Source organism: Salmo salar, chromosome 17, assembly GCF_965601325.2.
Source record: "Salmo salar chromosome 17, fSalSal1, whole genome shotgun sequence".
Lineage (NCBI taxonomy): Eukaryota > Metazoa > Chordata > Actinopteri > Salmoniformes > Salmonidae > Salmo > Salmo salar.
The window spans coordinates 74,143,141-74,287,319 of record NC_138307.1 but is presented as its reverse complement, the minus strand read 5'-3'; the positions used below and the strand labels follow the sequence as shown (position 1 = coordinate 74,287,319).

The 144,179-nt window shown below is 41.4% G+C and overlaps 3 protein-coding genes and 3 long non-coding RNA genes across 9 annotated transcripts; 2 read left to right on the top strand and 4 right to left on the bottom strand.

The window, feature by feature from the left end:
• Positions 1-21: 21 nt before the first annotated feature.
• LOC123728271 (uncharacterized) lies at positions 22-1,215 on the top strand. The gene is made up of 3 exons (XR_006760179.2): positions 22-115; positions 279-337; positions 527-1,215. It is a non-coding gene; the product is annotated as an uncharacterized LOC123728271 (long non-coding RNA).
• Positions 1,216-35,337: 34,122 nt separating this feature from the next.
• LOC106597166 (N-acylneuraminate cytidylyltransferase-like) lies at positions 35,338-41,582 on the bottom strand. Its single transcript, XM_082964101.1, has 5 exons — positions 39,489-41,582; positions 38,188-38,343; positions 37,304-37,434; positions 36,854-36,948; positions 35,338-36,769 (listed from the first exon to the last, which is right to left on the bottom strand). The coding sequence occupies exons 2-5, from the start codon at positions 38,267-38,269 to the stop codon at positions 36,490-36,492; spliced, it is 588 nt and encodes a 195-aa protein (XP_082820227.1). The 5' UTR covers positions 38,270-38,343; positions 39,489-41,582; the 3' UTR covers positions 35,338-36,489.
• Positions 41,583-52,401: 10,819 nt separating this feature from the next.
• On the bottom strand, positions 52,402-62,742 carry LOC145861426 (uncharacterized). Its single transcript, XR_014381225.1, has 2 exons — positions 62,098-62,742; positions 52,402-53,295 (listed from the first exon to the last, which is right to left on the bottom strand). It is a non-coding gene; the product is annotated as an uncharacterized LOC145861426 (long non-coding RNA).
• A 3,383-nt stretch (positions 62,743-66,125) lies between these two features.
• On the bottom strand, positions 66,126-88,753 carry LOC123728272 (uncharacterized). 2 transcript variants are annotated; one of them, XR_006760180.2, is made up of 4 exons: positions 88,398-88,753; positions 72,853-72,956; positions 69,342-69,434; positions 66,126-69,202 (listed from the first exon to the last, which is right to left on the bottom strand). It is a non-coding gene; the product is annotated as an uncharacterized LOC123728272 (long non-coding RNA). The 2 variants fall into 2 exon arrangements; XR_014381224.1 differs by having other exon boundaries at positions 69,342-72,956.
• LOC123728269 (GTPase IMAP family member 9) lies at positions 84,703-86,200 on the bottom strand. Its single transcript, XM_045700145.2, has 2 exons — positions 85,921-86,200; positions 84,703-85,812 (listed from the first exon to the last, which is right to left on the bottom strand). The coding sequence occupies exons 1-2, from the start codon at positions 85,976-85,978 to the stop codon at positions 85,196-85,198; spliced, it is 675 nt and encodes a 224-aa protein (XP_045556101.1). The 5' UTR covers positions 85,979-86,200; the 3' UTR covers positions 84,703-85,195.
• LOC123728268 (GTPase IMAP family member 5) lies at positions 86,017-119,072 on the top strand. Of its 3 annotated transcripts, XM_045700144.2 has the most exons (8): positions 86,017-86,245; positions 86,383-86,433; positions 99,693-99,739; positions 101,064-101,088; positions 101,289-101,330; positions 103,039-103,164; positions 105,085-105,168; positions 117,759-119,072. In XM_045700144.2, the coding sequence occupies exons 2-7, from the start codon at positions 86,424-86,426 to the stop codon at positions 105,120-105,122; spliced, it is 288 nt and encodes a 95-aa protein (XP_045556100.1). In that variant the 5' UTR covers positions 86,017-86,245; positions 86,383-86,423; the 3' UTR covers positions 105,123-105,168; positions 117,759-119,072. The 3 variants fall into 3 exon arrangements, 2 of the variants coding, with proteins under 2 accessions (XP_045556100.1, XP_045556097.1); XM_045700141.2 differs by lacking the exon at positions 105,085-105,168; XR_014381222.1 differs by lacking the exons at positions 103,039-103,164; positions 105,085-105,168.
• The last annotated feature ends 25,107 nt before the right edge of the window (positions 119,073-144,179 follow it).

The following is a 144,179-nucleotide window of genomic DNA, read 5'->3' as shown; positions in this document are numbered from 1 at the left end:
AAGAAAGATGCAAAACTCTTTCTGATATTTACAGACCATGTGTTGAAAACCTCCCTATGGACTTTTTTTCAGCCTCGTCTATGATTGATCGTAAAGCGGAAGTCTTTTGAAAAAAGTACTGAAACTTTCCTCACGTTCAACTTGTCAGTGAACAGATAACTAATGAATCGCCCAACGGGAAAAGTCAGAGTACCTGTAGTTAGATATTATTCAGCGTGAGATGTATAACTGTAATGAATACCCAGTGTGAATAAGGTTCCTTCCTTTTCTCTTTTCAGGCGCTTTGTGTCTGTGACAAGCAGTTTCTGGCGAAACAAGAAGAGGAACATGTCACGCAGTAAGTGTAACTTTTTAAATGATTAAACCTACCATTATAATGTCAATTTATTTACACATTCATGTAGTTTCATTTAACACTTACAGGGTTAATGCCTTAATTAGCTGTTTGTAGAATATTTCCTCAACATTAGACATTTCTCCCTACGAGTTCTCACATAGTTGTTTGCTACTCTAATTGTTTAATCAGGTGCAAATCATCCCGGTCAAGAGAACAATGAAAGCAACATGTTGAACATCATGTTACTGGGACAGGCAGGCACTGGAAAGAGTGCGAGTGGAAACACAATCCTTGGAACAAACTGTTTTAAGTCTTATGCAAGCTCTGTACCTGTTACTAGAGAGTGTCAGGTAGAACAGAGGCAGTTATTTGGGACAGAGGTTAAGGTCATTGATACCCCTGACTTCTTCCATGAATATGTAAAAAATTCTGACAAAGATTGTAAAAAGCTCTGTGGGGTTGAGTCTAGTGTGTACTTATTGGTCCTTCAGATTGACCGATTCACAGAGGGTGAGAGAGGGATATTAGAACAATTGGAAGAAGCCTTGGGTGAAATCAGAGAGAAAACGATTGTTCTCTTCACTTTTGGAGAGCAACTGACAAATATCACCTTGGATGACTATATCAGAAAAGCAGAACCTCATCTGAAGGAAATACTAAGTCACTGCGGGAACAGGTATCATCTGTTCAAAAACACAAAACCAGACCGTCAGCAGGTAGAGGGTCTGATGGAGAAGATACGCAAACTCCTGGGCCAGGATAACATGTTCCCAGATTTGAGAATGTCCTCTCTACGCGTTCTGTTAGGGATAGGGTTAGCGATTGTGGGAGTAATTGTGGGAGTAATCATTTATGAATTATTTGACATGACATGAAAGCTTTCAGCTAAATGAGTAAGTGCACTCATTCTAGAGTCCCGTTTCACTGTTTATAGCTGCTGACAGCAGTGGCAGTTAGCCTAGAGGTTAAGAGCGTTGGGCCAGTAGCTCAAAGGTTGCTGGTTCGATTCCCTGAGACGACTAGGTGAAACATCTGTCAATGTACCCTTGAGCAAGGCACTTAACCGTAGTTGCTCTCGATAAGAGTGTCTGTTTAAACGTGGCAGGTATTGAGAATGATGTATGCTTGGTGTATTTTCTTTAACCCATGTTGTTTACGTTTTGTGACTTGTTTTACTGTTGTTTAAAAAAATATCAATTATTTTTGGTGTAAGACAACACCATTATTCTGTTATGAGAATTAATGTTTAATTACTGTCATCAATTAACCAATGTTTATGCTGGAAACAACAAGACTCACTAATTACTTACATTTATCCCCTGCTGTTTAATCACACAATACCAAGCTCAATTTGTTTCAGAAGGAAATGAAATGTTAATAATATAAATGTAAAATGTGATGTATTAAAGTAAACCTGAGGAAGCAGTGACACTGTCCACAAATCTCTTCTATGTGTATCAAGCATGCACATTAGGAGAATAAAATATTTTATAACAATATTTAGCATTTGAGTCTTCTTTTGAGTCTTATTTACTGTTATTCAAGTTGTTTTTAAATAGGCTTTTTAAAACGATGCTCTGCAAATGTATGACATAGCAATGAGAATGTATTACAACAGCATATGAAGCGAATAAGCAATATTTTCACCACAGAGAATTACAGCATTCAATATAGCAATTGGCTCAAACTCTATACTACTGCTCAGTTTGGGATCTGATTAGCTCTTCCACTGATCCTTGAGGGGTCAGTCCCCCAATAGACCTCTCTCCACCTGTGGATGGACTGTCAGACTGAAGCATCGAGAAGTCTTGATTGTGATCATCTTGCACATAGATCCAATGTCTCTCCCAAGTCATCTGTTAAACACAGCCCAGACAGGTTCTCAACCGTCGCACCCCATCTGTATATGATAGAAATATAGATTTCCTAAAATACAATATTCTAAATATAACAAAAAGATCTACATGAAATAACAGGTTCTGAATATACAAATAATCTACATGAAGTAACAGGTTCTGAATATACAAATAATCTACATGAAGTAACAGGTTCTGTGACTTTGTGACCTGACCTCATGTGCATATCAGGGATATCAACCAGTAGAATTATAGGTGAATGATCTGTATCAAACAAGACACTCCTTTTCTTTCTGTCTTTCAGAAGTCCTCAACTTTGATCGTCTGTTAGCATCCAGAGACTTTGCCAACTCCTTCATCCATCTCTACTGTTTAACCTTCTTTAAAACCTGTTTGGGATAGGGGACAGTATTTTCACGTTCGGATGAAAAGCGTGCCCAGAGTAAACTGCCTGCTACTCGGGCCCAGAGTCAAATATTTGCATATTATTAGTAGATTTGGATAGAAAACACTCAGAAGTTTCTAAAACTGTTTGAATGATGTCTTTGAGTATAACAGAACTCATATGGCAGGCAAAATCCTGAGAAAAATCCAACCAGGAAGTGGGAAATCTGAGGTTTGTAGTTTTTCAAGAGATTGCCTATCCAAACTACAGTGTCTGTGGGGTCATTTTGCACTTCCTAAGGCTTCCACTAGATGTGAACAGTCTTTAGAACCTTGTTTCATACTTCTACTGTGAATGGGGAGAGAATAAGAGGGGATTCAACAAGTGGACTCGGCTGAGGCCAATGAGTTGTTTACTGTGCAGTCACGCAGGCCCACTGTTCCTTCTTTTTCCTCTGTAATGAATACGCTATTGTCCGGTTGGAATATTATTGAAGATTTATGATAAAAAGACCCTCAGGATTGATTGTAAACAACGTTTGACATGTTTCTACAAACAGTAATGGAACTTTTTGACTTTTCGTCTAGGGTTTTGCGCTCGCGCATTGTGCCTTTGGAATAGTGATCTGAACCCGCGAACAAAACGGAGGTATTTGGACATAAATGATAGACTTTATCGATTTCTTGTGGAAGTGGGAGTCCTGGGAGTGCATTCCGACGAAGATCAGCAAAGGTAAGTGAAGATTTATAATACTATTTCTGAGTTTTCTTGACTCCAGAATTTGGCGGGTAACTGTATAGCTTGCTTTGATGGCTGAGCTCTGTACTCAGAATATTGAACAATGTGCTTTCGCCGTAAAGCTGTTTTGAAATCTGACACAGCGGTTGCATTAAGGAGAAGTGTATCTATAATTCTTTCAATAACTGTTGTAAATTTTATCAACGTTTATGATGAGTATTTCTGTAAATTGATGTGCTCATTCAACAGGAGTTTTGGAGGCAAAACATTTTCTGAACATCACGCGCCAATGTAAAATGGGGTTTTTGGATATAAATATGAACTTTTTCGAACAAAACATACATGTATTGTGTAACATTGAGTCCTGGGAGTGTCATCTGATGAAGATCGTCAAAGGTTAGTGATTAATTTTAGCTGTATTTCTGGTTTTTGTGACGCCTCTCCTTGCTTGGAAAATGGCTGTGTGGTATTTCTTGTCAAGGTGCTGTCCTAACATAATCTAATGTTATGCTTTCGCCGTAAAGCCTTTTTGAAATCGGACAATGTGGTTGGATTAACGAGAAGTTATCTTTAAAATGGTGTAAAATAGTTGATTGTTTGAGAAATTTGAATTATGAGATTTTTGTTGTTTTGTATTTCGCGCCCTGCTATTCCATTGGCTGTTGGCGAGGCGTCCCGCTGGTGGAACGGGGTTCCGCTAGCGGAACGTCTGTCCATAACAGGTTTTAACCTGTCAAGAGCTGCTCTGATTGGCTAATTGAGAATCATTCATGGCCTATTTTCTTATAAGAACCATTTGCTATAGAGCCTCTAACCTTTTTACTTCAACCCTTTCTTCCCTCACTCCAAGCACAGTGTCATGACAGACAGTCTTATTGCCACTATGCCCTCTACAGGTGAACTAGACACACTGCTATTGACTCACACAGACACACACATGCACTGAAATACATGAACATTTTTAAATAACTCACTTTAAAAGGATTTACCTACACCATTCCAGAACTCAATAGCAGTCCTGACCCTCAATAAAGACTTTTATTGAATTAATTTATACTTTATTTTTCAGACCATCAAAAGGGAACGCCTACACACTTGATAAGTTGACTTATCACAATTTGCACTCAAAGTGAAAGTGACTGAATAAAACACAGAACCATTGCTCTTAATATTCCTGTGACTCTTGAGAACTAGCCTAATCTCAAACTGTTTCCTCATACATCTCATTATTATGGTCCCCCGTTGTAGGAAATTATGTACCATCCATGTACATTATATTTACAGACATGTACTGTGGCTTATATTAAACAGTATAAACTGGGTGGCTCGAGCCCTGAATGCAGATTGGCTGACAGCCATGGTATATCAGACCGTATACCACAAGTATGATAAAACCTTTATCAAGACTGTTTCAAGGGCAGCTTTTTTCCATCTACGTAACATTGCAAAAATCAGAAACTTTCTGTCCACAAACGATGCAGAAAAATTAATCCATGCTTTTGTTACTTCTAGGTTGGACTACTGCAATGCTCTACTTTCTGGCTACCCGGATAAAGCACTAAATAAACTTCAGTTAGTGCTAAATACGGCTGCTAGAATCATGACTAGAACCAAAAAATGTTATCATATTACTCCAGTGTTAGCCTCCCTACACTGGCTTCCTGTTAAGGCAAGGGCTGATTTCAAGGTTTTACTGCTAACCTACAAAGCATTACATGGGCTTGCTCCTACCTATCTTTCCGATTTGGTCCTGCCGTACATACCTACACCTACGCTACGGTCACAAGACGCAGGCCTCTTAATTGTCCCTAGAATTTCTAAGCAAACAGCTGGAGGCAGGGCTTTCTCCTATAGAGCTCCATTTTTATGGAATAATCTGCCTACCCATGTGAGAGATGCAGACTCGGTCTCAACCTTTAAGTCTTTACTGAAGACTCATCTCTTCAGTGGGTTTTTCCTTATGATTGAGTGTAGTCTGGCCCAGGAGTGTGAAGGTGAACGGAAAGGCTCTGGAGCAACGAACCGCCCTTGCTGTCTCTGCCTGGCCGGTTCCCCTCTCTCCACTGGGATTCTCTGCCTCTAACCCTCTTACAGGGGCTGAGTCACTGGCTTATTGGTGTTCTTCCATGCCGTCCCTAGGAGGGGTGCGTCACTTGAGTGGGTTGAGTCACTGACATGGTCTTCCTGTCTGGGTTGGCGCCCCCCCTTGGGTTGTGCCGTGGCGGAGATCTTTGTGGGCTATACTCGGCCTTGTCTCAGGATGGTAAGTTGGTGGTTGAAGATATCCCTCTAGTGGTGTGGGGGCTGTGCTCTGGCAAAGTGGGTGGGGTTATATCCTTCCTGTTTGGCCCTGTCCGGGGGTATCGTCGAATGGGGCCACAGTGTCTCCTGACCCCTCCTGTCTCAGCCTCCAGTATTTATGCTGCAGTAGTTTATGTGTCGGGGGGCTAGGGTCAGTCTGTTATATCTGGAGTATTTCTCCTGTCTTATCCGGTGTCCTGTGTGAATTTAAGTATGCTCTCTCTAATTCTCTCTTTCTCTCTCTCGGAGAACCTGAGCCCTAGGACCATGCCTCGGGACTACCTGACATGATGACTCCTTGCTGTCCCCAGTCCACCTGGCCGTGCTGCTGCTCCAGTTTCAACTGTTTTGCCTGCGGCTATGGAACCCTGACCTGTTCACCGGACGTGCTACCTGTCCCAGGCCTGCTGTTTTCAACTCTCTAGAGACAGCAGGAGCGGTAGAGATACTCTCAATGATCGGCTATGAAAAGCCAACTGACATTTACTCTTGAGGTGCTGACTTGTTACACCCTCGACAGCTGTGAATATTATTATTTGACCATGCTGGTCATTTATGAACATTTGAACATCTTGGCCATGTGCTGTTATAATCTCCACCCGGCACAGCCAGAAGAGGACTGGCCACCCCTCATAGCCTGGTTCCTCTCTAGGTTTCTTCCTAGGTTTTGGCCTTTCTAGGGAGTTTTTCCTAGCCACCGTGCTTCTACACCTGCATTGCTTGCTGTTTGGGGTTTTAGGCGATGTTTCTGTACAGCACTTTGAGATATCAGCTGATGTAAGAAGGGCTATATAAATACATTTGATTTGATTTGTACTCTTCTAATTACGTTGGGTAACCAGTTTATAATAGCAATAAGGTACCTCAGGGTTTGTTGTATATGGTCAAAATACCATGGCTAAGGGCTGTAGCCAGGCTGTATACTCCGTGTTGCATCGTCCCTAAGAACAACTCTTAGCCGTGGTATATTGGTCATATACCACACCCCCTCGTGCGGTATTGCTTAAGTATGCTATTGTATTATCTATGCTCCAGTTGGTATGAGTCAATAGCCACTAATGGGAACAGCTTGATTTGTTTAATCTGTTTGAGTAACTCCATTCTGTATCAGTGAGGACCCTCCCTCCATCATGTAGGTCTGGGGTCCTCAACCTCTCACCAACAGTGTGTGTGTGTGTGTGTGTGTGGCCTGCCGCTGCATTTAAACTGAGTCGATGAAGCTGAAATTGAATTACAGAGCTACTCAATCCAATTTTATTTTCAAAAGCAAGATGAATTGCATCTTGTGTTGTAGTTTTGGGAGGAGCACTTCTCCCTTTGTCACGCTCGAAAAATTCCAAAATGTTTTTGGTATTTCGACCACTGTATCACAACTGAGACAATTATATCGCAATCCTTTAATTTACTTGGGATTTTGATACTTTTTAATTTGACGTCTTAATGTCTTTTGAATGGAGTAGGACATTTATCTGAGTTTCTTTAGGATTCTTGTTGGTTTGGTTATTTAGTACTCTATTATATTTTCCTGCAATTTGTTTGTGAAATGTGAATGAAAAGAAAACCAAAGAGTTACAGTATATTGTGTCATATGCTGATGTGGAAGTTGACATACATCTTCTTGCCACCAGAGGGCAATCTAGCTGCTTATATCAGTCTTCAGTTGATGGAAAGACAGGGATAATACAATTCCCCTGGTCCTAACTGAGTTTAAGTCATATCTGGTATAATTGAATATCCACAGTATGGTTTAATCATATGCTGCTCCCAGTTTTAGTATTCCTAGACCACAAGGCCTTTGCTTGTACGATCTCTGAATTACCTTGGACCTCCTAATGACATGCTATTCCCTATATAGTGCACTACTTTTGACCTGTGCCCATGGGGCTCTGGTCAAAAGTAGTGCACTATGTCGGGAATAGGGTGCCATTTGGGACATTATCCCTGGGCATGTAAATTAGCTCAGCCATTATGCAGAATGAATGCACTGGTCATTTTCCAGGAACTGACAGTAGAGGGCAGTAGAGACAACAAAGTAAAGTTAGAGGAGGAGAAAGGTGAAACAGGTCAGGACATAACTTTACCCACACTCAGAGAAGGACTCAATCAGTCATGATAGAGAGAGCTGAGTCATTCTGTACATGATAGAGAGAGCTGAGTCAGACATGATAGAGAGAGCTGAGTCATACATGACAGAGAGAGCTGAGTCATACATGACAGAGAGAGCTGAGTCATACATGACAGAGAGAGCTGAGTCAGACATGATAGAGAGAGCTGAGTCAGACATGATAGAGAGAGCTGGGTCAGACATGATAGAGAGAGCTGGGTCAGACATGATAGAGAGAGCTGAGTCAGACATGATAGAGAGAGCTGAGTCAGACATGACAGAGAGAGCTGTGTCAGACATGACAGAGAGAGCTGAGTCATACATGATAGAGAGAGCTGGGTCAGACATGATAGAGAGAGCTGAGTCAGACATGATAGAGAGAGCTGAGTCAGACATGATAGAGAGAGCTGAGTCATACATGACAGAGAGAGCTGAGTCATACATGATAGAGAGAGCTGAGTGAGACATGATAGAGAGCTGAGTGAGACATGATAGAGAGAGCTGAGTCATATGTCACCATACATTATAGTGGTAGTCAGAGGAGGGGTCACTTTGATCTATCTCCATTGGTTACTTACAGTAAACAGATGTGGGGGACAGCCTATTATCTATTATATAATTAATTAATATAGCTGTTGTTTAACCATCTGGGTGATGATAGATGATTCATAGCATCTCACTAAAGGGCTAGTGTTTGTGAATGACAGCATCCTGTCTGTAGTCATTCATGAAATCCAGACCCAGTCCTCTCCTCTCCCTCAGGGAGGTGTGCTACTGTAGTCTTAGCAGACATCACCATTTATTCTGCTAGACACATGAAGAGGTTCATTAAAGTGGATGGTGATGTTGACAGCAGACTGGGTCCCTTTTCCCCCCTCCAATCACAGATACGCTGCCTCACCCGTCCAGCTGACTTATGGGACTAGGGTATTGTTTGTCCGAGTCACTTCCTGTGAGGTCATGGCTTTGATTCAGAGGCGGTATAGTCCGGCACAATGGATGCATCACAATACCCATAACACACGGAAATAGTTCTAAGAGTTTGATTCAGAGGCTGAATGACATCCCCTATCTAACACTCTGTCTGGGTGTGTTGCTGTTTAAGTAAGAAGAGCCATTGGTCTGAAGCCAAAAAAGAAAGGAAATTCACGAGCACCACAATGCCTGCTCCACCCATGCCAAACCAAAGTTTTCCAGCACACAGCTTTGACCTACTACAGTAGCTATGTTGGTCTATTGTACTTCTCAAACATACTCTTTGAGGTAATGTAATTTGTACCAAATACAAGTTAAAATATTGGATTCTTCACACACAACACTAATTTCATTCCACTACCTTTTCAAGCTATGTTCAATTATATAAAAGCAAGCGTTGCTTTAATACTTACAAGATCATCATGCATGATTGAGCGAGCTGTTTTGTCGTGTAGAAATGTGGTGCCTGCCTGTATTTCCTTAAACCTTTTTTTTAGCATACATGTCATTAAGAAATAAAATATACACTGAGTGTACAAAACATTAGCAACACCTTCCTAATATTGAGTTGAACCCACTTTTGGCCTCAGAACAGCCTCAATTAATCAGGGAATGGACTCTACAAGGTGTCAAAACCATTTCACAAGCATGCAGGCCCAATGCTTCCCACTACTGTGTCAAGTTTGCTGGATGTCCTTTGGGTGGTGGACCATTCTTGATACCCCATTCAAAAAGCACTGAAATATTTTGTGTTGCCCATTCACCCTCTGAATGGTATACATACACAATCCACGTCTCAATTGTCTCAAGGCTTAAAAATCCTGCTTTAACCCGTCTCCTCCCCTTCATCTACACTGATTTGAAGTAGATTTAACAGGTGACATCAATAAGGGATCATAGCTTTCACCTGGATTCACCTGGTCAGTCTGTCATGGAAATGTTTTGTACACTGCATTTCAGAACATATTTTATTTGGTCAGTAGGTGCCCAATATAACAACAGGTAGTGAGTGGTGTGTTGGACACAGTCACTCATACTGTATATAAAGATATATAGAGCCTGTCTGCATTCCTGATTTATGTAACCGTTAGATTACCTGTGTAATATTAACATAAGCTCAGAAACACTTGTTTTGCAAACATGGTCCTGTTTTATTAATTGCTGTACTGATTAATGGGCAGTTCATTATCTCTGTTAAAAGAATATGTAGATTAAAGTTGTATTTGTATTTATTTTTGCAATAAAGATGGTGAAGCTACAATAATACACATTTACAATAGGTTTATATCTAAAAATACTTACAGCCTAATAATGTACAGTATATACAAATGATTTAATAGCAGGACACTGAAGTCCATTATTCCTCTGAAGAGTATGAATTAGGCTGTTTGAGAAGATTTGAATCCTAAGCAACCTGCACACACAGCTTGAAGTACAATAGACCGACATAGCTACTGTAGTAGGTCAAAGCTGTGTGCTGGAAAACCTAGGTAGAGCGTGAGTGGAGTAGGCATTTAGGTGCTCATGTGAATTAATTTTCTTTTTCGACTTCAGACCAATCCCTACTTCTCCCTTAATTTTAAAACATTGTTTTTAAAAAAATGTACATGTTTTTTTCACCGGAAGGTGATTATACAAAAATATAAACCGGATCGTTCGAGCCCTTGGTTCTGATTGTCTGAAAGTCGTAGTACATGAGACAATATACCACTGGTATGACGCAAAACTACTTGTTTACTGTTCTAGTTATGTTGGTAACCTGTTTATAATAGCAATAAGGCGTCTTTGGGGTTTATGGTAAATGGCCAATATAGCACGACAAAGGGTCGCATCCAAGCACTCAGCATTCTGCTGTGCTTAACCTGTTAGGGCTAGGGGGCAGTATTTACACGGCCGGATAAAAAACGTACCCGATTTAATCTGGTTATTACTACTGCCCTGAAACTACAATATGCATATAATTATTGGCTTTGGATAGAAAACACCCTAAAGTTTCTAAAACTGTTTGAATGGTGTCTGTGAGTATAACAGAACTCATATGGCAGGCAAAAACCTGAGAAGATTCTGTACAGGAAGTGCCCTCTCTGACCATTCCTTGGGCTTCTTGGCTCTGTTTATTGAAAACGTAGGATCTTTGCTGTAACGTGATACTTCCTACGGCTCCCATAGGCTCTCAGAACCCGGGAAAAAGCTGAATGATGTAATTCCAGCCGCTGGCTGAAAAACTTTAGCGCCTTTGGTAAGTGGTCTATCAGAGGACCATCAGACTGAGGCGCGTGCACGGGGCGACACCATGTTTTTATTTTCTCTCTCTTTGTACTAAAACACGATTTCCCGGTCGGAATATTATCGCTTTTTTACGAGAAAAATGGCATAAAAATTGATTTTAAACAGCGGTTGACATGCTTCGAAGTACGGTCATGGAATATTTAGAATTTTTTTGTCACGAAATGCGTCGTGCTCGTCACCCTTATTTACCCTTTCGGATAGTGTCTTGAACGCACGAACAAAACACCGCTATTTGGATATAACTATGGATTATTTTGAACCAAACCAACATTTGTTATTGAAGTAGAAGTCCTGGGAGTGCATTCTGACAAAGAACAGCAAAGGTAATACAATTTTTCTTATAGTAAATCTGACTTTGGTGAGGGCTAAACTTGCTGGGTGTCTAAATAGCTAGCCCTGTGATGCCGGGCTATCTACTTAGAATATTGCAAAATGTGCTTTCACCGAAAAGCTATTTTAAAATCGGACATAGCGAGTGCATAGAGGAGTTCTGTATCTATAATTCTTAAAATAATTGTTATGTTTTTTGTGAACGTTTATCGTGAGTAATTTAGTAAATTCACCGGAAGTTTGCAGAGGGTATGCTAGTTCTGAACGTCACATGCTAATGTAAAAAGCTGGTTTTTGATATAAATATGAACTTGATTGAACCAAACATGCATGTATTGTATAACATAATGTCCTAAGATTGTCATCTGATGAAGATCATCAAAGGTTAGTGCTGCATTTAGCTGTGATTTGGGTTTATGTGACATTCTATGCTAGCTTGAAAAATGGATGTCTGATTATTTCTGGCTGGGTACTCTGCTGACATAATCTAATGTTTTGCTTTCGTTGTAAAGCCTTTTTGAAATCGGACAGTGTGGTTAGATTAACGAGAGTCTTGTCTTTAAAATGGTGTAAAATAGTCAAATGTTTGAGAAATTGAAGTAATAGCATTTCTAAGGTATTTGAATAACGCGCCACGGGATTCCACTGGCTGTTACGTAGGTGGGACGAAATCGTCCCACTGGCCCTAGAGAAGTTAAGAACAGCCCTTAGCCCCCTCTTGCCTTATTGCTTAATTATACAACATGTCCACCTGCAAAAGTGTCTTTCAACAATTTAATTTGACCTTCAAATCATGTTAAAAAATATATTGTCTGACATTTGTGTAGGGGCCAGTTTCCCCAAATAATTTTAAAGGGATAATCGACCCCAGAAATACAAATCATGAAACTCTTGTCAATTTGGTGAAAGCCTATGTTCTATCAGTGGGTAAAAAAAAAACAAGTGGTCCGTCTGTAAAAATCAGGAAATTGTTTAGGATCACGTCATAGCTACATGATTCTCATCACTGGAGATAGGGAATAATACACACTCGCATTTCATAATGCTTTAAATGAATAATGCTCTAAATGACCTGTTACCTATGTTACGCACGCCTCTAGAAAGAGGGAACGCAACACCCTGCTACAACTTAACTCTCCGTGGTGTGAAAGAGGTATGGGACTGTAGGTGTGAGCAAGGATGACAAAAAGGCAGAGAATACCGTTTACAGGGAATTTTAATCCTTCACACGGTAAGTTTGGGGAAAAGGGTCTGGACGGAACCACAGCAAAGAAAGTAAATATCAAAGCCCCCTCTCCTACCTTACCTGCCTACCCACTACTTAAAACCTGTTGGGGCTAGGGGGCAGTATTGAGAATTTTGAAAAAAATGTGCCCATTTTTAACTGCCTCCTACACCAACTCAGAAGCTAGAATATGCATATTATTGTTCAGGTTTGGATAGAAAACACTCTGAATTTTCTAAAACTGTTTGAATGGTGTCTGTAAGTATAACAGAACTCATATGGCAGTCAAAACCCTGAGACAAATTCTGACAGGAAGTGGATACCTGATGTGTTGAATTACCTTTAAGCCTATGCCATTGAAATACACAGGGGCTTATTCATTGTTGAACACTTCCTATGGCTTCCACTAGATGTCACCAGTCTTTAGAAAGTGTTTTGAGTCTTATACTGTGAGAACTGAACGAACAAGAGCCTTGGAACGGTGGTGGCCGATTAGACTCTGGCACGCGAGTTCATGTTTGGGTAATCTCGTTCCAAAACGTTTTAAAAGAGAATGCAAACGTCCGCCTTGAATATTATTCATGTTCTGGTTAAAAAAGGCACTAATGATTTATGCTATACAACGTTTGACATGTTTGAACAAACAAATATTTTTTTTCCCCTCGTTCATGACGAGAAGTCCAGCTGGCATAGATCATGTGCTAACAACACGGAGCTTTTTGGACATAAATTATGAGCTTTTTCGAACAAAACTACATTTGTTATGGACCTGGGATTCCTGGAAGTGACATCTGATGAAGAGAATCAAAGGTAATGGATTATTTACATAGTATTTTCGATCTCTCCAACATGGCGGTTAGTCTGTGTCGCAAAGCGTATTTTTCTGGGCGCAGTGCTCAGATTATTGCAAAGTGTGATTTCCCAGTAAGGTTATTTTTAAATCTGGCAATCCGGTTGCGTTCAAGAGATGTAAATCTATAATTCTTTGAATGACAATATAATATTTTACCAATGTTTTCAAATAGTAATTATTTAATTTGTTGTGCTGCTTGACTGGCGGTTATTGGAGGGAAACGATTTCCTCAACATCAATGCCATAGTTAAACGCTGTTTTTGGATATAAATATGAACTTGATAGAACAAAAAAATGCATGCATTGTCTAACATAATGTCCTAGGAGTGTCATCTGATGGAGATTGTCAAAGGTTAGTGCATCATTTTAGCTGGTTTAATGCTTTTGGTGACGCCTGTCTTTGAATTGACAAAACATTACACACAGCTATTGTCAATGTACTCTCCTAACGTAATCTAACTTTATGCTTTTGCCGTAAAGCCTTTTTGAAATCGGACAATGTGGTTAGATTAAGGAGATGTTTATCTTTCAAAGAGTGTAAGATAGTTGTATGTTTGAGAAATTTGAATTATGACATTTAATTGTTTTCAAATTTGCAGCTCTTGATATTTCACCTGTTGTTGATTGGGTGTACCAGGGGTGGGACGCTTGCGTCCCACATAGCCCATAGAGGTTAACTAACTAGCACCACCTGGTGCACTAACCAAAATACAGGGGATGGTCGCCCAGGTCTTTCCTAGTGTGTATAGACAATAAACTACTACGGGTATATGTATGCCCGCGGGCCTCTTGCCTAAGCACTCCCTAGGTGCCTTCCCCTTCCCCCCTGGGAACAAAGGAAACAGAATAACAAACAATTTCACAACTAAACTGAGAAAAACTCAGGACATTAAAGAAGCTCTCTCTCTCTGAGCAACAAACTAACACAGAACATAATAAGGTTTCTCAGCAACAACTAAGTACATACCAAATTCTCTTTCTGAGAAACAACCAACATATATAACCCTCTGCCATCAACCTCCTCTCTCAGCAAATATCTCTCTGCAATCATCTCTTTTTCTTCCCTGAGCAACAGCACACTGGCTTATATAGCTTTAGGTGGGGGTTGTTAATTGGAGACAGCTGCGTCCTGACGAGGGGGCGGGGTCAGCTCTCCAATCAGCAATGGGGCCGACCAATCAGCTGCTTGGAGAACTTCAGGAAGCCATTACCTGAAACACACTCACAAATATACAAACTACAACACAGAAACTGGGGAACGTAACACCTCTATTACCTCTATTACCTGCACTCTAGATCACCAAATCAGCCAATAGATGGTATGGGCATACTTGTCTAGAAGCTGATATTTACTTTTTTTTGTCAACTTGAGCTTCAACAGATTTCCAAAACAATTTTCACACGTTTCTACCAACATTGTTATAACACCAAATTAAACATTTGTTCACCAAAAATATTATTTTCATGTATTAGTGTTATTTAACACTGTTAAAAAATGTTAATCATAGGAATTCATGGTCTGGGGTGGATTAGCCCTTTAAGGCTAGGTTCAACATTAGAACCTTCATAGGTGCACTATTTTCCATAGAACGCATAGACCCTCATTGATTATCACCAGAGAGTGAGAGGCCCAACAACATGTTTTGCCCACCAAGCAAGGAGTTTTTGTATGGAGGTTAATGAGTGTCGAATTTGGTCAACAAAAAAATGTATGGTTTATTTGATTGAATAGAAATTTCGTAACACTTAAGTTGTTAGGAGTGTCTACACCGCTGATGTTTCGACTGTCTACACCCCTGATGGTTCGACTGTCTACACCGCTGATGGTTCCACTTCATCTTATCTTCTAGCTGTTTAGGCCATGGAGCATTTCTGTGGTGTCCAGTCACAGGTTGACTAACAGACAGTTCCCCCAAAACCACACACACCCTAGTAAACAATACCCCCTTTATCTATTTCACCATAACTCTACAATATAAACACATCCCCGAGACTTAAGACCTCATTCTACTTCTTCTTAATCACACAACCAGAAAATATTCACAATCTAACAGTCTCTTACATAGCATATGAATATCACAAATATTAACAATCTAACAGTCTCTTATATAGCATATTAATTTCACAAATTTTAACAATCTTATATACAGTTGAAGTTGGAAGTTTACATACACTTAGGTTGGAGTCATTAAAACTAGTTTTTCAACCACTCCCCACATTTCTATAGTTTTGGCAAGTAGGTTAGCACATCTACTTTGTGCATGACACAAGTAATTTTTCCAACAATTGTTTACAGACAGATTATTTAACTTATAATTCACTGTATCACAATTCCTGTGGGTCAGAAGTTTACATACACTAAGTTGACTGCCTTTAAACAGCTTGGAAAATTCCAGAAAATTACGTCATGGCTTTAGAAGCTTCTCATAGGCTAATTGACATAATTTGAGTCAATTGGAGGTGCACCTGTGTATGTATTTCAAGGACTACCTTCAAACTCAGTGCCTCTTTGCTTGACATCATGGGAAAATAAAAAGAAATCAGTCAAGATCTCAGAAAAAAATTGTAGACCTCCAGAAGTCTGGTTCATCCTTGGGAGCAATTTCCAAATGACTGAAGGTACCACGTTCATCTGTACAAACAATAGTAAGCAAGTATAAACACCATGGGACCACGCAGTCGTCAAACTGCTCAGGAAGGAGACGCGTTCTGTCTCCTAGAGATTAACGTACTTTGGTGTGAAAGTGCAAATCAATCCCAGAACAACAGCAAAGGACCTTGTGAAGATGCTGGAGGAAACAGGTACAAAAGTATCTATATCCACAGTAAAACGAGTCCTATATCGACATAACCTGAAAGGCCGCTCAGCAAGGAAGAAGCCACTGCTCCAAAACCGCCATAAAAAAAAGCCAAACTACGGTGTGCAACTGCACATGGGGACAATTATCGTACTTTTTGGAGAAGCATCCTCTGGTCTGATGAAACAAAAATAGAACTGTTTGGCCATAATGACCATAGTTATGTTTGGAAGAAATAGGGGGAGGCTTGCAAGACGAAGAACACCATCCCAACCGTGAAGCACGGGGGTGGCAGCATCATGTTGTGGGGGAGCTTTGCTGCAGGAGGGACTGGTGCACTTCACAAAATAGATGGCATCATGAGGCAGGAAAATTATGTGGATATATTGAAGCAAAATCTCAAGACATCAGTCAGGAAGTTAAAGCTTGGTCGAAAATGGGTCTTCCAAATGGACAATGACCCCAAGCATACTTCCAAAGTTGTGGCAGATGGCTTAAGGACAACAAAGTCAAGTTATTGGAGTGACCATCACAAAGCCCTGACCTCAATCCTACAGAAAATGTGTGGGCAGAACTGAAAAAGCGTGTGCGAGCAAGGAGGCCTACAAACCTGACTCAGTTACACCAGCTCTGTCAGGAGGAATGGGCCAAAATTCACCCAACTTATTGTGGGAAGCTTGTGGAAGGCTACCCGAAACCTTTGACCCAAGTTAAACAATTTAAAGGCAATGCTACCAAATACTAATTGAGTGTATGTAAACCTTTGACCCACTGGGAATGTGATGAAAGAAATAAAAGCTGAAATAAATCATTATCTCTACTATTATTCTGACATTTCACATTCTTGAAACAAAGTGGTGATCCTAACTGACCTAAGAAAGGGAATTTTTACTGGGATTAAATGTCAGAAATTCTATTTGGCTTAGGTGTATGTAAACTTCCAACTTCAACTGTAAATAATGATATATCTGTAACGACAGACGCTTGAGACGAGAAGCAAGTACAGGGAGTGAACAGTTAATGAAATACGGACATGAAACAGAACACGAACAGGGTCTGGACATGGGAAATGTAAATGACAATAATGCTGACACCGGGAACCAACAGAGGAACAGACAGATATAGATGGGGCAATCAACAAAGTGAAGGAGTCCAGGTGAGTCCAATGAGCGCTGATGCGCGTTTATTTGGGCTGCAATCTGAGGTGCAGTTAACTCTAATGAACTTATCCTCTGCAGCAGAGGTAACTCTGGGTCCTCCATTCCTGTGGCGGTCCTCATGAGAGCCAGTTTCATCATAGCGCTTGATGGTTTTTGTGACCGCATTGACTAACCTTCATGTCTTAAAGTAATGATGGACTGTCGTTTCTCTTTGCTTATTTGAGCTGTTCTTGCCATAATATGGACTTGGTCTTTTACCAAATAGGGCTATCTACTGTATACCACCCCTACATTGTCACAACAACTGATTACCTCAAACGCATTAAGAAGGAATGAAATTCCACTAATTCACTTTTAACAAGGCACATCTGTTAATTGAAATACATTCAAGGTGACTACCTCATGAAGCTGGTTGAGAAAATGCCAAGAGTGTGTCAAGCTGTCATCAAGGCAAAGGGTGGCTACTTTGAAGAATCGTAAATATAAAATATATTTTGATTTGTTTAACACTTTTTTTGGTTACTACATGATTCCATATGTGTTATTTCATAGTTTTGATGTCTTCACTATAATTATACAATGCAGAAAATTGTAGAAATAAAGGAAAACCCTTGAATGAGTTGGTGTGCCCAAGCTTTTGACTGGTACTGTATGTATTCTTTCTATATCATTTTTGTAAATACTGTAGATCACTAATGTTTTCTGCATTGTACTGGCTGCCACTTGTTTTTTGATCACATGCCATTTAGGGGCCAACCGTTCCACTGCCCTCACCTTACCTCTTATTTCACTGCCTACAATTACCAATGTGTACCTCATGGAAAGGTCATAGTCACAGTTATGGTTAGGCCAATAGTGTAAGGCCAATAGTATTCATAACCAACCAAAAAGTCCCTATTTAAATATTACAACACTTTGCTTCAGAAAATCAAGGCAGGTGAAGTTGTAATCTGATTTCTTTTCCCTTTCCCTAGGAATGTTTTCCTGATTTCATTTTCCTCTATCTACCTCTTCATATTTCATTAGTGTATGCTTCTCCTCCATTTCCAGCAACTACGTCTTCAATCTTCTCGATTAGCTCGACTTCTATTCTTCTCTCTGTTGTTGAAAGCATCGAATCTGCTGTCGCAGTGTTGAATCAGTTCACGAAGCTTCAGATTACTGTTGAGTACATAGTCTTGTATTGTTTCGCCATGAGTCAACAGTACAATCATGAAGTCATGATTTTCTCCAGGGCTATTATAGAATTGTCCTCCTCTGTGGTGAATCTGCCCACCTGGATCACCAGCAGGAAGACATGAGGACCAGAGGAGGAGATCTGAATACATCTAACTAGCTCCTTTGTGATATGCTCTGAGCTTTTTTCTATATTTAACATTGTTCACTATATGTAGCCATCAATTTTCTTTGATGCTATTTTACCACATTGGAACATTATAATCTTGAAACCACCCCACTCTTGATAATCCGCCCCCTCTGTCCCCACTGTTGGTCAAAACGAGTGCACCCCACATGCGGTTGCTTACACTCCGGTGAGTGTAAGCTTGCATCTGTTTGCATTTATTTCATATGGAGAGTTGAACAAATGTCTCTTTAATATACTATAATGATGCCTAAATAATCAAATCAATCTTAATCGCAACTAACATAGTGATGGGAAGTGCTTTTTATGTAGTTTTTCTCTTGTTACAAACCCTGAGAGAGAGAACCTATTCCTTTTCTCTTGTTATTGACCCTGAGAGAGAACTTATTCCTTTCTTTTAGGTTAAGGAAAACAAGTAGTAGGTCTATGAATAGGCAAGACAAAAGATGTAAGTGCCTTTGATCGAGATATGGTTGTAGGTGCCAGGGGCACCGGTTTGCATCAAGAACTGCAATGCTGCTGGGTTTTTCATACTCAACAGTTTCCCGTGTGTATCAAGAATGGTCCATCACCCAAAGGACATCCAGCCAACTTGAAACAACTGTAGGAAGCATTGGAGTCAACATGGGCCAGCATCCCTGTGTAACATTTTCAACACCTTGTAGTCCATTGTCAAAGGAATTTTGTATCCTAATGAATTATTAACAATCAATAAGCCTTGACTAATCCCCAGGGTTTGTAAGACACTGGGTTAATAATTAGGCAAGGACTCAGCTTTCTGCAAAAGGTTCATACGGCTTTATTCAGAGAACGTTCTGAGGTCCAAATAACAAAGATGTTCATTTTATCCTCTCTCTCTGAATTGAAGAATAATTATTCGTATGGACCGTGACACATTGTTTATATCTCACGCGTAGACGAACCAATATCTGTCTATTCTCACGACTGTTGACTGAACAATATATTCACCTCACACGTGACCAATTATCTTTTACCGTTGTTAACTTGTTATTAATCTTTATGTGTATGCGATTTACCGTTGTTAACCTAGAATTGAAGAATAATTATTCGTATGGACCCTGACCCATTGTTTATATCTCACGCGTAGACGACCATAAGTTATACTTATTTACCAAACCAATACCTGTCTTTTCTCGTGACTGTTGACTGAACAATATATCTATCTCTCACGCAACTAATTATCTTCCAATTCTATGTGTGTGTTCTTTAAAATTATAAGTCAATTTAAAACTTCTATGTGTATCACAACCCTATGTATTTCCTTCTCACAATATATAATTGTTTCTCTAGAATGATCATTCATATGGACCCTGACACATTGTTTATCCTCTATGGGCTACTCAACAGCCAGTGTAATCCCGTGGGGCGTTATTCAAAAACCTCAAATGCAAAAACTTAAATTTTTCAAACATATGACTATTTTACACCATTTTAAAGACAAGACTCTCGTTAATCTAACCACACTGTCCGATTTCAAAAAGGCTTTACAACGAAAGCAAAACATTAGATTATGTCAGCAGAGTACCCAGCCAGAAATAATCAGACACCCATTTTTCAAGCTAGCATATAATGTCACATAAACCCAAACCACAGCTAAATGCAGCACTAACCTTTGATCTTCATCAGATGACAACCCTAGGACATTATGTTATACAATACATGCATGTTTTGTTCAATCAAGTTCATAGTTATATCAAAAACCAGCTTTTTACATTAGCATGTGACTAGCATGTGACTAGCATTCCCACCGAACACTGCCGGTGAATTTACTAAATTACTCACGATAAACGTTCACAAAAAACAATTATTTTAAGAATTATAGATACAGAACTCCTCTATGCACTCGATATGTCTGATTTTAAAATAGCTTTTCGGTGAAAGCACATTTTGCAATATTCTAAGTAGATAGCCCGGCATCACAGGGCTAGCTATTTAGACACCCAGCAAGTTTAGCACTCACCAAAGTCAGATTTACTATAAGAAAAATGTTATTACCTTTGCTGTCTTCGTCAGAATGCACTCCCAGGACTTCTACTTCAATAACAAATGCTGGTTTGGTTCAAAATAATCCATAGTTATATCCAAACAGCGGCGTTTTGTTCGTGCGTTCAAGACACTATCCGAAAGGGTAAATAAGGGTGACGAGCATGGCGCAATTCGTGACAAAAAATTTCTAAATATTCCATTACCGTACTTCGAAGCATGTCAACCGCTGTTTAAAATCAATTTTTATGCCATTTTTCTCATAAAAAAGCGATAATATTCCGACCGGGAATCTGCGTTTAGGTAAACAGACGAAAGAAAATAAAGCATGGGGTCGACTCGGGCACGCGCCTAAGCCCATAGTACTCTGATCGGCCACTTGCCAAAAGCGATAATGTGTTTCAGCCAGAGGCTGCCTCGATATCGTTCAGCTTTTTCCCGGGCTCTGAGAGCCTATGGGAGCCGTATGAAGTGTCACGTTAGAGCAAAGATCCTCAGTCTTCAATAAAAAGAGCCAAGTTGAAACACAACTTGTCAGACAGGCCACTTCCTGCATGGAATCTTCTCAGGTTTTGGCCTGCCATATGAGTTCTGTTATACTCACAGACACCATTCAAACAGTTTTAGAAACTTTAGGGTGTTTTCTATCCAAAGCCAATAATTATATGCATATTCTAGTTACTGGGCAGGAGTAGTAACCAGATTAAATCGGGTACGTTTTTTATCCGGCCGTGTCAATACTGCCCCCTAGCCCTAACAGGTTAAATCTCACGCGTAGACTAAACAATACTTACTGCAACCAGTTTTACTTTTAGGTCTTACTGCCTGTCTTTTTTCGCGACTGTTGACTGAACAATATATTCACCTCACACGCAAACAATCATCCTAGAATAATCACTCTCTCTCGAAACTTTTTCTATAGAGTTGTTTGATCGGACATTAGGTCGCATAGGTATGCAATTATAAGCTACTTTTCAGGGGTCGTAAAGCCCTAGTTAATGGCCTATTTATCTATTGCTCCCTTGTAACCATAATATCTATTATCTCAGTCCGCCATATTAGGTTTCCCTTTTCCCATGGATATCAGACCTAAATGGACTCCCCCTTAAAGATCTGACTATCCCCTTATAGTCTGTTGACCCTTTTTTACGTTATCAGGTCTCACCATAAGCGCTAGTTTAGTTTTATGCAGTGGCCACAGTTGCCCAGGGTCATTATGGACCCTGTTTTGCCGTTTTTGAATTTACAACTAATTCCTGTCTTCCATTCGCACAGAATACTTGGTTCCCTTTAAAACAATTTTCTCTATGCGAACTTATAAAGACAGGTCACCAGCTATAAACTTCCCCGATTTCAGCGTCTAACACCCAGAGTACATTAAAATCCTCTAATCACTCCCGCCTTTCACTCTCACATCAATCGCTTTTGCCTTTCACTCTCACATCAATCGTTTCATCATTTAATGCTAACATACTGGTGTATCACTCATTTCATCATGTAATGCAGACATACAGGTGTATTGCTCATTTCATCGTGTAATGCAGGCATACAGGTGTATTACTCATTTCACTATGTAATGCAGACATACAGGTGCTATCACTCATTCATCCTTTAATGTAATCATACAGGTGCTATTCCCCAAAACAATGAATAAAGCGCACTGACCTTGTTATTTGCAGCTGAGGTTTTAATGTTGGTAAAATCTCGTCACCGCCTCTGTCGCATACCAGTTTGCCACCGGCCTGTAAAGAACCCTCAGCAAGGGGCCAGGTCTTTGATCTACGGATATTTCATCCGCCCGTGCACGGTTTCAGTGTCTCCCTGGACCGCCAGAGGCAGGTATTGAGATCCGAGCTCGAAGGACCAATTGATAATGGAATTTTGTATCTTACTGATTATAATTAACAATCAATAAGCCTTGACTAATCCCCAGGGTTTGTAAGACACTGGGTTAATAATTAGGCAAGGACTCAGCTTTCTGCAAAAGGTTCATACGGCTTTATTCAGAGAACGTTCTGAGGTCCAAATAACAAAGACGTTCATTTTATCCTCTCTCTCTGCTTACGTACACACTCCACATCAACCGTAGATAACCTATGCACACACATACGCACAGACAGTAGGTGAACAGTATCTCTTCCTTGCCCTCCTACCACTGTTCCAGCACTGCCTGTTCCTTTCCCCATAGATTAGGAGAACCTTGAAGGCTTCTCCCGGTATCTCACACACCCATGTCTAGACTTGATGGGACTAACGTTCAGTACATTGACTTACAGTTTATTATCCATGCTACATAACTACTAATTCATAATGGATTATTGATTCATTTACCTTCATTAGATAATTCTCTTATCATCCATGCCCCAACGAATTGAGGCTATTCTGAGGGCAAAAGGGGGTGTAACTCAATATTTGGAAGGAGTAACTAATGTTTTGTACACTCGGTGCATATTGAATATGAATGACCATATAGAAATGGTAGATTATTTATTTGACAGGGACAATGCACGTCAATCAACATTTCTGTCAATGTGCCAGATTTTGCCAGCTGGATAAAAAAATGTTTTAGTATCAAACAGTTCACAAAAAAATAGTCCCCAGATGGGCAAAAAAATAAAGTAAAAATAATGAAAAATAATAATTGTGAAAAACACTCAATTTAAACAATCAAATAGAATTTATTCCAAACATTATATTTATCTAAAAATAATAATGTCAGTGACCATGTGTATATTTACATTACCGTTCAAAAATTTGTGGTCACTTAGATACCTCCTTGTTTTTGAAAGAAAAGCTAATTTTTTGCCCATTTAAAATAACATCAAATTGATCAGAAATACAGTGTAGACATTGTTAATGTTGTAAATGACTATTGTAGCTGGAAACGGCTGTCACGTCCTGACCCCTGTAAGATGTCATTTTCTATAGTAGAGTAGGTCAGGGCGTGACAGGGGGTGTTTTGGGTGGTTTTCTATGTTTTCTATTTCTGTGTTTAATTTCTAGTTTTTCTATTTCTATGGGGTTTTTTTTGTTGGTTGATCTCCAGTTGGAGGCAGCTGGTCCTCGTTACCTCTAATTGGAGATCATATTTAAGTAGGGTTTTTTTCCACCTGTGTTTGTGGGCAGTTATTTTCTGTTTAGTCTCTGTACCTGACAGAACTGTATTCTGATCGTTTGCCGTTTGTTATTTTGTCTTTAGTGTTTTTGAGTTAACCTGTCTGGAACACCTGGGACGTCAGCGTCCCACTCTACTCAACAGCCAGTGGCAGTGCGTGGCGCGAGATACAAAACCCTTAAAAATGCTATAACTTAAATTTCTCAAACATATGACTATTTTACACCATTTGAAAGATAAGACTCTCCTTGATGTAACCACGTTGTCCGATTTCAAAAAGGCTTTACAGCGAAAGCAAAACATTAGATTATGTCAGGAGAGTACCCAGCCAGAAATAATCACACAGCCATTTTCAAACCAAGCATTTATGTCACAAAAAGCAAAACCACAGCTAAATGCAGCACTAACCTTTGATCTTCATCAGATGACACTCCTAGGACATTATGTTATACAATACATGCATGTTTTGTTCAATCAAGTTCATATTTATATCAAAAACCAGCTTTTTACATTAGCATGTGATGGTCAGAACTAGCGTTCCCACCGAAAACTTCCGGTGAATTTACTAAATTACTATGCATAAACCGTCTCAAAATACATAACAATTATTTTAAGAATTATAGATACAGACCTCCTTTATGCAACCGCTATGTCAGATTTTAAAATAGCTTTTCGGCAAATGCACATTTTGCAATATTCTGAGTACATAGCTTAGCCATCACGGCTAGCTATTCAAACACCGGGGCTCACAAAACTCATAATTACTATTACAAAAATTGGATTACCTTTGCTGTTCTTCGTCAGAATGCACTCCCAGGACTTCTACTTCAACAACAAATGTTGTTTTGGTCCCAAATAATCCATAGTTATATTCAAATATCCTCCGTTTTCTTCGTGCACACAGGTGACTATCCGAAGGGTGATGCGCGGACGCATTTCGTGACAAAAAAGTTCAAAATGTTCCTTTACCGTACTTAGAAGCATGTCAAACGCTGTTTAAAATCCATTTTTATGCGATTTTCCTCATAAAATAGCGATAATATTCCAACCAGACGATGTTGTGTTCATTCAAACAGGTGAAGAAAAAAATGGAGTACTCGCGTGCCCGCGCATTTCTGTCTCTGAGCCACTAGGCTGACCACTCACAGAGAGAGCTCCTGTGATCTGCCCAGAGACAGCAGACGCTCCATTTCACTTTCTGGCGCCTTCTGAGAGCCAATGGAAGGCTTAGAAAGTGTCACGTAACAGCAGAGATACTGTATTTTCGATAGAGAGGCAAGAGAAGCACCAGGAATTGTCAGACAGGTCACTTCCTGTTTGGAATCTTCTCAGGTTTTTCCCTGCCATATGAGTTCCGTTATACTCACAGACACCATTCAAACAGTTTTAGAAACTTTAGAGTGTTTTCTATCCACATATACTAATTATATGCATATTCTCGTTTCTGGAAAAGAGTAGTAACCAGTTTAAATGGGGTACGTTTTTTATCCGGCCGTGAAAATACTGCCCCCTATCCCAGACAGGTTAATAAATATCATAATGAGCACTCAACACGCTGCGCTTTGGTCCCCTCTCTACAACAGCCGTTACAACGGCAGATTTTTTATGGAATATGTCCATAGGCGTACAGAGGCCCATTATCAGCAACCATCACTCCTGTGTTCCAATGGCACGTTGTGTTAGCTAATCCAAGTTTATAATTTTAAAAGGCTAATTGATCATTAGAAAACCCTTTTGCAGTTATGTTAGCACAGCTGAATGTTAGCACAACTGTTCTGATTAAAGAAGCAATAAAATTGGCCTTCTTTAGGCTAGTTGAATATCTGGAGCGTCAGCATTTGTGGGTTCGACTACAGGCTCAAAATGTCCAGAAACAAATAACTTTCTTCTGAAACTCATCATTCTATTCTTGTTCTGAGAAATAAAGGCTATTCCATGGGAGAAATTGCCAAGAAACTGAAGATCTCGTACAACGCTGTGTACTACTCCCTTCACAGAACAGCGCAATCTGGCTCTAACCAGAATAGAAAGAGGAGTGGGAGGTCCCGGTGCACAACTGAGCAAGAGGACAAGTACATTAGTGTCTAGTTTGAGAATCAGACGCCTCACAAGTCCTGAGCCTGTAATAAAAAAAAGAATTGAATCCACAATTACATAATATGCAATTGACTATTGAATTTGTTATTTATAAATTATTACTATAACACAAATGAAACCTAGAGTTCAGTTTATATAGCCATGGGGTGAATGAAAAATGTTTTATATGTATTAGGTTAAGATCTTGGATTACATGTAAAAAAAAAAAACAACTCAATGCTGTACTAAATCAAAATATGTATTTGTATTATAACCTCTGAAGAACATGTCTACAACTCACAAGTATTATTAAAAATGTGTAAGAAATTGAAATACACATTTTGATAAGTCAATAGTTAATTGCATATTATGTAATTGTGGATTCAATTGTTTTTCATTATTTAGCCTATTTTCTCTTGAAATATATGGTCTATCCACTAGAAACTCATGGACAATATGGATACGTACAGTATATAAAGATTAACAAATAAATATAGAGATTTTTTTTTACGTTTTTCATGTATAAATTACTATTTTCTCTAGATGACCTTTATTTTCTCTCATTTCAAGAACTACAGACAATTACACTAACTTTGTGTCACGGGTACTTAGAGCAGGAGGAAGGAGTAGAGTCAAATGCAGGAGATATCGTCCAGTAGCTCGAAGTTTATTCACACCCAAACACTAGGTGATCAAAAGGCACTGGGAGTGCACAATACCCAAAAGGGAAACAGGTAATCCACAAAGGGAAAATCACGCACCGGGCGCAGCCCGGCGAGAAAATAAATCCTTCAATATAAAAACGATAGAGAAGACACGGCCACAGCGTAAACCCACTGACAAACAAACAATCCCGCACAACACACAACCCCAAAGGAACAAACTAAATACCCCCCCACTAATGACAGAAATGACAACAGGTGCGGACCTAGACAGACAAAACACAATGAACACAGAAACACAGATCGGCGGCAGCTAGTAGACCGGCGACGACGACCGCCGAGCGCCGCCTGGCCGAGGAGGGGCACCATTTTATGTGGATACTGTGACACTTTGGTAAATTGCATGCAAAGTATTTTTATTCTCAGTCGCAGAATGGACCACGTATCATACGTGGTCCATTCTGCGGACTGAGAATAAAAAAATACTTTGCACAACACATGCATTTTAGATTATATTAAAAATGTGTAAGAAATTGAAATACATAATATATGTACCCATTCTCAATTTTCACAAGAGATATATTCTGAACTTTTAAACAAAATTGTAAACTCTTTACACATACTTACTCTACTTTCCCATAACAAAATACAGTGTCAGTGTCAGTGTATGCATCCTTAGATGGTGTGGGGAATGTGTTACAGTGAGGGGAAAAACATATTTGATCCCCTGCTGATTTTGTACATTTGCCCACTGACAAAGAAATGATCAGTCTATAATTTTAATGGTAGGTTTATTTGAACAGTGAGAGACAGAATAACAACAAAATAATCCAGAAAAACGCATGTCAAAAATGTTATAAATTGATTTGCATTTTAATGAGGGAAATAAGTATTTGACCCCCTCTCAATCAGAAAGATTTCTGGCTCCCAGGTGTCTTTTATACAGGTAATGAGCTGAGATTAGGACCACACTCTTCTCAGCTTGTTACCTGTATAAAAGACACCTGTCCACAGAAGCAATCAATCAATCAGATTCCAAACTCTCCACCATGGCCAAGACCAAAGAGCTCTCCAAGGGTGTCAGGGACAAGATTGTAGACCTACACAAGGCTGGAATGGGCTACAAGACCATCGCCAAGCAGCTTGGTGAGAAGGTGACAACAGTTGGTGCGATTATTCGCAAATGGAAGAAACACAAAAGAACTGTCAATCTCCCTCGGCCTGGGGTTCCATGCAAGATCTCACCTCGTGGAGTTGCAATGATCATGAGAACGGTGAGGAATCAGCCCAGAACTACACGGGAGGATCTTGTCAATGATCTCAATGCAGCTGGGACCATAGTCACCAAGAAAACAATTGGTAACACACTACGCCGGGAAGGACTGAAATCCTGTAGCGCCCGCAAGGTCCCCCTGCTCAAGAAAGCACATATACATGCCCGTCTGAAGTTTGCCAATGAACATCTGAATGATTTAGAGGACAACTGGGTGAAAGTGTTGTGGTCAGATGAGACCAAAATGGAGCTCTTTGGCATCAACTCAACTCGCCGTGTTTGGAGGAGGAGGAATGCTGCCTATGACCCCAAGAACACCATCCCCACTGTCAAACATGGAGGTGGAAACATTATGCCTTGGGGGTGTTTTTCTGCTAAGGGGACAGGACAACTTCACAGGGGCGATGGACGGGGCCATGTACCGTCAAATCTTGGGTGAGAACCTCCTTCCCTCAGCCAGGGTATTGAAAATGGGTCGTGGATGGGTATTCCAGCATGACAATGACCCAAAACACACGGCCAAGGCAACAAAGGAGTGGCTCAAGAAGAAGCACATTAACCTGTTATGGCTAGGGGGCAGTATTTTCACGGCCGGATAAAAAACGTACCCGATTTAATCTGATTATTACTCCTGCCCAGAAACTAGAATATGCATATAATTATTAGCTATAGATAGAAAACACTCCAAAGTTTCTAAAACTGTTTGAATGGTGTCTGTGAGTATAACAGAACTCAGTTGGCAGGCCAAAACCTGAGAAGATTCCATGCAGGAAGTGCCCTGTCTGACAATTTCTTGGCCTTCTTGATTATCTCTATCCATTACAGGGGATCTCTGCTGTTACGTGACACTTCCTACGGCTCCCATGGGCTCTCAGAAGGTGGCAAAAAGCTGAATCGTGGCTTTGCAGGCTCTGGCTGAAAAAAAGTAGCGCGTTTGGATAGTGGCTGGTCACAGTACTGTGAGACTCAGGCTCGTGCCCGAGTCGACCCCATGCTTTATTTTCTTTCGTCTGTTTACCTAAACGCAGATTCCCGGTCGGAATATTATCGCTTTTTTACGAGAAAAATGGCATAAAAATGTATTTTAAACAGCGGTTGACATGCTTCGAAGTACGGTAATGGAATATTTAGAAATCTTTTGTCACGAAATGCGCCATGCTCGTGACCCTTATTTACACTTCGGATAGTGTCTTGAACGCACGAACAAAACGCCGCTATTTGGATATAACAATGGATTATTTTGAACCAAACCAACATTTGTTATTGAAGTAGCAGTCCTGGGAGTGCATTCTGACGAAGAACACCAAAGGTAATCAAACTTTTCTAATAGTAAATCTGACTTTGGTCAGGGCTAAACTTGGTGGGTGTCTAAATAGCTAGCCGTGATGGCTGGGCTATCTACTCAGAATATTGCAAAATGTGCTTTCACCGAAAAGCTATTTTAAAATTGGTCACCTCGATTGCACAAAGGAGTTCTGTATCTATACTGCTCAAAATAATAAAGGGAACACTTAAACAACACATCCTAGATCTGAATGAAGTAAATAATCTTATTAAATACTTTTTTCTTTACATAGTTGAATGTGCTGACAACAAAATCACACAAAAATAATCAATGGAAATCCAATTTATCAACCCATGGAGGTCTGGATTTGGAGTCACACTGAAAATTATAGTGGAAAACCACACTACAGGCTAATCCAACTTTGATGTAATGTCCTTAAAACAAGTCAAAATGAGGCTCAGTAGTGTGTGTGGCCTCCACGTGCCTGTATGACCTCCCTACAACGCCTGGGCATGCTCCTGATGAGGTGGCGGATGGTCTCCTGAGGGATCTCCTCCCAGACCTGGACTAAAGCATCCACCAACTCCTGGACAGTCTGTGGTGCAACGTGGCGCTGGTGGATGGAGCGAGACATGATGTCCCAGATGTGCTCAATTGGATTCAGGTCTGGGGAACAGGCGGGCCAGTCCATAGCATCAATGCCTTCCTCTGGCAAGAACTGCTGACACACTCCAGTCGGGCCCTCATACCACCCTCATGGAGTCTGTTTCTGACTGTTTGAGCAGACACATGCACATTTGTGGCCTGCTGGAGGTCATTTTGCAGGGCTCTGGCAGTGCTTCTCCTGCTCCTCCTTGCACAAAGGCGGAGGTAGCGGTCCTGCTGCTGGGTTGGCCTCCTCCATGTCTCCTGATGTACTGGCCTGTCTCCTGGTAGCACCTCCATGCTCTGGACACTACGCTGACAGACACAGCAAACCTTCTTGCCACAGCTCGCATTGATGTGCCATCCTGGATGAGCTGCACTACCTGAGCCACTTGTGTGGGTTGTAGACTCTGTCTCATGCTACCACTAGAGTGAAAGCACCGCCAGCATTCAAAAGTGACCAAAACATCAGCCAGGAAGCATAGGAACTGAGAAGTGGTCTTTGGTCCCCACCTGCAGAACCAGTCCTTTATTGGGGGTGTCTTGCTAATTGCCTATAATTTCCACCTGTTGTCTATTCCATTTGCACAACAGCATGTGAAATTTATTGTCAATCAGTGTTGCTTCCTAAGTGGACAGTTTGATTTCACAGAAGTGTAATTGACTTGGAGTTACATTGTGTTGTTTAAGTGTTCCCTTTATTTTTTTGAGCAGTGTATAATTCTTAAAATAATTGTTATGTTTTTTGTGAACGTTTATCGTGAGTAATTTGTAAATTCACCGGAGGTTTGCTAGTTCTGAACGTCACATGCTAATGTAAAAAGCTGGTTTTTGATATAAATATGAACTTGATTGAACAAAACATGCATGTATTGTATAACATAATGTCCTAGGTGTGTCATCTGATGAAGATCATCAAAGGTTAGTGCTGCATTTAGCTGTGGTTTTGTTTTTTGTGACATTATATGCTAGCTTGAAAAATGGGAGTCTGATTATTTCTGGCTGGGTACTCTGCTGACATAATCTAATGTTTTGCTTTCGCTGTAAAGCCTTTTTGAAATCGGACAGTGTGGTTAGATAAAGGAGAGTCTTGTCTTTAAAATGCTGTGAAATAGTCATATGTTTGAAAAATGGAAGTTTTTGTATTTTTTAGGAATTTGTAATTCGCGCCACGCCTATCATTGGATATTGGAGCAGGTGTTCCGCTAGCGGAACATCTAGATGTAAGAGGTTAAGGTCCAGGAGTGGCCTTGATATGTTCTTTTGACGAACATATCAAGACTGTTTCAAGGGCAGCTTTTTTCCATCTACGTAACATTGCAAAAATCAGAAACTTTCTGTCCACAAACGATGCAGAAAAATTAATCCATGCTTTTGTTACTTCTAGGTTGGACTACTGCAATGCTCTACTTTCCGGCTACCCGGATAAAGCACTAAATAAACTTCAGTTAGTGCTAAATACGGCTGCTAGAATCCTGACTAGAACCCCAAAATTTGATCATATTACTCCAGTGTTAGCCTCCCTACACTGGCTTCCTGTTAAGGCAAGGGCTGATTTCAAGGTTTTACTGCTAACCTACAAAGCATTACATGGGCTTGCTGCTACCTATCTTTCCGATTTGGTCCTGCCGTACATACCTACACGTACGCTACGGTCACAAGACGCAGGCCTCCTAATTGTCCCTAGAATTTCTAAGCAAACAGCTGGAGGCAGGGCTTTCTCCTATAGAGCTCAATTTTTATGGAATAGTCTGCCTACCCATGTGAGAGATGCAGACTCGGTCTCAACCTTTAAGTCTTTACTGAAGACTTATCTCTTCAGTGGGTCCTATGATTGAGTGTAGTCTGGCCAGGAGTGTGAAGGTGAACGGAAAGGCTCTGGAGCAACGAACCGCCCTTGCTGTCTCTGCCTGGCCGGTTCCCCTCTCTCCACTGGGATTATCTGCCTCTAACCCTATTACAGGGGCTGAGTCACTGGCTTATTTGTGTTCTTCCATGCCGTCCCTAGGAGGGGTGCGTCACTTGAGTGGGTTGAGTCACTGACGTGGTCTTCCTGTCTGGGATGGCGCCCCCCCTTGGGTTGTGCCGTGGCGGAGATCTTTGTGGGCTATACTCGGCCTTGTCTCAGGACGGTAAGTTGGTGGTTGAAGATATCCCTCTAGTGGTGTGGGGGCTGTGCTTTGGCAAAGCGGGTGGGGTTATATCCTTCCTGTTTGGCCCTGTCCGGGGGTATCGTCGGATGGGGCCACAGTGTCTCCTGACCCCTCCTGTCTCAGCCTCCAGTATTTATGCTGCATTAGTTTATGTGTTGGGGGGCTAGGGTCAGTCTGTTATATCTGGAGTATTTCTCCTGTCTTATCCGGTGTCCTGTGTGAATTTAAGTATGCTCTCTCTAATTCTCTCCTTCTCTCTCTTGGAGAACCTGAGTCCTAGGACCATGCCTCAGGACTACCTGACATGATGACTCCTTGCTGTCCCCAGTTCACCTGGCCGTGCTGCTGCTCCAGTTTCAACTGTTCTGCCTGCGGCTATGGAACCCTGACCTGTTCACCGGACATGCTACCTGTCCCAGACCTGCTGTTTTCAACTCTCTAGAGACAGCAGGAGCGGTAGAGATACTCTCAATGATCGGCTATGAAAAGCCAACTGACATTTACTCTTGAGGTGCTGACTTGTTACACCCTCGACAGCTGTGAATATTATTATTTGACCATGCTGGTCATTTATGAACATTTGAACATCTTGGCCATGTGCTGTTATAATCTCCACCCGGCACAGCCAGAAGAGGACTGGCCACCCCTCATAGCCTGGTTCCTCTCTAGGTTTCTTCCTAGGTTTTGGCCTTTCTAGGGAGTTTTTCCTAGCCACTGTGCTTCTACACCTGCATTGCTTGCTGTTTGGGGTTTTAGGCTGGGTTTCTGTACAGCACTTTGAGATATCAGCTGATGTAAGAAGGGCTATATAAATAAATGTGATTTTGATTTGGCCTAGCCAGTCTCCAGACCTTAATCCCATAGGAAATCGGTGGAGGGTGCTGAAGGTTCGAGTTGCCAAACGTCAGCCTCGAAACCTTAATGACTTGGAGAAGATCTGCAAAGAGGAGTGGGACAAAATCCCTCCTGAGATGTGTGCAAACCTGGTGGCCAACTACAAGAAACGTCTGACCTCTGTGATTGCCAATAAGGGTTTTGCCACCAAGTACTAAGTCATGTTTTGCAGAGGGGTCAAATACTTATTTCCCTCATTAAAATCCCTTTTTTGCATCAGCAGTTGTCCCAAAGTGTTTTACAGTTACCCAGTCTAAAAATCTAAGACCCATCAATGCATATGCCAAAGCACAGCATCTAGGAAACACTCCCTAGAAGTCAGAAACCTAGGATTAAAACTAGAGAGGAACCATGCTCCAAGGGTTGTGCTGAGTGGACATTTAAGAGTACATGTGCCCCTTATTGTTATTCAAGATGTTCCAACCTTCGTAGATGACCAACAGGGTCATATAATAACCAGGGTGGCTGTAGAGTGGGAAAAAGATCAACAATCAGGAGTCAATGTCATGTCTTTTTCATAGCCTGAGCGAGAAAGAGAGCAAGAGGGGATCTATTACATAAAGTTATCACAGCTATTGTTTACAAACAGTATGAATAAAAACAATGGCTACTGTTCAATGGATAAATAGCCTTCATTTAAAAAAAAAACATACATGTCAAGGAAAACAATTAAGACATATCATTCTTAAATAATATCTATATACATATATCACATTGAATATTCAACTCACCTTCAAAAAGCTCCATGAGGAAGGAAGGATTCCCAGATTATATTTTAGCTGTTCTGTCTTCATGCTGTTCTGGGCTGATGGCTGTTGGAGAGGGGAGCGGCAGTTGAGTGAGCTCAGGCATTTGATGGCCCTGCCTCTGGGAGCCTGTCCGCTTGTGACATAATGAGAGTGAAAGAGGGCCTAGCTGTTAGACTTCTATTTGAAGAGGTTTTTGACCATTCAGGGATCTACAATCAAACAGTCCTGAAATCATAAAAATATTGATGTCTACACTAAAGAATGTGAATTTGGTCATACATTTTTTTTTTTGACAAGTTATATGCATGAAAATAAAAATGCTTAAAAGATGTGACATTTTGTAGAGATCTTTGAACACTATAGGGCCTCCTAGGCCTTGTTATGTATACATGTCTATAAAGATAGGTTGGTATAAGACATCTGCTCCATTTTTGGGTCCCATGTTGACAAGATTTTGGGGAATCACTGGAGGGGAATATTGACCAACTGAGCATCTCAGTGTACATCTCAATAATCACAATAGGCATTTTGTTACACTTCCGTCTTCTGTGATGTATTTAAAGTGGCATATTGGGGTGCAAAATCAACAATGAATACATTTAAACTATATCTGACATGTTACTGTTGTCTTCTTTTTTAAGTCCATAAACATGTGTATGAGGTGTACACTTTTGTTTCACAGCAGATTTGTTGAAGACTACCACTCTGTGTGCCCCTGATTTAGCCCAGTGCGTTAAAAGGTTATTAAAGGGGGTGTAATGGATATGTTTAAGTCATAAGTAAAGGGCCCATCTTAAAGAGTACAATTACCCTTTCAAAAAGAGGATGGCGTGATTGATTGTAATTCCTTTCTTAGAGAAAAAGGCCTTGGGTATTATCTATTGTAAACCAACACCACCATCCGTCTCTAAATCCCCATCGTCAAGATGTCACCGGTTCAGACACTGTCTCTTCCCCCCTTGATCTCCAGCGCCTTCCAGGTTTCGTATGTTTTCTTTTCCATTATATATCAACCTTCTTGCCTTTAGGCCCATGTTATGCCTTGAAGACAGAAGCGCCCATTGACGCAAATGTTCACGATGTTGGAAAAGAGTTTCCACATGTTTCATCATTTCAAGGACTTTAAGGTAATCTCCCCACCTAAAGCTAAAGACAGGCACAAAATAGTTGACATCTGTGCAGGCTTTTGAAAATACATACGAATTAAGTGATTTGGTGGCATTTAAACTATTGAATTCGGCACAACCTAAAATTGCCACTTTGGAGTCCGGACTATATGCCACTGAAGAGGTTCTTATGGCTTTCAAATCATTTCGCCCGCAGACTTCCTCTTCCAATGCGTACCCTGGGAGGGATGTTCCACGGAAGGCCTGTTCGATCTGACATAGAGCCAGCCGTATCTTAAGCCATTCTCTCATCCACAACGCATGAGAAAAACTCCCTGTTTTTGGTTGAAAGGGGTGTTGAGGCAGCCGTTTGTGAAAATCTTCACCGTTGAATCGTCCGGTTGGAGAATGTAACCCATATGTCCATCACTGATATCCACACCATTAAAACAATCAGGGGCCTCACAAAGAATGGCTTCGATGGTTTTGTCATTGTGTTCATGACACGAAGGACACAATACACCGACAATTAGTCTAGGAGACATGTTTTATTTCTTTCTCCTTTAGAGTCTTCTGTGGTTTATCTCTCGAGGTTTCTTGTCTCTCATAGTGTTCACAACTCTTTACTTATACTGACCAATACCTACCCCCCCCCCCCCCCTACCCCCCGGAAATTACTGCTTCATATACAAGATCACTAAACACTAAACAAGCTCACTACAACATTGCCCTACTCTTTCAAATGTTCAAACACATTCCACAGTTCAACAAGGTCACTACACATCAATCACCAGGACAGCTTTATTGCAAACACATGCTTTACCCTAAACAGATGCACTTTCAGGTTACATAAGCACTCACTCGATAGCGTGAGAACATCAGGACCGGATGTACATAAATGGGCATAACCACGTGACACATCAAATAGGTCATCAATCACTTTCTGACACAAACCGTCTACTGTATTCTCTCTCACAGAGAAATACATCTCAGGCTTGTCCAGGCCAAAGTAACCAAACCTGGAGAGAAACAACACACACAGGGAAATACACCTCAGGCTTGTCCAGACCAAAGTAACCAAACCTGGAGAGAAACAACACACAGGGAAATACACCTCAGGCTTGTCCAGACCAAAGTAACCAAACCTGGAGAGAAACAACACACACAGGGAAATACACCTCAGGCTTGTCCAGACCAAAGTAACCAAACCTGGAGAGAAACAACACACACAGGGAAATACATCTCAGGCTTGTCCAGACCAAAGTAACCAAACCTGGAGAGAAACAACACACACAGGGAAATACATCTCAGGCTTGTCCAGACCAAAGTAACCAAACCTGGAGAGAAACAACACACACAGGGAAATACATCTCAGGCTTGTCCAGACCAAAGTAACCAAACCTGGAGAGAAACAACACACAGGGAAATACACCTCAGGCTTGTCCAGACCAAAGTAACCAAACCTGGAGAGGTACAACACACACAGGGAAATACATCTCAGGCTTGTCCAGACCAAAGTAACCAAACCTGGAGAGGTACAACACACACAGGGAAATACACCTCAGGCTTGTCCAGACCAAAGTAACCAAACCTGGAGAGAAACAACACATAGGGAAATACACCTCAGGCTTGTCCAGACCAAAGTAACCAAACCTGGAGAGAAACAACACACAGGGAAATACACCTCAGGCTTGTCCAGACCAAAGTAACCAAACCTGGAGAGAAACAACACACACAGGGAAATACACCTCAGGCTTGTCCAGACCAAAGTAACCAAACCTGGAGAGAAACAACACACACAGGGAAATACACCTCAGGCTTGTCCAGACCAAAGTAACCAAACCTGGAGAGAAACAACACACAGGGAAATACATCTCAGGCTTGTCCAGACCAAAGTAACCAAACCTGGAGAGAAACAACACACAGGGAAATACACCTCAGGCTTGTCCAGACCAAAGTAACCAAACCTGGAGAGGAACAACACACACAGGGAAATACACCTCAGGCTTGTCCAGACCAAAGTAACCAAACCTGGAGAGGAACAACACACAGGGAAATACATCTCAGGCTTGTCCAGACCAAAGTAACCAAACCTGGAGAGGAACAACACACACAGGGAAATACATTTGGACAACCACTCCTCTGTGTTACAGCAGTGGTCAGTGATTTCAGACTACCTCAGTACTCTCTGTTCTGCCACGGGCCAGTCGATATCCACATCAATATCCACACTGTACTCTGGCAGCATCTCATAGTAAGCCCACTTCCCCCCCTGAGAAGGACAACAACACAAAGGGCATTTCTATTAGCAGTCACAACACCAGTTGACAATAGAATATCTAGTAGTATCACAGATCAGTCCATCTCTCAGTGTGTATGTTGTTTCTAGTCAGGCTCAGATCCACTGAATGAATACACTTTATTGATCCCCTGAGGGGAATAGGGTTCACCACCAGCAACAGACATACACATCAGGGCCTGTTAGGGCTGCTGATCTAGGGTCAGGTCCTCCCTGTCCATATAGACGTATTCATAATGATTGAAAAGGGAAACCTGATCCTAGACTAGTACTCCTATCCTGAAACGCTTTGTGACTATGGGCCCTGATGGGGTATTGTGCCAGTTACCTGCAGGCCTCTCTCTGTCGTCGCTCTGGTATAAATGTAGAAAGATCCGTTCTCACACAGCTCTCCATCCCAGTCCTGTCTCCGGGGCCTGTTAGACGGGTCTAAGTTCAGAGGCTGGGTGGCTACACTACCTGAACAGGAGAGAGAACACATAATCAATGTTATAGGTCATAACTAGAAACCAGACTACTTCCTGGTCAGGAGAAAAACTCACCCCTCATCTCTCTATTGTGATACACAGTGATTGGTGGTGGATGGAGTTACGTCCATGTAATGTGCTTGTGAAAGGCACTGTATTCACATTTACATGTTAGTCATTTAGCAGACGCTCTTATAAACACAATTCATTATCATTGAGCATTAGCATCTTACAACAAGGTATGATGGGTAGGAATTTTCAAACACGAAAACATCAAGGGCACTAGAGTTTTCCTGCCTCTGGTCACATGGTCAGGCCAAACTCCTGACCCTACTTATAAAGTGAGGGACAGTTTTTCCTCAGGCAGTGTAGTGGAAAATGTTATATGCTGTACACATTGTGTTCTTTCTCAAGGTTGGCATGTTCTGTAAACTGTCTGACAATGAGAATTGTTGTTTTGTGTCATTAAGTTGTGATGTGCTTATGGTTTGTTCACAGGGTGCGGGTCAAGCAGAAGAGGAACTAGATACAAGATAATAGCCTCTCTCACCCTGATACTCATTCCTTGTATCTGTGTCTGCTTAGTCATGCTTAGGAAACTTGTGCAGCAGTTTAAAGGACAAGTGAAGGGACTGACCCTTCAGATCTCCTGACAGACCTGTACATTAAGTTTGTTGGAACCTCTCCAGTTAACTAACTGATAATAAGTGTACGGTCCTAAACATAACACATGGCTATACCGTACCTCCTTTCTTCACCTCCTGCCAGCGGAAGTGGTGTTGTCGGACCACAGAGAAGACGGACGTGAAGCCCTGCTTAGTGATCATCTCCAGGGCCTCCTTCAGGTGGAAGGGGTGCAGGCAGGGAGACGTGGCCTGGATGTGACAGATCACATCCACCTCTGGAGGAGGACAACACAACACAAAATATATTTGATTTATCCATTATTTAATCAGGTAGCCACATATGATATGACATGAATAAATCTACATGGTTACTGTTGACATCTGTATCTATGGAGTAGGTCCCACTTCATTTGGATAGCCCCCTATTCATGGATTGACTATAGCCGCTCTCACTCTATCAACAATCTACCACCTGAAACTCTGTTAATACCAGACGTGCTTCTACATCTGCATTGCTTACTCTTTTGGGTTTTAGGCTGGGTTTCTGTATAAGCACTTTGTGACATCTGCTGATGTAAAAAGGGCTTTATAAATTAATGTGATTGATTGACTGATTGATATGCAACACTTTCCTAGGGTTGGGATTAGGGTTATGGTATTAGAAATTGAAGTAAAAGAAAACAGCATGTGAGCATTATCATGTGATCATGTGAGCAAGATCAGGGGTGCACAACTCAGGGCCTCCAGCTCCACACTCCAGCTGTTGTTGTTTCTCCCTGCTAGACAATAACTGTCACTGATTGGCTGGAGAGTGGTGAGTCAGACCACACACCTGGTTTCCTAGCCAGGTGTTCTCAGGCTCTGATTAAAAGGCAGGAAGGCAAACCAGCCGCAGGCACTGCAGCCCTGGAGGTCGAATGTTTCAAGTGTCTCACAGTTGGAGTGCTGATTTTGGATTTGTTTTGCCTCATAGATCACAATGAATAAGACTACATGGACAGGGGGGACCTGATCCTAGATCAGTATTCCTACTCTGAGAAGCTTGATACATGCCGTCCCAGAGCCTTAGTCAAGCTAGTGGCTAAACAATTTCTGCATATATTCCATTAACGGCTGACATCTATAACAAAGCGCTGCCAAAGAGTCCTAACAAAGATAGTGAAGCGTCAAAGAGGGTGTGGTTCTGTCACAATAAGTTATAACCAACGTTGATACTTCCCTGTTGCTATGTCATAGAGTGAATCTCAATTTTATTTATTTGATTCTTCATGCCTCTCTCCTTGGCTCCTTCTCAAAGCACATTGGAGCAGAAGATCTGAGGTTCCTCCACTCAGATCTCCTCCTCTAATGTGTTTTGAGAAGAAGGCAAGGAGAGAGGACATGAGGAATCAAGGAAATACAATTGAGATTGTCCCCCTACCTGGGTTTCATCAGGCGAATTCCTGGATGGTGTCGAGCTGGAGCAGTCTTTGGACACCTCTGGGCTCCTGCAGTGAACCTGAGCTCCCCATGCCTTCGCTACCTTCTCAATGTCATCATGGTCAGTTGATACCCACACACTGGGAGAAAGAACGGAAGAAGTTGATTCCTCAGGCTTTGTAACAAGTAGGCTACATCAGTGCAATCCAGTCTTGTGTGGCCAAGCCCAAACCAGGGGGTTCATTCAGAGACAGTACACTAACTTTCAAACATCCTAGCTCTTGACAAACTCTCTCAATAAGAATCTGACATGGGTTTAAATATTTACACAACAAAGAGTTAATAATGAACAGTTATGACCAGGATTGAAAGTAGATGTAATTTCTTCCTGGTATGGAACCTCCTATGTATGAGCCTAACAGGACCGGGTCTGGACGTTCTGCTGCCCTAGGCAAGACAAAAAATTGCCACCCCCATCCTATCCCCGAAACTAAACTCAGCAAGAAAAGAAACGTCCTCTCATTGTCAACTGTGTTTATTTTCAGCAAACTTAACATGTGTAAATATTTGTATGAACATAAGATTCAACAACTGAGACATAAACTGAACAAATTCCACAGACATGTGACTAACAGAAATGTAATAATGTGTCCCTGAACGAAAGGGGGGTCAAAATCAAAAGAAACAGTCAGTATCTGGTGTGGCCACCAGCTGCATTAAGTACTGCAGTGCAACTCCTCCTCATGGACTGCACCAGATTTGCCAGTTCTTGCTGTGCGATGTTACCCCACTCTTCCACCAAGGCACCTGCATGTTCCCGGACATTTCTGGGGGGAATGGCCCTAGCCCTCACCCTCCGATCCAACAGGTCCCAGATGTGCTCAATGGGATAGAGATCTGGGCTGTTCGCTGGCCATGGCAGAAGGCCGACATTCCTGTCTTGCAGGAAATCACGCACAGAACGAGCAGTATGGCTGGTGGCATTGTCATGCTGGAGGGTCATGTCAGGATGAGCCTGCAGGAAGGGTACCACACGAGGGAGGAGGATGTCTTCCCTGTAACGCACAGCGTTGAGATTGCCTGCAATGACAACGAGCTCAGTCCAATGATGCTATGACACACCGCCCCAGACCATGATGGACCCTCCACCTTCAAATCTATCCCGCAACGAGTACAGGCCTCGGTGTAACACTCATTCCTTCGACGATAAACACAAATCCGACCATCACCCCTGGTGAGACAAAACCGCGACTTGTCAGTGAAGAGCACTTTTGCCAGTCCTGTCTGGTCCAGCGACGGTGGGTTTGTGCCCATAGGCGACGTTGTTGCCGGTGATGTCTGGTGAGGACCTGCCTTACAATAGGTCTACAAGCCCTCAGTCGAGCCTCTCTTAGCCTATTGCGGACAGTCTGAGCACTGATGGAGGGATTGTGCGTTCCTGGTGTAACTCGGGCAGTTGTTGTTGCCATCCTGTACCTATCCCGCAGGTGTGATGTTCGGATGCACCGATCCTGTGCAGGTGTTGTTACACGTGGTCTGCCACTGCGAGGACGATCAGCTGTCCGTCCTGTCTCCCTGTAGCGCTGTCTTAGGCATCTCACAGTACGGACATTGCAATTTATTGCCCTGGCCACATCTGCAGTCCTCATACCTCCTTGCAGCATGCCTAAGGCACATTCACGCAGATGAGCAGGGAGCCTAGGAATCTTTCTTTTGGTGTTTTTCAGAGTCAGTAGAAAGGCCTCTTTAGTGTCCTAGGTTTTCATAACTGTGGCCTTAATTGCCTACCATCTGTAAGATGTTAGTGTCTTAAAACCTCTTACATCTAGACGTTCCGCTAGCGGAACACCTACTCCAATATCCAATGATAGGCGTGGCGCGAATTACAAATTCCTCAAAAATCCTAAAACTTCAATTTTTCTAACATATGACTATTTTACACCATTTTAAAGACAAGACTCTCCTTTATCTAACCACACTGTCCGATTTCAAAAAGGCTTTACAGCGAAAGCAAAACATTAGATTATGTCAGCAGAGTACCCAGCCAGAAATAATCAGACACCCATTTTTCAAGCTAGCATATAATGTCACAAAAAACAAAACCACAGCTAAATGCAGCACTAACCTTTGATGATCTTCATCAGATGACACGCCTAGGACATTATGTTATACAATACATGCATGTTTTGTTCAATCAAGTTCATATTTACATCAAAAAACAGCTTTTTACATTAGCATGTGACGTTCAGAACTAGCATTCCCACCGAACACTTCCGGTGAATTTACTAAATTACTCACGATAAACGTTCACAAAAAGCATAACAATTATTTTAAGAATTATAGATACAGAACTCCTTTATGCAATCGAGGTGTCCGATTTTAAAATAGCTTTTCGGTGAAAGCACATTTTGCAATATTCTGAGTAGATAGCACGCCATCACAGGCTAGCTATTTTGACACCCACCAAGTTTGACCCTCACCAAACTCAGATTTACTATAAGAAAAATGTGATTACCTTTGCTGTTCTTCATCAGAATGCACTCCCAGGACCCCTACTTCAATAACAAATGTTGGTTTGGTTCAAAATAATCCATAGTTATATCCAAATAGCGGCGTTTTGTTCGTGCGTTCAAGACACTATCCAAGGGTGACGAAGGGTTACGCGCCCGACGCATTTCGTGACAAAACATTTCTAAATATTCCATTACCCTACTTCGAAGCATGTCAACCGCTGTTTAAAATCAATTTGTATGCTATTTTTCTCGTAAAAAAGCGATAATATTCCGACCGGGAGTCGTTGTTTTCGTTGAAAGACGAAAGAATAAAAAACATGGAGTCGCCTCGTGCACGCGCCTCCAGTCTCTGTTCTCTGATCGACCACTATCAAAATGCGCTAATATTTTTCAGCCAGGGCCTGCAAAGACATCATTCAGCTTTTTGCCGCCTTCTGAGAGCCTATGGGAGCCGTAGGAAGTGTCACGTAACAGCAGAGATCCCCTGTTTTGGATAGAGATGATCAAGAAGGCCAAGAAATGGTCAGACAGGGTACTTCCTGTACAGAATCTTCTCAGGTTTTGGCCTGCCAAATGAGTTCTGTTATACTCACAGACACCATTCAAACAGTTTTAGAAACTTTGGAGTGTTTTCTATCCAAAGCTAATAATTATATGCATATTCTAGTTTCTGGGCAGGAGTAATAATCAGATTAAATCGGGTATGTTTTTTATCCTGCCGTGAAAATACTGCCCCCTATCCATAACAGGTTAACGACCCTTCCACAGGTGCATGTTCATTAATTGTTTATGGTTCATTGAACAAGCATGTTTAAACCCTTTACAATGAAGATCTGTGAAGTTATTTTGATTTTTACGAATTATCTTTGAAAGACAGGGTCCTGAAAAACGGACGTTTATTTTTTTGCTGAGTTTAGAATGGTGTATTTCAGGGGTCGGCAATACGTTTTCTCAGCTAATAGTCGGTAGAATAGAACATAATAGCGGCCCCATTCATGTCTACACTACAAATTAAACAATGTTTAAGACATCTGGTTACTAGGCTAAAAATCAGTTCAATGTCAATAACATACCCTAATATGTTCTAGCTGATTACACTGATGTGCGCTGATTGGGGAAAAACAGCTTCGAAAAGGTTCTGAAAAAGTTTCAAAAGAAAGGTGGATAATAAATATAGAGGTTTCAGGGAAGAATGGACAGAGAAATAGATATTCTTACCATATTTCAATGTCAAATCAGAGGTTCTTGTTTGCAAATCATGAAATATTAGACATCCTTATGAATCTAAGCATGGCAGTTTCAAAAGTTACCTTTCCACCCAGACAGAGGCTCGACCGATGTAGAAAAATGTAAGCTTAAACAGCTGGCTACTCAACATAATTGCTTCCGTAAAAGCTGCCTGGATTTAAACATATTCTCTTTTCAGAAAGTGAAAAGCTCAATTAATAGGAATAGAATAGCAAAGTCAATTTTTTGTATCGTCGAAGGTCTCGGCTCAGCTTAAGGATGTCATAGACTAATCAATATATCCCCCATATGCATCAATCACGTCTTTTGAGGTCATTTTAAAGCTTGTTCTAGCATAAGGCATCACGGAGTTAAGTATTATTATAGAACTTTTATATTATCTGAATACTTTTTATTAATTTATAAAAAATATAAAGCTAACTTTTTGCCATTTTCTTTAACAATGGGTATTGCATACCCTCACTCAATTTGAGCCCTGGTTTTAACCAAATCCAACAAGCCCTTCCCAGACACTGAGGTATTTAAGGAGTGCATGGTGACAGTATTGGAGGATTTGGCTATACCGATAAATCTACGGACAGCATAATTGCGTCTGTCAAACAGATAGGCCTACCTTTTTTTGTGTATATATATATATAAACATAGGCAAGGTTGATCACCGCATCTTGCTCTATAAGGATGACATCATCTTGTTCGTCTCACGCCCTGAAGAGTCACTTCCACCGCTGTTGGAGCTCATCGAATCATTTGGAGAAATCTCTGGGTACACCATAAACTGGGATAAAAGCGAATTCATGCCTCTTAAAGGTGACTTAAACCCAGAGTTCCTTAAACATATACCTTTTAAAGTCACAGGAGTCAAAGGGGTGACAAGAGGTTGGCATCCTCAAGGACCCTAAATTGATTTATAAATTGAACTACCTCAACATGATAGAGAAGTTGAAGCGCAATATTGAGATCTGGAGAGTGTTGCCTCTATCTATGATAGGCCGTGTTATTAAAATGGTTACACTCCCCAGATTCCTGTATCTCTTTCAGAATCTGCCTATATTTTTAAGTAAAGCTTTTTTCAAATCCTTGGATTCTATTAACTTGCCTTTTGTGTGGGAATACAAAGTTCACCGCATCTATAAAAAAAAAAACATAATCAAGCCCAAAGAATTAGGGCCTGCCAAATTTTCAGCATTATTATTGGGCAGCAAATGCTAGAGCACTGGTTTATTGGCAGGATGCATACACTGGCGTGGTGGATCCCTCCACCCCTTCATGGCTCGCTATTGAACAAGATATACACAACACCTCTCTTCCAGCACTTCTCTTTTCATCAACTAAATCCCCTACATGTATTACTGGCAATAACTTTATGCAAAAAAAATCATAAAACATTTGGTATCAAATAAGAAAAACATTTCGTCTCCCGGAGACCTCTGTTTGTACTCCTATTTGCCATAACCATGCTTTCCCACCTCACTAACTGATGTAACCGATGTGAAATGGCTAGTTAGTTAGCGGTGGTGCGCGCTAATAGCATTTCAATCAGTGACGTCACTCGCTCTGAGACTTGAAGTAGGGTTTCCCCTTACGTTGCAAGAGCCACGGTTTTTGTGGCGCGATGGGTAACGATGCTTCGTGGGGTGTCAGTTGTTGATGTGTGCAAGGGTCCCTGGTTCGAGCCCGGGTTGGGCGAAGAGAGGGACGGAACCTACACTGACAACACTTTTTTATGCTGGAAGAGAAAGGGCATTACTACTATTGTAGACCTTTACATCAATAATATTTTTGCCACATTCGCACAGTTGAGGGAAATTTACGATCTCCCCACATCTAACTTGTTCCGATATCTAAAGATAAGAAACTACGTTCGCTTAAATATACCACATTTTGAGGCAATTACACCTGCCCGCGAATTGTATATTTTCATGAACCTCACCCCTGGCTCCAAGAGTTTGATCTCCAGATTTGTAGATCACTTTACAGCATATTACTCTGTATCCACACAACATTTGAAGGAGACCTGGGAGGAAGACCTTGGTATGGAGATTACTGATGACCGTTAAGCTGAGATATTCACTTGTGCTCAATAAACTCCTTACACCAATTTATTCAATACAAAGTGATTCACAGACTAGACTATTCTTGTAACAAATTATACTCGTTCTACCCCAAATTGCAGAGGGTACCCTGGGTCACCTTTTTTGGTCATGCCCCAAATTGGTCATGCCTCAAATTGCACACATTCTGGCAGGATATTTTTAAGTGTTTCTCAGAAGTATACAGCTGTAACCTCAAACCAGCCCCGGACACCGCAGTTTTAGGCAGGTCACAGCATCGAACGACTTTAACCCACTGGGAACAGAAGACTGTACAATATGGCATGGTTATTGCAAAAATAAACATTTTAAGCCTTTGGAATAAGGAGACAGTACCTGTTTTAAAACCACCAGTCACCAGCTTGCTACATATAGAAAGGATTCGGCATGATATCTCTGGCAGATCTAATACATTTGTTAGGATATGGCAGTTCTTTATCGCGTATCTTTCACATGATAATGGGAAACACAACACACAACCAACCCTCATCCACAGTAATTATTTTTATTATTTTAAAAAATTCAGTTGAGGGGTGGGGGGTATTCTCAATGTATTGTTTGCTGTCATTATCTGTACGGTTGTAAAACTGAAAATTCATAAATAATATACACTGCTCAAAAAAATAAAGGGAACACTTAAACAACACAATGTAACTCCAAGTCAATCACACTTCTGTGAAATCAAACTGTCCACTTAGGAAGCAACACTGATTGACAATACATTTCACATGCTGTTGTGCAACTGGAATAGACAACAGGTGGAAATTATAGGCAATTAGCAAGACACCCCCAATAAAGGAGTGGTTCGGCAGGTGGTGACCACAGACCACATCTCAGTTCTTATGCTTCCTGGCTGATGTTTTGGTCACTTTTGAATTCTGGCGGTGCATTCACTCTAGTGGTAGCATGAGACGCAGTCTACAACCCACACAAGTGGCTCAGGTAGTGCAGCTCATCCAGGATGGCACATCAATGCAAGCTGTGGCAAGAAGGTTTGCTGTGTCTGTCAGCGTAGTGTCCAGAGCATGGAGGCGCTACCAGGAGACAGGCCAGTACATCAGGAGATGTGGAGGCCGTAGGAGGGCAACAACCCAGCAGCAGGACCACTACCTCCACCTTTGTGCAAGGAGGAGCAGGAGGAGCACTGCCAGAGCCCTGCAAAATGACCTCCAGCAGGCCACAAATGTGCATGTGTCTGCTCAAACAGTCAGAAACAGACTCCATGAGGGTGGTATGAGGGCCCGACGTCCACAGGTGGGGGTTGTGCTTACAGCCCAACACCGTGCAGGACGTTTGGCATTTGCCAGAGAACACCAAGATTGGCAAATTCGCCACTGGCGCCCTGTGCTCTTCACAGATGAAAGCAGGTTCACACTGAGCACATGTGACAGCCGTGACAGAGTCTGGAGACGCCGTGGAGAACGTTCTGCTGCCTGCAACATCCTCCAGCATGACCGGTTTGGCAGTGGGTCAGTCATGGTGTGGGGTGGCATTTCTTTGGGGGGCCGCACAGCCCTCCATGTGCTCGCCAGAGGTAGCCTGACTGCCATTAGGTACCGAGATGAGATCCTCAGACCCCTTGTGAGACCATATGCTGGTGCGGTTGGCCCTGGGTTCCTCCAAATGCAAACAATGCTAGACCTCATGTGGCTGGAGTGTGTCAGCAGTTCCTGCAAGAGGAAGGCATTGATGCTATGGACTGGCCTGCCCGTTCCCCAGACCTGAATCCAATTGAGCACATCTGGGACATCATGTCTCGCTCCATCCACCAACGCCACGTTGCACCACAGACTGTTCAGGAGTTGGCGGATGCTTTAGTCCAGGTCTGGGAGGAGATCCCTCAGGAGACCATCCGCCACCTCATCAGGAGCATGCCCAGGCGTTGTAGGGAGGTCATACAGGCACGTGGAGGCCACACACACTACTGAGCCTCATTTTGACTTGTTTTAAGGACATTACATCAAAGTTGGATGAGCCTGTAGTGTGGTTTTCCACTTTCATTTTGAGTGACTCCAAATCCAGACCTCCATGGGTTGATAAATTGGATTTCCATTGATTATTTTTGTGTGATTTTGTTGTCAGCACATTCAACTATGTAAAGAAAAAAGTATTTAATAAGATTATTTCATTCATTCAGATCTAGGATGTGTTGTTTTAGTGTTCCCTTTATTTTTTTGAGCAGTATATATATATATATATATATATATATATATATAAATAAAATAGCTCCTCTATTAGTAAGGGGAGGCAGGGGGAAACTGTCTGATTAAATAGCTCCTCTATTAGTAAGGAGAGACAGGGGGAAACTGTCTGATTAAATAGCTCCTCTATTAGTAAGGGGAGACAGGGGGAAACTGTCTGATTAAATAGCTCCTCTATTAGTAAGGAGAGACAGGGAGAAACTGTCTGATTAAATAGCTCCTCTATTAGTAAGGGGAGACAGGGGGAAACTGTCTGATTAAATAGAGTATCTATTAGTAAGGAGAGACAGGGAGAAACTGTCTGATTAAATAGCTCCTCTATTAGTAAGGGGAGACAGGGGGAAACTGTCTGATTAAATAGCTCCTCTATTAGTAAGGAGAGACAGGGAGAAACTGTCTGATTAAATAGCTCCTCTATTAGTAAGGAGAGACAGGGAGAAACTGTCTGATTAAATAGAGTATCTATTAGTAAGGAGAGACAGGGAGAAACTGTCTGATTAAATAGAGTATCTATTAGTAAGGAGAGACAAGGAGAAACTGTCTGATTAAATAGAGTATCTATTAGTAAGGAGAGACAGGGGGAAACTGTCTGATTAAATAGAGTATCTATTAGTAAGGAGAGACAGGGAGAAACTGTCTGATTAAATAGAGTATCTATTAGTAAGGGGAGACAATGAGAAACTGTCTGATGAAATAGCTCCTCTATTAGTAAGGAGAGACAGGGGGAAACTGTCTGATTAAATAGCTCCTCTATCAGTAAGGGGAGACAGGGGGAAACTGTCTGATTAAATAGCTCCTCTATTACTAAGGAGAGACAGGGAGAAACTGTCTGATTAAATAGCTCCTCTATTAGTAAGGAGAGACAGGGAGAAACTGTCTGATTAAATAGAGTATCTATTAGTAAGGAGAGACAGGGAGAAACTGTCTGATTAAATAGAGTATCTATTAGTAAGGAGAGACAAGGAGAAACTGTCTGATTAAATAGAGTATCTATTAGTAAGGAGAGACAGGGGGAAACTGTCTGATTAAATAGAGTATCTATTAGTAAGGAGAGACAGGGAGAAACTGTCTGATTAAATAGAGTATCTATTAGTAAGGGGAGACAATGAGAAACTGTCTGATGAAATAGCTCCTCTATTAGTAAGGAGAGACAGGGGGAAACTGTCTGATTAAATAGCTCCTCTATCAGTAAGGGGAGACAGGGGGAAACTGTCTGATTAAATAGCTCCTCTATCAGTAAGGGGAGACAGGGGGAAACTGTCTGATTAAATAGCACAGAATAGTCAACAATATAATTGTATGCTGTAGCATTAAGATTTCCCTTCACTGGAACTAAGGGGCCTAGTCCGAACCATGAAAAACACCCCCAGACCATTATTCCTCCTCCACCAAACTTTACAGTTGGCACTATGCATTCGGGCAGGTAGCAGATTTGTCCGTCGGACTCCCAGTTGGTGAAGCGTGATTCATCACTCCAGAGAATGCGTTTCCACTGCTCCAGAGTCCAATGGCGGCGAGGTTTATACCACTCCAGCTGTCGCTTGGCATTGCTTATGGTGAGCTCAGGCTTGTGTCTGGCTGCTCGGCCATGGAAACCCAATTCATGAAGCTCCCCACTAACAGTTCTTGTGCTGATGTTGCTTCCAGAGACAGTTTGGCACTCAGTAGTAAGTGTTGCAACCAAGGTCAGACGTTTTTACGTGCTACGCGCTTAAGCACTCGGCGGTCCCGTTCCTTGAGCTTGTGTGGCCTACCACTTCGCAGCTGAGCCGTTGTTGCACCTAGATGTTTCCACTTCACAATAACAGCACTTACAGTTGACCGAGGCAGCTCTAGAAGGGCAGAAATTTTATCAACTGACTTGTTGTAAAGGTGGCATCCTATGACGATGCCACGTTGAAAGTGACTGAGCTCTTCAGTAAGGCCATACTACTGCCAATGTTTGTCTGTGGAGATTGCATGGCTGTGTGCTCGAACGGGTGTGGCTGAAATAGCCAAATCCACTCATTTGAATGGGTGTCTAAAAAGGATACACTATTGTTATGTTTCACAATTTTTATGAAATTCACTGAGGAGGATGGTCCTCCAGTTTCCTCCTCTGAGGAGCCTCCACTGACTCTGTTAGTACCATACCATGGTTCATCGCATTCTCTGGGAATAAAATACCATAAAATAGAGTAGAGGCTGGTGGGAGAAGCTATAGGAGGACAGGCTCTTTGTAATGGCTGAAATTGAATAAATGGAACGATATCACACATATTGAAACCATGTTTGACTCCGTTCCATTAATTCCATTCCAGCCATTACAATGTGCCCGTCCTCCTATAGCTCCCCCCACCAGCCTCCACTGATCAAACACCCTCATATGATATCAGTTGAGGAATCTCTTACTTTCAGTTCCTCCTTGCTCATGAATATGCGCATGGGGTCAAGGACACTCAGTCCTCAGTTGATTTCCAAAGTAAAACATTAACATATCTTATGACCGGAAATCTATAAACTGGAGAAATTACACTTCTGACATCACATAAACTCATTGTCTGAGAGTCGTAATTCTCTTTTCATGGCTGCACCGTTCTGACCATTGGGAACAATAAGGGTTGTATTCTGTCACAACTGCGTTGTCATAAACTACAGTATATTGTACTCTTTTCACAGCTCATTGTGTGTGAATGTTGTAGACCAGGGCTGCCCAACCCTCTTCCTGGAGATCTACTGTCCTGTAGGTTTTCAGTCCAACCCTAATTTAGCATATCTGATTCTGCTAGTTAAGGTCTTGTTGAGCAACTAATTAGTAGAATCAGGTGTGTTAACCTCTCTGGTATCATTGGGACGCTAGCGTCCCACCTCGACAACAGCCAGTGAAATTGCAGGGCGCCAAATTCAAACAGAAATCCCATAATTAAAATTCCTCAAACATACAAGTATTATACACCATTTTAAAGATAAACGTCTTGTTAATCCAGCCGCTGTGTCAGATTTCAAAAAGGCTTTACGGCAAAAGCACAGCATGCGATTATGTTAGGACAGAGCCTAGCCACAAAACACCATACAGACATTTTCCAGTCAAGGAGAGGACTCACAAAAGTCAGAAATAGCGATTAAATTAATCACTTACCTTTGATGATCTTCATCCGATGGCACTCCCAGGACTCCATGTTACACAATAAATGTTCATTTTGTTCGATAATGTCCCTCTTCATGTCCAAAAACCTCAGTTTTGTTCGCGCGTTTAGTTCAGTAATCCAAAGGCACAAAGCGCGCTCTCAACATCCAGATGAAAAGTCAAAAAAGTACAATAACAGTTCGTAGAAACATGTCAAACGATGTTTGTCAAACGGCCTCCCTGTTGCTCAGTTGGTAGAGCATGGTGTTTGCAACACCAGGGTTGTGGGTTCGATTCCCACGGGGGGCCAGCACGGGGGAAAAAAAATAAAAAATGTATGAAATGAATTGAAATGTATGCATTCACTACTGTAAGTCGCTCTGGATAAGAGCTAAATGACGTAAATGTAAATGTTTAAAATCAATCCTCAGGTTGTTTTTGTAATAAATAATCAATAATATTCAACCGAACAAAAGCTTCGTCAATAGAAAAGGAGAAACAAGAAAGGCGCGCTCCCGATCACACGCTGGACTCATGTCTGGAAATTTCCACTGTCCACTCATTGAAAGTGCTGTATCTCCCTCATTTTTCAGAGTAAAAGCCTGAAACAATGGCTAAAGACTGGCCACATGTAGAAGAAGCTATAGAGATTGTGAACTGGGTCCTAAGTCTTTGTATGGTGGATAGGCTTTCAATGGAAAAACAGCCTTTCAAAATAATAGTACTTCCAGGATGGATTTTCCTCAGGTTTCCACCTGCCATATCAGTTCTTTTATACTCACAGACATTATTTTAACAGTTTTGGAAACTGTAGAGTGTTTTCTATCCAAATCTACCAATTATATGCATATCCTAGCTTCTGGGCCTGAGTAGCAGGCAGTTTAATTTGGGCACGCTTTTCATCCAAAATTCCGAATGCTGCCCCCTACCCTAGTGAAGTTAAATTAGGGTTGGACTGAAAACCCACAGGACGATAGATCTCCAAGAAGAGGGTTGGGCAGCCCTGTGTAGACTGTGGCCTTCTCTTTGAGGGTTTGCATAAATTAAGGACTGTGGCTTTAAGGGCTCATGTAATAGACTACACAAATCAATACCTTGTGGGTCATCTAATGTTCTAGTCTTAACACAAACATCTAACACCTCACTGTTGTACTTTTCTTTCTGTCGCTAACACTTACATTTGTCTTTTCTTAGCACTGAATTAGCTGATAGCTGTTTTATTGAGGAACATTTGACTTGCAATGACTGTCATATGTGGTTGTCTTACCTATCTTAGTTGAATGCACTGACTTTAATTCGCTTTGGATAGTGTCTGCTAAATTGTGTATGTAAACAAAGTCCCCTCATCAGTTCAGAATGTTCTCCTTAACTTTTAGTCTTTACGTGTGGACAACAACACTTACGTTTCTTTAACGGTGATTGTTAGCCTAAATATGAGCGGTTTTCCCCCATTAAGATTTTGAACGTCTGCCTATCCCAGGCCTTAGTTTCAGTCTCTCCCTGTTGACGAAGACGCACTGGGATCAAACACTCAGTCTCCCGTTGTATTTAGCATTTTGATAAATAACTTAACCATGCCGAAATGGATATTCAGTGTCTGCTTCTTAATTTTGGAGAAACATTTTGTCCTGTTTTTGTTATGGTTATACACCCCTAAAAGCAACAGGAAACAAATGTATTTTCTTTCAGATTTCAAAGCCGGAGGCTTGATGGGGTTATCGTGGAAATTCTTACACAGGGACACTCAAAGTCAATCTTAAATGAATCATTGTTTATTGTCAGCGCGCGAAAGGTTCAAAACAACTCAATGCACGATAAGTCAATCAGGAGCTCCACCTGGGCAAACCCAGCAGTTGTCTTATATACATCTATACACAGACAAGTTATATTTGCATGATTTAGCATAATTAATCAATCATTACCGTTTTATTTCATTCATGTGACCGACCAATACTGGTTCATAACATGTGACAGACCAACACCTCATGAGGCTTCTTTCTATCTAAACTGAGACCTTGAAACTGAGATATCTTTTGTTTGTTCTCAAAACAACGGTCTGGGCGTACAGCGAAATTGGAGATACTGATTGTGAAGATTTGCACAGTCAACCACTTGCATGAACATAGAAATTGGTTATTAGAACAACACATGAATAGACCACAGAAATTATATATAAGAATAGCAAAAACATTAAAATTTCCCTTACAGGGTGTTTTTGGTCTAGGGCTGAGTGCTCTTGTAGCTTTACATTTACATTTTAGTCATTAAGCAGACTCTCTTATCCAGAGTGACTTACAGTTAGTGCAGTCCTCTTAAGGTAGCTAGGTGAGACAACTACATATCACAATCATAGTAAGTAATACTTTCTCAATAAAGCAGTCAGTGCTAGAAAGACAAGATAAGTGTGAGTGTTAGTGCAAGAAAGGCACGAGTGGTTAGTTTGGGCGGGGGGTGATGATGGATTTTCTGACGTTTTCAGAAGATGGGCAGGGACTCCGCTGTCCTGACGTTAGGGGAAGGTTTGTCCCACCGTTGGGGTGCCAGGATAGAGAAGTGCTTTGACTGGGATGAGCGGGAGCTGCCCTCCCGTAGGGGGGCCAGAGGTGGCAGAACGGAGTGCTCGGGTTGGCGTGTAGGGTTTGAGCATAGCCTGAAGATAGGAAGGGGGAGCTCTGATATAATGGAAATAGAGAATATATAATAGAAATATGACAGCATCATGTCAGAGAGTGATTCCGAGGTAACAACAACTAATGTATAACAACAACTAAGGATATGCTTATTGCTTACTCTGAGGCACACAATGTGACCTTACACACTTTTTACATTTCTAAATAAGTAACCCAGCAGCTTCTAATCACATCTAATCAGCTAGTGTTTCCAATCTGATACTCTACACTCACATTGAGATAACCCGGAGTTTACCATGGTTGATTTCATTCTCTGGTCATGAAAGACCCATGTAATCTATTAACAAAGATATGAGCCTTGATTCAAACATTCAAAGTCCAAGGTTATTCAAAGGTCACCGTTGTTATCCTCTATGGGCTAGGCGGGACGAATTCGTCCCACCTACGTAACAGCCAGTTGAAGCCTGTGGCGCGATTTTCAAATACCTTAAAAATCTATTACTTAAATTTCTCAAACATATGACTATTTTACAGCTATTTAAAGACAAGACTCTCGTTAATCTAACCACACTGTCCGATTTCAAAAAGGCTTTACAACGAAAGCAAAACATTAGATTATGTCAGCAGAGTACCAAGCCAGAAATAATCAGACACCCATTTTTCAAGCTAGCATATAATGTCACAAAAACCCAGAAGACAGCTAAATGCAGCACTAACCTTTGATGATCTTCATCAGATGACACACCTAGGACATTATGTTATACAATACATGCATGTTTTGTTCAATCAAGTTCATATTTATATCAAAAAACAGCTTTTTACATTAGCATGTGACGTTCAGAACTAGCATACCCCCCGCAAACTTCCGGCGAATTTACTAACAATTTACTAAATTACTCACGATAAACGTTCACAAAAAGCATAACAATTATTTTAAGAATTATACATACATTACTCCTCTATGCACTCGATATGTCCGATTTTAAAATAGCTTTTCGGTGAAAGCACATTTTGCAATATTCTAAGTACATAGCCCGGCATCACAGGGCTAGCTATTTAGACACCCAGCAGGTTTAGCACTCACCAATATCAGATTTACTATAAGAAAAATGGTCTTACCTTTCCTGTTCTTCGTCAGAATGCACTCCCAGGACTTCTACTTCAATAACAAATGTAGGTTTGGTCCAAAATAATCCATAGTTATGTTCCAACAGCGACGTTTTGTTCGTGCGTCCCAGACACTATCCCAATGGTAAATAACGGTCGTGCGCGTTTCGTGACAAAAGATTTCTAAATATTTCATTACCGTACTTCGAAGCATGTCAACCGCTGTTTAAAATCAATTTTTATGCCATTTTTCTCGTAAAAAAGCGATAATATTCCGATCGGGAATCTGCAATTAGATAAACAGCCGAAGGAAAATATATCACTGGGTCGAATCGGGCACGCGCCTAATTCCATTGTCCTCTGATGGGCCACTTGGCAAAGGCGATTATGTGTTTCAGCCTGAGGCTGCCTCGTCATCATTCAGGTTTTTCCCGGGCTCTGAGAGCCTATTGGAGCCCTAGGAAATGTCACGTTACAGCTAAGATCCTGACTCTTCAATAAACAGAAGCAAGAACAACAACACCTTGTCAGACAGGCCACTTCCTGCATGAAACCTAGTCAGGTTTTTGCCTGCCAAATGAGTTCTGTTATACTCACAGACACCATTCAAACAGTTTTAGAAACTTTAGGGTGTTTTCTATCCATATGTAATAAGTATATGCATATTCTAGTTACTGGGTAGGAGTGGTAACCAGATTAAATCGGGTACGTTTTTTATCCGGACGTGAAAATACTGCCCCCTATCCCAAACAGGTTAAACTTCTATAATGAAGATGAACTATCTATAAACAGGCCTATTATTCAAGAGATATATTAATTTGTTAATATAAACAAGCTTCTTGTCCAGGGGTGTACTTGTACATCAAGCTGCCTCATGCTACTGAAACAGGAGATTCATATGGGCAGTTCTGTCTTGAAGAAGAAAAAAAAATGAAAAAAAAATGGATTTCTTGTTTTTGATGTACCCTTAGAATGTAACCTTAGGATATGGAAAATCCTCTTAGTTCATGAGCCAGACTCCTACATTTATGCCGTCGGGCTCACTTGGGCCGATGATGTCTCAAAGTGATTTTATTTTGGGTCTATGTCCCAAGAGTTGGAAAATGTGTGATAGCAGTGCAGCAATGGTAGCTTTCTATGTGTTATCACTCTTTCTTTAATCCCTTCCTCCCATTCATTTTCCCATTGGAATTTTACTATGACAAACAATGTTAGTATAGAACAAGTTATTTCTCTCTTATACCCTTTAATCATATATTATTGGAAAGCTTAGATTCACAGTTATCAGACATGTTCAGAAAGTTCAGGTCAACAGAACTAGGGTACATATCAGAATTACCTATATAAATGGCTTTAAAATAGAAACACTGACACATTTTAGACTTTGTTGGACAAGTGGTTCTGAAAGGTTATGAAATTACCTTTAAAATAATATATAATATATTCCACTTTGAAAGCATCAGCTACAACTATTGCTTAAAAATCACCCATATTGTGCCATTGACATTAGAAGGTTGGAAGTTCAGCCTTAGAATTCTATGTAATGGGGAAAGCTATGTTTTTGGAATGTGACTTTGTTGATAGAGGCACCAAATTGCACAATCACAGCAAGGCTTAAGAATTCACTCATTAATCCCACAGAAGTCTTTTTCTAATATGGCTGCCAAACAACTCAATGGGTTCTTATTGGACAATTTTGCATGACCATACCTGTATGAAATATAATTGTAGTATGCCAAACAATATCTTAAAGTGTTCAGAGTGATGTAAAATACACAACCACATAAGCCAGGTGTGCCAGATATACAGATATAGACATTATGAACACCTGCTCTTTCCATTACATAGACTGACCAGGTGAAACCAGGTGAAAGCTGTGATCCCTTATTGATGTCACTTGTTAAATCCACTTCAAATCAGTATAGATGAAGAGGAAGAGACAGGTTAAAGAAGGATTTTTAAGCCTTGAGACAATTGAAACATAGATTGTGTATGTGTGCAATTCAGAGGTAAGAATGTGCCCAAACAGCTGTCCGAATCGCTGATTTCTGAAGATAAGATCAATATTTGCAATATTTCATCTTCAAACATGTACATGTGAAAATGCATAGATGTGGCTGATTAAATTTAAATAAAATGTGATCCTATAACATGATGCTGCCACCACAATACTTGAAAATACAAAGGGATCAACAACATTGCATTCACTCCATATTACTGGCCAGTATGACAAAGTGAAAAGAAAGAGGCCTGTGTTAAAACATCCTCTCCAACTCATCCATTCTGTTTGCAACAAGGCTGTTAAGTAATACTGCAAGACAACACAGCAAATAACTTAACTTTTTGGCCAAAATTAAAAACTACAGGGTTGGGTCAAATCCAATACAACACAGTACAGAATGAAACCCTCTCTATTTTCAAGTATTGTGCTGGTAGCATAATGTTATGGGTATGATTGTCATCGTCAGGATCAAAAGAAATATGAAAGGAGTAAAGCCCAGGTAACAAGTTAAAGGAAAACCCACCTCGGTCTTCTGAAAACCTAACTCTGGGATAGGGTTTTATTTTTCTGTGGGACAATTACATATATTTTTATGCAAAAGACACACCAGAATGGCTTTCTAAGAGGTGTTGAGTGTATGGAGGAGTCTGGTCTCAGTCATGACATAAATCTGCTTAAAGAAATCTGAGACAAAGTAAAAAAAAAAAAATCAAAAAGAAATCGCTGTCCATCAATGATCCCCAACCAAATGTACAGAGCCTGAGCACCAAGTATTAACTTAGGGGGGGGTGGAGACTTATCCAATTATGATTTCTTTATTTTTCTTATTTTATAAAACTTCATTTCACTGTGAAAATGTGAAGTAGATTAATCCCTTTTTAGATGTAATTTTAAGGCAGCAAAATTTGAAAAAAGTTCAAGGGGTATAGACTTTCTATAGGCATTGTACTGTATATGGTTAAAGGGTATAAGTGAGCAAGAACTTGTTGTATACTAACATTGTTTGTCATATGGTAGAATCCCAATGGGAAAATGTATGGGATGGAGGGATGAAAGAAAGTGTTAACACATCGCAGTGCAGCAATGGCCACTTTCTATCACACATTTTCCAAATCTAGGGACAACGACCTTCCAAAAAATCACTATGAGGCATCGTTGGTCCAAGTGAGTCCGACCAACCTCCCCTGGCTCATGGACTATATGAACCGTATTTGATGTTATGTTTCCTATTCAATTCAGACCTAAACAGACCTAACACATTTGACCTTCCAAAAGGTGTAATGGCAACCCTTCTTGACCATCAGAAATCAAGAAATCATATGTGAGGCCGTTACAGAAACTACAGTACCAGTCAAAAGTTTGGACACACCTACTTTTTTGGTTACCACATGATTAATGAGGTAGTCACCTTAACTTCTCTAGGGTAGGGGGCAGTATTTTGACGTCCGGATGAAAGGCGTGCCCAAATTAAACTGCCTGCTACTCAGGGTCAGAAGGTAGGATATGCATATTATTAGATATGGATAGAAACACTCTGAAGTTTCTAAAACTGTTTGAATGATGTCTGTGAGTATAACAGAACTCATATGGCAGGCAAAAACCTGAGACAAATCCAACCAGGAAGTGGGAAATCTGAGGGTTGTAGTTTTTTCAAGTGATTGCATATTGCCTATACAGTGACTTAGGGTTCATTTTGCACTGCCTAAGGCTTCCACTAGAAGTCAACAGTCTTTAGAACGTTGTTTCAGGCTTCTACAGTGAACAGAGAGCAAACAAGAGTCAGATGACTGAGAGAATGACATGAGTTCATTCTCTCAGTCATCTGAGAGGTGGCTGAGAGGTGGCTATGTTCCATTACATTTTTGAAGACATTGGAATCGTCCGGTTGGAATATTATTGAAGATTTATGTTAAAAAGGCCCTAAAGATTGATGCTATACATCGTTTGACATGTTTCTACGAACGTAAATATAACTTTTTTTGACTTTTCGTCGTGAAATTTTCGGCGCGCTTCCTACATTTGGAGTAGCTTACTGAACGCGCTAACAAGGAGGTATTTGGACATAAATTATTAACTTTATTGAACAAAACAACATTTATTGTGGACCTGGGATTCCTGGGAGTGCATTCTGATGAAGATCATCAAAGGTAAGTTAATATTTATAATGCTATTTATGATTTTAGATGATTCCAAAATGGCGGGTATCTGTATCGCCTGATGTTGTTTTCTGAGCGCCGTACTCAGATTATTGCAAAGTGTGCTTTCCCCGTGAAGCTTTTTTGAAATCTGTCACAGAGGTTGCATTAAGGAGATGTTTATCTATAATTCTTTGAATAACAGTTTAATATTTTATCAACGTTTATGATGAGTATTTCTATAAATTGATGTGCTCATTCACCGGAAGTTTTTGGAGGAAAAACATTTCTGAACATTACGGGCCAATGTAAAATGGGTTTTTTGGATACAAATATGAACTTTATCGAGCAAAACATACACAATACATGTAACATGAAGTCCTATGAGTGCCATCTGATGAAGATCAAAGGTTAGTGCTTAATTTTAGCGGTATTTCTGGTTTTTGTGACTCCTCTCCTTGCTTGGAAAATGGCTGTGTGGTTTTTCTTGTCAAGGTGATGTGCTAACATAATTTAATGCCATGCTTTCGCCGTAAAGCCTTTTTGAAATCGGACAATGTGGTTGGATTAAGGAGAATCTTATCTTTAAAATGGGATATAATAGTTGTATGTTTGAGAAATTTGAATTATGAGATTTTAGTTGTTTTGAATTTGGCGCCCTGCTATTTCACTGGCTGTTGAATAGTGTGTCCCGCAGGTGGGACGGTCACGTCCCACATACCCCAGAGAGGTTAAATGCATTTCAATTAACAGATGTGCCTTGTTAAAAGTTAATTTGTGGAATTTCTATCCTTCTTAATGCGTTTGAGGTAATCAGTTATGTTGTGACATTGTAGGGGTGGTATACAGATGATAGCCCTATTTGGTAAAAGACCCAAGTCCATATTATGGCAAGAACAGCTCAAATAGAGAAAGAGAAATGACATTGCATCATTACTTTAAGACAATCCAGAAAATGTCAAGAACTTTGAAAGTTTCTTCAAGTGCAGTTGCAAAAACCATCAAGCGCCATGATGAAACTGGCTCTCATGATGACCGCCGCAGGAAAGGAAGACCCAGAGTTACCTCTGATGCAGAGGATAAGTTCCTTAGAGTTAACTGCACCTCAGCTTTCAGCCCAAATAAATGTTTCACGGAGTTCAAGTGACAGACACATCTCAACATCAACTGTTCAGAGGAAACTGCGTGAATCAGGCCTTCATGGTCAAATTACTGCAAAGAAACCACTATTAAAGGACACCAATAAGAAGATACTTTTTTGGGCGAAGAAACACGAGCAATACAAATTTGACCGGTGGAAATCTGTTCTTTGGTCTGATGAGTCCAAATTTGCGATTTTTGGTTCCAACCGCTATGTCTTTGTGACACGCAGAGTAGGTGAACGGATGATCTCTGCATGTGTGGTTCCCACCATGAAGGACGAGGTGTGATGGTGTGGGGTTTCTTTGCTGTGATTTATTTAGAATTCAAGGCACATAACCAGCATGGCTACGACAGCATTCCGCAGCGATGCGCCATCCCATCAGGTTTGCGCTTAGTGGGACTATAATTCGTTTTTCAACAGGACAATGACCCAACACATCTCCAGGCTGTGTAATGGCTATTTGACCAAGAAGGAGAGTGATGGCGCGCTGCATCAGATGACCTGGCCTCCACAATCACCCGACCTCAAACCAATTAAGATGGTTTGGGATGAGTTGGACCGCAGAGTGAAGGAAAAGCAGTCAACAAGTGTTCAGCATATGTGGGAACTCCTTCAAGACTGTTGGAAAAGCATTCCAGATGAAGCTGGTTGAGAGAATGCCAAGAGTGTGCAAAGCTGTCATCAAGGTAAAGGGTGGGTACTTTGAACAATCGCAAATATAAAATATATTTTGATTTGCCTAACACTTTTTTGGTTACTTCATGATTCCATACGTGTTATTTCATAGTTTATGTCTTCACTATTATTCTACAATGTAGAAAATAGCCAAAATAAAGAAAAACCCTTGAATGAGTAAGTGTGTCCAAACATTTGACTGGTACTGTACATAATAGCAGCATTTTGCATAACCAGCAACCTAAAACCTGGATAAATTAGATTGCCTTCTTGAAAATGCATTTTAGAAGTAGTTTAAGCTATAAACAGTTTATTATCTAAGTTGATAACCTATCTCAGAGAATACATTTCACTGTCATCGCAGCAGCTTTACAATCATTGTGATCAGGATAGTTTTAAAAATGTGTATTTTTTTATTTTAACCTTTATTTAACTAGGCTACTGCATTTATATCCTATTGATCGAGATAATATCAAGTGTTTTCTGAACACTGAAAATATAGGGTTATGTTAAAGATATTATTCTGTTATGTCTGTAACTGATAGTTCTTCAGTCATGTCAGCAACGTAACAGTCAACCTATTAACTAGTGTATAATACTGCAATAGGGAAATGGTTAGAGATTCTGTTATCTTTGGGGCATCATCAGTTCTTTAGTCATGGCAGAGACTTTATAATCATTGGGGGAAAAGTAAGGGTTTTGATCAGGTTGCTCTTGTCATGGTCATAACTGTATTGTCCTCATTTTACCTTTTCTATATTGAACTGATTGAGTGTGCACATGCACAGCTATAATATTCCTGTAAGATGCAGTTATATTAATATCATTCTTTATATACAGTTATTTATACTTAAATCTCACCTGTAGGAGATTTGAACCAACCAAATATAAGATCTCCTCTGTCCTTTATAAGGGGTTAAAGTTCTCTGTAACTACGACAGATTTCCATCATATGGAATGCAGATTTTTATTGACCTTTTTTTTTTTTTTTAAAGGACTGGAATTGGTCAAACTCACAGTTTAATACGTGTATAAATTGATTGTCTTTCCCTAAAAGCATGATGGTCATGATTTTTTGTACATGAAAGGGGAGGTTAACTTGGCTCCAGACAATCAATCTGAGATGCTTCCCAACTGAAACAGATTGGTACAGTTCGTGCATATATGATTACAACGTGTGACATTTTTGTTCGCTTTGGAGTTCGGTTAGGGTTTTGTTGCACACCTAATAATGAACAAATACATGTAATCAATTTTAGAATAAGGCTGTCACATAACAAAATGTGGAAAAGGGTAAGGGGTCTGAATACTTTCTGGATGCACTATATATACTGTATAATGAATTTGAAGGGCAGAAGTGATAAAATACTAACGCATTAGAACTCTCACTCAAGACTTCAGTCATAAGTTATACTAAAATCCAAACTGGTTCCCTAGCAGATTGGTAAGAATGTCTCACCCCATGTTCAAAAATGTCCTTTTCCCCTTTATTCAGATTACAACCTCTCACTTTCAGTTATTTGAAAATGAAATCTCCAAAATATCGCTATTTTTAAAACAAGCCATAGAAAGTTGGTTGCTATTTCTGTTTAATCCACCAGAAAAAAGACAGAACAAACACTACAACAAATATTATGGTTAAACTGAAATACACTAAATAATAAAACTAATATTTTTGGTATAATCTTTGTAAATGATACCATAAATCGGACTGGTGGAGTTATATCACACATGCAGCTAACAAATGTAAGTGCATTACCGCAAAAATGGAAGAGGCAAGTGGAAGGGGGAGAAAGTAAGGAACTTGTCTGTCGGCCCTGCAATAAAGACAAAAATTGGTTAAAGAAAATTGTGATGAATAAAAAGTATACCAATTTCATTTAAGGACCAAAAAATGTACAGCTGTGCCATATAGATTGCAAAATGGTTGGGAAGAGATTTTTGGTGCACCAATTCCATGGCACATGGTTTATGAACTGATACACAAAACAACGCTGGATTAAAAAAAATAGAGTTTTTCAATTTAAATGATTATACAAAATTCATCCAGCAAACAGAATGTTCTATTTATGGGGACACAACCATCCCAGCTCTAAAGATTGTGCTACGAAAAGACAAAATCATTAGATGATTTGTTTTGGTACTGTCCATATACAGTGAGGGAAAAAAGTATTTGATCCCCTGCTGATTTTGTACGTTTGCCCACTGACAAAGAAATGATCAGTCTATAATTTTAATGGTAGGTTTATTTGAACAGTGAGAGACAGAATAACAACAACAAAATCCAGAAAAACGCATGTCAAAAATGTTATAAATTGATTTGCATTTTAATGAGGGAAATAAGTATTTGACCCCTCTGCAAAACATGACTTAGTACTTGGTGGCAAAACCCTTGTTGGCAATCACGGAGGTCAGACGTTTCTTGTAGTTGGCCACCAGGTTTGCACATATCTCAGGAGGGATTTTGTCCCACTCCTCTTTGCAGATCTTCTCCAAGTCATTAAGGTTTCGAGGCTGACGTTTGGCAACTCGAACCTTCAGCTCCCTCCACAGATTTTCTATGGGATTAAGGTCTGGAGACTGGCTAGGCCACTCCAGGACCTTAATGTGCTTCTTCTTGAGCCACTCCTTTGTTGCCTTGGCCGTGTGTTTTGGGTAATTGTCATGCTGGAATACCGATCCACGACCCATTTTCAATGCCCTGGATGAGGAAAGGAGGTTCTCACCCAAGATTTGACGGTGCATGGCCCCGTCCATCGTCCCTTGGATGCGGTGAAGTTGTCCTGTCCCCTTAGCAGAAACCCCCCCCCAAAGCATGATGTTTCCACCTCCATGTTTGACGGTGGGGATGGTGTTCTTGGGGTCACAGGCAGCTTTCCTCCTCCTCCAAACACGGCAAGTTGAGTTGATGCCAAAGAGCTCCATTTTGGTCTCATCTGACCACAACACTTTCACCTAGTTGTCCTCTGAATCATTCAGATGTTCATTGGCAAACTTCAGACGGGCATGTATATGTGCTTCTTGAGCAGGGGGACCTTGCAGGCGCTGCAGGATTTCAGTCCTTCACGGCGTAGTGTGTTACCAATTGTTTTCTTGGTGACTATGGTCCCAGCTGCATTGAGATCATTGACAAGATCCTCCCGTGTAGTTCTGGGCTGATTCCTCACCGTTCTCATGATCATTGCAACTCCACGAGGTGAGATCTTGCATGGAGCCCCAGGCCGAGGGAGATTGACAGTTCTTTTGTGTTTCTTCCATTTGCGAATAATCGCACCAACTGTTGTCACCTTCTCACCAAGCTGCTTGGCGATGGTCTTGTAGCCCATTCCAGCCTTGTGTAGGTCTACAATCTTGTCCCTGACATCCTTGGAGAGCTCTTTGGTCTTGGCCATGCTGGAGAGTTTGGAATCTGATTGATTGATTGCTTCTGTGGACAGGTGTCTTTTATACAGGTAACAAACTGAGATTAGGAGCACTCCCTTTAAGAGTGTGCTCCTAATCTCAGCTCGTTACCTGTATAAAAGACACCTGGGAGCCAGAAATCTTTCTGATTGAGAGGGGTCAAATACTTATTTCCCTCATTAAAATGCAAATCAATCTATAACATTTTTGACATGCGTTTAAAAAAAAAAAAAAAAATGAATTCTGTCTCTCACTGTTCAAATAAACCTACCATTAAAATTATAGACTGATAATTTCTTTGTCAGTGGGCAAACGTACAAAATCAGCAGGGGATCAAATACTTATTTCCCTCACTGTATAGCTTGTTTTTGGTCGCAGGTTCAGGAATGGCAGAAGAATTGCAACATTTACCTGGAGTTAACTCTGCAAATAGCACTGCTTGGTAATTTAAAAAGTCATAGTCAATCAATAATATAATAATAAATATATTTATAATATCTTTAATGTATCTTAAATCTACAATCTGCAGAAACTGTGAGACTAGAAAGTGTCACGGATCCCCCTGGTATTGCTGCTCATTCCGTTCACCAGCTCCAGAGGTCTACGTCACGGGTCTCATTACGCACAACTGGTTCCCATTCCCCCTGATTAGTATGTTATATATGTGCCCTCTGTTCACCATTGTCCTTGTCGGTTATTGTTACCATGTCCGTTGGTCCTGTGAGTACCTGTGTTCTTGTATCGGCTTCCATGCTGCGTGTATTTGTGCACTTGTTTTACTCGTCCCGTGTATTATTTACAGGTTTACACCTCGCTCTTTGTTTGGGTGGAGAAAATGAAAATGTAAAATAATGTAAAATAAAACCTGCTATTACGTATTCCTGCGCCTGGAAAGGCCGAGCTGGCGACCATCATAGAGACAGTCCAGCATCACAAGGACTGTCTCTCCAGACTGGACAGCTTGCTGGCAACCATCCTGCACTTGGAGGGGAATGTGCAGTCCCTCCAGTCTCCAGCACCAGCACCAGCCCCCACACCACGACCTGCCTCCGTCCCATCTGAGCCGGCCCGCGGAACACCCCTGTCCCTCCCGGAGCGCTTTGACGGCACACCAGCGAGATGCAAGGGATTCCTTCTGCAATGCGACCTGTACCTCGCTTGCTACGCCAAGGCTGTCTCCGGGAGAGACAGGGTTTCCACCGTCATCTCGGCACTGACCGGATGGGCCCTGGACTGGGGGGGCCGCGGTCTGGGAAACAGGCGGACCCGAGGTCGAGTCCTACGAGCGCTTCACCCTCCCCTTCCGCTCATTGTTTGATCATCCTCTGGAGGGCCGAGAAGGGGTGAGCGCCTACTCCGACTACGCCAGGGATCTAGGACCGCCTCGGAGTTCACCCTGGAGTTCCAGACCATCGGGGCCTCTACCGGATGAAACGAGTCGGCTCTGGTCACCCTGTTCCGCAGCGGACTGCGGGAGGAGGTACAGATGGAGTTAGCCTGCCGTGATGACAACCTGTCACTCGACCACCTCATCAGCATGGCGATTTGTTTGGACAAACTCCTGCGGTCCCAAAGAAGACCTGTGCAGAATCCGGACCCTATGGCTGCACCGGCTCCTTTGCCAGTCGATGGAGGTGGGCTCTGCACGTTTACCCGAAGCAGAGCCTGGGGAAAGGGGCCATTTCTCCCCGACCTGCCCTCTATCCACAAAAAGGAGAGGAGGTGACAAGCCAGGGAATTCTCTTACTCCAACCCAGGTAGGATGCAAGATCTCTCCTCCTTTTCTGTCAACTCAACTAGTATGTTTACCCATTAAATTCCCTGTATACCGTACCCCTCACTCCCGTTAGATTGATTCCGGAGCTTATTGATAGAGCAACCATGTGCACAAAAGTAATGTGCAAACTTCCTACGTTTTTATCACTCAGTAAATAAGATGTTAAAGAAGGTGAAAAGGAGACTGGAGTAAGACTAACTTTTCTGATTATTTCAAACTACAACCAAAGTAAATATATAAAATAATGATTGAGTTTTTTAAATTTTATTTGATATTTAACTCCAACAGGATTTTCTACTTACATTTGTTGTTGTTGTCAGTTTTAAAATGCATATTGGTGTTACAAGCCAAAAAACTGACAGTTAGTATTGATACTTAGCACACTTCTTTATGTCAAAGTGTTTATCATATTAAAAGTTTTTTTATGTTTTCAGTTTTGTTAATGAGTACAGTTCATTTTTTTACCCCCTAGAGTCGATTGACGCACCGGTGTGCCAATCTAAGTTACATAACAAAAAAATCCCCATCAAAATTAGTTGAAACCAGAGATATGCGCAATCTACCGCATTTTCGCATTTGCGGTGAAAGGTGGCAGAGCTAGAGCGGTGTTTTTCCAAACATGAGACTTCCTGAAAATATGTCTTAACAAAAAGGTCTTTAGCATCCGAACGGTTTGACCTACAAACTATAATCTATGGAAAGGTGAGTCTCTCATGAAAACGATAGTGTTCTCCATTTTGCTCTACGGCCCCCACAAGTGCCCAGCACCACATCTGAAGTTAGTACCTTCAATGTGCCAGCTTCTATTTGGTAGCGTCTGAATGGTTTGACCTACAAAACGAATGGGATCCCACTGTGGAAAGGGGTGTCATGGTTCCATCTGTCACCAGAGGGCGGCAGAGACCGTCCTAGAGACATTAACGACACTCAGGTGTGTCCTGTTTACTCATTATGATTTCCATGTTTCTGTTGTCCTTGGCAGAAGCGTGAATTGTTTACTGTGTGCGTTCCTTTCCTGAGTGAGTTTGAGACTTTGTGTTTGTTGTTTTTCTAGTGTACTGTGATCCTGCAGCTACCGTTTCTCAGTAAAGTATTTATGTTTATCCTTAAACACTGATTTATTGTCTGGTCTCTTCTCTGCACCTGGGTCAAACCTCACAGAGTCACAGGTGGAGGTCGATGCCTCGGACGTCGGAGTGGGGTCTGTCCTGTCCCAGCGTTTGGCCCAAGACCAAAAGCTGCATCCCTGCGCTTTTCTCTCCCATCTCAATATCACGGAAAGGAATTACGGCATGGGTAACCGAGAACTACTCGCGGTGAAGATGGCGTTGGAAGAGTGGAGGCACTGGTTAGATGGGGCGGAACACCCATTCACAGTATGGACAGATCACAAGAAGAACCTGGAATATCTCCGCACCGCCAAGCACCTCAACTCCAGGCAAGCTCGATGAGCCCTGCTATTCACTTGATTCAACTTCACCATCTCCTACCGACTGGGGTCCAAGAATGTGAACCCGGACGCGCTTTCACACCTCTATAGCCACGCTGCTACACCATCGGACCCCGAGACCATCCTCCCTACCTCTTGTCTCACGGCTGCACTCATCTGGGGTATAGAGGACCAGGTCTGGAATCTGCCCATTCCCCGGTTCCGGAATGGGCTCATTCCTACCGACTGGCCTGCCATCCTGGCTCCCTTTGTACGATGACATTTTCAGTGGCCCACCTTGGTCCCTGACGGATCCGCGTTCATCGCCGCCTCCACCGTGTGTGCTCAGAATAAGATTCTGCACCCTCATTGGGGCATCGACCAGCCTGTCCTCCGGTTTTCAGCGCCAATCAGGACCTGGAGACGACTCTTCGTTGCCTCATCTCGCCAAACCCACCACCTGGAGCCAGCAACTCATGTGGGTGGAATATGCCTGCCACACCCTTCCCTGCTCTGCCACTGGTGTCTCACCATTTGAGTGTTCCATGGGTTGTCAGTCTCCACTCTTCCCTGAGCAAGAGGTCAGCATACCCTTGGTCCAGGTGTTCCTCTGCCGCTGTTGTCATACCTGGAAGAGCTCAGTCCGCCCTCCTCAAGACCACCTCCAGGTATCGGCGACAGGAGGACCCCTGCTCCCCGCTATCGTCTCAGGCAGAGGGTATGGCGGTCCACTCGGGATCTGCCCCTCCGGGTGGAGTCCTGAAAACTTTCCCCCTGTTTTATCGTCCCTTTCCCCATTTCTAAGGTACTTAGCCCCTCTGCTGTTCACCTCCTGTTCAAATCAAATTGTATTGGTCATATACGCGTGTTTAGCAGATGTTATTGCGGGTGTAGCGAAATGCTTGTGCTTCTAGCTCCGACAGTGCAGAAATATCTAACAAGTAATATCCAAGTTTCACAACATATACCCAAAATACACATAAATCTAAGTAAGGAATGGATTAAGAATATATACATCTACACTACCGTTCAAAAGTTTGGGGTCATTTAGAAATGTCCTTGTTTATGAAAGAAAAGCTATTTTGTTTTGTCCATTAAAATAACATCAAATTGATCAGAAATACAGTGTAGACATTGTTAATGTTGTAAATGACTATTGTAGCTGGAAACGGCAGATTTTTTATGAAATATCTACATAGGCGTACAGAGGCCCATTATCAGCAACCATCACTCCTGTGTTCCAATGGCACGTTGTGTTAGCTAATCCAAGTTTATCATTTTAAATGGTTAATTGATCATTAGAAAACCCTTTTGCAATTGTTAGCACAGCTGAAAACTGTTCTGATTAAAGAAGCAATAAAACTGGCCTTCTTTAGGCTAGTTGAGTATCTGGAGCATCAGCATTTGTGGGTTCGATTACAGGCTTAAAATGTCCATAAACAAAACTTTCTTCTGAAACTCGCCAGTCTATTCTTGTTCTGAGAAATTAAGGCTATTCCATGGGAGAAATTTCCAAGAAACTGAAGATCTCGTACAACACTGTGTACTACTCCCTTCACAGAACAGCGCAATCTGGTTCTAACCAGAATAGAAAGAGGAGTGGGTGCACAACTGAGCAAGAGGACAAGTACATTAGTGTCTAGTTTGACAAACAGACGCCTCACAAGTCCTCAATTGGCAGCTTCATTAAATAGTACCTGCAAACCACCATTCTCAACGTCAACGGTGAAGAGGCAACTCCGGGACGCTGGCCTTCTAGGTAGTGGTGGAAGGGTTAATAATAAAACATTTCAAAAAGTAAAGGTTGCTTTGAACCAAAAAAATTGAAAAAAAAAAAAAAAAAAGTTTGTTTTGTATGATACCTATCAAGGACGAGACTGGCGAGGCCACCTCCAAGGCGATGAACGACATCTTCAAGACCCACGGTTCTCCTGAGGTAATCTTGAGTGACCGAGTTTGTGAGCGAACAAGGTACGGATGTTGTAGGTTATATTCTGTCACCAATGGTTTGTTTAATTTTTATATATTTTTTTCATGGTACATAAAAATACATATTTCAATATCTTACATTGTCAACAGATATCGCTTTCCTACCCCTTCCTCCGGGTTTGGAGGAACGGACCAACCAGACCCTCAACTGCCATGGGCAAGTCCACTGACGGGTACCAGGAACGGTGGGAGAACAACCTGAAGGTAATTCTCTTTGCACACAACAGCAGCGTCCAGGCCTCCACCGAGTACGGATGTGAGCTGCAGCTGTTGACCGAGGAAAACAATGCAATTCTAAATACAATTCTTCAATATACTGTAGTCTTTCAAATTTGTGATTGACTTAGTGTTGTTGTTTGTCTATTGCTATTTTTGTATAACGTACTTTCAGATCACTGAAACCCACCTGATGTGGTGGAAGTTGTCGAACCAGGTCAGAATGCCTTCAAGGACCACCTCCAGGTAAAAATGATTGTCAGCTGGTAATTTATTTTCTGGCCTTCCAAGAGATATGTAAGAAATGTATTTGTAATCTGAAATATAATTGTATTTATTCCTGTTATCAATCAAGGTGAGACTGAACATCGACAAGGAGCAGAAGAAACAGAAGGAGAGCCACCGGAGCAGAATCAAGAAGGGGATGAAGTGCTTCGACATCTGAAAGGAAGGTAAAGACCTGGGAAACCTCACTGCTCTTTCGCTCCTAACTGAGGTCACCATCTGTTAAGATGAATATAAAAAATATCAGACAATAACTATTTGCATTTGCACACAAAATAAACTGAAGCTAGTTTTAGTTTCCCTTATACTTGATAAAGATGGGCAATAAATACTGTATAAAATAAATAATCCAAATACTGAGCTACCTCTGAACAAAAATATAACATGTAAAGTGTTGGTCCCATGTTTCATGAGCTGAAATAAAAGATCCCAGAAATGTTCCATACTCACAAAAGTATTAATTCTCTCAAATGTGCAAAAAAATGTACAACCCTGTTAGTGAGCATTTCTCCTTTGCCAAGATAATCAATCCACTGGACAGGTGTGGCATATCAAGAAGCTGATTAAACTGCATGATCATTACAAAAGGTGCACCTGGGGACAACAAAAGGCCACTCTAAAATGTGCAGTTGTCACACAACACAATGCCACAGATGTCTCAAGTTTTGGAGGCGCATGCAATTGGCATGCTGACTGCAGGAATGTCCACCAGAGCTATTGCCAGAGAATTTAATGTTCATTTCTCTACCATAAGCCGCCTCCAACGTCATTTTAGAGAATTCGTCAGTACGTCCAATCGGCCTCACAACGCAGACCACGTGTATGGCGTTGTGTGGGCGAGCAGTTTGCTGATGTTAACGTTGTGAACAGAGTGCCCCATGGTGGCGGTGGGGTTATGGTATGAGCAGGCATAAGCTACAGACAACAAACACAATTGCATTTTATCAATGCCAATTTGAAGTCACAGAGATACTGTGAGATCCTGAGGCCCATTGTCGTGCCATTTATCCGCCGCCATCACCTCATGTTACAACATGATAATGCACAGCCCCATGTCTCAAGGATCTGTACACAATTCCTGGAAGCCAAAAATGTCCCAGTTCTTCCATGGACTGCATACTCACCAGACATGTCACCCATTGAGCATTGTTTGGGATGCACTTCATCGACATGTACGACAGTGTGTATCCCACTGGTGAGGCAAATGGTGGTCACGCCAGACACGGGCTGGTTTTCTAATCCACGCCCTTACTTTTTAAGGTAACTGTGACCTACAGATGCATATCTGTATTCCTAGTCATGTGAAATCCATATATTATCAGGACTCACGATAAGACCCAGACAGTTCGAATCACAGATGTTTATTACAAAACAGGGGGCAGGCAAACGACAGGTCAAGGGCAGGAAGAGGTCAGTAAGGTACAGAATGGCAGGCAGGGTCAGGGCAGGAGGAGAGCCACCGGAGTCAGAAATCTATAATGGTCAGAAATCCTGGAAACAGGAGACAAAGGGCTGTGAGACAGGGGTTTAATTCTAGATACATGGTAATTGGGATATATACGGAGAATGCGGTGCAACCCCACCCAAAACCCGTGGATAGATGGGAGCATTCGCGCGAAACAACCGCATTTAACCAGGGCAAAAAGACTGGGATTATGTAAGAATACAAACATTGTAGTTATTCTCTCTGCAAAGCAATCTAGCAGGCTAAACGTCGGTATAGGGACAAAGTTGAGTCCCAGTTCAAAGGCTCAGACACCAGATGTATGTGGCAGGGTCTACAGACAATCACTGATTATAAAAGGAAAACCAGCGGGGGACAAAGTTTTTTTTACAGATTTTTTTGCTACATATACATACATTTTGCATACACATTTGACATACATGGTACTTTTATATAAAGCAGTCACATAACAATAATACTTCACCACATAAGCTCTTTGATCCCAACCCTCAGCCCATCCCACCTATCACCACAGACCACCCTTGTTTGGTTTCCATGTGCCATATATTTTTCAATTGTGCTGTGATGTTTTACATACTTTTTTAACCTTTCTAATCCTATAGTAGCCACAGATTGTGAGCTAAAGATAAATCTTTCCTACAAGTATTATTATATTATTTATTGACTATGGCTTTCCAAATCGCCCAACACTTGCTATTTGTAAGGTTAATTTTAAGTGCATGTTGTGAATATTTTTTTTTAATATATATATTTTTTTTACCATTCCTGAACCTCTGACCAGAAACAAGCTACATAGGGCAATACCAGAACTATTGATTCTCTCTTCGCAGCAAAATCTATAGAGCTGAGATTGTTGTATGTCCCATATATCTAGCATTCTGTTGGTGGAAAGAATTGTATTTAATAATTTTAATTGAAAAACTAAGTGTTGAATCAAGTGTAGTTTTTTTGTACCAGTTCATACACCATATGCCATGGAATTGGTACAAAGCAAATCTATTCCCATTTATTTTGCAACCTGTATGGCGCAGCTGTAAACATTTTTGTCCTCTAATTAAGCTGGTATATTCTATTTATGCCAGTTCCTTTCAGCCAATTTGTATCTTTAATATATGGCAGGTAAACAAGTTCCCTACCTTCTCCCTTTTCCACTTGCCTCCTCAATTTGTGTGGTAGTGCTGCAATCAGTTGGTTGTAAATTTGTATTGAGCCGATATTCCCATATATTTTCAATAACTGCATATGTGACATAACTCCTCCGTTTCTATTTATAATATCATTAACAAATATAATAAAATGTTTAAACATTTTTTCCATAAAGAATGTTTTTTTATTAATCAGTATATTTCAGTTTAAGCATAACATTTGTTCTATCTTTTCTGGAGGATGAAACTGAAATTGTAACCATCTTTGTATGGCTTGTTTAAGAAAGGGCGATACTATAAACAAAATTAAATTTTCAGTTAGTCGGAAATGAGAAGTTGTAATCTGTATAAAGGCAATTTTTGAACAAAGGATGAGCCTTTCTTAATAATCTACTGGAGAACCATTTTGGGTTTAAAGTATAACTTATGTATGAGTGAAGCTTTTAGAGAGAGGTTTAAAGCTGTAATATTTAATAATTTTAGCCCCCCAAACTCATATTCATTATATAAATAGGCATGTTTAATTTTGTCTGGCTTAGCATTCCAAATAAAATAATATTTTTGCTCATATGATTTTAAAAAACGAGTCATCAGGAGTATGAAGTGCCATTAGGAAGTAAACTGTGATAGATCTTCAATGAGACTGTGCAAGAATCCAGATTGCGGACTTAAGAAAAAAAACTAGAGTCATCGGCATACATTGACACTTGTTTTTATCCACAGGATTTCTAACCCCTTAATGTTCTTGTTGGATCTAATTTTAATAGTTAGCACTTCAATGGCCATAATAAATAGATATTACTTACCTTAATGGGTATTGCCTCCACCCACTTGGTAAAGTGATCGGTCGCCGCCAGACACCAGCTGTTGCCATTCCTGGATTTCATGAAGGGTTCGATGAGGTCCACCCCTAACATTTAAAGTGTTAGAGAATATTACTTTATTCTTACCCGTATATCTGTGTCATACATTATGCTGATTTTCATATTTGTAAGGATACTGACACACACATTCTATAATATTGAACTCTGCTTTTTCTCAATTGTCGAAAAAGCTGAAAAATCCTTCTTTAACCTGTCTCCTCCTCTTAATCTACACTGATTGAATTGGATTTAACAAATGACATTGTGATGGAAAAGGGAGACTCGGTAATCTTCCTTATTTCCCCATGTGCATCTTCAACGATTCTCTTGTCGTTACTTCCTATGCACCATATGTATCTCCTACACATATATAATAACACGTGTTATTGTTAGTGGCTGCAGACCATGTAAACACTACTTATAAATGCCTACAGACAGCTGTCAGCGGGGCTTTCCATGGTGCCGTCACACCCTCACTCTAGTCTTCTCATAAGAATAGCCTTCTCTATATAAGACTATAGGTACCTTTTTTATGCGTTACGTGCCTTAATTGTATTTTTATCTTTTATTTTTATACAGATTCATTTAAAATTGACTCAATGAAATTCAGTTGTCGTCCCTCAATTGTTTGCGGATGATGTGTCTCCTCCTGGGCAGCTCACAGTAAGGGTCTGGGTGGGTCTCGTTGTCTTTTGGTCAGACAGGAATTTCCCTCACTCTACATAAAATGCACGACCGGTTTTCCTCACAGACACCCACTGGAAAGCTCTGCAGGCAAAATTCAGTCCCATTAATAGAAGTATAATCTTTATTATGATAGTACAACCTAGAATGAAGGGTTTGAAATTATGAAGTGTTGATTTCCCTTACTTTAACCTCACTAGGGTAGGGGGCACTATTTTCACCTCCGGATGAAAAGCGTGCCCAAAGTAAACTGCCTGCTACTCAGGCCCAGAAGCTAGGATATACATATAATTAGTAGATTTGGATAGAAAACACTCCAAAGCTTCTAAAACTGTTAAAATAATGTCTGAGTATAACAGAACTGAAATGGCAGGTGAAAACCTGAGGAAAATCCATCCAGGAAGTGCCATTATTTTGAAATGGCTGTTTTTCCAAAGAAAGCCTATCCACCATTTAAAGGGATCGGACCCAGATTCCGTTCCCTATGGCTTCCACTAGTTGTTGTTTCAGGCTTTTATTCTGAAAAATTAGGGAGAATGACAACTTTGAGTGAGTGGATAGTGGGATGTCCCCAGAGCTGTTTTCTGCGCACGACCGAGAGCTCGCCTTTCTTGTTTTTATTTTATATTGACGACGCTATTGTCTGGTTGAAATATTATCGATTATTTAGGCTAAAAACAACCTGAGGATTGATTATAAACATTGTTTGACATGTTTCTACGAACTTTACGGATACTATTTGGAATTTTCGTCTGCCTGTTGTGACCGCATTTGAGCCATTGGATTACTGAACAAAACGCGCCAGGTTTTTGGATATAAAGAGGGACTTTATCGAACAAAACTAACATTTATTGTGTAACTGGGAGTCTTGTGAGTGCAACCATACGAAGATCAAAGGTAAGTGATTAATTTTATTGCCATTTCTGACTTTCGTGACTAATCTACTTGGCTGGTAACTGTATGTAATGTTTTGTGTCCTGAGCGCTGTCCTCAGAAAATCGCATGGTTTGCTTTCGCCGTAAAGCCTTTTTGAAATCTGAAATGGCGGCTGGATTAACAAGTTAAGCTTTATTTTGATGTATAATACTTGTGATTTCATGAAAGTTAAATATTTATAGTAATTGAATTTGAATTTGGCGCTCTGCAATTTCACCGGTTGTGAATTCTCTTCAATTATAATCACTGTCGTGTATATCCCCCCCCAAGCAGACACATCAACGGCCCTGAAAGAACTTCATTGGACTCCATGTAAACTGGAAACCACATATCCTGAGGCTGCATTTATTGTAGCCGGGGATTTTAACAAGGCTAATCTGAAAACAAGGCTCCCCAAATTCTATCAGCATATCGGTTGTGCTACCAGGGCGGGCAAAACCCTAGACCACTGTTATTCTAACTTCCGCAACGCATATAAGGCCCTCCCCCGCCCTCCCTTTGGAAAAGCTGACCACGACTCCATTTTGTTGCTCCCAGCCTATAGACAGAAGCTAAAACAGGAAGCTCCCGCCCTCAGGTCTGTTCAACGCTGGTCCGACCAATCGGATTCCGCAAGCGTCCCACCCCTGGTACACCCTATCAACAACAGGTGAAATATCAAGAGCGCCAAATTTGAAAACAATTAAATGTCATAATTCAAATTTCTCAAACATACAACTATCTTACACCCTTTGAAAGATAAACATCTCCTTAATCTAACCACGTTGTCCGATTTCAAAAAGGCTTTACGGCGAAAGCATAAAGTTAGATTATGTTAGGACAGTACATTGAAAATAGCTGTGTGTAATGTTTTGTCAATGCAAAGACACGGGTCACCAAAAGCAGAAAACCAGCTAAAATTATGCACTAACCTTTGACAATCTCCATCAGATGACACTCCTAGGACATTATGTTAGACAATACATGCATTTTTTGTTCTATCAAGTTCATATTTATATCCAAAAACAGCGTTTTACTATGGCGTTGATGTTGAGGAAATCTTTTCCCTCCAATACCGCCAGTCAAATCAGCACAACAAATTAAATAATTACTATTCGAAAACATTGGTAAAATATTGTCATTCAAAGAATTGTAGATTTACATCTCTTGAACGCAACCGGATTGCCAGATTTAAAAATAACCTTACTGGGAAATCACACTTTGCAATAATCTGAGCACTGCGCCCAGAAAAATACGCTTTGCGATACAGACTAACCACCATGTTGGAGAGATCTAAAATACTATGTAAATAATCCAATAATCCATCCTTTGATTCTCTTCATCAGATGTCACTTCCAGGAATCCCAGGTCCATAACAAATGTAGTTTTGTTCGAAAAAGCTCATAATATATGTCCAAAAAGCTCCGTGTTGTTAGCACATGATCTAAGCCCGCCGGACTTGTCTTCATGAAAGAGGGGAGAAAAAATATTTACGTTCGTTCAAACATGTCAAACGTTGTATAGCATAAATCATTAGGGCCTTTTTCAACCAGAACATGAATAATATTCAAGGCGGACGATTGCATTCTCTTTTAAAACGTATTGGAACGAGAGTACCCAACATGAACTCGCGCGCCAGAGTCTTATCGGCCACCACCATTCCAAGGCTCTTGTTCGTTCAGTTCTCACAGTAGAAGACTCAAACCACTTTGTAAAGACTGGTGACATCTAGTGGAAGCCATAGGAAGTGCTCAACGATTAATAAGCCCCTGTGTGTTTCAATGGCATAGGCTTAAAGGTAATTCAACACATCAGGTATCCACTTCCTGTCAGAATTTGTCTCAGGGTTTTGACTGCCATATGAGTTCTGTTATACTTACAGACACCATTCAAACAGTTTTAGAAAATTCAGAGTGTTTTCTATCCAAACCTGAACAATAATATGCATATCCTAGCTTCTGAGTTGGTGTAGGAGGCAGTTAAAAATGGGCACATATTTTTTTCAAAATTCTCAATACTGCCCCCTATCCCCAACAGGTTTTAACAAGTGCATCAGTGATGTCGTACCAACAGCGTCTATTAAAACATTCCCCAACCAGAAACTGTGGATTGATGGCAGCATTCGCGCAAAACTGAATGAGCGAACCACTGCTTTTAATCAGGGCAAAGTGACCGGAAACATGACCGAATACAAACAGTGTAGCTATTCCCTCCGCAAGGCAATCAAACAAGCTAAGCATCAGTACAGAGAAAAAGCGGAGTCGCAACTCAACGGCTCAGACACGAGAGGTATGTGGCAGGGTCTACAGTCAATCACGGACTACAAAAGAAAAATCAGCCCCGTCGCGGATCACGATGCCTTGCTCCCAGACAGACTAAACAACTTTTTTGCTCGCTTTGAGGACAATACAGTGCCACTAACACGTCCCACTACCAAAACTTGCGGGCTCTCCTTCACTGCAGCCAACGTGAGTAAAACATTTAAACGTGTTAACCCCCGCAAGACTGCAGGCCCAGACGGCATCCCCGGCCACGTCCTCAGAGCATGCGCAGACCAGCTGGCTGGTGTGTTTACAGACATATTCAATCAATCCTTATCCCAGTCTGTTGTCCCCACATGCTTCAAGAGGGCCACCATTGTTCCTGTTCCCAAGAAAGTAAGGTAACTGAGCTAAATGACTACCGCCCTGTAGCACTCACTTTCGTCATCATGAAGTGCTTTGAGAGACTAGTCAAGGACCATATCACCTCCACCCTACCTGACACCCTAGACCCACTCCAATTCGCTTACCGACCCAATAGGTCCACAGACGACGCAATCGCCATCACACTGCACACTGCCCTAACCCATCTGGACAAGAGGAATACCTATGTAAGAATGCTGTTCATCGATTACAGCTCAGCATTTAACACCATAGTACCCTCCAAACTTGTCATTAAGTTTGAGACCCTGGGTCTCGACCCCGCCCTGTGCAACTGGGTCCTGGACTTCCTGACGGGCCGCCCCCCGGTGGTGAGGGTAGGTAACAACATCTCCACCCCGCTGATCCTCAACACTGGGTCCCCACAAGGGTGCGTTCTCAGCCCTCTCCTGTACTCCCTGTTCACCCACGACTGTGTGGCCATGCACGCATCCAACTCAATCATCAAGTTTGCAGACGACACTACAGTGGTAGGCTTGATTACCAACAACGACGAGACGGCCTACAGGGAGGAGGTGAGGGCCCTCGGAGTGTGGTGTCAGGAAAATAACCTCGCACTCAATGTCAACAAAACAAAGAGATGATCGTGGACTTCAGGAAACAGCAGAGGGAGCAGTCCCCTATCTACATTGACGAGACAGTAGTGGAGAGGGTGGAGAGTTAAGTTCCTTGGCGTACACATCACGGACAAACTGAAATGGTCCACCCACACAGACAGCGTGGTGAAGAAGGCGCAGCAGCGCCTCTTCAACCTCAGGAGGCTGAAGAAATTCGGCTTGTCACCAAAAACACTCACAAACTTTTACAGATGCACAATCGAGAGCATCCTGTCAGGCTGTATCACCGCCTGGTACGGCAGCTGCTCCGCCCATAACCGGAAGGCTCTCCAGAGGGTAGTGAGGTCTTCACAACGCATCACCAGGTGCAAACTACCTGCCCTCCAGGACACCTACACCACCCGATGTCACAGGAAGGCCAAAAAGATCATCAAGGACAGCAACCACCCGAGCCACTGCCTGTTCAACCCGCTAACATCCAGAAGGCGAGGTCAGTACAGATGCATCAAAGCTGGAACCGAGAGACTGAAAAACAGCTTCTATCTCAAGGCCATCAGACTGTTAACCTCTTACATCTAGACGTTCCGCTAGCGGAACACCTGCTCCAATATCCAATGATAGGCGTGGCGCGAATTACAAATTCCTCAAAAATACAAAAACTTCAATTTTTCAAACATATGACTATTTCACAGCATTTTAAAGACAAGACTCTTCTTTATCTAACCACACTGTGCGATTTCAAAAAGGCTTTACAGCGAAAGCAAAACATTAGATTATGTCAGCAGAGTACCAAGCCAGAAATAATCAGACACCCATTTTTCAAGCTAGCATATAATGTCACAAAAACCCAGAAGTCAGCTAAATGCAGCACTAACCTTTGATGATCTTCATCAGATGACACACCTAGGACATTATGTTATACAATACATGCATGTTTTGTTCAATCAAGTTCATATTTATATCAAAAAACAGCTTTTTACATTAGCATGTGACGTTCAGAACTAGCATACCCCCCGCAAACTTCCGGGGAATTTACTAACAATTTACTAAATTACTCACGATAAACGTTCACAAAAAGCATAACAATTATTTTAAGAATTATAGATACAGAACTCCTCTATGCACTCGATATGTCCGATTTTAAAATAGCTTTTTGGTGAAAGCACATTTTGCAATATTCTAAGTACATAGCCCAGCCATCACGGGCTAGCTATTTAGACACCCGGCAAGTTTAGCCTTCACCAAAATCAGATTTACTATTATAAAAGTTTGATTACCTTTTGTTGTCTTCGTCAGAATGCACTCCCAGGACTGCTACTTCAATAACAAATGTTGGTTTGGTCCAAAATAATCCATCGTTATATCCGAATAGCGGCGTTTTGTTCGTGCGTCCCAGACACTATCCGAAATGGTAAATCAGGGTCGTGCGCATGGCGCAATTCGTGACAAAAAATGTCTAAATATTCCATTACCGTACTTCGAAGCATGTCAACCGCTGTTTAAAATCAATTTTTATGCAATTTATCTCGTAAAAAAGCGATAATATTCCGACCGGGAATCTCCTTTTCGGCAAACAGAGGAAAAATCACAAAGACGGGGGCGGCCAGGGCACGCGCCTAAGCCCACAGTCCCTTGATCGGCCACTTGAGAAAGGCGATAATGTGTTTCAGCCTGGGGCTGGGATGACGACATTCAGGTTTTTCCCGGGCTCTGAGCGCCCATGGAAGACGTAGGAAGTGTCACGTTAGAGCAGAGATCCTTTGTAAAAGATAGAGATGGCAAAGAAGTTCAAGAAATGGTCAGACAGGCCACTTCCTGTAAAGGAATCTCTCAGGTTTTGACCTGCCATTTGAGTTCTGTTATACTCACAGACACCATTCAAACAGTTTTAGAAATGTTGGAGTGTTTTCTATCCAAAGCCAATAATTATATGAATATTCTAGTTACTGGGCAGGAGTAGTAACCAGATTAAATCGGGTACGTTTTTTATCCAGCCGTGAAAATACTGCCCCCTAGCCATAACAGGTTAAACAGCCATCACTAACATTGAGTGGCTGCTGCCAACATACTGACTCAACTCAAGACACTTTAATAATGGGAAAATTGATGTAATCAATTTACCACTTGCCACTTTAGATTATTTATATTAGATAATGTTTACATAACCTACATTATTCATCTCATATGTATATACTGTACGCTATACCATCTACTGCATCTTGCCATCTTGATGTATTAGATGTATCACTGGCCACTTTAAACAATGCCACTTTATATGTTTTCATAACCTACATTACTCATCTCATATGTATATACTGTACTCTATGCCATCCTGATGTAATGTATCACTAGCCACCTTAAACAATGCCGCTTTATATGTTTTCATACCCTACAATACTCATCTCATATGTATATACTGTACTCCATACCATCTATTACATCTTATCTACGCCGTTCGGCCATCACTCATTTATATATTTTTATCTACATACTCGTATTCATTCCTTTACACTTGTGTGTACAAGGTAGTTGTTGTGGAATTGGTAGATTACTTGTTAGATATTACTGCATGGTCGGAACTAGAAGCACAAGCATTTCGCTACACTTGCATTAACACCTGCTAACCATGTGTATGTGACAAATAAATTTGATTTGAACGTTTTAACATATTGAAGAATGCTCTAGCCTTAATGGCCATGTACTCTTATCTCCACTGGCACAGCCAGAAGAGGACTGGCCACCCCTCAGAGCCTGGTTCCTCTCTAGGTTTCTTCCTAGGTTCCGGGCTTTCTAGGGAGTTTTTCCTAGCCACCGTGACTCTCTATCTGCATTGCTTGCTCTTTTGGGGTTTTAGGCTTGATTTCTGTATAAGCACTTTGTGACATCTGCTGATGTAAAAAGGGCTTTATAACTATATTGAACAAATATATAAACACAACAATTTTTTTTTAAAGATTTCTTTGAGTTACAGTTCATATAAGGAAATCAGTCAATTTAAATAAATTCATTATGCCCTAGTCTGTAGATTTCACATGACTGGGAAGGGGTGCAGCCATGGGTGGTCCTTGGAGAGCATAGGCCCACCCACTGGGGTGCCAGGCCCAGCCAATCAGAATGATTGTTTTCCCCCACAAAAGGTCTTTATTACAGACAAATACTTATCTCTAAGTGCTTGTGATATAACTTAATACACAGCTATTTTCTTTAGAAGCTATTGATCCTCTGTAGATAAATTATGCTCTCTGGTGTAGAATGTAGAACAATTCTATTTATATCCATTCAGACAGGAGTAATATCATTTTTGGGGAAATCATTTTTTATAGCCTTATTTTGGTTAAATTATTTCAATTTCTCAGGGGAAGCTGCACCACCTCCAGCACCCCTACTTCCCATGGCTCTGCTTTATTAATAAATTGACCATGCCCAAAGGAATATAGTGTCTGCTTCTTAACTGTATTTACCCATTAACCAATTAGTTCCCTTTATGAACCATTAGAAAAGCTCATTTCTGGTTGAATCTGTGATTGAAGTGCACTACTCAGCAGAGTGACCTTACATATACGGCATGTTTATGAGGCACAAAGTTGGGGTAGCAAAAACGAATGGGGAAAAAAGCCCTATTGCGTCATGCCCAAGAACCTCCCTTAGCATATTGGCCATATTCAAAACATGGATGGTGTTAGAGGGGAAGGGTTGAGTGGAGCTGAAGGGTGGGACTGAAAACAACAAGAAGTAGAAGCCTAAGTGTTGCTGTCCATTAGTTTACTCCAATTAGGGGAGGGGTGGTGGGGTTAGGGGAAAATATTTAAGGAATATCCATATTTTTAAAAAGATATACAGTGCATTCGGAAAGTATTCAGACCTCTTCCCTTTTTCCCCATTTTGTTATGTTACAGCCTTGTTCTAAAATTGATTAAATAAAATGAATCTACACACAATACCCAATAATGACAAAGCGAAAACAGGGTTGTAGAAATTTTTGCAAATGTATTAAAAATAAAAACTGAAATGCTTTATTCACATAACTAGTCAGACCCTTTGCTATGAGATTCGGAATTGAGCTCAGGCGCACCCTGTTTCCATTGATCATCCTTGAGATGTTTCTACAACTTCATTGGAGTCCAATTCAATTCATTGCACATGATTTGGAAAGGCACACCTGTCTATATAAAGGTCCCACATGTGACAGTACATATCAGAGCAAAAACCAAGCCAGGATTGTGTCGAGGCACAGATCTGTTGAAGGGTACCAACACATTTCTGCAGCATTAAAGGTCTCCAAGAACACAGTGGCCTCCATCATTCTTAACTTCTATACGCAAGCGTCCCACCTACTCAACAGCCAGTGTAATCCCGTGGCGCGATATTCAAATACCTCAAAAATGCAAAAACTTCAATTTTTCAAACATATGACTATTTTACACCATTTTAAAGACAAGACTCTCGTTAATCTAACCACACTGTCTGATTTCAAAAAGGCTTTACAACGAAAGCAAAACATTAGATTATGTCAGCAGAGTACCAAGCCAGAAATAATCAGACACCCATTTTTCAAGCTAGCATATAATGTCACATAAACCCAAACCACAGCTAAATGCAGCACTAACCTTTGATGATCTTCATCAGATGACAACCCTAGGACATTATGTTATACAATACATGCATGTTTTGTTCAATCAAGTTCATATTTATATCAAAAAACAGCTTTTTACATTAGCATGTGACTAGCATTCCCACCGAACACTGCCGGTGAATTTACTAAATTACTCACGATAAACGTTCACAAAAAACATACATTATTTTAAGAATTATAGATACAGAACTCCTCTATGCACTCGATATGTCCGATTTTAAAATAGCTTTTCGGTGAAAGCACATTTTGCAATATTCTCAGTAGATAGCCCGGCATCACAGGGCTAGCTATTTAGACACCCAGCAAGTTTAGCACTCACCAAAGTCAGATTTACTATAAGAAAAATGTTATTACCTTTGCTGTTCTTCGTCAGAATGCACTCCCAGGACTTCTACTTCAATAACAAATGTTGGTTTGGTCCCAAATAATCCATTGTTATATCCAAATAGTGGCGTTTTGTTCGTGCGTTGAAGACACTATACAAAAGGGTAAATAAGGGTGACGAGCATGGCGCATTTCGTGACAAAATTCTAAATATTCCATTACCGTACTTCGAAGCATATCAACCGCTGTTTAAAATCAATTTTTATGCAATTTTTCTCGTAAAAAAGCGATAATATTCCGACCGGGAAAGCCTGTATACGTACAAAGAGAGAGAAAATAAATACATCTCGTGCCCTCGTGCACGAGCGTGAGTCTCAGAGTACTCTGACCAGCCACTATCCAAACGCGATAATGTGTTTCAGCCAGAGGCTGCCTCGATATCATTCAGCTTTTTCCCGGGTTCTGAGAGCCTATGGGAGCCGTAGGAAGTGTCACGTTACGGCAAAGATCCTCCGTCTTCAATAAAAAGAGCCAAGATGAACAACAACTTGTCAGAGAGGGCGCTTCCTGTTTGGAATCTTCTCAGGTTTGCGCCTGCCATATGAGTTCTGTTATACTCACAGACACCATTCAAACAGTTTTAGAAACTTTAGGGTGTTTTCTATCCAAAGCCAATAATTATATGCATATTCTAGTTACTGGGCAGGAGTAGTAACCAGATTAAATAGGGTAAGTTTTTTATCCGGCAATGTCAATACTGCCCCCTAGCCCTAACAGGTTAAATAGAAGTTTGGAACCACCAAAAATCTTCCTAGAGCTGGCCGCCCGATCAAACTGCGCAATTGGGGGAGAAGGACCTTGATCAGGGAGGTGACCAAGAACCTGAAGGTCACTCTGACAGAGTTCCAGAGTTCCTCTGTGGAGATGGGAGAACCTTCCAGAAGGACAACCATCCTCTGTGGAGATGGGAGAACCTTCCAGAAGGATAACCATCTCTGCAGCACTCCACAAATCAGACCTTTATGGTAGAGTGGCCAGACGGAAGCCACTCCTTAGTAAAAGGCCCATGACAGCCCGCTTGGAGTTTGCCAAAAGGCACCTAAATTACTCTCAGACCATGAGAAATAAATTCTCTGGTCTGATGAAACCAAGATTGAACTCTTTGGCCTGAATGCCAAGTGTCACATCTGGTGGAAACCTGGTACCATCCCTATGGTGAAGCATTGTGGTGGCAGCATCATGCTATGCAGATGTTTTTTAGCGGCAGGGACTGGGAGACGAGTCAGGATCGAGGGAAGGATTATTGAGCAAAGTACAGATAGAACCTTGATGAAAATCTGCTCCAGAGTGCTCAGGACCTTAGACTGGGGAGAAGGTTAACCTTCCAACAGGACAACGACCCTAAGCACACAGCCAAGACAACGCAGGAGTGGCTTCGGGACAAGTCTCTGAATGTCCTTGAGTGGCCCAGCCAGAGCCCGGACGTGAACATCTCTGGAGAGACCTGAAAATAGCTGTGCGACAATGCTCCACATCCAACCTGACAGAGCTTGAGAGGACCTGCAGAGAAGAATGGGAGAAACTCAGCAAATACAGGTGCACTAAGCTTGTAGCGTCATACCCAAGAAGACTCGAGGCTGTAATCGCTGCCAAAGGTACTTCAATAAAGTACTGATTAAAGGGTCTAATTATATTTTATGAATTTGCAAACATTTCTAAACCTGTTTTTCCTTTCACATTATGGGGTATTGTGTGTAGATTGAGGAGAAAAAACAACAGCAATTTAATCAATTTTAGAATAAGGCTGTAACGTAACAAAATGTGGGGGGAAGAAGAAAAAAAAAAATCGAGGGGTCTGAATACTTTCCGAATGCACTGAATACCAATTTGTCAATGCAATTCAGCATCGGAAAACAAGTAATCCTATCTTATACTATTAGGATAATGTGTCGCCTAAATATTAATCAACAAACCATAATAGTGATTGTCAAGCTTTATTGTTTTTCATCAGAATTTACAATCCTCACTATCAATTTCAAAAAATGTGTTGACAGGATTTCTTACAATAGATCAACATGTATTATGCAAAACAATGTTTTTCTTATACATTTTGTAGTTATGCTCCAATTCTATATGTTTATTCCTAACATACTTTGAATATTACTGCAACCTAAGAGCTCTATTAGTGAACATGTATGTCAGCAGATAATTTTTGTATCTTGTTTTGCTTGAATCCAATGCCTGGATGTCTTCAAATCTTATTTTTGTAAATGTCTGAAATACCCATAGTAGTAAAATGACTAAATTCAAGTCAACTATGGCATAATGGTTGGACTGGCAGCCATTGCGAGTGTACCCATAGCAGGAAGTAAAAGCAAGAAGTGCACCCTTCAATATGTGCTGTGATTTGTTGAGTCAACTTGTGTGATTTGTTGAGCCTTCCCCTCCCCCGGCTAAGTGTACCCATGAGTTTAACAGAGTGTACAAGCCCATTCTACTCTATGTTTTCTATGAAAGTACCCTCCTCCAGCTACTGCCACCATTTTATCAATCATAGTGACCAGATCAACAACTTGATTTCTATCAAACCTGCTTTTTGCATTGTCAAAAACAAGGAATCGGCCAGAACAGCGTTCTAGAATTGCTCGAACTTGCAGATTACCATCACGTACAAAGGTTTCAATTGTTTGACCCCCAAGTTTATCACCGTGAGTAAAGAGCACAATCATGAACTTGAAGACCTCTGGTCCAAAGAGCCTCTCCAGATCGTCCACAGTATTCTGATCCTCCTCTCTCCATGTCGTTGCCTCCACAACCAGCAAGAAAGCATGAGGACCAGGGGCTGACTCTTGAAGACACCTCACTATCTCTCTTTCGATATACTCTGGAGTCTTCCCAGTGTCTAACACTCCTGGTGTGTCCACCACATATATCCATCTATTATCATGAACTCTTTCTTTAACACAACTCTCAGTCACTGAGCTACCTATTGGAAGAGATGTAAAAAGTTTTTTTCCCAGAATGGTGTTTCCAGTGGCACTTTTACCCGCTCCAGTTTTTCCAATCATCACAATTCTAATGTCACGGCCTGCAAAATATAATACATTGTTATTGATCCAATCACTCAAAACCAGTAAACATATTTCCAGGATTGAAAAACTCAAATGTAAAGTTGGCGAAATCAATCAATTCTCACCTGCAGGCACAGCTCGAGGAGGAGGAGGAGGAGTTGCGGTAGATTTTTCAGCACCCATTTAGTCTTGATAAATTTGAAAATAAATTTGAAGAAAAACTCAAATGAATTTAGAGAAAATATTTTACGATTTTATATCCACCGAGCTCTCTAAGAACCGCCCACACAGCTGGTCTTACGTCTATAAAGTATATATAAGGAAGACGTAAAACGACTTTCCCTTTCAGATTTACACTGACCACATGGTAAGGACCTCCCTATGGACCTGAAAGCTACGGCCGTGATCATTTGAAAAGCGGAAGTGCTCCATTGACGTCTATAGAAAAAAGTACTAAAAATGTTCCTGACCTGTCAACGAATTGATGGACAGACCATTCAAAAAGTCATGATTTGAATGTTGGTGTGAGATGTATAACATTGTTGAACACCCAGTGTGAATAAGGTACATTTATTTTCTCCTTTCAGGTTTTCATATCTGTGGCATTTGCCAAAGCAAGAAGAGGAACATGTCAGAAAGTAAGTGTTACATTTTAAATGATTAAACCCAGGGTTGCTAAGGAAGGGAATATTCCCAGTAACTTTGAAAATAGTCATATTTTGGGCATTTTCTTAACATGTAAAAGACAGTTATACAATAGGATATTTTGAATATGAAAAATAGAATCACAAAGCTGTAAACATTATTATGAATATATTCCATTATTTTAATGAATACATTTGCTGTTAAAAATATTTTTAATAATGTTTTGGGGCCAAAGTGGTGTCAGTTGTAGAAAAAAGTTATGCTTTCTAATTACGTAGTTTTTTCATTAATTAGGCTATTTTCTCTTGAACCATATGGTCTATCCACTAGAAACTCATGGAAAATATGAACACAAGAATCTGAAAAAAATGGTCTTTGCCTATAATGTAAAATAAATAAATAAATAACATATATAATATATATATATATATATATATATATATATATATATATATATATACACACACACACACACCCACACACAGTATATGTATATGTATACGTATACATTCTCAAAGTTACTATAGATTTCTACCTTTTTTAAATTACTGGATGCAGAGACTAAAAATGGTATCCACAAGTTCATCTGACTGATTGACGAAATCTCGAACTATACCTGTAATATATATAATTAGGCCATAGTTCACTACATTGTCTGGAAATACATATTGATAACCAATTTCTTTGTCTCCCAAAATGTGTATGCAAAATGTTGCTCAAGTCAAGTGAAAGTGTCTGCTCTCGCTCCAACTTAGGCTAGACGTAGTTTGAAAGAGCCAATCAGCTAATATAGCCCAATAATACCGATAACCTGCCTGCAAATGATGGGGAATAACCAATAGCGCACTTCAGACAACCATAGTGAATGTACATCAAATGTTGCAATGTCAAAACGTTTTATATAATTTTGGCCTGACACAATCACTTTGCCTACTCTTAATTATTGCCTAATATGTTGTCATGCATAATCCTTTTTTTAAACAAATTATATCATTTTGATGAATGTGATTGGCATACACTGAGTGTACGAAACATTAAAGTGGAACTGAAATGCTCAAATCAACCTACAACATTGTTTACATGTCGATGTTAGGTAACCTTGTTGAACTTGATGTTATGAAAAATGCTTTTAGACTACATATGTTTTTTGAGCACCTAACACCAGCTTGGAGATACGTGGCTGCAGTCATACATTTTTACATTTTAGTCATTTCGCCGACGCTCTTATCCAGAGCGATTTACAGTAGAGTGCATACATTTTTATTACATTTTTACATACTGGCCCCCCGTGGGAAACGAACACGCAACCCTGGCGTTGCAAGCACCATGCTCAACCAACTGTGCTACAGTGGGACTGAAACAACGTCATGGTAATGGAAAGCGTCCGCATGCCTACTTTGATGAAGACTGAAGTGAATAAGCTAAAACTACCACTTTGAGATGGAACAACAATAAAATAGTAAGCAAAATGCATGATGTCCAAATAACAAAGCAGTTAACTAGCATCGAATAAGCCTGTATAGTCCATTCAAAAACCCACATGCTTTTGTGTTCATTCAGCGAGCAAGGTCTAGCTGTGTTAGGTTAAACATTATAGTCGTTTTGTGATGGGCATCGGATCGTACTCTCTGTGTTAGCCGAAGTAAGCAACCTAGCTAACAGCAAACAAGGTCAGTATGCTAACTGAGTGGTAGCATTAAAGTCACTTTCGCAGGCAGATCATGTACACTATGCATAAAACGGTATTCAATTTGGTTTGCAGTGAGGGATTTCAGATGTGCCAAACCTAGGAAAGGCTAATAGTTAGCTAGCTAGGCTAGAAACAGTTGGGTAGAAAAAGTTAGCTAGTTAATGTTCGGTGGCTGTTCTAAAAGTTAGCTACATAACGTTACATGTAGGGTTGTTTACAGTGTCCTCCAATCCTATTAAATACATTTCAGCTAGTTGTGAGACTTACCAAATGATGCTGCCAATATCCATACTGAAATTAATAATCCATATTAAAATCCTGCACTGTAGAAAGCTGTTATGCTAACATCACTTACTAGCAAAATGTCCACAAATGATAGCTGAGTTTGCAGTGATTGTGGGCTAGCTATGAAAGCCCATCTGGCATAATTTTTTTTTTGTCAATTTATCATTCATGCTATGTTACCTGGCTAACCGAATAGACTTTTTTTTTTTTTAAAACACTTATTTTCAAATGTTTCTATTGTTGTCGAAATGAAAACATTCTCAATGAGGCTACTAACATGCATTGTAATCTGGGCTGCCTGTCAAACGAACCATCAAGTGATGCCATTGACGACACGTTATCAACAGGGCGGCATGCAGTAGTAAAACGAGTCCAGCGCGCTAACGACTATGCCGCAAAAGCATGCTCGTGCGGCAGAGTCGATTTCCGCTCTTATAAACCTAGGGTCGTTACAATATCTAACCATGCAATGTAGCTATTTTGAATAATTTTGTAATTAATCAAACCATTGAAATATATTTTTGACGATTTCCAACGAACAAGCTAGCAATCGAAAAGTTTCAGCGTGTGTAGTTAAGTTAGCCTGCTAACGTCTTCATAGCTAGTAGCATGGAATCAGGATATTTTATTTCTTTTTCCAGGTAAATTGACTGAGAACACGTTCTCATTTGCAGCAACGACCTGGGGAATAGTTACAGGGGAGAGGAGGGGGATGAATGAGCCAATTGGAAACTGGGGATTATTAGGTGACCATGATGGTTTTGAGGGTCAGATTGGGAATTTAGCCAGGACACCTGGGTTAACACCCCTACTCTTACGATAAGTGACATGGGATCTTTAATGACCTCAGAGAGTCAGGACACCCGTTTAACGTCCCATCCAAAAGACAGCACCCTACACAGCGGCTTTGGGATATTTAGATTTTTAGACCAGAGGAAAGAGTGCCTCCTACTGTCCCTCCAACACCACTTCCAGCAGCATCTGGTCTCCCATCCAGGGACTGACCAGGACCAACCCTGCTTAGCTTCAGAAGCAAGCCAGTAGTGGGATGCAGAGTGGTATGCTGCTGGCAATGACCCAACTGTTGCTGAGATAATGGATGTTGAAACTTCCAAGGAGAAAAGAGGCATTGTTGAAACTCACTCATATGCTTGCAGTGTAAAAAAGGGGGGTGAATGCGATTCCTACCTGAATACCCCAACCAAGGAGCAACTTCCAAAGAAGCTGAGAAGTGAACCATCAATGAGCCAACTACAGGACAACATCGTCCGCATCCTCACGGCTAAAATCAAAGAGAGCGCAGATGACATCATGAATTTGGTGAAAAAGAACACTCTGAAGAAATCGATTGATTTCAATGCTGAGGAAGTAAAAACTCTGAAGCAGCAGAACGCAACATTGAAAATTCAGGTTGCAAAGCAGAAGAAACTCACTGAAATGGAGTCAAAGGTAAACGAGAATGACCGGTATAGTCGGAGATGGAATCTTCGAATTTATGGAATAGCAGAAAAATCTGACGAGAACATCAAAGCAAGAGTGAAGGACATTTGCAGGGCAATAGTCCTGGAGGAGGAGCGAAATGTTGTTGCAGGTTCTCTGGATGTAGTGCACGGCCTGAGTAGGCTGAGAGATGGGGAAAATAACCAGCCACCACGACCAGTGATCATGAGATTCATCTCCAGGACAGCGAGGGATATGACATGGAAAAGTGCAAAGAAAAATGACTTTAAAGAAGAACAACCTGAGGATCTGGCAGCATTTGACAAAGAAGCTCGGAATCGTCTGTGGCCGATGATTGAGAGAGCAAGTTAGGAAGGGAAAAGTGCATACTTTGCGGGAGCTAAGGCTTTTGTTAATGGAAGGTAAATTCAGGCTGACATCTAGCTTGTTGACTGCTGGACTTATCAAGTGAGTTGTGCAGGACTGAGTTTTATTTGCATCTGATAAAACTTTATATTTCTTGAGGAATGAGCATTGTTTGTGTGAGCCAAACTTTTTATATATATATATATATATATATTTATTTTTTTATGGCAGGGAAATTCGCACTGACACTTAATGTTAGCTTGATGGCTATTCGTTTTTACCAATCTATGGTACAATATTATTTGCAATTGTATATAAAAATACACTGCTCAAAAAAATAAAGGGAACTCTAAAATAACACATCCTAGATCTGAATGAATTAAATAATCTTATTAAATACTTTTTTCTTTACATAGTTGAATGTGCTGACAACAAAATCACACAAAAATAATCAATGGAAATCCAATTTATCAACCCATGGAGGTCTGGATTTGGAGTCACACTCAAAATTAAAGTGGAAAACCACACTACAGCCTGATCCAACTTTGATGTAATGTCCTTAAAACAAGTCAAAATGAGGCTCAGTAGTGTGTGTGGCCTCCACATGCCTGTATGACCTCCCTACAACGCCTGGGCATGCTCCTGATGAGGTGGCGGATGGTCTCCTGAGGGATCTCCTCCCAGACCTGGACTAAAGCATCCGCCAACTCCTGGACAGTCTGTGGTGCAACGTGGCGTTGGTGGATGGAGCGAGACATGATGTCCCAGATGTGCTCAATTGGATTCAGGTCTGGGGAACGGGCGGGCCAGTCCATAGCATCAATGCCTTCCTCTTGCAGGAACTGCTGACACACTCCAGCCACATGAGGTCTAGCATTGTCTTGCATTAGGAGGAACCCAGGGCCAACTGCACCAGCATGTGGTCTCACAAGGGGTCTGAGGATCTCATCTCGGTACCTAATGGCAGTCAGGCTGCACATGGAGGGCTGTGCGGCCCCCCAAAGAAATGCCACCCCACACCATGACTGACCCACCGCCAAACCGGTCATGCTGGAGGATGTTGCAGGCAGCAGAACGTTCTCCACGGCGTCTCCAGACTCTGTCACGTCTGTCACATGTGCTCAGTGTGAACCTGCTTTCATCTGTGAAGAGCACAGGGCGCCAGTGGCGATTTTGCCAATCTTGGTGTTCTCTGGCAAATGCCAAACGTCCTGCACGGTGTTGGGCTGTAAGCACAACCCCCACCTGTGGACGTCGGGCCCTCATACCACCCTCATGGAGTCTGTTTCTGACCGTTTGAGCAGACACATGCACATTTGTGGCCTGCTGGAGGTCATTTTGCAGGGCTCTGGCAGTGCTCCTCCTGCTCCTCCTTGCACAAAGGCGGAGGTAGCGGTCCTGCTGCTGGGTTCTTGCCCTCCTACGGCCTCCTCCACATCTCCTGATGTACTGGCCTGTCTCCTGGTAGCGCCTCCATGCTCTGGACACTACGCTGACAGACACAGCAAACCTTCTTGCCACAGCTCGCATTGATGTGCCATCCTGGATGAGCTGCACTACCTGAGCCACTTGTGTGGGTTTTAAGACTTGTCTCATGCTACCACTAGAGTGAAAGCACCGCCAGCATTCAAAAGTGACCAAAACATCAGCCAGGAAGCATAGGAACTGAGAAGTGGTCTGTGGTCCCCACCTGCAGAACCACTCCTTTATTGGGGGTGTCTTGCTAATTGCCTATAGTTTCCACCTGTTGTCTATTCCATTTCCACAACAGCATGTGAAATTTATTGTCAATCAGTGTTGCTTCCTAAGTGGACAGTTTGATTTCACAGAAGTGTGATTGACTTGGAGTTACATTGTGTTGTTTAAGTGTTTCCTTTATTTTTTTGAGCAGTATATATATATATATATATATATAATTTATATATAATTTAGGTCAACCACTTGCGTGGTGCAAAGGACTGTTTTTATTTGCAACTAGTAAGAACTTTTCTTTTTGTGAGAACCCGATTCATGTGAACGTATACAAGTTTAATATTCTTCACATAGTCACTGATAGTAAATGTCCATTTCTGTTTTTTCTATTAATACTTTTTAATATTTTGAAAAGGAAATGTTTATTTTTGTATTGTAAGGGTAAGAGTGCCGACTTTTATTTCATTCAAGAAACTCATGCCTGTTCCACAGATACTGCGTTCTGGAAGTGTCAATGGGGGAATGATATTTGGTTTTCATTTGGTACTAATCGGTCAGCAGGTGTCGATATTTTAAAAGGCAACTTTAAGGGTCATATATTGAGTCATGAAGCAGATAATACAGGGAGATGGATTATACTATTGGTAGATGTCAACCACTTTCAATTCATTGTTGTAAATACTTATGCTTCCAATAAGTCAGAGACATTGAGAGGAAAATAAGGAAAATGATGTCTACATTTCCATTGGCTAAAGTAATATGGGGTGGCGATTTTAATACAGTATTACATGATAATCTAGATAGATGGCCTCCTAAGGATAGCAATTCAGTTTGTGAGATAAGGAATATATGTCTAAGGTTAGGTGTTCTAGATATTTGGAGACATAAGAACCCAGATAAGATTATGTTTACATGGAGTACCAAAGATTTATCTATACAATCCCGTATTGATTTCTGGCTGATATCTGAAGATATGGCTGACAAGGTTGATACAGTCTCAATTGAACCATCGGTTTTAACAGACCACAAAGGGATCTCAATAAAGATAAATATGCATGGTTTGTCAACAAAAAAGTTTGTAAAGGTTACTGGAAAATGAACAAGACTTTACTAGAGAATGAAGTATTTAAGAAGGAAGTAGCAGAAATTATTGATAAATACTGGAATTGTGCCTGTGTTATGAATACATTTGGAAGTTACTGGGAGCTAATGAAATTTGATATAAGGCTTTTGGCTATTTCAATGGGGAAAGAAATTACTCGTGCCAAGAGAGAAAGAATATGACATCATAAAGGGAATAATGGATTATACTAAAAAAACTGATCTAACTAATCAGGAATTACTGGAGCTATCATCATTGCAAATGCAGTTAGACTGTATCTACAAGGAAAAGGGCGGGGGAGCGTTTGTAAGATCAAGACGAAAATGGATGGGAGAGAAAAATACAAAATATTTCTTTAATTTAGAAAAAAGGGCAGGCGAAAAGACTTCCATATGTAAATTAATGATTAATAATACTCCCAATGAAAATCTAAAAGAAATCTCTCAGCATGTTGCCCAGTTTTATCAGAATCTGTATACATCAGCCCAGCCAACTTCCAATATGGATATTTTCTTAGACAATGTAGCAACCATTGCTAAGAAGATAGATAATGATTTCAGGGATTTTTGTGATGATGAGTTATCTGAAATTGAGATAAAAGACTATTAAAAACCTTAAGGACAATTGGGTCCTCAATTCTAGCGTGTTATGGATTGTAATAATACAATAAAATATATATATAGCTTTTCCATGACGCCAGATCATGTCTGTGCTCATAGGGGCGTACCGCTGACTAGTTAAACTTTAGAGGGAATACAATTATCTCAAAATTAAAGGTTAACATCACATTACATCATTTCCCAAATAATTTAATCTTTACTCATTCATTTTATACAAGAATTAGATGCAAACCCCATAATTGAGACATTTACACATTCAGAGATATAGTTCTGTGTGTTTCGTGTCCTTCATGAGGTCACAAAATGAAACACACTCAACATAACTGTCCCTTAAGTGTCCACGGACCATTCCCACACTCTCAAAAGTGGACATATTGTTTAAAACTCCCACTTTGGGGATTTAGGAGTTTGGCCAAGTGAAATCCCTTGTTCACTCTGTGGTTACTCTCTCTGCATGGAAAGGGGGAGAGAGTTTCCGCCAGAAATTTACGACCTGAGATAACAGAACCTGGGTGTAGGAGAGAGTGAGAGAGGGGGAAGCCACGATCTACACCCAGAAAGGGCCATGTCATGACACTGCCCATTTTTTGCTCAGTTTTGCAGGCCTTCTCATACAGCTGCAACTGTATATGCATTCGTAAATCAAGACCTTTCTTGAGTTGGGCTCTGGGATGGTGCAGCTGAGAATCTGAGTCCATGGTTGTTGTGGGGGAAAGGGGTTGAGTGTGTATGAGTGTGTGTATGTGTGTGTATCCCACAACCGTTGCGAGGGAGTAAAAGATGTTAGGGACAATATAGGATGAATCACAATAATTGTTTGCTAAAATAACAATTGATTGCCATAATGTAATTTTGGTAATGTCGAGACTGGTGAGAGGTAAAAATCCTTTGCATAAACTGATCAAGGTAGATGGATTATGTTAAATATGTTATTGGACCATAAACAGATATAGCTTATTAACCTATACGGTCCAAATAATGATGATCCAAGCTTCTTTGAAAATACACTGCTCAAAAAAATAAAGGGAACACTTAAACAACACAATGTAACTCCAAGTCAATCACACTTCTGTGAAATCAAACTGTCCACTTAGGAAGCAACACTGATTGACAATAAATTTCACATGCTGTTGTGCAAATGGAATAGACAACAGGTGGAAATTATAGGCAATTAGCAAGACACCCCCAATAAAGGAGTGGTTCTGCAGGTGGTGACCACAGACCACTTCTCAGTTCCTATGCTTCCTGGCTGATGTTTTGGTCACTTTTGAATGCTGGCGGTGCTTTCACTCTAGTGGTAGCATGAGACGGAGTCTACAACCCACACAAGTGGCTCAGGTAGTGCAGCTCATCCAGGATGGCACATCAATGCGAGCTGTGGCAAGAAGGTTTGCTGTGTCTGTCAGCGTAGTGTCCAGAGCATGGAGGCGCTACCAGGAGACAGGCCAGTACATCAGGAGACGTGGAGGAGGCCGTAGGAGGGCAACAACCCAGCAGCAGGACCGCTACCTCCGCCTTTGTGCAAGGAGGAGCAGGAGGAGCACTGCCAGAGCCCTGCAAAATGACCTCCAGCAGGCCACAAATGTGCATGTGTCTGCTCAAACGGTCAGAAACAGACTCCATGAGGGTGGTATGAGGGCCCGACCATCCACAGGTGGGGGTTGTGCTTACAGCCCAACACCGTGCAGGACGTTTGGCATTTGCCAGAGAACACCAAGATTGGCAAATTCGCCACTGGCGCCCTGTGCTCTTCAACAGATGAAAGCAGGTTCACACTGAGCACATGTGACAGACGTGACAGAGTCTGGAGACGCCGTAGAGAACGTTCTGCTGCCTGCAACATCCTCCAGCATGACCGGTTTGGCGGTGGGTCAGTCATGGTGTGGGGTGGCATTTTTTTGGGGGGCCGCACAGCCCTCCATGTGCTCGCCAGAGGTAGCCTGACTGCCATTAGGTACCGAGATGAGATCCTCAGACCCCTTGTGAGACCATATGCTGGTGCGGTTGGCCCTGGGTTCCTCCTAATGCAAGACAATGCTAGACCTCATGTGGCTGGAGTGTGTCAGCAGTTCCTGCAAGAGGAAGGCATTGATGCTATGGACTGGCCCGTTCCCCATTCCCCAGACCTGAATCCAATTGAGCATATCTGGGACATCATGTCTCGCTCCATCCACCAACGCCACGTTGCACCACAGACTGTCCAGGAGTTGGCGGATGCTTTAGTCCAGGTCTGGGAGGAGATCCCTCAGGAGACCATCCGCCACCTCATCAGGAGCATGCCCAGGCGTTGTAGGGAGGTCATACAGGCACGTGGAGGCCACACACACTACTGAGCCTCATTTTGACTTGTTTTAAGGACATTACATCAAAGTTGGATCAGCCTGTATTGTGGTTTTCCACTTTAATTTTGAGTGTGACTCCAAATCCAGACCTCCATGGGTTGATACATTGGATTTCCATTGATTATTTTTGTGTGATTTTGTTGTCAGCACATTCAACTATGTAAAGAAAAAAAGTATTTAATAAGATTATTTCATTCATTCAGATCTAGGATGTGTTATTTTAGTGTACATTAGAGTCTCTAGTTTGAGAAACAGACGCTTCACAAGTCCTCAACTGGCAGCTTCATTAAATAGTACCTGCAAAACACCAGTCTCAACGTTAACAGTGAAGAGGCAACTCCGGGATGCTGGCCTTCTAGGACTTCAAGACACCTGCTGGGAAGTCTTAACTGGTTAGGACAGCTCATGAGGTGTCCTAAATATGTCGAATAGGTGTGAATCTTATGACTAGAGAGGCTTCATGCATAGCTTAACCAATTTGAGATCTGAGACGTTTTGTGGGGGATACAGCCCTAGTTCTTGCGCGAATGGGTGGGAGGGGAGTAAGACAATAATCCAGCGCTGAGCAGACAGGTGGGGTATGAAAAGCTGCAGGACAGGGATGAAGAAATCAGTCCCGCGAGACACAGATCTCTAAATCAGAGTTAGATTATTAGTTGAATCCCCAAAAAGATTTGGGGTCCGTTTGGTTTCATATTGCCAAATGTCAATGAACTACAATGACTAAAGAAAACCACAAGTTCATGCAAGGAATTTGTGGTCGGACAAAAATGCTCACTTTACTTCCATCTACAGTGGTTCGTCTTTTAAATGTTGCAGCGTACTGCGGCACAGCTTGCATGGTGCCAAAGAATTCTATGGCACGTTATTTAACCTCTTGGGGCTAGGTGGGACGCTAGCGTGCCACCCGTGGTGCACTCCATCAACAGCAGGTGCATTTCAAGAGCGGCAAATTTGAATCCAAATAAATGTCAAAATTCAAATTTTTCAAAAATACAACTATGTTACACCATTTGAAAGATAAACATCTCCTTAATCTAACCACGTTTTACGATTTCAAAAAGGTTTTACGGCGAAAGCATAAATTTAGAGTATGTTAGGACAGTACATTTACAAGAGTTGTGTGTAATGTTTTGTCAAGTCAAAGACAGGGTCACCAAAACCATAAAACCAGCTAAAATGATACACTAACCTTGAACAATCTCCATCAGATGACACTCCTAGGACATTATGTTAGACAATGCATGCATTTTTAGTTCTATCAAGTTGATATTTATATCCAAAAACAGCGTTTTACTATGGCATTGATGTTGAGGAAATCGTTTCCCTCCAATAACCGGCAGTCAAGTCAGCGTCACAAATTAAATAATTAAAATTAGAAAACATTGGTAAAATATTATATTGTCATTTAAAGAATTATAGATTTACATCTTTTGAACGCAATCAACTTGCCAGATTTAAAAATAACCTTACTGGGAAATCACACTTTGCAATAATCTGAGCACTGTGCCCAGAAAAATACGCGTTGCGATACAGACTAGACGTCATGTTGGGGAGATCTAAAATCGAAAATACTATGTAAATAATCCATTACCTTTGATTCTCTTCATCAGATGTCACTTCCAGGTATCACAGGTCCATAACGAATGTAGTTTTGTTCAAAAAAGCTCATCATTTATGTCCAAAAATCTCCGTCTCGTTAGCACATGATGTAAGCCAGCCGGACTTCTCGTCATGAACGAGGGGAAAAAATATATTTCCGTTCGTTCAAACATGTCAAACGTTGTATAGCATAAATCATTAGGGCCTTTTTTAACCAGAACATGAATAATATTCAAGGTGGACGAATGCATAGTCTTTTATAACGTATTGGAACGAGGGTACCCAACATGAAGTAGCGCGCCAGGTGTCTAATGGGACATCACCGTTCCATGGCTCTTGTTCGGTCAGATCTCCCTCCAGAAGACTCAAAACACTTTGTAAAGGCTGGTGACATCTAGTGGAAGCAATAGGAAGTGCCAAAATATTCCTAAACCCCTGTGTTTTTCAATGGGATAGGTTTAAAGTCAATACAACACATCAGGTATCCACTTCCTGTCAGAAAATGTCTCAGGGTTTTGCCTGCCAAATGAGTTCTGTTATACTCACAGACACCATTCAAACAGTTTTGGAAACTTTAGAGTGTTTTCTATCCATATATAATAAGTATATGCATATTCTAGTTACTGGGTAGGATTAGTAACCAGATTAAATCGGGTACATTTTTTTTATCCAGACGTGCAAATGCTGCCCCCTAGACCCAACAGGTTAAGTGCCAACCACTGATACCATTAATGCTATTTAGTGCTGGTTTGACCACCAGAGGGCATCTTTGAGAAGCATTTGATAGCCTTCAATAGTGGCTGTACTAGAGAATTTAAAACCTTTTTTTGTAAGAACATAGTATATGGGACTGATTTTAAGAAATGTTGCTGAATTACTTTGAATCATATTAGGGTGTTTCTATTCCAAGAAGTCCTAACGGAAACAAAGAGGGTTTTTCATTTGGAAAATATGGTGCTGTACAACGTGACGGTCGGGAGAAGGCTACAGTACTGGGCTATTTAGCGAAAGAATCCCCGTGTAGTGCGGGCACGCAGGAGACCGGGGTTCAATTCCCCGACGAGGAGGAAGGAGTAGGCTGTCCTTGTAAATAACAATTTGTTCTTAACTGACTTGCCTAGTTAAATAAAGGTTACACTAAGAACATAACATTTATACACCCTAATTGTATAATTGTAGTCTAACCAATACCATAACGGAGATTCAGTGAGAAAAAATAAATCTCATTGATTTATCAAGACCAGTCCCCATGCTTGTCTCAGAGCAGCGCGAAACGGTGCTAAAATAGTTGTAGGCTATTGCTTCTAACTTGAGTATGCTCTTTAAATAAATAAGACCGCCACCACCTTTAACAGCACATTACTCAACACTAGTGAGACTCATGTCGCCTACGGTAGGCCTACAGTATATCGAAAAATATGACGTGACTCTCCACCAGTAATTACATATAGAGGATTGGAGGATTCCAAATTAAAACCAAAAGCTGCCTCGTGGGTCTCCTGGTGGTGGTCGGCACGGGTATCAACCCTGCATCTTTATTTGGTCCGTTTGGTTTCATGTCGCCAAATGTCATTTAACTACAATGACTAAAGAAAACCACGTGTTCATGCAAGGAATTTGTGATTGGACAAAAATGCTCACTTTACATCCATCTATGATCATCATGGAGCAACACTTGTGTGTCTTCCAACAACATGAAAGAGGAAACAATGCAATAGGCTCTGTAATAACTGTGTGCATTGAATAGTGGAGACTGGAGCGGCTGTCTCATCATGGGTTGGTTGTCACAGTACTTATCACAATAGAAGGTGCTGTTGTAATTTTCAGATTCAAATGTGTGACTTCTTTGCAAGAGGTCATCCCCCTGGTATATTCATGTCAGCATCTCAAAACATTGAGGTGAGGGAAATGTGTTTTTATAAGAAGTGATGGTAAAAAAAATATATGTTTTAATTATGGTAGTAGGCTATCATGAACAATTATGTTAGTTGAAAAGAGCTTAATTTCAAACTTATTTCTGAGTTGCTAGGTCTAGCCATGTGGAAATTAGCATCATAGTCAGTCTGTATGTGTCAAAGGTTTAATTACTAAACTTATTTCTTCCCCTTAACAGGTTCAAAGACCCCGGGCCTGACCAAAAGAGACACCAGAAAGCCAGAGGTAAGCACAAACTTGTATAATGTTTAATGTTTATAATGTTTATTTTAAATGGAAATGGGCAAAAAAGTGTGATGGGTCCGCACTCCTTGTTTCTTTAAAGAAAAGCATTTTTTTTGTCCATTAAAATAACATCAAATTGATCAGAAATACAGTGTAGACATTGTTAATGTTGTAAATGACTATCGTAGCTGGAAACGGCTAATTTTTAATGGAATATCTACATAGGCGTACAGAGGCCCATTATCAGCAACCATCACTCCTGTGTTCCAATTGCACATTGTGTTAGCTAATCCAAGTTTATAATTTTAAAAGGCTAATTGATCATTAGAAAACCATTTTGCAGTTATGTTAGCACAGCTGAAAACTGTTGTTCTGATTAAAGAAGCAATAAAACTGGCCTTCTTTAGACTAGTTGAGTATCTGGAGCATCAGCATTTGTGGGTTCGATTACAGGCTCAAAATGGCCAGAAACAAAGACCTTTCTTCAGAAACTCGTCACTCTATTCTTGTTCTGAGAAATGAAGGCTATTCTATGCAAGAAATTGCCAAGAAACTGAAGATCTCGTACAACGCTGTGTACTCCTCCCTTCACAGAACAGCGCAAACTGCCTCTAACCAGAATAGAAAGAGGAGTGGGAGGCCCCGGTGCACAACTGAGCAAGAGGACAAGTACATTAGAGTGTCTAGTTTGAGAAACAGATGCCTCACAAGTCCTCAACTGGCAGCTTCATTAAATAGTACCTGCAAAACACCAGTCTGAACGTCAACAGTGAAGAGGCAACTCCGGGATGCTGGCCTTCTAGACAGAGTTGCAAAGAAAAAGCCATATCTCAGACTGGCCAATAAAAATAAAAGATTAAGGTGGGCAAAAGAACACAGACACTGGATAGAGGAACTCTGCCTAGAAGGCCAGCACTGTTGACGTTGAGACTGGTGTTTCCATCTGGATTTGTATGCAACAAAAGTTCAACTTTCACCTTCTGCTAATATTTCTGTCAAGCCGTCTATGCATACAGTTTGATGCATACGTTCGGTAAATCCAACGTATGCACCACCTCTCGACCGCACTGCAACTGCCTCTGCAACGCAATGCTGCAAGGCAAATGCAGCTTTTCGTTGGAAATTAATGTAATTCTGGTGTACCAAAATGCAATGACGCTCTCGGTGTCATCGAAGCGTTAGGTGTCCGCTCGCTTGGGTAGGCTCAACATTATATCAATTTATGAGATATCTTGCCACAAAGGACATCAGGCTCGGTTGTCCATAAATGTTTTCATTTTAAATGAAAATATGACTTTAAAATAGTATTTTTACTTCTCTTTAGAAGGAAGATGATCTGCCTTGCACAGGTAAGTTCAAAATGACTTTGTGTCGTTGAAGTGGAAATTAGCAGAAAAGGGTGATCAACTGAATGTTCTAGGCTACTCAATGCGTTGTTATTGGTGCTGATGAATATTTAATCAAAAAGCATTAGTTTAGAATAGTAGTATGTAACTGGTACTATAGATTTCTCAAGGCTTACATGTGTTTTCTGACACACTGGTTTTAGATCCAACGCCAGAAGAAGCTGAGACGTGTGACCCTGACCCTAGTAAGTTGTAACTAACTAGTTGTACAGTACAGTATAATGTATAGATGTCTCAAGCCTTGTCATATGTTCTAATGTTTAGGTTTACCTCTAGGGGCCATACTTGTGAACATAAGCAATTATTTAAAGCTAAATTGGTTCTCCACCTTAAAATCAGCCACTGAAAAGCATCAATTTACTTGCATGTGACAGAACGCTAAATTGTAGATGGTTCCATCAGATAACATAGCACACGCAGTGGCGACCCATCATTCAGGGCAGAGCCCCACCTGTTTTGATCCCCAACTGTTTAGCCCAAAAATATTGTGAATGTTATTTTGGCATTAATTTGGGTCACATGTCAGTTTGCAAACAATGTCAAAAATACAAATCATTGAGTTAATAAACCTGCATACAAACACGTTCTCTTTTTTGCTTTCTTGAGTAAGGCAGCTTCAAAATGCAGTTGTTTCAGCCCAGCTCAGTGCTTTAGGTGGTGGTGCTACAGCCACTGGAAAATACGGAGCATAGGGGTTGGTAATGTTCTCTAGTTGTGCTGTGATGGCTCAGTGTTCTGTCACTCATCGGGACACTATGTCACCGCAAAAGCTATGGGGAGATCTCAAAAATTCAAGCCCCTTGGGTGCTGCCATAGAGTTGCATTAGAAGTGCCCATCAAAGAATGCTCAAGGTCATTGGCCATAGATAAAATGATGTAAAATCACGTTATGTCTACCGTAGCTTTGATTGGACTGAGCAGTTATCATCATGAATCACATTGACAATCATCATGAATCACATCGACAATCTACTGGCAAATCTTTTTCAACTCTTGTAATATGATGAGAAATTATAGATAAAACGTGTCAGTGCTCATTGGCCATTGGACATAAACATTACACAACAAGTTGGAAATGGCAAACTCAACAATGAGTGGTTTTAAAGGAATCAGTGGCTATCTGCAAGCGTTGCAAAGCAATCACTAGCCTGCTATTCAGTGGAGTGGGTGTGTGGTCCAAGTCTGGGTTTAAAGGGTCTCTTTTCCAAGATTTAAAGGATAAATATTCAACACCATGGGCCAGAAAAGGTTGAATACATTGGCCATGCTGTCAATCCAGCATGACTTCTGTTGCTGTCACGTCCTGACCATAGAAGCTTTTATTTTCTATGGTAGAGTAGGTCAGGGCGTGACGGGGTTGTGTCTAGTTTAGATTTTCTATGTTGTCATGTTCTTGTTTCTGTATTTCTATGTTGTTGTTTTTTGGGATGATCTCCAATTAGAGGCAGCTGGTCATCGTTGTCTCTAATTGGAGATCATACTTAAGTAGTTGTTTTTCCCACCTGGGTTTGTGGGAGATTGTATTTTGAGTTAGTGTATGTTGCACCTCTTCGTCACGGTTTGTTATTTTGTTTAGTAGTTTATTTGTATGTCTTGCATAGTTTCACAGTTTAATAAAGAAAATGTGGAATGATACACACGCTGCGCTTTGGTCCCATTCATCTTCAGACAGCCGTGACACTTGCGTTCAAAACAACTGGAAACTCGGAACTGGGAATTCTCAGACTTCAGTGAGTTCAAGACAACTGGGAACTCTTGGGGGGAAAAAATAGCTCCAACTGGGAAAATACGTTTTGAAGGGTGATCCAATTCCAAGTCAGGAACTCTGGCCTCTTTCTAGAGCTCCGACCTGAAGATCACTGATGTCATGATTCTACCTTGTTTTTTTCTGAGTTCCCAGTTGTCTTGAAAGCACCATAAATCCAGAGAATGCCAGACTGATGACAAAGTTTGATGACAAAACGTGCCCACAAGGACCGCCGCGCCACCTTCCTGTTCAATTGAGCACAGCACAACAAGGTGAGTCCAAAAATGATTTGTATGCTGCTGCATAAATGATGCAATATGCCAGGGAGATATGTATATTGTAGCTAAGAAAGTAATACTAAGTGTATGTTGTATAGTAAGCTGATAGTAGCCAATATGCCTCACCCTAATAATTTGGTCCCTTTCCCCCCTCATAACTTAACCTACTGTTCTGACTTGGTGGTGCACATGTAGCCTATTTTAGAGAAATGTAATCGAATATTGTAAGAGCTTTCATTCTCTGCTTATAAACCCCTTTTATTTATCCTATTGTTTTTGTTATATTAATGTGTTAACATACTGAATTGCAATTGGTTGCACTCTACCGTCATATCATACTGCGCTATGATTGGTTAAGACCAATCCAGGTCATGAGGTCATATTCAGTGGATCCTGGCCGGAGACACATGAACATGCCAGTTATAGCTAGCTAATAAAGAGCTGCGTTTTATAAAGATCCTGTCGTACTGCATTGGATTATTTTGTACATCTGAACATCAAATCAAATGGCAATACATGGTGTCAGAGTAAAAGGACTAAAAGATGGATTTTGCTGGAGTTCCTTCACCTCGAATGGACTGTTGGTCTACAAACGCACCCGATGCATGGCGTAAGTTCAACAGTATGGGGAGCTGATGTTCATGGATCCTCTGAAGGAAAGATGAGAGGACAAGTGCAGCTTCCTGCTCTTGTGGATAGGTGAAATATGGAGAGACATTTACAACATATGGACGCTTTCCAAGGCTGAATCAAAATGACTGAAAACATACTACGATCGTTTTGAATTATATGTTGTGCCAAAGACCAATACAATTTTCGCTAGGTACAAATTCCATGAGAAATTAAGGGGAGCTAGCGAATCATTTGAACAGTTTGTGACTGAGCTGCGTCTGCTTGTGAAAGACTGTGATTATGCAAACAAGGATGAGATGGTTAGGGGCCGTATTGTATTTGGAATACACTCACCGCGAGTGAGAAACTTTTGAATGTTGAGTCTGAGCTAACGCTGGACAAAGCTATCGACATAGCCAAATCACGCAACCTAGCACAAGCTCAGATGAAAACCATTTTGGGGGCGGCAGCATGAGTGCATCACGTGAACAAGCAGTCAGGCAGATATCTGTTTATTGATTCAGTTTCACAGAATAGTCAGATATCAGAGAGAGCAAGCCTTTGCTGACATTGAGATAGGAACACAAGGCACAGAGCTAAAGTTCAAACTAGACAATGGTGCAAAAGTAAACATTATTCCTCTGAATAAGTACAACAGCTTGGCGTCTGCGTGCGAGCTACAGCCCGCCACGCGCAGACTGACTGGTTATGGTGGTGAACAGCTCCCAGTAAAAGGCACATGCACTTTCAAATGCAAATACAAACAAAGTGACATTGTTGACACTCGAGCACCTGCAGTGCTAGGTCTTAAAGCATGTTTAGACATGGACCTCATAAAGCTAGTTTTATCAGTGACAGATCCCGTAGAGACAGAGAATGTCATGGAGGGGTTTACTGATGTTTTTACAGGAATAGGACTATTCCCATGAGAATGTACCATTCATCTTGACCCGGACGGAACCCCTGTGGTCTACCCACCGCCCGTCTGATGAAAGAGTTGGAGAGCATGGAGCAATCTGACATTGTCACCAAGGTTACAGAACTGACAGATTGGGTCAATGCGTTAGTGGGGGTGGAGAAACCACGCACAGGCAAGCTCAGAGTATGCCTCGACCCAAGATACTTGAACAAGGCTATCAAATGCCCCCATTATCCCTTACCTATCACGGTTCAAGCTAAGAACCAGATGTAGACATAGTAGGCAGAGAGGGGTAGTCCAAACGGCATCACCAGGTACTCATAGCGCCAGCTAGCCGTGTTAAAGGCTGTCTTCCACTCGTTTCCTTCCCGTATCCAAACCAGATGGTCGGCGTTCCGAAGGTCCAACTAGGAGAACATGACCGCCCCCTGGAGAGGCTCGGAAGCCGAGGAGATGATATGTAGCAGGTAATATTTTTTTAACAGTAATGTCATTAAAACCCAGGTAGTTGATACATGGATGCAGGGTCTTGTCCTTCTTCTCCACAAAGAAGAACCCTGCGCTGGCGGGAGAGGCAGGTGGATGCATAATCCCTGCAGCGAGAAAGTCCTCAATGTAACCTTCCATCACTTTGGTCTCTGGACCCGACAGGGAATAAAGTCGACCCCCGAGGCGGTGCAGTGCCCGGGAGAAAGTCGATAGCACAGTCGTAGGGATGTGGCGGTGGCAGAGTTGAAAACCTCCCGTACGTTCTGGTACTCCGTGGGAACAGCGGAGAGATCCGAGGCTTTACCCAAGCCCGCAGGGAGACGTCCTGGGGCAGGCTGCGCCAACCTCAAACATTGTGCATGGCAAAACTCCAAACCCATGATGGAACCCATAGCCCAGTCAATAAGGGGGTTGTGCCTCTGGAGCCATGAAAACCCAAAAACCATGGGTACATTAGGAGACTCCAGGAACAGAAACTGCACAGACTCACTGTGGTTGCCTGACACTCGCAGGTTGATATGAACCGTATTGTGGGAGACTCTGCCAATGGAGCGCCCATCCAGCGCTCTGACGTCCATCGGGATGGAAAGGGGTTGAGTGGAGATACCCAGCTCCGACACCAGGGTAGTGTCCATAAAGCTCTCGTCGGCCCCAGAGTCAATGAGCACCTGGATGGTTTTGGACTGGTCTCCACAGAATCTAGCCCTGCCCAGTTGCATGGGCTCCATACGAGGTGAGTCGACAGCCCTCAGTGATTTCCGAGGGAACTTAGGTGACACCGGATTCTCTCGGAAATGTAGACTTCGGGATTTCCGTGATTCCTCGGGGGCGAGGTGGAATTTGTGGACGGCAACAGGGAACAGACCCCAATTCCCTCCTACGTTCTGGTAGCCACCCATCGATCCAGATGGTCAATGCTATGAGGGGGGTTGAGGTCCATGGGTAGCTCCCGGACTGCGAGCTCATCTTTAATCACCTCCGATAATCCGTGAAGGAACCTGTCAAAAAGGGCTTCCGGGTTCCAGGCACTCTCATCCGCCAACGTGCGAAAATCCACCGCGTAGTCTGCCACACTACGGGAGTCTTGATGTAGTTGGAACAGCTTACAAGCAGCCTCTCTCCTGGACAATGGAGACTCAAACACTTTTCGTACCTCTGTCACAAACTCCTCCAGACTGAGGCAAACGGTGGACTGTTGCTCCCAGTCTATGTGATCAAAGCAATCCTGAAGCGTGGAAACAGATTGGTCGGACCAGCATTGAACAGACCTGAGCACGGGCGTTTCCTGTTTTAGTTTCTGTCTATAGGCTGGGAGAAACAAAATGGAGTCCTTGTCAGATTTGCCGAAAGGAGGGCGAAGGAGGGGTTTGTATGCGTCGCAGAAATTAGAGTAGCAATGGTCCAGGGTTTTACCAGCCCGGGTCGCGCATTCGATATGCTGATAACATTTAAGGAGCCTTGTTTTTAGATTAGCCTTGTTAAAATCCCCAGCTACAATAAATGCAGCCTCAGGATATGTGGTTTCCAGTTTACATAGAGTCCAATGAAGTTCTTTCAGGGCCGTCGAGGTGTCTGCTTGGGGGGGATATATACGACTGTGATTATAATCGAAGAGAATTCTCTTGGTAGATAATGCAGCGGCATTTGATCGTAAGGAATTTTCTAGGTCAGGTGAACAAAAGGACTTGAGTTCCTGTATGTTGTTATGATCACACCACGACTCGTTAATCATAAGGCATACAACCCCGCCCTTCTTCTTACCAGAGAGATGTTTGTTTCTGTCGGTGCGATGCATGAAGAAACCGGGTGGCTGTACCGACTCTGATAACATATCCCGAGTGAGCCATGTTTCCGTGAAACAAAGAATGTTACAATCTCTGATGTCTCTCTGGAAGGCAACCCTTGCTCGAATTTCATCTACCTTGTTGTCAAGAGACTGGACATTGGCGAGTAGTATACTCGGGAGCGGTAGACGATGTGCCCGTCTACGGAGCCTGACCAGAAGACCGCTCCGTCTGCCCCTTCTGCGGCGCCGTTGTTTTGGGTCGCCTACGGGGATCCAATCCATTGTCCTGGGTGGTGGTCCAAACAGAGGATCCGCTTCGGGAAGTCATATTCCTGGTCGTAATGTTGGTAAGTTGACGTTGCTCTTATATCCAAAAGTTCTTCCTGGCTGTATGCAATAAGACTTAAGATTTCCTGGGGTAACAGTGTAAGAAATAATACGTAAAAAAACAAAATACTGCATAGTTTCCTAAGAACGCGAAGCGTGCAGTAATATCTAACAAGTAATCTAACAATTCCCCGACAACTACCTAACACACAAATCTAAAGGGGTGAATGAGAATATGTACATATAAGTATATGGATGAGCAATGGCCGAGCGGCATAGGCAAGGTACAATAGATACAGTATATTTAAAATACAGTATATACACATGTGATATGAGGAATGTAAGATATGTAAACATTATTAAAGTGGCATTATTTAGAGTGGCATTGTATAAAGTGACTAGTGATCCATTTATTAAAGTGGCCAGTGATTAGGTCTCAATGTAGGCAGCAGCCTCTCTGAGTTGGTGATTGCTGTTTAGCAGTCTAATGGTCCCAGCTTTGATGCACCTGTACTGACCTCGCCTTCTGGATGATAGTGGGGTGAACAGGCAGTGGCTCGCTTGGTTGATGTCCTTGATGATCTTTTTGGCCTTCCTATGGCATCGGGTGTTGTAGGTGTCCAGGAGGGCGGGAAGTTTGCCCCCGGTAATGCTTTGGGAAGACCGCACCACCCTCTGGAGAGGTTTGCGGTTGTGGGCGGTGCAGTTTCCGTACCAGGCGGTGATACAGCCTGACAGGATGCTCTCGATTGTGCTTCTGTAAAAGTTTGTCAGAGTTTTGGGTGACAAGCCAAATTTCTTCAGCCTCCTGAGGTTGAAGAGGCTCTGTTGCACCTTCTTCACCACACTGTTTGTGTGGGTGGACCATTTCAGTTTGTCTGTGATGTGTACACCGAGAAACAAAAAACGTTCCACCTTCTCCACTGCTGTTCCTTCGATGTGGAAATGGGGGAGTGCTCCCTCTTCTGTTTCCTGAAGTCCACGATCATCTCCTTTATTTTGTTGATGTTGAGTGAGATGTTGTTTTCCTGACACCACACTCCGAGTGCCCTCACCTCCTCCCTGTAGGCTGTCTCGTCATTGTTGGTAATCAAGCCCACTACTGTTGTGTCGTCTGCAAACTTGATGATTGAGTTGGAGGTGTGCATGGCCACTCAGTCGTGGGTGAACAGGGAGTACAGGAGGGGGCTGAGCACGCACCCTTGTGGGGCCCCAGTGTTGAGTGTCAGCGAAGTGGAGATCTTGTTTCCTACCTTCACCACCTGGGGGGCGGCCCGTCAGAAAGTCCAGGACCCAAATGCACAGGGCAGGGATGAGACCCAGGGCCTCCAGCTTGATGATGAGCTTGGAGGATACTATGGTATTAACCTCTATGTGACCGGCGGGACGAATTCGTCCCACCTACGTAACATCCACTGCCAGCCTGTGGCGCGATTTTCAAAATCTTCAAAATCCTATTACTTCAATTTCTCAAACATATGACTATTTTACAGCCATTTAAAGATAAGACTCTCGTTAATCTAACCACACTGTCCGATTTCAAAAAGGCTTTACAACGAAAGCAAAACATTAGATTATGTCAGCAGAGTACCAAGCCAGAAATAATCAGACACCCATTTTTCAAGCCAGCATATAATGTCACCAAAACCCAGAAGACAGCTAAATGCAGCACTCACCTTTGATGATCTTCATCAGATGACAACCCTAGGACATTATGTTATACAATACATGCATGTTTTGTTCAATCAAGTTCATATTTATATCAAAAACCAGCTTTTTACATTAGCATGTGACGTTCAGAACTAGCATACCCCCCGCAAACTTACGGGGAATTCGCTAACATTTTACTAAATTACTCACGATAAACGTTCACAAAAAGCATAACAATTATTTTAAGAATTATAGATACAGACCTCCTCTATGCACTCGATATGTCCGATTTTAAAATAGCTTTTTGGTGAAAGCACATTTTGCAATATTCTAAGTATATAGCCCAGGCATCACGGGCTCGCTATTTAGACACCCGGCAAGTTTAGCACTCACCATAATCATATTTACTATTATAAAAATGTCATTACCTTTTGTTGTCTTCGTCAGAATGCACACCCAGGACGTCTACTTCAATAACAAATGTTGGTTTGGTCCAAAATAATCCATCGTTATATCCGAATAGCGGCGTTTTGTTCGTGCGTTCCAGACACTATCCGAAATAGTAAAGAAGTGTCGCGCGCTTGGCGCAATTCCTGACAATAAAATTCAAAGTATTCAATTGCCGTACGTCGAAGCATGTCAACCGCTGTTTAAAATCAATTTTTACGTCATTTTTCTCGTAGAAAAGCGGTAAAATTCCGACAGGGAATCTCCTTTTCGGCAAACAGAGGAAAAAATCCCAAAGGCGGGGGCGGTCGGGGTCACGCGCATAAGCTAGTGTCTCTTGATGGGCCACTTGAGAAAGGCGATAATGTGTTTCAGCCTGGGGCTGGAATGACGACATTCTGTTTTTTCCCGGGCTATGAGCGCCTATGGACGACGTGGGAAGTGTCACGTTAGAGCAGAGATCCTTAGTAAATGATAGAGATGGCAAAGAAGTTCCAGAAATGGTCAGACAGGCCACTTCCTGTAAAGGAATCTCTCAGGTTTTGACCTGCCATTTGAGTTCTGTTATACTCACAGACACCATTCAAACAGTTTTAGAAAATTTAGGGTGTTTTCTATCCATATGTAATAAGTATATGCATATTCTAGTTACTGAGTAGGAGTGGTAACCAGATTAAATCGGGTATGTTTTTTATCCAGCCGTGTCAATGCTGCCCCCTAGCCCTAACAGGTTAAATGCTGAGCCGTAGTCAATGAACAGTATTCCTACTTAGGTATTCCTTTTGTCCAGATGGGATAGGGCAGTATGCAGTGTCATGGCGATTGCGTCGTCTGTGGACCTGTTGGGGCGGTATGCAAACTGAAGTGGGTCCTGATTTCCTGTAGACCCTACCACATACGTCTCGTGTCTGAGATGTTGAATTGCGACTCCACTTTGTCCCTGTACTGTCGTTTCGCTTGTTTGATTGCCATGCGAAGGGAATAACTACACTGTTTATATTCAGTCATATTCCCAGTCCTCTTTCCATGTTTAAATGCGGTGGATCGCGCTTTCAGTTTTGCGCGAATGCCACCATCCATCCACGGTATCTGGTTAGGGTAGGTTTTAATAATCACAGTGGGTACAGCATCTCCAATGCACTTCTTTATAAACGCACTCACCGAGTCAGCGTATAGGTCGATGTTGTTCTCTGAGGCTGACTGGAACATATTCCAGTCCGCGTGATCAAAACAATCTTGAAGCATGGCTTCCGATTGGTCGGACCAGCGTTGAATGGTTCTCGTCGGAGCATGATGATGTCGTGGTCGGATTTGCCGAAGGGAATGTACACAGCTGTGACTATAACTGACGAGAATTCTCTTGGTAGGTAAAATGGCTGGCAATTGATTGTAATTCTAGGTCGGGTGAGCAGAATGACTTGAGTTCCTGTATGTTATGATTACACCATGAGTCGTTAATCATGAAGCATACACCCCCGCCCTTCCTCTTCCCAGAGAGGTGTTTATTTCTGTCGGCGCGATGCATGGAGAAGCCCGGTGGCTGAACCGATTCAGACAACATATCCCGAGAGAGCCATGTTTCTGTGAAACAGAGAATGTTACAATCTCTGATCTCTCTCTGGAAGGCAAACCTTGCTCGAATTTCATCTACCTTGTTGTCAAGAGACAAGACATTGGCTAGTAGTATACTCGGGAGCTGTGGGCGATGTGTACGTCTACGGAGCCTGACCAGGTGGCCACTATCAGTTTCACACACATCCATGTGTTTTATGGGAAAAACCATAGCCTATATATCAGGGATGTCCCCCCCCCCCCCCCTTTTGAAAGCCCTCAGTGTAACGGTCGTCGTAAGGAGTGGACCAAAATGCAGCGGGTATATTGATCATCTTCTTTATTTTATTAACCTGTTATGGATAGGGGGCAGTATTTTCACGGCCGGATAAAAAACGTACCCGATTTAATCTGATTATTACTCCTGCCCAGAAACTAGAATATGCATATAATTATTAGCTTTAGATAGAAAACACTCCAAAGTTTCTAAAACTGTCCAGTGTCTGTGAGTATAACAGAGACACAGTCCCGAGACTGTGAGTATAACAGAACTCATTTGGCAGGCCAAAACCTGAGAAGATTCCTTACAGGAAGTGCCGTCTCTGACCATTTCTTGGGCTTCTACACTCTCTTTATTGAAAACTGAGGATCTCTGCTGTAACGTGACACTTCCTACGGCTCCCATAGGCTCTCAGAAGGCGGCAAAAAGCTGAATGATGTCTTTGCAGGCCCTGGCTGAAAAACACTAGCACATTTAGATAGTGGTCGAACAGAGACTGGAGGCGCGTGCACGAGGCGACACCATGTTTTTATTATTTCGTCTTAGAGCGAAAACAACGACTCCCGGTCGGAATATTATCGCTTTTTTTACGAGAAAAATAGCATAAAAATTGATTTTAAACAGCGGTTGACATGCTTCGAAGTACGGTAATGGAATATTTAGAATTTTTTTGTCACGAAACGCGTCGGGCGCGTCACCCTTCGGATAGTGTCTTGAACGCACAAACAAAACGCCGCTATTTGGATATAACTATTGATTATTTTGAACCAAACCAACATTTGTTATTGAAGTAGAAGTCCTGGGAGTGCATTCTGACGAAGAACAGCAAAGGTAATCCAATTTTTCTTATAGTAAATCTTAGTTTGGTGAGGGTCAAACTTGGTGGGTGTCAAAATAGCTAGCCTGTGATGGCGAGCTATCTACTCAGAATATTGCGAAATGTGCTTTCACCGAAAAGCTATTTTAAAATCGGACACCTCGATTGCATAAAGGAGTTCTGTATCTATAATTCTTAAAATAATTGTTATGTTTTTTGTGAACGTTTATCGTGAGTAATTTAGTAAATTCACCGGAAGTGTTCGGTGGGAATGCTAGTTCTGAACGTCACATGCTAATGTAAAAAGCTGTTTTTTGATATAAATATGAACTTGATTGAACAAAACATGCATGTATTGTATAACATAATGTCCTAGGCATGTCATCTGATGAAGATCATCAAAGGTTAGTGCTGCATTTAGCTGTGGTTTTGTTTTTTGTGACATTATATGCTAGCTTGAAAAATGGGTGTCTGATTATTTCTGGCTGGGTACTCTGCTGACATAATCTAATGTTTTGCTTTCGCTGTAAAGCCTTTTTGAAATCGGACAGTGTGGTTAGATAAAGGAGAGTCTTGTCTTTAAAATGGTGTAAAATAGTCATATGTTTGAAAAATTGACGTTTTGGGATTTTTGAGGAATTTGTAATTCGCGCCACGCCTATCATTGGATAGTGGAGCAGGTGTTCCGCTAGCGGAACGTCTAGATGTAAGAGGTTAAAGAAAAACACTTTAAACAAAACAAACGACGAAAACAGTCCCGTAAGGTGCACAGACTATACAGGAAACAACCACCCACAAACACAAGTGAAAAACGAACACACTAAAATATGGCCTCCAATTAGAGACAACGACAACCAGCTGCCTCTAATTGGAGGTCATTGACAAAACTAACATAGAAATAGAAAACTAGAATAAACATAGAAATAGAACATAAATCAAAACCCCGAAACACACAAAACAAACACGCCCTGACCAAACTACAATAACAAATAACCCCTTTTACTGGTCAGGACGTGACACTCAGATCAATTCCTTGTTTTTCTGTCAGTGTTTCAACTTACTGTTGATAGTTACAATAGTAGAATACACAAGGTGCAATTTCAAACTTTGGTTGTGCATCAACAGATTTTCTCTTATGTCAGTCACTGATAGTCAGTCAATTACAGTAACATTTTGTCGTGTCTTTGGCTATGCCGGATTAAGTGATATGACATGCTAACCTATAAAATCCTTTCTCTGTAATTAATATTACCTGATTAAGCTAATCATGTAAATGTAATTAACTAGAAAGTTGGGGCACCACGGAAGAACGTTTATAGAGCCGTTATCTTCCGAATAAACTCTTAAAATACTTAGTAATACTTTACATCGGTAGCAGTCAATATTAACCCTTATCTTATTTTCAGTCTCATAATGAAAGTTGTAAATTCTTGGCTATCTTCACGAACCCTGGCTAACAAGTTGAATCAGCAATACCAAATTGGGTTTAATTATTTATTTACTAAATACCTAATCACACAGAATTACATATACACAGAATACAAATGATGTCATACAGAAAACGTCCTGGTGGACGGCACCTGTATGAAAGCTGGTTACACAAAGGAAAGGGGGTTGGGCTTGAATGAAAGAGCGGGAAGACTTAGGAACGAAGAAACAGCAGCTATGCTATCGTAAATACATTATCTTATGCATTCTAAATTACCGCCCATTTGTAAAAGGAAAATGCAATAAATATTTACTCTGAGCTGCGCTTCGGTAGATTGGTCGTAGATGCTGGCCGGGTTGGCCAACAGATCTTCCTGTCCTCGGAAGAATGTCTCTGGTGGTAAATTGGATACGTGGTGGTATCTTCGTCCGTCTGTTAGACTGGATCTGTCGTCCGTCCTTTCCTAGCCCCCGTCTACAGCGGCCGCTGCTAACTCAACGGCTAGGAAGTATCACTTCTGTAGTGAATAAGCTCAAAGTTCATACCATTCGCCACCAAAGCTCACGCCGAGGTTGGCTTAGTTCTGTACTTGACGTGTGTCCTTCTAACGTAGAGGCTGCAGACCTCACGTACTGGAACAACATGGTTATCTTTTCATCAAAGGCTTATATAGTGGAGAGGGGGAAGGAGGTGTTTCATCGTTTATAACCCCTGTCTCTTCACAGGGGTGGACCACTGATCAAGCTGGGCACTTTCCTTATGAAAACCCAATTCTCTCATTTGGAAGCTAAAATTACATTTAATCTCCTACCAAACAATTTCAATATCAAACATTTCAATTGCATAACAATTCCATGTTACTCTGATAACTAGAGGGTGTATACTTTCTCAGGTACAGTTTATGTCGTCCTGTCATCAGTCATAATGTCTCAGATGACAACCGAACTGACATACATACTCATTACGTTCCAAAGCATATTTCCAACTGGTTTTATTACCAAAATATGGTTCCTTTTCCCCATTTGTTTGATGTTCCCAGACTCTCTATATTTAACACAGGCTATTCAAGTCCTTCAGTAGGGTCAGAGAGGGGAAGGGAGAAAGGTATTTATGGGGGGGGGGGTCATAAACCTTACCCACAGGCCAACGTCATGACAATTTTTATATTACTTAGTTAGTTTAGCAATCTAAACTTATTATCATGGTCGAATTACCCCCCATTTGATTTTGTTAGTCAGTCTCACTCAGATATCATATAAGAAAACTGCCAACAATTCTCTCCACACTATGGCTAAATGTGTAGAATTGCACAAATTTAACAAAAACAATTGAAATGTCTCTTCACTGTCAAGAGGGGGGCCACTAAAATGTTTTGCTCGCTGTGTGTGTGTGTGTGTGTGTGTGTGTGTGTGTGTGTTTGTGTGTGGTTATGGATGTGGGTAAGCAGACCCGCGAGCCACTGCGGCCCCTCATGATGAGATCAGATTTTTGTGGCCTCGTAGTTGTGTAGAAATTATCCAACCATTATGTAGAAATTATGTTAAATAATATTAAACTATATTCATCAATCTGACTCCATTATTATATGAATGCTATAGGCCCATAATCGTATCCAGTTGGTATAGCCAAGGTTGTGGGCCTTGCGTCACCACTTGGAATACTATAAGATGCATGTGTCTAGGTTTATCGTTAAGCAATTATTAAGATGCTAAGGAACAAGGAGCTAATATCTTGCAATCAATGTCCTAGTATTAAATGATTGAGTTAACCTTAGCTCAGACATGCACAGAGACCAAGAATATGAATATTGTGTAATTAACAACTACCAATAGACCTAAGTTATGGGCATATAGTCAATCAAATAATTATTCTGTAAAACGAGGAATGCATTTGCTCAATTAATTAATATAATTTATTTGTCACAAAAGAATTGACACTCAAAACAATTCAAGTGTACATGAAATACATGATACATAACAGAATAACACACAGTAAATTACTATCCCGAATAGGCTAAGACTTAACGTGGTTACCTGTGTCTGATACACACAGGAGCTTGGTAGCAAGTTCTCAAAGTGTGAGCGAGTTCACTGCCCTTTTAACCTACTTCAAGCAGGAGAACACCCCGAACCTGAATTAACATCTCTTAGCACTGTGCTAGGGAAAAATAAAGACAGGTAAACACACCCAGATTCTAATCTGATCCTCTCAATTTGAATGTTCTGACCAGACAGGGATGTGCCTGATAACCAGTCAACCCAACATACAATTTCAATCCACTCACTTTAAAATACATCAACCAGAAAACATACAATGCAATAAGACATCAAAATATGCAGATCTTTACCAGTTCTTGAAACAAACCAAGCACAACAATTTAATTCACACAGTAACATTAATTTAGTCAATTCAAGTTTTCATCAGTCATCACACCTCTCCAGGCTTCAGTGACCCCAAGACTTCTCTTCCCCCAGACTGCCACGGCGAAAGTGTGACTCTCTCCTGTGAGATGCAAATAAAGCCATCCATTCAGACAACGCTAAATTGAATCAACACACTAGGCTGGCATCAGCAAGTCATCTTCTCTCATTCTTTCACTACAGCCTCACCCCCTTCCAAGTTTGCCACCCCTGCTATACATGGTCCATATTATCAGGCAGGTGTGCTATTAGCAATAAGCACTGGATATCATAAGGTGAATGCACCAATTTGTAAGTCGCTCTGGATAAGAGCGTCTGCTAAATGACTAAAATGTAAAATGTAAAATGCATTATCATCTGTAGCACAACTGATACAGCATAATGGCTAAATAAATAGGCAGATTAGCTAGATCCCAAACTTTAAACATGATTAGCAACATATTGATGACTTGAATATCCCCAAAAACTTGTAGGCCTACATGTTACAATTGACCTGTGTTACATTTAGCCATGGTCTCCCCTATGCAGTCACAGCAAATTACGCACTTAACTAAGCTGATGTAATCCGTTTTAGTATAATTAAATGAGGTAGCGATGGAAAGCTGGAATCCCCCTCTTTTTAACACAGGCCATCAAAACTGCTTTCAAAAGTGTTTTTCCCGCGATTGCTTTAAGAAATGTTATGCATTGACTGCTAATTAGAACGCATGGTTCTCTCCCTGTTGCACTCACAACGTGAATGCGTCTCGAAAGGAATATTTATTTCTCAAATGGAACGCACAATGACAAGCTGGCTAGGTAAATAGGTAAATTATTCTACAATGGGGTTGTCTGATTTTGCTGTGTAAGAAGCCTTATATACAGTGGGGTCTGAAATTGACATCCTTGATAAAGATGAGACATAATTATAGTTTAAAAAAAAAACTTTATTTAACTAGGCAAGTCACTTAAGAACAAATTCTTATTTACAATGATGGCCTACGACCTAACCCTACCCCGGCCGACGCTGGGCCAATTGTGCGCAGCCCTATGGGACTCCCAATCACGGGCGGTTGTGACACAGCCTTGAATCGGACCAAGGTCTGTAGTGACGCATCTACCACTGAGATGCAGTGCCTTAGACCGCTGCGCCACTCAGGAGCAATGACTGTATAAAATAAATAATTCAAATACTGAGCTATATTGTATGAAAGAAAATGGGAAATTATATAATTTTATATTAACACAATTTCTCAGAGAAAGCGATTTTGTTTAACAAGTAATAAAAAAAAATCCCCAAAAGGTATGATTCAAAATTATTGACACCTCTAAAGATTCTTGTAAATAAAGTCAAAAGTTTAGTATTTGGTCCCATATTCTTAGCACACAATGACTACATCAAGTTTTTGGCATTTGCAGTTAGTTTTGGTTGTGTTTCAGATTGTTTTGTGCCCAATAGAAATGAATGGTAAATAATGTATTATCATTTTGCTGTTACTTTTATTGTAAATAGGAATATAACATGTTTCTAAACCCCTCTACATTAATGTGGATAATCCTAAACCTCATGATTACGGATAATCCTGAATGCATTGTGAATAATCATTAGTGAGAAAGTTGCAGAGGGTCAAAGATCAAACCCCCAAGACATGCTAACCTCCCCTGTCATTGGTAATGGCGAGAGGTTAGCATGACTTGGGGGTATGATCTTTGACCATCTAACTTTCTCACTCATCATTTTTCACGATTCATTCACAGTGATCCTTAATCATTCATTACACTGCCAAAGTTGATGTAAAGAAGTAACATTTGATGTGAATGGGTCTATATACTGTATGAATTTTATGTAAGATGTAGCCTAAGTTGTACCACTGTTTTATAGATGCGATGGTGCTGGATGAACCGCAGGACAGCCAAGGACCAAGACAGAAGAACCATCAAATCAGCCGCAGCAAAACTTTGAACATTGTGTTACTGGGACAGGCAGGCGCTGGGAAGAGCGCAAGTGGAAACACAATCATGGAGGGAAATCCTGTTTTTAAATCATATCGAAGTTCTGTACCTGTTACAAACAAGTATCAGGCAGAACAGAGGCAGATGTCAGGGACAGATGTGAGGGTCATTGATACCCCAGACTTCTTCTATCACAATGTTGACACACAATCAGACGCACATTTTACAAAATGCAAAGATTACTTGAGTGATGAGTATGTGTGCTTGTTGGTGATTAAAATTGGCAGATTCACGAAGGGTAAGAGAGAGATATTAAACCAGTTGGAAGATGCCTTTGATAGTAAAATCAGAGAGAAAACTATTGTCCTCTTTACTCATGGAGAGGACCTGAAAAATATGAACATAGAGATGTTTATCCAGTCAGACCATCATCTTGAACAGATAGTTGAGCTCTGTGGGAACAGGTACCATGTGTTCAGAAACACTGACCCAGACGGTCATCAGGTGATGGAGCTGATGGAGAAGATCTGCAAAGTTAAAGGCCTTGAGCAGTGTTTCCCAGAGTTAAATGAGGCTGGGAGAAAACAATCTAATAAGACCCAAGACTCCCAACCAAAGGTAAATGAATCTAAAAGTTGCATATTACAGTAACTTTGATTATGTTAACAAAGATGAATTACATGTCACCAATGATTGTTTTAGGTCACTTTTGTGTGTCCTTGTGACTAAAAGCTCCAAGTTTGAATATTTCCAAAGTTTTGTATTGGTGATACATTTTTACTGTGCTGTGTATTATACTGTCTTTCCATTTATTGAATATACATCACCATGCATTTCTAGTGTTGTATAACGCTACTGACAGACATACAGATTTAATTTTCAGGGTTCCGAGGTAAAACAGATTAACATTATCCTGCCAAGATCATTTAAAAAAATGTAATTTCATGTAATGTAATGCATATACTGTAATGCAAATAGGCAAATTTTAATCAATAGCTCAATCTTTACTTGTTTTTTTAAAATGAGGTTTGCTTATCATATGAATTATGCTTTTTGACTACAGGAATTCATTCATATTGACATCTTTAGTCACACAAGAATTCCAGTACATTTATTTACGTAAGTAAATGTGTTAATTCATATTAAGTTGTTTGTTGATGATCAGGTTTGATAACCCTGAGAACTTGGAAGCACTGACCTTGATCTCTACACATAAGCATGCAAATAAAATTATCTGAAAATATACTGTTAATGTTTATGCATTTGCTTTGTGTAATAGCAGCAGTCTTGGAAGCTAAGAAGTAACATTGTCTATATAATAATAATAATAATAATAATAATAATAATAATAATAATGGAGGGGATTCATACAGCGATTTTCCAGGTGCTCCAAATGTTTCTGCTGGGGGAACTGCATCTCACCAACCTTGGTCTAGGAAGGGTTATATTTATATTTATATATTTCAGGGAAAACAAACTCCTTGAACAATTTATTCATCAAATCAATAGAAAATCAAACCACAGGTTTCAGTGCAGTGCTCAGGTTGTGGTGGTGCTCATCCATCTTACATGAGGAGTACCAGCATCTAAATATAAAAAGTACCGGCACCCAAAAAAACCTACCAGCACCTTTTTCAATCCCCTTCAAGCACTGGTTCATGCCATATTCAAATGCTAGTCAGAACTAGGAATCCCTGAAATTTCCGACATGCCAACTGGTTGAATGCGGCACGTGTATAACTACAACCAGTTAGAAAGTTGAGTTTCCTAGTTCAGGTAGTGAGGTCAGTACCGGTGCATCAACGCTGGAACCGAGAGACTGAAAAACACGTATCTCAAGGCCATCAGACTGTTAAACAGCCATCACTAGCCAGCCTCCACCCAGTAACCTGCCCTGAAAATAGTCACTGTCACTAGCCGACTACCACCTGGTTACTCATCACAGCACCTTAGAGGCTGCTGCCCTATGTACATAGACATGAAATCTCTGGTCACTTTAATAATGGAACACTGGTCACTTTAATAATGTTTACATACTGTTTTATCAATTTCATATGTACAGTTGAAGTCGGAAGTTAACATACACTTAGGTTGGAGTCATTAAAACTCATTTTTCAACCAACCAATTTCTTGTTAACAAACTACAGTTTTGGCAAGTCGGTTAGGACATCTACTTTGTCCATGACACAAGTAATTTTTCAAACAATTGTTTACAGACAGATTATTTAACTTGAACTCACTGTATCACAATTCCAGTGGGTCAGAAGTTTACATACACTAAGTTGACTGTGCCTTTAAACAGCTTGGAAAATTCCAGAAAATGACGTAATGGCTTTAGAAGCTCCTGATAGGCTAATTGACATCATTTGAGTCAATTGGAGGTGTACCTATGGATGAATTTCAAGGCCTACCTTTAAACTCAGTGCCTCTTTGCTTGAAATCATGGGAAAATCAAAATAAATAAATCTGGTTTATCCTTGGGAGCAATTTCCAAACGCCTGAAGGTATCACGTTCATCTGTACAAACAATAGTACGCAAGTATAAACACCATGGGACCACGCAGCCATCACACCGCTCAGGAAAGAGACGCGTTCTTTCTCCTAAAGATGAACATACTTTGTGCCGAAAAGTGCAAATCAATCCCAGAATAACAGCAAAGGACCTTGTGAAGATGCTGGAGGAAACAGGTACAAAAGTATCTATATCCACAGTAAAACGAGTCCTGCTGCAGCAGGGACTGGTGCACTTCACAAAATAGCTGGCATCATGAGGCAGGAAAATTATGTGGATATATTGAAGCAACATCTCAAGACATCAGTCAGGAAGTTAAAGCTTGGTTACAAATGGGTCTTCCAAATGGACAATGGCCCAAAGCATACTTTCAAAGTTGTGGCAAAATGGCTTAAGGACAACAAAGTCAGGGTATTGGAGTGGCCATCACAAAGCCCTGACCTCAATTCCATAGAAAATTTGTGGGCAGAACTGAAAAAGCGTGTGCGAGCAAGGAGGCCTACAAACCTGATTCAGTTACACCAGCTCTGTCAGGAGGAATGGGCCAACATTCACCCAACTTATTGTGGGAAGCTTTTGGAAGGCTACTGAAACATTTGACCCAAGTTAAACAATTTAAAGGCAATGCTACCAAATACTAATTGAGTGTATGTAAACTTCTGACCCACTGGGAATGTGATGAAAGAAATAAAAACTGAAATAAATCATTCTCTCTACTATTATTCTGACATTTCACATTCTTCAAATAAAGTGGTAATCCTAACGGACCTAAAACAGGGAATTTTTACTAGGATTAAATGTCAGGAACTGTCAAAAACTGAGTTTAAATGTATTTGGCTAAGGTGTATGTAAACTGCCAACTTCAACTGTATATTGTCATGGCTTTCGTAAGGATCGGACCAATACGCAGCGTGATCGTAGTTCCACATCTTTCATTAAATAGTGAAACTAATGCTATAAACAATAAACTTGGAATACAAAATAAGAAAGCTGTGACGCAGAGCAGGCATACACTATTCACAAAATGTATCACTCAACTTAAATATGGCCTCCAATTAGAGACAAAGACAACCAGCTGTCTCTAATTGGAGGTCATGCCAAACAAAACTAATCTAGAAATACAAAAACAGACAAACGCCCCCTGTCACGCCCTGACCTACTCTACCATAGAAAATAACAACTACTATGGTCAGGACGTGACAGTACCCCCCCCCAAAGGTGCGGACTCTGACCGCACCTACAAAAAAAATTAAAATAAACAACAACCCCCCCCCCCCCCCCCCCCCCCCCCCCACAAAAAAAACACAACACAAAGGGAGGGTAGGGTGGGTGACAAATGTCTATGGCGGCGGCTCTGGTTCCGGGCGTAGTATCCCCACCGCCCGCTGATCCCTCTGCTTCTGTATGTCCGGAGGAACCAGACCATGCATCATCGTCGGAAGCTTCGGACCGCCAACCGCCGCTGAAGACTCTGGGCTAAAGGCCGCCGCTGAAGGCTCTGGGCTGCAGACTGCCGCTGAAGGCTCTGGGCTGCAGACCGCCGCTGAAGGCTCTGGGCTAGGGATGCGCACTGGAGGTTCGATGCGTGGGACTGGCATAGGTGGCGCCAGACTGGTAACACGCACCTCAGGTTGAGTGCGGGGAGCAGGAACAGGACACCCCGGACTGGGCAGGCGCACTGGAGGCCTGATGTGTGGGACTGGCATAGGAGGCGCCAGACTAGTAACACGCACCTCAGGGCGAGTGCGGGGATCAGGCACAGGACGTACAGGGCTATGGAGGTGCACTGGAGGGAGAGTGCGAGGAGCAGGCACAGGACGTACTGGGCTATGGAGGCGCACTGGAGGGAGAGTGCGAGGAGCAGGAATCGGTCTCACCGGACTGGGGAGACGCACTAAGGGTCGAGTGCTCACTGCAGGCACTGGCTGTACCGGGTTATGGCTGCGCACTGAAAGGAGAGTGCGAGGAGCAGGCACAGTACGTACTGGACTATGGAGGCGCACTGGAGGGAGAGTGCGAGGAGCAGGCACAGGACGTACTGGACCGCGGATGCGCACTGGAGGCGCATCCGCAGACCACGTGTATGGCGTTGCTTGGGCGAGCGGTTTGCTGATGTCATCGTGGTGAACAGAGTGCCCCATGGTGGCGGTGGTATTATGGTATGGGCAGGCATAAGCTACGAACAACAAACACAATTGCATTTTATTGATGGCAATTTGAATGCACAAAAATACCGTGACGAGATCTTGAGGCCCATTGTGAGGCCCATTTTTTTACGGTATCTGTGACTAACAGATGCATATCTGTACTCTCAGTCATGTGAAATCCATAGATTAGGGCCTAATGAATTTATTTCAACTAAGTGATTTCCTCATATCAACGGTAACTTAGTAAAATCAATGAAATAGTTGCATGTTGGGTTTATATTTTTGTTCAGTATATATATATATATATATATATATATATATAGTACCAGTCAAAAGTTTGGACACACTTCAAGGGTTTTTCTTTATTTTTACTATTTTCTACATTGTAGAATAATAGTGAAGACATCAAAACTATGAAATAACACATATGGAATCATTTAGTAACCAAAAAGGTTTAAACAAATCAAAATATATTTGATTTTAGATTATTCAAAGTAGCCACCCTTTGCCTTGATGACAGCTTTCCACACTCTTGGCATTCTCTCAACAAGCTTCACCTGGAATGCTTTTCCAACAGTCTTGGAGTTCCCACATATGCTGAGCACTTGTTGGCTGCTTTTCCTTCACTCTGCGGTCCAACTCATCCCAAACCATCTCAATTGGGTTGAGGTCGGGTGATTGTGGAGGCCAGGTCATCTGATGCCGCACTCCATCACTCTCCTTCTTGGTCATGTAGTCCTTTCATAGCCCGGAGGTGTGTTGGGTCATTGTCCTGTTGAAAAAAAAATGATAGTCAGACTAAGCGCAAACCAGATGGGATGGCGTATCGCTGCAGAATGCTGTGGTAGCCATGCTGGTTAAGTGTGCCTTGAATTCTAAATAAATCACAGACAGCGTCACCAGCAGAGCACCATCACACCTCCTCCTCCATTCTTCACAGTGGGAACCACACAGGCGGAGATCATCCGTTCACCTACTCTGCGTCTCACAAAGACACAGCGGTTGGAACCAACATTTTTCTATTTGGACTCATCAGACCAAAGAAAAGATTTCCACCGATCTAATGTCCATTGCTCATGTTTCTTGGCCCAAGCAAGTCTCTTATTCTTATTGGTGTCCTTTAGTAGTGGTTTCTTTGCAACAATTCGACCATGAAGGCCTGATTCACGCAGTCTCCTCTGAACAGTTGATGTTGAGATGTGTCTGTTACTTGAACTCTGTGAAGCATTTATTTGGGCTGCAATCTGAGTTGCAGTTAACTCTAATGAACGTATCCTCTGCAGCAGAGGTAACTCTGGGTCTTCCTTTCTTGTGGCTTTCCTCATGATAGCCAGTTTTGTCATAGCGCTTGATGGTTTTTGCAACTGCACTTGAAGAATTTTGAAGTATTGTCTATAAATCTTTTTGAATGTAGCAGGACATTGATTTGAGTTGCTAAGATATTTTTTTGGGTTGTGTTGTTTACTACTGTACTGTATTGTCCTGCAGTTTGTTTTTTAAATGGTATATAATGTACTCCTAAATGAAAATAAAACAACAATGATACTGTTGCATGGCGTCATATCCTGATGGGAACAGTTGACATACACCCTACCACCAGAGGACAGCCTAACGCCTCAAATAACAGTTGAAGGGCCTTGGTTTGTAGGGACCCCTGAATCCCTCCCAAATAACACCTTATTCCCTATATAGTGCACTACTTTTGACCTGGGCCCATAAAGCTCTGGTCAGAAGTAGTGCATTATGTAGGGAATATGGTGGAATTTGGAACGTCGTACTTGAGTATGTTCATTAGATCAGGCATTATGCATTATGAATGCAGTAGTCATTTTCCAGGAACAGACAGCAAAGGGCGGTAGAGACAACAAAATAAAGTTAGACTAAGGAAGAGAAAGGTGAGAGGGAAAGACAGGTCAGGATTTCATAGCCTTACCCAAACTCAGAGAAGGACTCAATTAGACATGATTGACTCAGTCAGGTCATATTTATCAACATATGAGTTGTACTAGATTTGATAGATGGTGAAAGGCAAGGCGTGTTCATTATACTGCTGAATAGAGTATAACTTATGAAGTCAGGTAGGACTGGTTAAGTGGAGGCCTAGATGTACTTCTTAGCATTAGGAGCCTTTCAACTGTTCTAGCTATGGATGCGCTATTGACTGTGTTCAGAAACATTCACTTTGTTCTGGTTGTAACTAGGTAAGTATTTTATGACTGTAGACTGTCACCATGGTAACCCAGTTTCATCTTAAATAGATTATATATTTGTTGTTGATTTATTAAGGACTCAGTTGTGTGATTGTGAGGGCTCATATATTAAATAATCAGAAGGACTGATAATGTAACACAAAATTACTTTTTGTCTGTGATTGATTAGTGTTTGTTATGTCGTATGAGGCTCCAATGACATCCCTGTAATTCATGTTTGTCCTGCCACAGTGGGGACAGGGAAGTGACAGTGAAGTGTTGTCAATGAGTTGCCATGATGGTCCATCTGTCATTTATAACACTGGTCCCAGATCAGAACAGCAGAACAGCATGGGGCTTGGGTTGATATTTTAGTTTATTTGGGGAGAGGAGGGGTGGGAATAACAAAAATATGATATTGCCATATGTAAAGTGTAATAACTTAGTCTGACTATACCAGTTCACACCCTAAAAGAAGACAATGTTCACATGTAGTCAGTCCATGAAGAGGTATTACGATTATGTGGACAGCTATTCTGCTGTACAATTACAAACTGCAGCAACTACACACTTGGTAAACATTGAGTTAACCTCTATGGGATCTGTATCCCCCCGCGGAACAGTTGAGCTAACGTAGGCTAATGTGATTAGCATGAGGTTGTAAGTACAAACAAAAAAAATCCCAGGACATAGACATATCTGATATGGGCTTAAATTCTTGTTAATCTAACTGCACTGTCCAATTTACAGTAGCTATTACAGTGAAAGAATACCATGCTATTGTTTGAGGAGAGTGCACAATTCTGAACTTGAAAATGTATTAATCAACCAATTAGGCACATTTGGGCAGTCTTGATACAACCTTTGGAACAGATATGCAACGGTTCATTGGATCAGTCTAAAACTTTGCACATACACTGCTGCCATCTAGTGGCCAAAATCTAAATTGCGCCTGGGGTGGAATAATACATTATCGTCTTTCTCTTGCATTTCAAAGATGATGGTCCAACAAAAACAAAAACAAAAATCTAAGTTTTTTTCTTTGTATTATCTTTTACCAGATCTAATGTGTTGTATTCTCCTACATTAATTTCACATTTCCACAAACTTCAAAGTGTTTCCTTTCAAATGGTATCAAGAATATGCATATCCTTGTTTCAGGTCCTGAGCTACAGGCGGTTAGATTTGGGTATGTCATATTAGGCGAAAATTGAAAAAAAGGGTCGGATCCTTGACTGAAATCAGGCTTTATTGTATCTGCTTTATCTTGTGTCAAAATGTCCTGGTTCAATTATCTTCCGTTTCAGAGAAAATTTTGCGTCAAATTTGCAGTAACTACAAAATCCAAGGAAAAACCAAGGCAAACAGCAGTAAGTGAAGTTACCAAGTCAAGTTATCAAGTGAAGTTACTGGACTCTGGCTTTGTTCCATCGTGTTTGACCGAAGTTAAAGCAGTTTTCCCTGGTATTCTCTCGGGTTCCGAGTTCAAGCCATCCCGATCAAGACACACACCCTCACACACACACCATGAGACAGCCAGGGATCCAGTTATCACCACAATAATCATGGCACAATCCTGCAGGAAAAATTATGGTTGAACTCACGTTGAACAACAAATACCCAGATGACGGTAAGAAAGATAACAAATGACAGCATTTTAATGATAGTTATACAAAGTAAAATATTTCTTTATAGTATTAACACTCTCTGTGATGAAATAGATCTTACCGTATGGTGAACAAATGCTTGAAAGTTACTACAATACAACATTCAAAACATGAAAACATGAAACACAGGTAGAACTCTCAAATTGTTTCCATCAAACCAGAAAAACAACAAGAAAGTTTGACCAACACATTTAGATTTTAAATAGTGCACTTCGCTTTTGCATTACCCATATAGTTGTTTAAGGTCATACAAAAGGCACAGGGCAGTTTCAGCATTTTAGGGTTCATAGGGCAGATCAGTGGTCATGGTTGATATGCAAAAAACATGACTTCATAATGAGATAAAACAATGCATTATCACTTATCAACCTACAACATATTTGGCTGGACAACAAAATAATCTTTATTTCACTTTTCTAAAATTCACTGTTTGTGTTCACTGCTCTTTGTCTTTGTAGGGCAGTTCAGGTGGCTGCCCTGCCCTTAGTCTGCCTCCTGTCCCTCATATCAACATGTTTACACCGTCCTGAAACCAATGGCACTATACGTTGCTTAAACCTGTTCTGCCAGTTCATGTCCTTAAAGAAAACGTTCCAATGTGGATAGCCAAAAAGATAAGATACACTACATGACCAAAAGTATGTGGACACCTGCTAGTCGAACATCTCATTCCAAAAACATGGGTATTAATATGGAGTTGGTCACCCCTTTGCTGCTATAACAGCCTTTCCACTAGATGTTGGTACATTGCAGTGGGGACTTGCGTCCACTTAGCCACAAGAGCATTAGTGAGGTCGGGCACTGATGTTGGGTGATTAGGTCTGGCTCGCAGTCAGCGTTCCAATTCATCCCAAAGGTGTTTGATGGGGTTGAGGACAGGGTTCTGTACAGGCCAGTCAAGTTCTTCTGCACCAATCTATACAAACCATTTCTGTATGGGCCTCGCATTCTGCATGGAGGCATTGTCATGCTGGAACAGGAAAGGGCCTTCCCCAAACTGTTGCCACATAGTTGGAAGCAGAGAATCGTTTATAATATCATTGTATGCTGTAGCGCTAAGATTTCCCTTCACTGGAACTAAGGGGACTAGCCCGAACCATGAAAAACAGCCCCAGATCATCTTTCCTCCTCCACCAAACTTTACAGTTGGCACTATGTATTGGGACAGGTAGTGTTCTCCTGGCATCTGCAAAACCCAGATTTGTCCGTCGGACTGCCAGATGTTGAAGCATCATTCATCACTACAGAGAACGCGTTTTCACTGCTCCATAGTCCAATGGTGGCTAGCTTTACACCCCTCCAGCCGACGCTTGACATTATGCATGGTGATCTAAGGCTTGTATGCTGCTGCTCGGCCATGGAAACCCACTTCATGAAGCAGCCGATGATTCTTGTGCTGACGTTGCTTCCAGAGACAGTTTGGAACTCAGTAATGAGTGTTGCAACTGAGGACATACGATGTTTATGCACTACACGCTTCAGCACTCGGCGGTCCCGTTCTGTGAATTTATGTGGCATACCACTTCGCGGCTGAGCCGTTGTTGCTCTTAGACGTTTCCTCTTCAGAATAACAGCACTTACAGTTGACCTGGGCAGCTCTAACAGGGCAGAAATTTGACGATCTGACTTGTTGGAAAGGTGGCATCCTATGACGTTGCCACATTGAAAGTCACTGGGCTCTTCAGTATGGCCATTCTACTGCCAATGTTTGTCTGTGGAGATTGCATGTCTGTGTGCTCGATTTTATACACCTGTCAGCAACGAGTGTGGCTGAAATAGCCAAATCCACTAATATGAAGGGGTGTATATATAATTTAAGTCGGAAATCTACATACACTTATGTTGGAGTCATTAAAACTTGTTTTTCAACCACTCCACAAATTTCGTGTTAACAAACTATAGTTTTGGCAAGTCAGTGAGGACATCTACTTTGAGCATGACACAAGTAATTTTTCCAGCAATTGCTTACAGACAGATGATTTAACTTATAATTCACTGTATCACAATTCCAGTGGGTCAGAAGTTTACATACACTAAGTTGACTGTGCCTTTAAACAGCTTGGAAAATTCCAGAAAATGATGTCATGGCTTTAGAAGCTTCTGTTAGGATAATTTACATAATTTGAGTCAATTGGAGGTGTACCTGCGGATGTATTTCAAGGCCTACATTCAAACTCAGTAACTCTTTGCTTGACATCATGGGAAAATCAAAAGAAATCAGCCAAGACCTAAAAAAAAAAAATGGTAGACCTCCACCAGTCTGGTTCATCCTTGGGAGCAATTTCCAAACGCCTGAAGGTACCACGTTCATTTGTACAAACAATAGTACGCAAGTATAAACACAACAGGACCACACAGCCGTCATACCGCTCAGGAAGGAGATGCGTTCTGTCTCCTAGAGATAAACTTACTTTGGTGTGAAAGTGCAAATCAATTCCAGAACAACAGCAAAGGACCTTGTGAAGATGCTGTAGGAAACAGGTACAAAAGTATCTACATCCACAGTAAAACGAGTCCTATATCGACATAACCTGAAAGGCCGCTCAGCAAGGAAGAAGCCACTGCTCCAAAACCGCCATAAAAAAAAGCCAGACTATGGTTTGCGACTGCACATGGGGACAAAGATCGTACTTTTTGGAGAAATGTCCTCTGGTCTGATGAAACAGAAATGCAACTGTTTGGCCATAATGACCATCGTTATGTTTGGAGGGAAAAGGGGGAGGCTTGCAAGCCAAAGAACACCATCCCAACCGTGAAGCACGGGGGTGGCAGCATCATGTTGTGGGGATGCTTTGCTGCATGAGGGACTGGTGCACTTCACAAAATAGATGGCATCATGAGGCAGGAAAATTATGTGGATATATTGAAGCAACATCTCAAGACATCAGTCAGGAAGTTAAAGCTTGGTCGCAAATGGGTCTTCCAAATGGACAATGGCCCCAAGCATACTTCCAAAGTTGTGGCAAAATGTCTTAAGGACAACAAAGTCAAGGTATTGGAATGGCCATCACAAAGCCCTGACCCCCATCCTGTAGAAAATTTGTGGGCAGAACTGAAAAAGCGTGTGCGAGCAGGGAGGCCTGCAAACCTGACTCAGTTACACCAGCTCTGTCAGGAGGAATGGGCCAACATTCACCCAATTTATTGTGGGAAGCTTGTGGAAGGCTACCCGAAACGTTTGACCCAAGTTAAACAATTTAAAGGCAATGCTTCCAAATACTAATTGAGTGTATGTTAACTTCTGACCCACTGGGAATGTGATGAAAGAAATAAAAGCTGAAATGAATCATTCTCTCTACTATTATTCAGACATTTCACATTCTTCAAATAAAGTGGTGATCCTAACTGACCTAAAACAGGGAATTTTTATGAGTATTAAATGTCAGGAATTGTGAAAAACGTAGTTTAAATGTATTTGGCTAAGGTGCATGTAAACTTCCGACTTCAACTGTATAATTTAGTTTACACATTCATTATTCAGGACAGGGTTACTATCAAAGAGATATGTCATATATCTGGTTAGTCCATAACTTGTTTCCTACTTGTAGCAGGGCACATTTACAGGAATGCTTTTCTCTAACCACAAGTCACATGATTTCATGAGAAAATGTTTTTGCAGTGGGGTGTGTAACACAAGTCAAGGTGTCCTTGGATGAATGTCAACAAGGGCATAACAGGCAATTTTAAAATAACAGTTTTAATAAAATCTGATCACACCAATTCATGCCCTTACTAAGTGAAGTTACAGTACTCTGGCTTCATGTTATTATGTTGTGACTGCGGTTTGCCTTGGTATTCTATCGGGCTCTGAGTTCAAGCCATCCTGATCATGACACACACCCTCACACACACACCATGAGACAGCCAGTGATCCAGTTATCATCACAATAAACACGGCACAATCCTGCAGGAAAAATTATGGTTGAACTCACATTGAACCACAAATACCCAGATGATGGTAAGAAAGATAACAAATAAAATACTGTTGGAATGTAGTTAGAACTCTTAAACTGTCTCCGTCAGACAAACAACAGGAAGTTGTTGGATCAACACTTTTTGATTTTAAATAGCGCACTATGCTTTGGCATTACCCATACACAGTACCAGTCAAAAGTTGTTAAACAAATCAAAATATATTCATATTTGAGATTCTTCAAAGTAGCCACCCTTTGCCTTGATGACAGCTTTGCACACTCTTGGCATTCTCTCAACCAGCTTCACCTGGAATGCTTTTCCAACAATCTTGAAGGAGTTCTCGCATATGCTGAGCAGTTGTTGGCTGCTTTTCCTTCACTCTGCTGTGAACTCATCCCAAACCTCATTTGGGTTGAGGTCGGGTGATTGTAGAGGCTAGGTCATCTGATGCAGCACTCCATCCATCTCCTTCTTGGTCAAATAGCCCTTACACAGCCTGGAGGTGTGTTGGGTCATTGTCCTGTGGAAAAACAAATGATAGTCCCACTAAGCGCAAACCAGATAGTATGACGTATCGCTGCAGAATGCCAGCAAAGCAACCCCACACCATCACACCTCCTCCTCCATGCTTCATGGTGGAAACTGCACATGCAGAGATCATCCATTCACCTATTCTGCATCTCACAAAGACACAGCGGTTGGAACCAAAACTCTCAAATTTGGACTTATTAGACCAAAGGACAGATTTCCACCGGTCTAATGTCCATTGCTCGTGTTTTTTGGCCCAAGCAAGTCTTCTTCTTATTGGGGTCCTTTAGTAGTGGTGTCGTTGCAGCAATTCGATCTCCTCTGAACAGTTGATGTTGAGATGTGTCTGTTACTTGAACTCTGTGAAGCATATTTGGGCTGCAATTTCTGAGGCTGGTAACTCTAATGAACTTATCCTCTGCAGCAGAGGTAACTCTTGGTCTTCCTTTCCTGTGGCGGTCCTTATGAGAGCCAGTTTCATCATAGCTTGATGGTTTTTGCGACTCCACTTATGAAGAAAATTTTCCAGATTGACTGACCTTCATGTCTTAAAGTAACAATGGACAGTCATTTCTCTTTGCTTATTTGAGCTGTTCTTGCCATAATATGGACTTGGTCTTTTGCCAAATAGGGCTATTTTCTGTATACCATCCCTACCTTGTCACAACACAACTGATTGGCTCAAACGCATTAAGAAGTAATGACATTCCACAAATTAACTTTTAAGAAGCCACACCTGTTAATTGAAATGCATTCCAGGTGACTACCTCATGAAGCTGGTTGAGAGAATGCCAAGAGCGTGCAAAGCTGTCAAGGCAAAGGGTGGCTACTTTGAAAAATCTCAAATATATTTTGATTTGCTTAACAGTTTTTTGATAACTACATGATTCCATATATGTTTTTTCATGGTGTTGATGTCTTCAATAGTATTCTACAATGTAGAAAATAGTAAAAAATAAAGCAAAACCCTGGAATGAGTAGGTGTGTCCAAACTTTTGACTGGTACTATAGTTGTTTAAGGTCATACAAAGGCTGAGTGCAGTATCAACATTTTACGGGTCATAGGACATGTCGGTGGTCATGGTTGATATGCATAAAACATGACTTCATAATAAGATACAACGCATTATCACTTATCTACCTACAACATATTTGGCTGGACAGCAAAATAAACTTTAAAGACATTTTTCTCAGATTCACTGTATGTGTAAACTGTTCTTTGCCTTTGTAGGTTAGGTCAGGTGGCTGCCCTGCCGTTCCCTTTAGTCTGCCTCCTGTCCCTCATATCAACATGTGTACTCCTTCCTGATAACAATGGCACTGTACTTTGCCTAAACCTGTTGTGCCAGTTCATGTCTTTAAAGATTATAAAAAAATAAAAGGATGGAAAATGACATCGTTATGATAGTTATACAAACCCTTACCCAAAAAACAGGCTTCTGGCAAACAGGAAGTGGATGGCTGCAAACTTTCTACTTTTAAACTCGGACAAAACAGAGATGCTTGTTCTAGGTCCCAAGAAACAAAGAGATCTTCTGTTGAATCTGACAATTAATCTGGATGGTTGTACAGTCGTCTCAAATAAAACTGTGAAGGACCTCGGCGTTACTCTGGACCCTGATCTCTCTTTTGAAGAACATATCAAGACTGTTTCAAGGACAGCTTTTTTCCATCTACGTAACATTACAAAAATCAGAAACTTTCTGTCCAAAAATGACGCAGAAAAATGAATCCATGCTTTTGTTACTTCTAGGCTGGACTACTGCAATGCTCTACTTTCCGGCTACCCGGATAAAGCACTAAACAGACTTCAGTTAGTGCTAAATACGGCTGCTAGAATCCTGACTAGAACCCAAAAAATTTATCATATTACTCCAGTGCTAGCCTCCCTACATTGGCTTCCTGTTAAGGCAAGGGCTGATTTCAAGGTTTTACTGCTAACCTACAAAGCATTACATGGGCTTGCTCCTACCTATCTTTCCGATTTGGTCCTGCCGTACATACCTACACGTACGCTACGGTCACAAGACGCAGGCCTCCTAATTGTCCCTAGAATTTCTAAGCAAACGGCTGGAGGTAGGGCTTTCTCCTATAGAGCTCCATTTTTATGGAATGGTCTGCCTACCCATGTGAGAGAAGCAGACTCAGTCTCAACCTTTAAGTCTTTACTGAAGACTTATCTCTTCAGTAGGTCCTATGATTAAGTATAGTCTGGCCCAGGAGTGTGAAGGTGAACGGAAAGGCTGGAGCAACGAACCGCCCTTGCTGTCTCTGCCTTGCCGGTTCCCCTCTTTCCACTGGGATTCTCTGTCTCTAACCCTTTTACAGGGGCTAAGTCACTGACTTACTGGTGTTCTTCCATGCCGTCCATGGGAGAGGTGCGTCACTTGAGTGGGTTGAGTCACTGACGTGGTCTTCCTGTCTGGGTTGGCGCCCCCCCCTTGGGTTGTGCCATGGCGGAGATCTTTGTGGGCTATACTCGGCCTTGTCTTCGGACGGTAAGTTGGTGGTTGTAGACATCCCTCTAGTGGTGTGGGGGCTGTACTTTGGCAAAGTGGGTGGGGTTATATCCTGCCTGTTTGGCCCTGTCCGGGGGTATCATCGGATGGGGCCACAGTGTCTTCTGATCCCTCCTGTCTCAGCCTCCAGTACTTATGCTGCAGTAGTTTATGTGTCGGGGGGCTAGGGTCAGTCTGTTACATCTGGAGCATTCTCTTGTCTTATCCGATGTCCTGTGTGAATGTAAATATACTCTCTCTAATTCTCTCTTTCTTTCTTTCTCTCGGAGGACCTGAGCCCTAGGACCATGCCTCAGGACTACCTGGCATGATGACTCCTTGCTGTCCCCAGTCCACCTGGCCATGCTGCTGCTCCAGTTTCAACTGTTCTGCCTGCGGCTACGGAACCCTGACCTGTTCACCGGACGTGCTTGTTGCACCCTCGACAACTACTATGATTATTATTATTTGACCATGCTGGTCATTTATGAACATTTTAACATCTTGACCATGTTCTGTTATAATATCCACCCGGCACAGCCAGAAGAGGACTGGCCACCCCTCATAGCCTGGTTCCTCTCTAGGTTTCTTCCTAGGTTTTTGGCCTTTCTAGGGAGTTTTTCCTAGGGAGTTTTTCCTAGCCACCGTGCTTCTTTCACATGCATTGCTTGCTGTTTGGGGTTTTAGGCTGGGTTTCTGTACAGCACTTTGAGATTTCAGCTGATGTACAAAGGGTTATATAAATACATTTGATTTGATTTGATTTGATTTGAAACAGTTGTGGCAAACGTTTGGCCAATTCGTCACAAATTTGCCGCTAGCTCATATTTTCACATACATACGATTGTGAAAAATTGTTGCAGGTTAATTTGCAGCAACTTGTGAACTTCTGGCAAACAATTCTAGGAAACTTGTGGTTTACGTTCTGTTCGCTGCAAACTCAGTATGAATATGCAAATTAGATCAGGTTTTTGGATAATGTTGGTTAAACATTGAAATGTATCTACATAAACCAAATCATATAACTTTAAATTAACTTACTTCAGAGAAAAAAACTAAACATAAATGTAGAAAAATACTAAACATCATGTAGGCCTATTCAATGTCTTTAATAGATAAAAATACATCCAGTACAACTTGAAATCATCATGGTAATGAAGAAAATAGCAAAGACTGGATATTTCACAAATGAATTGTTTAATCTTTTTATGTAGCTACAACGTTTACATGAGAGAAATGTGAACACTATTGGAATGTTGACCTTATGATGTTTAAAGGGACATGTGATAACTGAGCAATAGATTAACCAATTGTAGTTTAAAAGATAACACAATTTTAATAATTACAACAAACTCAAATTAAACCCAGTTCAGAACTATTGCCTTTTTGAGTGAACTTTGGAAATGGAGGCCCCGTGGAAGTCCTTCATCCAAAATTGTTTGAATCCATGCACAGACAAATCAGAAAACAAAATTAAAATGAGCAAACTATATTTTGGTATCTTAAAAAGATAGAAATTGTGTTATGCCTAATAAGGCAATACATATTATTTTTCCAAAATGAATTATTGCTACTCTAAAAAAAATGCTGGGTTAAAAACAACTCAATTTGGGTAATTGACAGCCCAGCGCTGCGTCAATATTAGACAAACACAGCATTGGGTTAATTCAACCCATTGGGTTTGGGTTGTGCTTCTAACCCAGCACTGTGGGTTGAGCGCTTAACCCAACTGTTGGGTAAATCAGACTATATTGCTGAGTTAAAACAACCCAGTGTGTTGGGTTGTGACAAACTCAGCACTTTGGATTGAGGGGTTGACCCAGCAGCTGGGTAATTTATGTTATCCTTGGGTTATTTTCAGGGTCATCCTAATTTCAATTTTGCTTGCATATTTTTTCCTTCTCTACAATCCCACACCCTCCTACATACAATCAAGATACAATGTTGAATTCCAAAAAATGTGGTTTGTCTTAAGTGGTATTAACACCGATCTGTCTATCGGACAGTGCTAGAGATAATCAATAGATATTCACATTCACTGACACACTTTGGCTATCTTAGCTGATAGCACACACACACCATGCTGTTTTGCTATACAATAATGGTCTACATTTGGGTCGAGATAAAACATTACACAGAACATGTGTAAAATATTACATTTGAAAGTCACTCTACTAAGGACATGGAGTAATTACATTTTACTTAACTGCATTTCATTCACAAAGCACTTTACAAAATTCCCAAAATGTAACATTTGTATTTAAAATAAATTGTGATAGAATATAAGCGTACCAGAACACACTTCAGTAGTTGAACTAAAGGCAGACGAGCCACATATAGTGCAGTCGCAAAGTATTTTCCACATTTTGTTATGTTACAGCCTTATTCTGAAAAACATAAATTCTTTCTTTCTTTTTTTCTCATCAATCTACACACAATACCCCATAATGAAAAAGGAAACACAGGATTAGGTATTTTTTCAAATGTATTAAAAATAAAAACAGAAATATCACATTTACATAAGTATTCAGACCCTTTACTCAGTACTTTGTTGAAGCACCTTTGGCAGTGATTACAGCATCGAGTCATCTTGGGTATGATGCTACAAGCTTGGCAGACTTGTATATGGGGAGTTTCTCCCATTTTTCTCTGCAGATCCTCTCAAGCTCTGTCAGGTTGTATGGGGAGCGTGGCTGCACAGTTTTTTTCAGGTCTCTCCAGAGATGTTCGATTGGGTTCAAGTCTGGTCTCTGGCTGGTCTACTGAGACTTGTCCCGAAGCCACTCCAGCATTGTTGTAGCTCTGTGCTTATGGTCATTCTCCTGTTGGAAGGTGAACCTTCACCCCAGTCTGAAGTCCTGAGTGCTCTGGAGCAGGTTTTCATCAAGGATCTCTGTATGTCGTCTTTCCCTCGATCCTAAATAGTCACCCTGTCCCTGCCGCTGAAAAACATCCCCAAAGCATGATGCTGTCACCACCATGCTTCACTGTTGGGATGGTGCCAGGTTTCCTCCAGACGTGATGCTTGCATTCAGGCCAAAGAGCTCAATCTTGGTTTCATCAGACCAGAGCATCTTGTTTCTCATGGTCTGAGAGTCTTTAGGTGCTTTTTGGCAAACTGCAAGTGGGCTGTCATGTGCCTTTTACTGAGGAGTGGCTTCCGTCTGTCCACTCTACCGTAAAGGCCTGATTGGTAGAGTGCTGCCCCGCCTGCTCAGTTTGGCTGGGCGGCCAGCTCTCGGAAGAGTCTTGGTGGTTCCAATCTTCATTTAAGAATGATGGAGGCCTCTGTGTTCTTGGGGAGCTTCAATGCTGCAGACATTTTTTGGTACTCTTTCACAGATCTGTGCCTCGACATAATCCTGTCTCGGAGCTCTATGAACAATTCCGTCGACCTCATGGCTTGGTTTTGCTCTGACATGCAGTGTCAACTGTGGCACCTTATATAGACAGCTGTGTGCCTTTACAAATCATCTCCAATCAATTCAATTTACCGCAGGTGGACTCCAATCAAGTTGTAGAAACATATAAAGGATGATCAATGGAACAGGATGTACCTGAGCTCAATTTCGAGTCTCATAGCAAAGGGTCTGAATACTTATGTAAATAAGGTATCTGTTTTTTTATTTAATACATTTGCAAGAATTTCTAAAAACTTGGTTTTTGCTTTGTCATTATGGGGTATTGTGTGTAGATTGCTGAGGATTTTTTTTATTTTATCCATTTTAGAATAAGGCTGCAACGTAACAAAATGTGAAAAAAGTCAAGGGGTCTGAATTTGTTTCGAAGGCACTGCTTCTGCTCTGTAGGCAAGCAGCAGGCCCGAATGCATAAAAAACTAACTAAAAGTAAATTTAACAGAGCTATAAATAGTGCCTTAAGAACATATTAGCATTAAAATAAGACGCTCATGGCTCATCAACCCATCTATTGATCTATTATTTCACAGGAAAACATCTTCCTGTTCTTCTTCCTGTCACTTCTCACGCTACATACAAGAACAGATACTAATCCACTATTCTTCATTGGAAAAAAGACATGCTCGCAACGGTCTTACTGCAGGGGATTCTGTTCCTAGCAGCTGATACAGTGGTCTGTAGGAATTCCCATACTGGGGCACAGTGAAAAGGTTGATATCAAACACATAACAGGACTTGAAGCATACATCAGTGCCCCAAGCAGTATACCTTGTTCCAATGCTTGTCCACTAATGAGTGTAAACAACAGTGAGCAGTCCCCAAGAGCCAACACAAATGGGTGGGGTCTGGTCACCTTCGCTTGGTGCAGGTACTCAGCATTGTTGGTCCCAACCGGTTAGAGAAATAATTCGATTTTAGAATATGAGGACTTGTGTAAAGCATGAAGGCACATTGACAATGCATCACACAATTTATTTTGTATATATTTTATAGCCATTTACATCAATCAACACACAATCCCTGTTTGAAGCCAACATCTTCCGTTTTTAGGGCTGGTGCTCATTTACACAACACTAACCACATTTCTAGCCAACCAGTACATGCGGATGAATTACCTGCTGCATGAAAAAAGTCATGACCAGGTTGATGGAAAGATGAAATGCTGGTACAGTTTTATAAATGCCTATGGACAATGTTCATCCAACATGGTGGGATCTTTTTGTGTCATTAAAATTAATTATGTGAGAAACAGCGGTGGAAACTCCTTCATGTGTAAATATTGGTATAATAACCGTCATATCGAAGTAAACTTGGAGTCACACAATGATATGTTGTGTGGTCCTCCCACTATGACTCAGGAAAGAATGCAGTTTATTAGGCTACAGGTTAAATAAATGATGATATACGAATTTGTTCTGAACTGACTTGCCGAGTTAAATAAAGGTTACATTTTAAAAAATTCGAACATTTAAAAATATACTTATACACAGGATGGTGAATGTGCAAGGTGATGGCCAATAAATATTGAGGGTTGTCACGTCCTGACCATAGAGAGCTCTTATTTTTCTACGGTAGAGTTGGTCAGGGCGTGACCGGGGGGTTTTGTCTAGTTTAAATTTTCTGTTGTGTTCTAGTTTCTTTTTTCTATGTTTTTGTATGATTCCCAATTAGAGGCAGCTGGTCATCATTGTCTCTAATTGGGGATCATATTTAAGTAGTTGTTTTTCCCACCTGTGGTTGTGGGAGATTATTTTGAGTTAGTGCATGTTGCACCGCTGTCGTCACGGTGTTGTTTTTGTTTATAGTATGTCTTGCATAGTTTCACATATTAATAAAGATGTGGAACAACACGCACGCTGCGCTTTGGTCTCCTTCCTACGACAAACGTGACAAGGGTCTTATTCTGATGAAATGATCGATGCTTGGCTGCCGTTTGAAAAATAGTATCACTCTTATCCATTATAATCTCAATGTAGATAGCCTACCCCCACTGAATGTGTGGGCACATGTGCCAAGACCAGAGTGGGCACATTTGCTATAACGCAATAGTTTGTGACAAAATCAGTAGAGTTGAAAACACATTCAATCTTTTTTTTTCTGTGGGGTCATCAATGCACTTATTGATGAAGCCATGACTGATGTGGTGTACTCCTCAATGCCATCAGAAGAATCCCGGAACATATTCCAGTCTGTGTTAGCAAAACAGTCCTGTAGCTTAGCATCTGCTTCATCTGACCACTTTTTGTATCGACCGAGTCACTGGTGCTTCCTGCTTTAGTTTTTGCTTGTCAGTAGGAATCAGGAGGATAGAGTTATGGTCAGATTTGCCAAATGGAGGACAAAGGAGAGCTTTGTACACATCTCTGTGTGTGCAGTAAAGGTGGTCTAGAGTTTTTTCCCTCTGGCTGCACATTTAACATGCTGGTAGAAATGAGGTAAAATGGATTTAAGTTTCCCTGCATTAAAGTCTCCGGCCACCACGAGTGGCGCTTCTGGATGAAGGTTTTCCTGTTTGCTTATTGCTGTATGCAGCTATTGAGTGTGGTCTTAGTGCCAGTATCGGTTTGTGGTAATAAATAAACAGCTACGAAGAATATACAGTTGAAGTCGGAACTTTAATACACTTAGGTTGGAGTCATTAAAACTCGTTTTTCAACCACTCCACAAATTTCTTGTTAACAAACTATACTTTTGGCAAGTCGGTTAGGACATCTACTTTGTGCATGACACAAGTAATTTTTCCAACAATTGTTAACAGACAGATTATTTCACTTATAATTCACTGTATCACAATTCCAGTGGGTCAGACGTTTACATACACTAAGTTGACTGTGCCTTTAAACAGCTTGGAAAAATCAAGAAAATGATATCATGGCTTTAGAAGCTTCTGAAAGGCTAATTGACATAATTTGTGTCAATTGGAGGTGTACCTGTGGAAGTATTTCAAGGCCTACCTTCAAACTCAGTAACTCTTTGCTTGACATCATGGGGAAATCAAAAGAAATCAGCCAAGACCTCAGAAAAAAATTGTAGACCTCCACAAGTCTGGTTCATCCTCCGGAGAAATTTCCAAACGCGTGAAGGTACCACGTTCATCTGTACAAACAGTAGTACACAAGTATAAACAGCCGTCATACCGCTCAGGAAGGAGATGCATTCTGTCTCCTAGACTTAATGTGAAAAGTGCAAATCCATCCCAGAACAACAGCAAAGGACCTTGTGAAGATGCTGGAGGAAACAGGTACAAAAGTATCTACACTGCTCAAAAAAATAAAGGGAACCCTAAAATAACACATCCTAGATCTGAATGAATGAAATAATCTTATTAAATACTTTTTTCTTTACATAGTTGAATGTGCTGACAACAAAATCACACAAAAATAATAAATGGAAATCCAATTTATCAACCCATGGAGGTCTGGATTTGGAGTCACACTCAAAATTAAAGTGGAAAACCACACTACAGGCTGATCCAACTTTGATGTAATGTCCTTAAAACAAGTCAAAATGAGGCTCAGTAGTGTGTGTGGCCTCCACGTGCCTGTATGACCTCCCTACAACGCATGGGCATGCTCCTGATGAGGTGGCGGACAGTCTGTGGTGCAACGTGGCGTTGGTGGATGGAGCGAGACATGATGACCCAGATGTCCCAGATGTGCTCAACTGGATTCAGGTCTGGGGAACGGGCGGGCCAGTCCATAGCATCAATGCCTTCCTCTTGCAGGAACTGCTGACACACTCCAGCCACATGAGGTCTAGCATTGTCTTGCATTAGGAGGAACCCAGGGCCAACAGCACCAGCATATGGTCTCACAAGGGGTCTGAGGATCTCATCTCGGTACCTAATGGCAGTCAGGCTACCTCTGGCGAGCACATGGAGGGCTGTGCGGCCCCCCAAAGAAATGCCACCCCACACCATGACTGACCCACCGCCAAACCGGTCATGCTGGAGGATGTTGCAGGCAGCAGAACGTTCTCCACGGCGTCTCCAGACTCTGTCACGTCTGTCACATGTGCTCAGTGTGAACCTGCTTTCATCTGTGAAGAGCACAGGGCGCCAGTGGCGATTTTGCCAATCTTGGTGTTCTCTGGCAAATGCCAAACGTCCTGCACGGTGTTGGGCTGTAAGCACAACCCCCACCTGTGGACGTCGGGCCCTCATACCACCCTCATGGAGTCTGTTTCTGACCATTTGAGCAGACACATGCACATTTGTGGCCTGCTGGAGGTCATTTTGCAGGGCTCTGGCAATGCTCCTCCTGCTCCTCCTTGCACAAAGGCAGAGTTAGCGGTCCTGCTGCTGGGTTGTTGCCCTCCTACGGCCTCCTCCACGTCTCCTGATGTACTGGCCTGTCTCCTGGTAGCGCCTCCATGCTCTGGACACTACGCTGACAGACACAGCAAACCTTCTTGCCACAGCTCGCATTGATGTGCCATCCTGGATGAGCTGCACTACCTGAGCCACTTGTGTGGGTTGTAGACTCCGTCTCATGCTACCACTAGAGTGAAAGCACCGCCAGCATTCAAAAGTGACCAAAACATCAGTCAGGAAGCATAGGAACTGAGAAGTGGTCTGTGGTCACCACCTGCAGAACCACTCCTTTATTGGGGGTGTCTTGCTAATTTCCTATAATTTCCACCTGTTGTCTATTCCATTTGCACAACAGCATGTGAAATGTATTGTCAATCAGTGTTGCTTCCTAAGTGGACAGTTTGATTTCACAGAAGTGTGATTGACTTGGAGTTACATTGTGTTGTTTAAGTGTTCCCTTTATTTTTTTGAGCAGGGTATATCCACAGTAAAACGAGTCCTATATCGACATAACCTGAAAGGCTGCTCAGCAATGAAGAAGCCACTGCTCCAAAACCGCCATAAAAAAAAGCCAGACTATGGTGTGCAACTGCACATGGGGACAAAGTTCGTACTTTTTGGAGAATTGTCCTCTGGTCTGATGGAACAAAAATATAACTATTTGGCCATAATGACCATCGTTATGTTTTGATGAAGAAGGGGGAGGCTTGCAAGCCGAAGAACACCATCCCTATCGTGATGCACGGAGGTGGCAGCATCATGTTTTGGGGGTGCTTTGCTGCAGGAGGGACTGCTGCACTTCACAAAATAGATTGCATCATGAGGTAGGAAAAGTATGTGGATATATTGAAGCAACATCTCAAGACATCAGTCAGGAAGTTAAAACTTGGTTGCAAATGTGTCTTCCAAATGGACAATGACCCCAAGCATACTTCCAAAGTTGTGGCAAAATGGCTTCATGACAACAAAGTCAAGGTATTGGAGTGGCCATCACAAAGCCCTGATCTTTATCCTACAGAAAATGTGTGGGCAGAACTGAAAAAGTGTTTGCGAGCAAGGAGGCCTGCAAACCTGACTTGGTTACACCAGCTCTGTCAGGAGGAATGGCCCAAAATTCACACAACTTACTGTGGGAAGCTTGTGGAAGGCTACCCGAAACATTTGACGCAAGTTAAACAATTTAAAGGCGATGCTACTTTATACTACTGGAGTGTATGTAAACTTCTGACCCACTGGGAATGTGATGAAATAAATAAAAGCTGAAATGAATCATTCTCTCTAATATTATTCTGATATTTCACATTCTTAAAATAAAGTGGTGATCCTAACTGACCCAAGACAGGGAATTCTTACTAGGATTAAATGTCAGGAATTGTGAAAAACTGAGTTTAAATGTATTTGGTTAAGGTGTATGTAAACTTTTGACTTCGACTGTATGTGCCCTCTCTTCACCATTGTCTTTTCGATAATTGTTCCATTGTCCGTTGGTCGTGTGAGTACCTGTGCTGTGTTTGTTTTGGCTATCGTGCTGCGTGTTGTGCGCATGTGTTTTCGGGTCTCGTCCCTCGTCCCGTAATTTGCTTTCTAATGATCATGATCTTTTCCTCAAAGAAGTTCATAAATTTATTACTGCTGAAGTGATAGTCATCCTCTCTTGGGGAATGCTGCTTTTTAGTTAGCTTTGCGACAGTATCAAAAATAATTTTCGGATTGTTCTTATTTTCCTCAATTAAGTTGGAAAAATAGGATGATCGAGCAGCAGTGAGGGCTCTTCGATACTGCACGGTACTGTCTTTCCAAGCTAGTCGGAAGACTTCCAGTTTGGTGTGGCGCCATTTCCGTTCCAATTGTCTAGAAGCTTGCTTCAGATCTCGTGTATTTTCTGTATACCAGGGAGCTAGTTTCTTATGAAAAATGTTTTTAGTTTTTAGGGGTGGAACAGCATCTAGGGTATTGCGCAAAGTTAAATTGAGTTCCTCAGTTAGGTGGTTAACTGATTTTTGTCCTTTGATGTCCTTGGGTAGGCAGAGGGAGTCTGGAAGGGCATCAAGGAATCTTTGGGTTGTCTGAGAATTTATAGCACGACTTTTGATGCTCCTTGGTTGGGGTCTGAGCAGATTATTTGTTGCGATTGCAAACGTAATAAAATGGTGGTCCGATAGTCCAGGATTATGAGGAAAAACATTAAGATCCAGAACATTTATTACACGGAACAAAACTAGGTCCAGAGTATGTCTGTGGAAGTGAGTAGGTCCAGAGACATGTTGGACAAAACCCACTGAGTCGATGATGGCTCCGAAAGCCTTTTGGAGTGGGTCTGTGGACTTTTCCATGTGAATATTAAAGTCACCAAAAATTAGAATATTATCTGCTGTGACTACAATGTCCGATAGGAATTCAGGGAACTCGGTGAGGAACGCTGTATATGGCCCAGGAGGCCTGTATACAGTAGCTATAAAAAGTGATTGAGTAGGCTGCATAGATTTCATGACTAGAAGCTCAAAAGACGAAAAAGTCTTTTTTTTTTTTGTAAATTGAAATTTGCTATCGTAAATGTTAGCAACACCTCCGCCTTTGCGGGATGCACGAGGGATATGGTCACTAGTGTAACCAGGAGGTGAGGCCTCATTTAACACAGTAAATTCATCAGGCTTAAGCCATGTTTCAGTCAGGCCAATCACATCAAGATTATGATCAGTGATTAGTTCATTGACTATAACTGCCTTTGAAGTGAGGGATCTAACATTAAGTAGCCCTATTTTGAGATGTGAGATATCACAATCTTTTTCAATAATGGCAGGAATGGAGGAGGTCTTTATTCAAGTGAGATTGCTAAGGCGAACACCGCCATGTTTAGTTTTGCCCAACCTAGGTCGAGGCACAGACACGGTCTCAATGGGGATAGCTGAGCTGACTACAATGACTGTGCTAGTGGCAGACTCCACTAAGCTGGCAGGCTGGCTAACAGCCTGCTGCCTGGCCTGCACCTTATTTAATTGTGGAGCTAGATGAGTTAGAGCCCTGTTTATGTTTGTAGATAAGATGAGAGCACCCCTCCAGCTAGGATGGAGTCCGTCACTCCTCAACAGGCCAGGCTTGGTCCTGTTTCTGGGTGAGTCCCAGAAAGAGGGCCAATTATCTACAAATTCTATCTTTTGGGAGG

Coding starts and splice junctions, on each gene's coding strand:
- LOC106597166 (XM_082964101.1), bottom strand. CDS start 38,269: ATGATCACTAAGCAGGGCTTCACGTCCGTCTTCTCTGTGGTCCGACAA. Junction 37,435..38,187: donor GCAGGAGGTGAAGAAAGGAG/GTACGGTATAGC, acceptor TCTCCTGTTCAG/GTAGTGTAGCCACCCAGCCT. Junction 36,949..37,303: donor CGACAGAGAGAGGCCTGCAG/GTAACTGGCACA, acceptor TGTCCTTCTCAG/GGGGGGAAGTGGGCTTACTA.
- LOC123728269 (XM_045700145.2), bottom strand. CDS start 85,978: ATGGGTGCTGAAAAATCTACCGCAACTCCTCCTCCTCCTCCTCGAGCT. Junction 85,813..85,920: donor TCCTCGAGCTGTGCCTGCAG/GTGAGAATTGAT, acceptor TATATTTTGCAG/GCCGTGACATTAGAATTGTG.
- LOC123728268 (XM_045700141.2), top strand. Junction 101,089..101,288: donor AGATGATCTGCCTTGCACAG/GTAAGTTCAAAA, acceptor CACTGGTTTTAG/ATCCAACGCCAGAAGAAGCT. Junction 101,331..103,038: donor GACGTGTGACCCTGACCCTA/GTAAGTTGTAAC, acceptor TTTTTTTCTGAG/TTCCCAGTTGTCTTGAAAGC.